General features: G+C 49.0%; 1 protein-coding gene across 3 annotated transcripts; it reads right to left on the bottom strand.

Annotated features, from left to right (window-relative positions):
* Positions 1-32,011: 32,011 nt before the first annotated feature.
* NRP2 (neuropilin 2) lies at positions 32,012-141,035 on the bottom strand. 3 transcript variants are annotated; one of them, XM_036254302.1, is made up of 17 exons: positions 140,225-141,035; positions 125,821-125,998; positions 107,601-107,782; positions 101,771-102,001; positions 100,307-100,462; positions 98,200-98,369; positions 96,022-96,177; positions 84,189-84,333; positions 81,634-81,983; positions 79,712-79,856; positions 75,352-75,468; positions 72,404-72,544; positions 61,352-61,614; positions 59,709-59,805; positions 58,526-58,546; positions 34,705-34,755; positions 32,012-32,716 (listed from the first exon to the last, which is right to left on the bottom strand). In XM_036254302.1, exons 1-17 carry the CDS (start codon positions 140,295-140,297, stop codon positions 32,412-32,414), a joined length of 2,781 nt encoding a protein of 926 aa, XP_036110195.1. In that variant the 5' UTR covers positions 140,298-141,035; the 3' UTR covers positions 32,012-32,411. The 3 variants fall into 3 exon arrangements, with proteins under 3 accessions (XP_036110195.1, XP_036110197.1, XP_036110196.1); XM_036254304.1 differs by lacking the exons at positions 32,012-32,716; positions 34,705-34,755 and adding an exon at positions 49,220-49,616; XM_036254303.1 differs by lacking the exons at positions 32,012-32,716; positions 34,705-34,755 and adding an exon at positions 49,261-49,616 and having other exon boundaries at positions 58,511-58,546.
* Between the last annotated feature and the right edge of the window lie 2,459 nt (positions 141,036-143,494).

Raw genomic sequence — 143,494 nt, 5'->3', positions numbered from 1 at the left:
CATGTCCTGTGTGTGTGCGCGTGCGCGTGTGTGTGTGTGTGTGTGTGTGTGAGAGAGAGAGAGAGAGAGAGGGAGAGAGGGGGGCGTGGCTTACATTTCCCCGAAAGTTGTGACAGTGAACAGGAGGGAGGAATGAGAGAGGCCCTGCTGGGCTCCCAGAACGTGAACAAGAAGCAACAGCGGCTCCAAGTAACAGTAACAACACTGTAAACAAGTGAATATTTACATGGCCTTTTCTATGTGTTTGGCATTAAGTGCTTTATTATAGTCACTCAAATTAGAAATGGCTCATTTCAATTTCATTTTCTTTTAATTTTTCTTAAAAACAAGTATTGAGTATTTATGAAGTGCCAGACACTCTGCAAGTGTTGGCTGATGTAAGTTTTGTTGACAGAAGTCCCGCCAAATGTCAACAGAGAGGGAATTTTGGAGACAAACTCTTAACTACACCAACCAAAATTCTGTGAAAAATACCAGCAGTAATCGTGTTTCAGGTGCTATGTAATGTCTTCTAAAGGATGTTTGCCTTGGAACCAACGACAGGAGGCAAAGTGTGTGGCTGGCTCACCTGTTATTCACTGAGGCAGAGCACACCCCAATAGCTGCTTTACTCCACACGTGTGCTGACAGTCTGCTTTGGTTCAGGTCTCTATTTAATAATCACAGTTCAGCTCGGCTGGTGTGGCTCAGTGGAATGAGCGTCGTCCCATGGACTGAGAAGTCCCCGTTTGATTCCCAGTCAGGGCAGATGCCCAGGGTTGCAGGCTCAATCCCCAGTAGGGGGCGTGCAGGAGGCCCCTGATAGATGTTTCTCACGTTGATGTTTCTAGCTCTCTCTCTCTCTCTAAAATTAATAAAAACATATAAAAAATAATAATGCAGTCTGGTCTCGGAGGAATGGAAAGGAGGAAGAATTTGTGTGTGTGTGTGTGTGTGTGTGTGTGTGTGTGTGTGTGTTGTAATGCTAAACTAAGAAACAAATCTACTTCACCTACAGGTTAGATTTAGTCAGTAACTGGCAGTTAGTATTAGTACATGAAATGTACTACTCCAGAGGAATACTGAGAAGGAAAAGAATCTGAATGCATATAAATGGAAAATATTTTCCAGACCTGGTGCTGAGTGGCAAAGAAACAAAACAAGACCTGGCCAGTTTGGCTCAGTGGCTGGAGCGTCGGCCTGCGGTACAGAGAGACCCGGGTTTGGTTCCCGCTAAGGGCACGTACCTCGGTTGCAGTTTGTCCCCGGCCCTGGTTGGTCGTGCGGGTGGCAGCCACTCGATGTGTCCCTTCACGTCGATGTTTCTCTCTCTCTCTCTTCCTCTCTCTCCCTCCCGATCTATCTGAACAAAAAATGGAAAAATGTCCTCAGGTGAGGATTAAAAAAAAAAAAAAAAAAGAAAGAAACAAAACAACAAGAACACGGAGAACTAGTGTATCCCATTGTTTTCTAGTGTCTCTCACTTTCCTTCTTCTGCTCTAGGTCATGTTCAAGACTACTCCAGGGCTCTGTTGTCTTCACTCCTGCCACTGACTTCCAAGGACGGTCCTGTTCCTGACCCCGTGCCATGTTACAGTGCTAGGAATGGCCAGCCTTTGTCCATCTGCTCAGTTATCCTCACACCACACAAAACCAGTGGTGTGGGCATGAATCCAAATACTGGAGGGGGTTTTAGGGTGGTCCAACTATGGTCAGAGTGTCAGACATTGAAAATGGTTTTAGGGTCCTGGCCGGTGTGGCTCAGTTGGTTGAGCATCATCCCATGCATCAAAAGGTAGCCAGTTCAATTCCCCATGGGGTACATGTCCAGGTTTTGGGTTTGATCCCTATCAGGGTCTGTATGGGAGGCAACTGATTGACGTTTCTCTGTCACATCGATGTTTCTCTCTCTCTCTCTCCCTCTCCCTTCCTCTCTCTCTAAAATCAATAAAAACATACTTTTAAAGGGAAATGGTTTTAGGGACAGTATTAATAGGCAGGTAAAGTGTTTGGGGTAAAAGAGCAACCTTTAGGGGGATATCAATGTTATTTCTAAATAGAAAAACAGAAGATTTTAGTAGGAAAAATAATTGTAATTGGAGACTGTTTCCAAGTCTGAAGCAAAGAATTGATTCTGACTCTAGAAATCTGGGTTAAATGCTGTTTCAGTCAAGGCCCATTTGGTTAATGTAAACCACAGTAGTTATTTCAAACAGTGGGGGTCTTAATAGAGGGACATGGATACAGGTATCGTGTCTGGGAATAACTCACCTGGGCTTAGACTCAGTTGACCCCTTGAGACAGGACACGGCTCTGCGCTGTACCGCAGCCCCTGCTTGGCCCATTGACTGAAGATAGACTGTCCAGCCCCCTGAGTGTGATCCCCATTGTAGAAGAGTTTGTAGCAAGAGAATCAGGGCATGTTTTTTGCTTTAAAGCATTTCACCTTGTCCATGTTTTATAGGCAGACCCTCATTACCTTTTGGTAACCATCCATTGATGGGCAGCTCCCTGAATTTTTAGACCGATATTTTACACTCCTTAGGAATAGGCCCAAGGCCCTCTAATTTTCTCAGGCTATGTTCCTCCCTAAGATATCTCATTCACACCATGATTCCAGTTACACGAGAACGGTTTCTGCCTCCAGCCCAGTCTTCCATCCTGAGCTCCAGACCTCACAAGTGCCTCAGAGGCAGCTCATTGAACGTGTGTGAGACTGAGCTCATGATGTCCCTACGAAATCTGATCTTCTCCCAGATTTCTACCAGGAGGGACACTACCATCTATTCAGTGGCTCAAGTTATAAAGCTGGAGATCGTCTCTGACCTTTGGTCATTTTCTCATATCCAATTCATTGCTAAGCCCTCTTGACTTCCTAAATACCTCTTGAATCTGCCTTTTTCTCTCTATCTCTACCCCTATCACTGTAGTCTAAGCTACCATCAACTCCCTCCTGAATTATTAAAATTGTCTCCTAACTGATCTGTCTGCCTCTATTTTGACTTCCCTCTAGTTCGTTTTACAATGGAGTTTAGGGTGTTCTTTTCAAAGGTATAACTCATACTAACATTTTTTTTCCTCTGGGGATGCTTTCCCTGCCCTTCACTTTACTTGTCATGGTGGCAACTTTAAACTTCTGAGTGCGATTCTTCAATTACTGTCTGCTTTTCCCTGTAGACTGTTAGCTTTGGAGGGGGTGGGGACAAAGCCTCTGTCTGTTTTTCCTTATTTTTCTTACACGCTCAGCCCTCAGAGTGATATATATCACATAGTAGGCACCCAGAAAATATTTCCCATAATTGCACAGAGATTTGCACTCAAAATTGGTGCTCAATAAATGCTACATATTTATAAATACTCGGTGTCAACTGAGTAAATTGACATTTAATTCTGAAAATGGATTGATGATCAGTTATCAACCTATCATAAAGTACAAATGGAATTCTATGAAATTCTATTTTTCATGGAATATAGAGCAATACCTGTCAGGATTTTTACCTGCAAGTGACAGAAGCTGAGTCTGGCTGACTCTGCAGAGGAGTTTGTTAAAAGGGTGTGGGGGGGTTCATGAGAACATTGAGAGGGCTGAAGAACCAGGCCAGAGGCCAAGCTTTCAGAAACATGACACAACAATGCTGTCAAACTGGTCTGATGGGGAGGCCCTGATGCCACCACCATGAACTTGACACTACAATGTGCTCTGCTGCAACTTCTGCATCAGGAGCTAGACTTGCTGCTCCCACCAGTGCATCTGATTGGCAGAGCCCAGGCCACATGTCTGCACTGCAGGTGCAAGGGAGATGTGTGAGAAGCATTTCTAAAAGATGTCAGGCAGCCACCAACATGACCAATGTCCTCTACAAATGGACAGTCATTTGTAAAGTCTTCACTTGCTCCTAGCTCATAATTGTGCATCCAGATGCTAGCGTGTACCAATAAGCATCATTATGTAGATGGATGATAAGGGCTGGATTCAGAGGACTCTAAACGCTTTTCCTACCTTCGCCGCTGATTTTGCATTTCACCATTAGATGCTTTAGTTTAACCATCTAGAAATTGATGTAATACTATCTACCAAATGCTGAGAATCAGCAGTAATAGTAATGTACTTTGAGATTCTTGGATAAAAAGCTCTGCAAAGATTTGCTGTGTCGTTACTTAAAATAGATGATTTCTAATGAAAATGCTAAGTTCAAAGGGCTTGACAGCTTCTCAGGATGCAAAATGGGCAATGCCTGGTATATTAGCTTAATAAACCGGTCCAGAAGATGTTTTCCTAACTCTCTTTCCAGCTCCTCTGTGGGCATTAGAAGGCAGAAATATGCAGGAATGATAATGGGTGTAATCAGTCACAACGTGTGAGCTTATTATATTGGCTGCTTGCACAGTTGGAGCCTTCTGAAGCTAATCACAGTCCTTTTGCAAAGTTCTTTGGGTTGAACTTTCTAATACATCCTCCTCCCAGGTAGGCTTCGAGGCAGAGAAACTCCAGATGAGGCCCCTGAGGGCACCATTTACCCACGTGTGATTCAGTGCGAGAGAATCACATTAAAAACACAAATCTCTTTTCTCTTTTTAGTCCTGGGATCTGAGATCTTTTCCAACAGGATAGTATCCGCAACAGATTTCCCCTTACAGTCTCCTTTCTTTTCTTTTCTAGTTTTAGTTTTTTAAAGCTGGGAAACCTAGCTCCTTTCTTCTCTAAGGCTGCCAGTCCGTTCTACCACTGACTTCTGCAAAGAATGGCAGCCTCAGCCTGAGCCCCTTGTTCTCCGGCAGCCCGCCCGGTGCACTGCTCTGCACCCCAGAAATGCCTTCACAAACCCTCGTTTTTAGCCTTCTTCCCTTTCCCTCCAGCCATCTGTCCACCAGTTTCCGAGATAAGGATACGATGTGTCTACATGCCTCTTCTCTTTCTGGTCTGCAGTAAGCCCTGGTCTTCTCCTTCTCCTTTTCTCTCATCAGCTGGAAGAGAAGCGTTTTGTCTGTAGTGGACCAGAGTTCTGCCGGCAAACCTAATCTCACCGCGTGGCTGCCATGAGGTGCTCTGTGTGGATGGTGGCAGGTCCTCTTTGCCTGTCAATAGAAACGGGGCAGCCAGAAGGACAGGCACATCAGGCTCCTGCTTCATGTTACACCGCTGAGCTGATCTCAGCCTGGGAATAATTCAGACAGACCCTACTAAACCAGTAGCCCGAGCTTATCTGGTGGCAAGTCATTTGGAGGGAAAAGCATCGAGAGTTCCTTTTTAGGAGCCGTCGCTGGATACAGGAGCTCAAAAAGGTGTTTTGATCAGTCAGTGACTATGACAAGAGAGGGAAAGGCACAAAAGCCTCCCAAACAGTGTACAAATTCCAGTGAGATGGCCATACACTGAGAGGATGCTGGAGGGAGATTGAGTATTTATTAAAATATCTTTCGTGGGCCAGATTTATTTTCGTCTTTCTTCATAAGATGGGGTAGTTTTGCATCAGTGCATCTGGATGAAATAGTTTGCTAAAGGTCAAATGCAATTTCCTCCAGCCAGCTTTCATTTACCTTCTAATTAATAACTAAATGTTCACACATACATTAGCCTAAGGCTCATGCATAAAGAATGGCTACCATTTATTGAACACCTATTATGTCCCAGGTGTTTTGAATACATTATCTCAAATTCTCACAAACCCAGAAGGTAGAAATGCCCCTTTAATAGAGGAGGAAAATGATGCCTAGAGAAGCTAAGTGATTTGCTGTTGGTCATGCAAATTAGTATCTGAAGCCAAATGTTCCGTGCTTTCTCATACTGTGCTGCAGGGCGCAGCTTCCTGCACGAGTCTGATGCCTTGTGCCATCTGCTGTTACTGACGGATGGGAAGATGAGAGACAGGCATGGAAGACTGGCTTTCTGAGTCGAAGATATCCCCACTGGAGGAAGTTGCGTTGCTCAAAGCTTTGTTCTCCTTGATGGTTGTCATGGTGCTGATAGTGGGAAACTGAGATGGGGAGCTTGGAGAGAGGGGACCAAAAAGCATCTGGAATGACGAGAACTTTAGAAAATGGGCCCTTTACGAAATCTTTTGCTCTGCTGAGCCATTGTGGCCTGAATGTCTCTAAGAAAGGATGTGTCTTAGTGTGTCTCGGCTCATATGACTCCTCTGGGTGAGTGGGTGCCTTATGGGTTAATGAAAAATAGACCTTCCTCTGTAGAACCCAGGTAGGAAGCCATTCTTGCTACTTTTCTATTGACCTACAGTAGGCATTTCCCAAAGGGAACTTACAAATGTTCCTGGTGTGAGGACCATACTGCTACATGGATCTCTCATATGGATAAGAGTGAGAGGAAGTGTGTGTGTGTATGGGAGGGGCCAAATGCTGTCCAGTGCAGGATCCCTTTTCATTCAATTCAGTTTTCTTCCCAGGTCCTCTCAATTGAGGGAGGGTTTGCAGTGAAATCAGAAGAACATGTTTGGAACTGGTAAGGCAGACCTGGACATGCCTTACCTGGAGAGATAGGTGAATAGGGCAAAACAGAGATTTGCAACCTAATAGTGACTTCTTAATGCAGGCACGCACTGAGAACTTAGTTTAAAGCGTATTATCAGATCATTGCTTCCAGAGACGGGCGGGGGGAATTGAAAAGTCAGTGAACTGAGTTTCGGTAGTTCTCCAACCTCCTTCCTCAGCCCTGTTTCCATGTGTCCTGGACTCAGAAACTCTACAATAAATTAGCCATACAAATACACTGCTTGATTTTGTAAAAATCATTCAAATCTCTTCATTCTCTTAATGTTTTAAATCTGAACAAACCACGTAAGCTTTGGAACACTTATGGAGTAGTTATTTGACGACATCACATTTAAATGACAAAATTGCTACCCTCTGACCTCTGGGAGTTCTCTTTCTCATTAGGCCTGTAATTTTGATAAATTTCCATTTGGTGGTGATTCCTTGCTCCAGCTGCACGAATCCAGGACATTACCTGCTACATAAATCATAAGAGCAGCTTCTTGAAAGTGAGATGTGAATTTCTCACTTCAAATTACCGAGGACCGTTACCTTTACCTTGTTAAACAGACTTCTGAGCCACAGCCTACATCCACCGAAGTAGACTCTTTGGTGATTAGGATGCAGATAAATTTTGAGAATCATTTATTTTGAGAAAAACAGGAATGAAAATCATAAAATCTAAATAGAACTCAAACTGATAAGGGTAGCTCTGGCTGGTTTGGCTCAGTGGTTAGAGATCGGCCCGTGGACCAGAGAGACCCAGGTTTAGTTCCTGCTAAGGGCATGTACCTCGGTTGCCATTTGTGCCCGATCCCAGCTGGGGTCGTGTGGGTGGCAACCACTTGATGTGTCTCTCTCACATCGATGTTTCTCTCTCTTCCTCCCTCTTTCCCTCCCGCTCTATCTGAAGATAAATGTAAAAATGTCCTTAGGTAAGGATAAAAAAAAAATGCTAAGGGCAGTATAAAAAGTGATACTTGCCCTGGCCAATTTGGCTCAGCGGTTGGAGCGTCCGCCTGCGGTCCAGAGAGACCCGGGTTCGGTTCCTGCTAAGGGCACGTGCCTCGGTTGCGGTTTGTCCCTGGCCCTGGTTGGTCGTGCGGGTAGCGGCCACTCGATGTGTCTCTTTCACATCGATGTTTCCCTCTCTCTTCCTCTCTCTCCCTCCCACTCTATCTGTACAAAAGATGGAAAAATATCGTCGGGTGAGTGATACTTAACATAGAACAACATACAAAGAACTACTGTACTGCACAAAAATCTATGTTTAGGTTAAGTTCTTTGTCCCACTAGACTTTGATAATTATCAATCATTGTTTATCTATAATTCTACTTTTCCTTTTTATCCTTTAAGCAAAGCATCTGGTTTGCAATCACTCAGCATATGAGAGCACTGCCCTGGTCTCCCCTCACAAGCTGTTGGCATCGTTCTCATTCTGCAACTTACCCTGGAAACCTGTGCTACTTTGGGTTTTTTCTTTATTGATTTGAGAGAGAGAGAGGAAGGGAGAGAGATAGAAACATCAATGAAAGAGAACATCGATTGATAAACCTCCTCATGCCCCCATCGGGGATCTGGCCCACAACCTGGGCATGTATCCTGACCTCCAGGAATCGAACTGGTAACCTCCTGGTGCATGGGTCGACGCTCAACTGCTGAGCCACAGCGGCTGGACTGTAACCTGTAGTACTTTGACTTCCTTGTATAGTCTCATCACTTGGCTTTATTTCTTTCCCAAGAAAGCCTGGCTTTATTAATCTCATAAAAGTCCCCAAACTGCCTTCTTGCTTCCTTGTGTTTCCTTACTCTGAAACAGAAAATAAAACATAATAAAATAAAATAAAAATGAGCCTGCATGGCAATTTGCACAAAATCAATTTTTTTTCCAATAAGAAAAATGTCTTCTTGACAACCAAGCCACTCCCCTCTGCAACTGCTCCTCCAGATGTGGCAGAGGAATTATTTCTGCTCAGATGGATGATTATTCTTCAACTAAATCATCAACTACGTAAACCCCAGCTGTTTTTATTTCCTTCCACACTACTTTGGGTATTGAATTTATAAAAATCAGCCAAACCTCTTTTTTCCTTTCTTAATGTTTTAAATTTGAACAAGCCAAACTAGGTTTAAAGCATTTATTGAGTAGTTATTTGAGGATATCACACAAATCCATGTAGGCATTTAAGGGCACTATATTAAGCTGATCTGCAAAATGTTCCTCTTTAACTATGTTGAAAGCATTTTGTTTTCACTTTTAAATTCCTTTTAAAAAATATGTTTTTTTAAATTGATTTTTTTAGAGAGAGAGAAAGAGAGAGAGATACAAAAACATTGATGTGAGAGAGAAACATTGATTGGCTACCTCCTGCACGCCCCCTACTGGGGATTGAGCCGGACGTGCCCTGACCGGAAATTGAACCCAGACCTCTCAGTTCATGGGATGATGCTCCATCCACTGAGCCACACTGGCTGGGCTCACTTTTGAATTCTTGATGAGGAAATTGGATATTGGTTCTGTTTTACCTTCAGTTTCTGACTACTGGGAATAGAGTTTCTAGAAATTTTCACAGTGTCAATAGAATAAAAAACACTTGAATATTTTATTGGTTGACTGTAGGGAGGGGTTAGATTGTCATAATGAGATATTACTTACTTGTATACCATGGCCATTAAGGATTATGACAGTGATCAATTGACTGATAAATCATTCATTCATTCATTATTTCTTTTCTTTTCTTTTCTTTTTTTTTTTTTTTGCTTCTCTCTGCTGTCTAGAGCAGAGGAGAAAGAGGTGATGGAGTAAACAGCACGAGCAGGTACCTAGCAGCCCGACCCATCCATTCATTATTTCAACAAACATATACCAAGGACCTGTCTTGTGCCTTGTCATGTTTTAGGTGCTGGAAAAAAAAAGATATATCTAAGCTTGGCAGTATACACGGTACAATTATATGTGCGTAGACACATGTGCTCTTACATAGATACATGTGCCCAGTGTCCTAAACAACTCAGAAGGGGAAAATTTCTCAAGGGAACATTGGGTTTTGGTTTGACCTTCCTAACATTTCTACAACCAATCTGAATTGAGTCCTGGAGTCTTCTTTTCTTTAGCTAATGAATGCCAACATCTGCCTCTGATCTCGACCTTCTGTGACTGGATTATGTTGTTCATTTTTTGTTTTTTTAAATCCTCACCCGAGGATATTTTTTTTTCCATTTATCTTCAGATAGAAGTGGGAAGGAGAAAGAGAGAGAGAGAGAGAGAGAGAGAGAGAGAGAGATTGATGTGAGAGAGACACATTGATTGGTGGCCTTCTGCACAACCCCAACCAGGGCCGGGAACCAAACTGCAACCGAGGTATGTGCCCTTGACCGGAATTGAACCTCCAACTCTTTGGTCCCTGGGCCAACGCTCTAACTGCTGAACCAAATCGACCAGGGTTGTGTTATTCATTTATTTGTACTCTTGCAAGTAATGCCTCATCACTCTTCTTAACTGCCACAGCCTCTTACATCACTTGGAGGCTTGTGGGTTAGTCCTGAGACTTGCCCCTAAGGTCTGTCAACATTTAACAAATGTTTTGAAGGAAAGAGTGCAGGGTCATACTGAATTTTACTGTTGGCCTCAAACAGGGGTGACCCTGGCATTCATCCAACTTGATGGAATAAAAGAATTCATAGCCACATCTACCTGAAAGAAAGTGGGCAGCTATTACTTCCAAGTTAGCCCTATTGTGTTCTGAACAGAAGATTCTGTTGAGTGGAACAGCTATGATGAATCATGACATTTTAGTTCGATATTATATAGATCGTTAACATTAAATTTGGGGCTTCACACTTCTGTGGTTAATGGTTAAAGAGCATGGGTTTTGGAACCAGGATGTCTTTGCTCCAGTCTGGCTTGATCCTTGACTCACAGCATAATGTTCAGTAAGTTACTGAACATTACTCCTCTTTGGACGTCAGGTTTCTTATCTCTGGAGTGAGAAAAATAGTAAAACCTGCCTTGCAGGGAATCATGGAGATGAAATGAAGAATTCCGTTAGCACACCGTAGACACCCAATACGTGCAAACTATTATTATTTGTTGTTAGGAGCATCTCATGTTCAGCTCCCATGTCTCCAGGTTGTAGTACTCCGGAGATACACGAACATATCTTCTTAGTTAAACTTGAAACTTCTTCTTATGACTAATTATACTGTTATTACAGATATGTTCACCCAACGTACACATTTAATGGGATTTGGAGTCCCTCGTTCACAGGAGTAGGGCATCTGTGAAAGTGGGCACTGGCCTGTGTGCTGGAGGCCTGGCAAAGTTCCAGCGGCTGTGGAGAACCTTCCAGAGATCGCAGCGCGAGATGACATCTTCTGTTTTATTGGGCTTCCTAGAAATCTAGGACATGTTGAGCCAGTGAGTGTAAGAAAGAGGTCAGTGGAGGCTTTAGTCATTGCAGTCAGATGCTCTGTCCTTTGAGTTTCTTCCCGTCCCCAGGACCTGCACGTGGTAACATGTAATCACTGAGAAATTGGAATGGAGCCCACGTACTGCTTAGGGTCGACATGTGGTTTTCTAGGACCCTGAGGACTTTTTCAAAATTATTTCATTTTTTTTGTCTAGGTAACTCATCCACATGGCTCAAACATTAAAACTTATAAGTAGGTGTATAGTGGAAATTTTTCTGCCCACCTCCTTCCTCCTAGCCGCCCCCCCCCAAAAAAAACAGGCAATCCTGATTATTTGTTTCTTTTTTCGGGGGGGGGTTATTTTACTTATTTTTTTATAATAATTTTTATTGTTGAATGTATTACAGATGTTCCCTTTTTTCCCCCATTGACCCTCTCCTCCCCAATCCCGCACCCCCTCCTGCCTTCCCCACACTATTGTTGGTGTCCATTGGTTATACACACATGCATAGAAGTTCTTTGGTTCATCCTGCCCTCCCTCCCTCCTTCCCTTTGAGGTTCATCAGTCTAACAACTAATTTGTACTTCTTAATTCCTTCATCTTTTTCACCCATCCCCCAGCCCCCACCCATCTGGTAAGCAACAAAAAGTTCTCTGAATCTATGAGTCTGTTTCTGTTCTGCTTGTTCATTTTGTTTGTAGATTCAATTGTGATAGATATGTATTAATTTCCATTTTATTGTTCATGTTTTTGTTTTTCTTCTCCTTCATGAAGACCCTTCAATATTTCATATAATAGTGATTTGATGGTGATGAACTCCTTTAATTTTTTCTTGTCTGGGAAACTCTTTATATGTCCATCAATTCTAAATGATAGCTTTGAAGTATAGAGTAATCTTAGTTGTAGGTGGATGCCTTTTTTTTTTTTTAATTTATTTTTGTTACAGACGTTTCTCTTTTTTTTCCCTATTGACGCCCTCCTCCCCATCCCTCCCACCTCATCCCCGGCTTTGTTGTCCGTCTCCATCAGTTATGCGTACATGCATATAAGTTCTGTGGTTTATCTCTCCCCCCAACCCCCTCTTCTGAGGGTTGTCAGTCTGTACCCTACTTCCACGTCTCTGGGTCTACCCTATTCCTCAGACTGTTATGTTCATTATATTCCACAAATAAGTGAGATTATGTGGTATTTGTCTTTCTCTGCTTGGCTTGTTTTGCTTAGGATAATACTCTCTAGGTCCCTCCATGTCGTCTCAAAGGATAAGAAATCTTTCTTTCTTACAGCTGCATAGTACTCCATTGTGTATATGTACCACCGCTTTTTTATCCATTCGTCTACTGATGGACACTTGGGCTGTTTCCAGATCTTAGCTATTGTAAATAGTGCTGCTATGAACATGGGGGTACATATATTCTTTCAGATTGGTGTTTCAGGCTTCTTAGGGTATATTCCTAAAAGTGGAATCACTGGGTCAAATGGAAGTTCAATTTTTAATTTTCTCAGGTAACACCATAGTGTTTTCCATAGTGGTTGCACCAGTCTGCATTCCCACCAGCAGTGTGCCAGAGTCCCCTTTTCTCCACACCCTCGCCAACACTTGTTGTTTGATGATTTGTTGATGACAGCCATTCTGACAGGTGTGAGGTGATACCTCATTGTTGTTTTAATTAGCATCTCTCTGATGATTAGTGATGTTGAGCATTTCTTCATATGTCTCTTGGCCATTTGTATGTCCTGTTTGGAGAGGTGTCTATTCAGCTCCTCTGCCCATTTTGTAATTGGGTTCTTTGTCTTCCTTTTGTTGAGTTGTATGAGCAGTCTATATGTTTTGGAAACTAATCCCTTATCTGATATATCATTGGCAATGATGCTCTCCCATACAGTAGGTTGCCTTTCCATCTTGATGGTTGTTTCTTTTGCTTTGCAGAAGCTTTTGAGTTTGATGTAGTCCCATGTGTTCATTTTCTCCTTTGTTTCTGTTGCCTTAGGTGATGTATCAGTGAAAATTCTGCTGCCTATGATGTCCAAAATGTTGTTGCCTACATTTTCTTCAAGGATTTTTATGGATTCACGGGTCACATTTAAGTCTTTTATCCATTTTGAGTTTATTCTTGTGTAGGGTGTAAGTTGATGGTCTAGTTTTATTTTTTTGATGTAGCTGTCCAATTTTCCCAACACCATTTATTAAAGAGGCTGTCTTTACTCCATTTTATGCTCTTGCCTCCTTTGTCAAATATTAATTGAGCATAATGTCTTAGATTCATTTCTGGGTTCTCTATTCTGTTCCACTGGTCTATATGCCTGTTCTTGTGCCAGTACCAGGCTGTTTTGATTACAGTCACTTTATGGTATAACCTGATAGTTGGTATTGTGATCCCACCTACTTTGTTTTTCTTTTTCAAGATTGCTGTGACTATTCGAGGTCTTTTTTGGTTTCATATGAACTTTTGAAGTATTTGTTCTAGTTCTGTGAAATATGTCATTGGTATTTTGATGGGGATTGCATTGAATCTATAGATTGCTTTGGGTACTATGGACATTTTAATGATGTTAATTCTTCCAAACCATGAACAAGGTATGTGCTTCCACTTTTTTATATCTTCCTCTATTTCTTTTTTCAATGTCCTGTGGTTTTCTGCAAATAGATCTTTTACTTCTTTGGTTAAGTTTATTCCTAGGTATCTTAATTTTTTGCCGCGATGGTAAATTAAATTATTTCTTTAGTTTCTCTTTCTGTGGCTTCATCATTGGTGTATAAGAAGGCTGACAATTTCTTGACATTAATTTTGTATCTTGCTACTTTGCCAAATTCATTTATTAAGTCTAGTAAATTTTTGATGGAGTCTTTAGGGCTTTCTATGTATAATATCATGTCATCTCCAAATAATGACAGTTTCACTTTCTCCTATCCATTTTGGATGCCTTCGGTTTTTTCTGCATGTTTGATTGCTGTGGCTAAGACTTCCAATACTATGTTAAATAAGAGTGGTGTACATGGGTATCCCTGTCTTGTTCCTGTTCTTAAGGGAAATGCTTTTAGTTTTTGCCCATTGAGTATGATGTTGGCTGTAGGTTTTTTATATGTGGCTTTTATTATGTTGAGACATGATTTCTCTAGTCCCACATTGCTGAGTGTTTTTGTCAGAAATGGGTGCTGGATTTTGTCGAATGCTTTTTCAGCATCTATTGATACAATCATGTGGTTTTTATTCTTCATTTTGTTTATGTGTTGTATCACATTTATTGATTTGCAAATATTGTACCAGCCTTGCATCCCTGGGATGAATCCCACTTGGTCATGGTGAATAATTTTTTTTTATGTATTGCTGGATTCGATTTGCTAGTATTTTGTTCAGGATTTTGGCGTCTATGTTCATCAGGGATATTGGCCTGTAGTTTTCTTTCTTTGTACCATAGTGTCTTTTTCTGGTTTTGGAATTAGGATTATGCTGGCCTCATAAAATGAGTTTGGATGTCTTCCTTCTTCTTGAATTTTTTGAAATAGTTTGAGGAGAATGAGTGTTATTCTTCTTTGAATGTTCGGTAAAAATCCCCCATGAAGCCACCTGGGCCTGGGCTTTTGTTTACTGGGAGAGTCTTGATTACCTCTTCAATTTCCTTAGTTGTTATTGGTCTATTCAAGTTTTCTATCTCTTCATGGTCCAGTTTGGGGAGACTATGTGTTTCTAGAAATTTGTCCATTTTGCTTAGATTGACAAATTTGTTGCCATATAATTGTTCATAGTATTTGTTAACAATCCTTTGTGTTTCTGTGGTGTCTGTTGTTACTTCTCCTCTTTCATTTCTGATTTGGTGTATTTGGGTTCCCTCTCTTTGTTTCTTGGTGAATCTAGCTAAGGGTCCATCAATCGTCTTTATCTTTTCAAAGAACCAGCTCTTTGTTTCATTGATCCTTTGAATTTTTTTTTTTTTAGTCTCTATGTCATTTATTTCTGCTCTGATCTTTACTCTTTCCTTCCTTTTACTTGCTCTGGAGTTTTATTTTTGTTTGCTTTCTAGTTCTTTAAGTTGTGAGGTTAGATAGTCTTGTTTCTTGAGGTAGGCCTGTAGTGCTATGAACTTCTTTCTCAGAACTGCTTTCACTGCATCCCATAGGTTTTGTGTTGTTGTGTGTTCATTTTCACTGGTTTCCAGAAAGTTTTTCATTTCTTCCTTGATCTCCTTGGTAACCCATTCATTGTTTAATAACATGCTATTTAGCCTCCATGTGTTCAAATGTCTTTGCATGTTCTTGCTGCAATTGATTTCTAGTTTCATGCCATTGAGATCTGAGAAGATGCTTGATATGATTTTGATCTTCTTGAACATGTAGAGACTTAGTTTGTGTCCTAACATGTGGTCTATCTTTGAGAATGTCCCATGTGCATTTGAGAAGAATGTGAATTCTGTAGTTTTGTGGTGTAATTCTCTGTAGATATCTATTAAGTCCATTTGGTCTAGTGCTTCATTTAGAGTCTCTGTTTCCTTGCTAATTTTTTGTCTAGAGGATCTATCCAGTGATGTCAGCGGGGTGTTGAAGTCCCCTGCTGTGATTGTATTGCTATCGATTTCTCCTTTGAAGTCCTCCATAAGATTTTTAATATATTTTGGTGCTCCTATATTGGGTGCATATATGTTTATTAAGGTTATATCTTCCTATTGGATAGATCCTTTCAATATTATGTAGTGGCCTTCTTTGTCTCTAGTTATGGCCTTCATTTTGAAATCTATTTGATCAGATATGAATATTACTACCCCAGCCTTTTTTTCCTTTTCGTTTGATTGGAAGATTTTTTTCCATTTCACTTTCAACCTATGTGAGTCTTTTGTTGTGAGGTGGGTCTCTTGTAAACAACATATAGATGAGTCATGCTTTCTTGTCCAATCAGCTACTCTGTGTCTTTTTATCTGAGCATTCAATCCATTTACATTTAAGGTGATTATTGATATGTACTTATTGCCATTTTTGTTTAGTGTGGTTATATTTTTCTTCCTATTTCTAGTAATTGCTTTTCATCACCTTGAATATCTCTTGCCACTTCTTTCTGGCCTGCAGTCTTTTTAACATTTCTTGCAGTGCTGGTTTGGTGCCAATGTTTTCCCTTAACCTTTTTTTTGTCTGGGAAGCTCTTTATTTGATCTTCTATTTTGAATGATAGCCTTGCTGGGTAGAGTAGTCTTGGATTCAGATCATTGTTTTTCATTAACTTTATTACTTCATGCCATTCCCTTCTGGCCTGTAGTGTTTCTGTTGAGAAGTCAGCTGAGAGCCCTAGGGGGGTTCCTTTGTAGGTAACTTGTTGCTTATCTCTTGCTGCCTTTAGGATTCTCTCTTTGTCTTTAATTTTTGGAATTTTAATTACTAATTTTCAGTTGGTTGATTTTCAATGTTTCTGTGTCTTTACTCATGGTGTTGATGTCCTTATTCATGCTGTTGAACTTCCTCAAGATCATGGCTCTGAATTCTACCTCTGATCATTTGCTTAACTGCATTTCATTTATCTCATGTTTGGTATAGATCTCTTCTTCTTTCATTTGGGATTTGTTTTTTTTGTTTCACCATTTTGGCTATCTCAGTGGGTTTTGGAGCCTGACAAATTTTCCCTGTGAGTGTTGGTGTTCTGCTGTATTTGGCTCCCTCTACTGGGTTTGGATGAGTGTGGGAGGACCCACATTAACCACCACTGTGAAGTCTTACTTTCCTGGGTAGAGTTGCAAGCCCAAGAATGGTTCAGTTATCCTCTAGATTTTTGCCTGGATGCTGTTAGTTGTGGTTTCTTGAAGAGCCTTGGGTTCTCAGTTGAATGAAAGACTCTGTCAGGTGTTCCACATAAGGGGATTTCCTGAGGGTGGGGCAGATGCTGGTTGTTAATGAGCCTCAATTTGCATTTCAATGCCCCACCTGGGTGGGGTTGAATCTTCACAGGAGGGGCCACCTTTCCCCAGAGCACTGGGAAGGAGTAAGAAGGCACTGTCCTGCGTGGCTGCAACTCAGCAAAAGCTCTGAGTGTCCCCACACAGTTCCAGTCCAGTCTGCCCTCCCTTAGGCTGGAGCCCAAGGTGAGTGGCTGTGGCTATTTTAGCACTCTGTCCTGGCTCTATGAGCTGTGTAGTGGGCTTGGGAGTTTAACCCTGAGGGCTCTGCTCATAGCTAAGACCGCTGCTGTTTGTGTGTTCCCAGCCCCCCTCTCATGCCTCCGCAATCCTACCAGGATTGATTCAGTGTCCCTGGTTATATGGTCCTTGCAAGCTGCTTTTCTGTTGCTTTTCCCCAATGATTTGTCTTCATTTTAGTTGGAATTCCAGTTTGGTCCTGGGAGATGGTCTGTGTAGCTTCCATTCACTTCATCACCAGTTTGGAATCTTCCGCCATAGGTCGTTGCTTTTCATCACCTTGAATATCTCTTGCCACTTCTTTCTGGCCTGCAAAATTTCTTTTGAGAATCAGCTGACAGTCTTATGGGAGCTCCTTTGTAGGCAATGGACAGCTTTTCTCTTGCTTCTTTTAAGGTTCTCTTTTTGTCTTTAACCTTTGGCATTTTGATGATGATGTGTCTTGGTGTGGACCTCTTTGGGTTCACCTTGTTTGGGACTCTCTGTACTTCCTGGACTTGTATGTCTGTTTCCCTCACCAAGTTAGGGAAGTTTTCTGTCATTATTGTTTCAAATAGGTTTTCAATTTCTTGCTCTCTCTCTTCTCCTTCTGGCACCCCTAAGATGTGAATGTTGGCATGCTTAAAGTTGTCCCAGAGGCTCCTTACACTATCCTCATTTTTTTTTTTTTTTCTGTTCTGATTGGGTGTTTTCTGCTTCTTTAGATTCCAAGTCAATGGTTTGCTTCTTGGCTTTACCTACTCTACTATTGATTCCCTGTAAATTTTTCTTTATTTCAGTTAGTGCATCCCTAATTTCTAACTGATCTTTTTTTATGTTGTTGATGTTCTCACTAAGTTCCTTGGAGGTCTCACTAAGTCCCTTGAATGTCTCATCAAGTTCCTGTGCACCCTTATAACCTGTGTTCTGAACTCTGCATGTGATTGATTGCTTATCTCCATTTTGTTTAATTCTTTTCCTGGAGTTTTGTTCTTTTCTTTCATTTGGGACATATTTTTTGTCTCCTCATTTTGGCTGCATCCCTGTGACTTCTATGTATTAGGTAGAGTTGCTATGTCTCCTAGGCTTCAAAGGATGGCCTATTGTTGAACCTGTCCTGTAGGATAAAGTGGCACAGCCTCCCTGATCACCCTACCTTGAGGTGCACCCCTAGTGTGGAGTGTACACCCTTCTGTTGTAATTGAGTGTTGATTGCTGTTGTCATGTCAATGGGAGGGATTTACTCAGGCTGATCATCTGCAAGGATTGGCTGTGCCCACTAACCACTGTCCTCTGACTCCCTTGGAGGATCAGCTGTGTAGGGGCCTAACACATAGAGCAAGACTTACTTCATCAGGGCTCTGGTACCCACTGAGTCTGCTCATTGAGTGTGTCATTTGCAGAGGTGGTTAAGTGGTGGTGTTGTGGTGTGAAGTTGTCCACTGGGTGTACTGACTCTGGGGCAAGGTCAGCCACTGCCTATGTTCTATCCAGGGCCACCCAGTGTAAGCTACAGAGTGATCTACAGATGACTGCTTTTGTGCTGGTCTTAGAGGTGCCCAGGAAAAGCCAAGTTGTGAGTCAAGGCTGGTTGCTTCTAGTGCCAGGCCTGGGGCCACTTGATAAGAGGTATAGTGCTCACTGAGACAAGATGCTGCTTGTTTGATAGGAAACTCTGAAGCAGGATCCAAGACAGGCCAATCCTGTGGCAAAGCCTTTGGAAACAGTTTGGGTGAATGGGAAAGTTGCTTGGGGTGGGGCCTCGGGGAATCACCAGGGCAGAGCCAACAATGTGAGCCAGGTTGTTGGAGTCCCAGATATGGAAGCATCTGCCACCCGGGGAAGAGCTCACTAAAGGAACATCAGCCTCTGCCAGCACGTCTGTCCAGCCCTTGTCCCAAGGCCAAACAGTTCAGTTCTTCCCTGTATGTCTCTGGCACCTCTCAAGCTGCCTCCCCTCCAAGCTCAGAGGGAGCAAGTCTGAGTAAGTCCATGCGCAGGCCCTTTAAGAGGAGCTGCCTGGGGTTCCAGAAGCCTCAGCCTCCCTCAGCCTCAGTTCCTGCTGGTTTTTCTAGCCAGAAGTGATGGAGACCTCTCTTCCTGCCCCTGGAACCTTGTGCTGGAGGCCTCATGTGGGACGGGGACCCCTCACTCCTCAGGGAGCACCTTCCCAGCCAAGGTGTCCCTCCTGGTTTTTATCCGCTACATGTGGGTGTGGAACCAGCCCGTCCACCTCCGCCCCTCCTACCAGTCTCAGTGTGGCTGCTTCTTTAATTCCATAGTTGTAGGACTTTTATTCAGCTCGATTTCAGGCAGTTCTGAGTGATGGTTGTGCTGTAGTTTAATTGTAATTTTGATGCGGTTGTGGGAGGAGGCGATGCCACGTTTACCTATGCCCCATCTTGACCGGAAGTCAGTAGATGCATTTTAGAGTGACACCTCCTACTTCACTCCCCCATACAGCTTCTTTGCACACCTTCCAGCTATGGAAGTGCTTGGGCTCTGGCAGAGGGCGGGCCAACTGGACTGGAACTGTGCGGAGACTCGGGAGCTTGGAAAGCTGGGAGGGCACTGGGAGTTTTGTGCTGAATCATTCCCACTCAGGACAGTAGCCATCTTACTCAAAACTGATTATTTGTTTCTTACTTATCATTTCAGGTTTGCTGCATGGCAGCAGCAGGACAGGCCTCACATGTGTGGACTGGGCGGCCACGCAGGACCCGTGTCCGGGAGGGCCATGCACTTGCTTGATGCTCTGCTGATGCTGTTGTGAAATTCTTATTTCCTTTGCCCCCCAATCAATGGTATTTTGCACTGGACCCCACAACTTACATAGCTTGTCATGCATGCTAGACGTGGTTCTTCACTTTGCTTTTTTGCTTAAATATGTGTCTTCTATATGTGTCTTCATATTATACATAAGGATCTTTCTCATTATTATTATTTTTACAGCTGCCCCATTGTTTGTCCTTGAGGATTAAAAAAACAAAACAAAAAGAACTATGTACATGGCTACTTTAGGAAACCCCTTAGGGATCCCTGTCCCAATTTTCTAGTCCTTCAAAGCTTCCAAACTTGGGAGAGAGAAAAAGAAGATTGATTGAGAGAGAAGCACCAGAAAATCTCCCTCTGGCTGAATCCCACATTCTGCCTGCCTGGTTTTCTAAGCAACTCTCGTTTCTGGACCAGCTTCCTGCCTGGCGGTGTCCCCACTCCCATGACGCTTTCCCTGCCACCCCACCCTGCTTCGCCTTCGACTCCCGGTTACTGAAATGCTTCACAAGGACTCGCCAGGCCTCCATCAGTCACACAGCAAACTACTTTTGTCTTTGCCTCGATATGGAGATAAATACTTGGGCTGGAGGTCATAGTGGCCACCAGAGACCACTTTCAAAACTCCCCTTCCATTCCTTCTGTGGTCCTACCAATCCTCATCTCTGGATAAATCTATGGTCATGGCACTGCAGTCTATGTGCCTCTGAGAAGCTAGCCTAGGCCCGCCCTCCTCCGGGATCTGCCAGTGTCCTAAAGCCCATAACTCATTCTGAAGCAGCCGATGGCTCCAACTCCATCACAGGACGCCGTCCCCGAAGCCCCTCTTGGAGTGAGACATGACCGCCCGCTCACTCCGAGCCGCCCTGCACAGGAGGAACTGCAGCTGCTCTGAGTGGCCTACCCTTCGAAAAGCACAGAGCTTCCTGTGAAGCCTACATTCCCTGGGAGCTGCTGCTGGGAGCTTGTACAGGAGCACGGGTCCTGCCTGTTACCCCTCCTCTGGCCGCAGTTGGGTCTGAGGACATGGATTGGATGGTTGGGTTAGACGTACTCTGGTGTAAACCAATGCAGCAGTGACAGCAGCCCTCCAGCGGAGCCGAGCGGTCTGGCAGCTGCAGGCACCTGGCTGCCGCGGGGTCTCGGCCCGACCAGCAACTGGGCGGTGCACCTGCTGGCGTGCATTCATGCAGTGTAGACACAGAAGTGAAGCGGGTGGGTAGGAGAAAGTCCACAGTCTTGTTGTGTTGCTGCCTCTGTCCCTTACCAGGCAGGAGAGAGCACCAACCACCCAATGGCTTACTGCTCCTTCTTTCGATCGAGCCGTGCCCTTGGCACCTGGGAGGAAGAGTAACTGGATGCTAGAAGTGCACTTTTGGAGTCCAGTTCCACTGCCAGGAAAGCCTCCAGATGCCCCGAGACTCCAACGGGAAACAAGGCTGCGATTCCAATTAAACACTGTATTGAGTAGATTGGTCTTAGCACACTCTATTTGTTTAGTTTATTTGACTCTTTGATAAGAGAAGTGCTGGGTGGCAAAAAATTAATTAAAATAAGAAAGAAAGATCTTAAGAGAGGAAAGGGAAAAAACAATGCTAAGAAGCCATAGATGGCTTCTTCCCACACCTGCCAGCAATTAATTAACCACTAATCCGTTTATTATTTCCAACATAGGAATCTGTGTCCCCTGGACAAAAAATGAAGGTTGTTATTTTTACATGTCTAATTAAAGCATGCTGAAAGACATTCTCTTAAATGGGTTTGGCCAGTGCTAATCACGTCGGCGCTGCGGCTGGGAGCTGCTGAAGGGTGGTCTGGGGGCTTTCTGGAATCGGAGAAATCTTTTGTCATCAAAAGGCTAAGCCTCTGAGGCCTATTTTTCTCACCATTCACCACAGTGGGCGAGGACAGGACCAGACTTACAACTATGATCTCTTCCATCTCCCCGCAATGGTGGGAGGGAAGAGGAGGGTTCTTACGACGGTCGTCCTGGGCTGCTGGTTGAAATACATAGAACAGCATTATTGAGACATAATTCACATACTCTACAGTGTACCACAGATTATATATATATTTCAACCTGGATCATATTCTATTTTATTTTTTAGAGAGAGAGAGAAACATTGATGTGAAAAGATACGTTGATCTGCTGCCTCCTGCACGCCCCCTACTGGAGGTGGAGTCCGCAACCCAGGCATGTGCCCTGCCTGGGAATCGAACCTGGACACCTCAGTCCATGGGACAATGCTCAGTCCACTGAGCCACACTGGCTGGGCCTGGGTTATATTTTAACCTGCTGCACTCAACTCAGGAAAGGGCTGTGCCTCCTCTGGGCCGAGGCCGGATGGATGGCCGGACTTCTTTGAGGAGTCAGTTCTGTGTCTGTCCACACAGGGCCGCAGCTACTGCCCAGTCCATCCTGGAGCTGGGGGCCCACGTGGCTGTGTCTCCCCATTTTCCTATTACCTACTCTGGAAGATTCTCCACTCTAGCAACTGAGAATCTTTACCCAAAGTGATTTACAGCTGTGCCTCAGGACGGGCCTGACACTGACTGAGTCCCTTATCTCTCTGTTGGCAGCACCCCCCCCCCCCCCCGGTGTGAATCAGTGCATCAGCTCCCCACTCCTGGGTGAGCTGGGGCTGTCAGAGACGCATTCCGACTGTCACCTTTATCTGAACCTCCACTTGCCCTTCGCCGCTTAAAAGGTTGTTTTAAAGCGTAGAGGGGAGAGGTCATGCACCATTCCCAGTCAACCTACCATGGCCGGGGGATGATTCCATGGGTCTTAGACACATTCTGGGAATATGGTTTCCAAAAGGCAGCACAGGGAACATTAACTTGCATCAGCTGCTCGACTCATGGGGTGTGACAGCCTCACCTGGCAACCTCTCCCCTCTCCAGTAAAAACCAACCTGCTGTCCTGCTGATCTCTGAGAGTTTCTAAGGCCCATGCTTTACGGCAAGTGAGGACCACACAGCAGAGATAAAGATGCCAGACGAACACAGGAATGGGGGTGGTGGAGGGGCAGCCCCTGAGGACGCCATAGGAGATAAAAACACTGGGGCTGGGAGCAAGAATGGAACATTCGTCCAAGCCCAGCTTTTGAATCGGCCCCAAATGCAGTGACATTTTCTTTTTTGGCTGCTTTGAGAAAGGAGAGGAGGAGATGTAGACTCTGACATTAAAGATAGATGGGGCTTAGACAAATTGAACAGTTTTGAAGGTTTTCCCAGTGCTGGGAAAGCTGAGGGCACGTCTCCACGGTGTGCTTCTGGGGGGTGGGGGGGAGGGGGCTCCCTCTCTCTTCCTGCAGCCCAGAGAAAGCTGCATAATGAAATGGCAGCTTTCAGCCCAGACGGCTGCAGAGAGGTTTCATGCTTAACACTGTATTGGCTTCCGATGGAGCTGGGGTTTGCTCATCCACTTTAGATTGACATTTGCAACAGGAAGTCGACAGGGTCCCTCAGTGGTGAGATGCTGGGTGCAAGGCGAGGCTGGAGGACTGAGCTTTCTAGTCTCCAGAGGAAGGCACCTGTGGAGAGCCCCCTCCAGGCAGAGCCCTCCTGTCCTGGGCCTGGCAGTGCATTTGCCTTTAAAAGCAGATTCGGCTGGCTGGCCCCTCTGCACGTGAGTGGCAGCTTGAAGGAGCAGGAATCCCATTAAGGAAGAACTATTGACCCATCTGTCTGCGTACTGTGGACTCTCTGCTAACCTTCCATTCATGGCCTGTGATTCTTTAATGTGGGAAGTGGTAATTGGAAAAGAATGAGACAATGACTTCATGGGACACTGAATAACAAGGACTTGAAAGCCATTTGATCTATATACGTCCTCCTGGCTACCACATAAGACTTTCTGTTTCATCCCCACAGAACTTGTTGGTCCAGAGCAGCTCCAAATCCAGCGTCTGCTACTCAGTCCGCAGTCTCCAGCACAGGTGCTATGTTGGCATCTCCTAGTTCTATGTCCACCTATGTCTATCTCAGGAAAGTTAGAAACCCAAGGTTAACCTGGGGACCAACAAGGATGACGGCCACACATACCTACAGGGAAACATGCACCCAGGATGGAATGAAAATGACAGAGAGCTAAAAAAGACTGCCCTGTTTAAATGTCATAAATGGGTGCCAAACTACAGGGGCTATAGCTGGTGCAGGCTGGGCAGAAAGAATTTCATGCAGCATGCAGGTCGAATCTGCTTCAGTTGGTGCTGGCTGCCACTGTGACCCTTTTTTGATTAGTATCGCTGAATTAACTTCCCCCACCTTGGGGCTTTGCTCCCACCATGCAACACAAATTGAAATACTGGGGTGGCAGGCGGTGGCAGTGGGGGCTGCATTGGGGAGGGAACCGCAGGGACCTTCCATCTTGTTAATGTAATACTTCCTTATGTGATGGGAGCTGAGAGCAGCCTGTAATGAATGTCTCCTCTGGTAATCACTCACCAGCGCGTTGTGACCCGTGTGTTTTTGCTGTGCTACTCATTCTCAGACTTTCACAATGACTTGTCAGCACCTAGTAAAAATGAGTTGGACATGACCCATCTCTTCACGTGATGCCCTCCCCAGCTGCCTTCCATCTCAGCGGAGAGAAGGAGTAGGTGGGACCACCTGGAACGGCAGCCATAGATGCTCGCTGTGGTCTGATCCCAGGCCGTCACCAGGCAGATGGGTGCAGGCGTGCCGAGTCTGTGGGCGCTCTTGTTGCACTGAGCCATATCCTTTGGTCCAAATGGTTCCAAAGTGGCCTTTGCCTTTTGCACCTGTTGTTTCTTGCTGAACAATGAGCTGTGCAGGCAATTTCTTTCATCGAGAAGACATGGGTGCAAATGGTGGTACAATTAGGCATCTGGGCACCCCATGGGTTCCTACCAACTCTGGTGTGAAGATACATTGATGGTGGGGGAAGAGGCTATCGTCTGAGTCATACGCACAAGCATCACCATCTGCAACTGTAATTCTAGCCACGTGGTCAATTGTAAGACGGGGTTTATAACCAGCTTTTACTGCATTTGTGGATCACGATGATTAAACAACAGATGGGAAACCCAACCAAGATTTCTAATCTCTACGTCTCCACTGATGGAGTGAGCGAGGGCTGAGGGAGTCACGTCGGAGCCTCTGTCTAGGGCTGAGTCTATAATTAGGGCAGCTCCCCCACCCCCCGATTTTCTTCATCTGTCTTGTACATTATTATCAACCCACAAACACTGTTTTTGGTTTTAAAAGGATGGTCCCTGAATCCTGGGAGGTTCTAGGAAGCCCATGGTGAATAGGAAGCCCCTCATTGAGGGTTGCCAGATAAAACACGGGGTAGTCAGCTAAATTTAAATTTCAGATAAACAACAAATAAACTTTAAGTTTAGGTATGTCTTAGCCCTGGCCAGTTTGGCTCAGCGGTATTACATGGGACTTTGTTTTTTTAAGGCAAGATGCTTAAAATTTTTTTTTCTATTAAAATGCTTTTTAAAATTGTAGTAAAATATGCATAACATAAAATTTACCATTTTCACCACTTTTAAGTGTACGAGTGACTGGAATTAAGTTTGTTTACAATGTTGTGCAATCATCACCATTATCAATTTCCAGAACTTCTCATCATCCCCAATTCCGTATACTTTACTTTTTTTATTCTTTATTTTTTAAAGTTTTCTTTATTGATTTTAGAGAGAGAGGAAGAGGGAGAGGGAGAGGGAGAGGGAGAGGGAGAGAAAGACATTGATGAGAGAGAATATCCATTGGCCGCCACCTGCATGCCCCCTACTGGGGATCCGGCCCACAACCTGGGCGTGTGCCCTGACCGGGAATTGAACCGGCGACCTCTCGGTGCATGGGTCAACGCTCAGCTACTGAGCCACACCAGTCAGGTCCCAATTCTGTATCCTTTAAATAATATCTCCCTATTCTTATCGCCCCCAGCCCTTGGCAACTTCTAATCTGCTTTATGTCTCTTTCAATTTGCCTATTTCAGATATGTGATAGTAGTGGAATCATATATGTGTCCTTTTGTGTTTGGCTTAGTTGACTTAGCATAATATTTTCAAAGTTCATCTCTGATGTAACATGTATCAGAGTATCATTCCTTTTTAAGGCTGAATAATATTCCATTGTATGTACATAACCACATTGTTTATCCATTTCTCTGCTGATGGACATTTGGACTGTTTCCACTTTTGGGCTAATGTGAATAATGCTGCTCTGTACGCTGATGGGCAAGTATCTGATTCCCTGCATTCAGTTATTTTAGGTATATGTACCTCGATGTGAAACTGCCGAATCCACAGTAATTCTATGTCTAGCGTTTCGAGGAAGCACCGTATGCTTTTCCACAGTGGCTGCGGGATATTTTCATTTGTTAATTCTGGCAACTCTCCAACTTCTCAACAGCATTTTGATCTGAATATATTTGACCTAATTATCGTATATCATTTATCATGAAATTATCTTTTTACACAGACACGAACAATACCCATCTCCACGCTGGAACTTGTGGGCATAATTTCTCAGTTCAGACTCCAGGCAGCTACCACATTGTCCACTACAGTGAAGCGCAGGTAGTGATCAGGAGGAACCAAAACACATGTCTTTTTGTCAGCTTGATGCCTGTCAGAAAGGTAATTTAGACAAGTCATTCATTCATTCAACAAATGTTTATTGTGCTTGCCCAGTGAGTGCCCAGTGTGATCCTCCTTACCCCAAGTTTTGCTCCAGCCCGGTTCCCTCTGCCTCCGATCTTTGCACAAGCTGCCCGTCTCCGACATGCCCTCGCCCCTGCCTGTCCCAGTCCTCTGACTCACCCTGTGATTTCAGCTACCCTTGGGCATGATGCTCAGGGGGACTTTCCCGACCCTCTCCCACACTCCCAGCTCTCTACACTTCACTTTATAGCTCCTGCCAGGATGGTTGTGGTAGATCTGTGTGCTTGTTTGACTCACCAATGTCTCTCTCTCTAGATTGTAAGCTCCCTGAAGGCAGAGACCATTTTTGTTCTGCTTATTGTCTCCTAATATCTAGCAAGACACATAGTAGACATTTATTATAAAATATGTTGATTATATGAATGAATGCATGCATAAATTCTTCCCTCAAGAGCTAGTGGGAGATAGACAAGTAAACACATCAATATCTGTGTAAATAGCTACAAGTGACGGGCTCTGGGAAAAAGAGCAATTCTGCTGAGAGAGAGCTTGGATTTGGGCCAGCTCCCCCGTAGAATCAAGCCCAAAGATGTTCTCCTGGCTTCTTTGTAGAAGGAAGACCAAGAGAACTGAGGGGCAGGAGCATCCGCAGGGCTTTATCCTCACTGGTTGATTCAGACAACCGGACAGAACTACTCTATCGGCTAGGCTGTCAGTGCTCAGGGCTCAGAATTAATTTAGGCCAAATGCCCACTTTAGAGATGGAAAAGCCAAGATGTGCATGACCTTCCCAAGGTCACAGAACTAGAGGCGGACCCAAGAACCCTGGCCTCCCAAGCTCAGGACAGCACTCTCCCACCTCCTCACATGTCCAAGTTCAAGGCAGAGGAGCATTGGTGGGTTTCAACACCCTCTAACGCTGCCTTTGAACTCCCACCAGATTTTAAAATAGTTGGCTGGGAATGACTGCTCAAGAGGCGGTGAGATGAGGGGCAGGGGAAGGAAAAAAGGGAAGAAGGAAAGCAAGTCTAGAAAGGCCTCCTGCCAAGGCTCTGGAGTCCAGCCCCGCCAGGGCGGTGTGAGGCTTGGCAGTGCAGCCGGGCAGCCCGCGGGCGGTCAGGAAGGCTGTGTGCAATTCCCAGCGGTGGCAGTCAGGGCTTCAGGATGGAGATTTATTAGCTGAGCTGTGCTCCAAGCTGCGGCAACCTGGCTCTGCTGATGATTCCAAGGCCTGGAGCGTGGGGAGCGTGATGGGGTGGGGAGGCGCTGGAGGTTGCTTGAATTGGGGTAGAGGAGGGTTCATACCTGACCACAGCTCTCTGGGTCTGCTGTTTTGGTGTGGAGTCCAGAACAGAGCACCCCAGATCCTTAGATCCCAAGTCCCTGGCTCCAGGCTTTACTTCTGTGCTGGGAAAGGCTATGCTGGGTGCCTCTGTGTGCACAACGGCCTGGCTGGCCCTTGGGTCAGGGTTTCGCACCGTGTGTGGGCCAGCTGAGCGGGATCCTCTGTGGAGAGAGCCCCGCCCCCCGACCTGCAGCCCCTGGTAGGAGGAGTGCTGAGGAAAGGCTCAGACCACTTGTGCCAAGTGGGCACTAGCCTCTGTCGGAGGGTCTCTTACAGCACTTGCACAGGGCTCCTGCGGGCACAGTTGTCCTGTGGGGTTTTCTGGCAGGGCAGAGGGGAACAGGCGTCGCTCTCTGGCTAGGCTGCAGACAGCCTAGCTCAGGGTTCCCTGGGTGTTCAGGGAGGACACAGAAGTCATGTCCCTCCTTCAGGAGCTCCTCTCGGGGTCACCGAGAACACGAGGGACTGAGGAGGACCAGCCTTGGACAGTCGGGGTCAGGTGTCCAGGCTTGGGAATGCTGAGAGGCAAGTGTGCCTCTGCCTCAGGCCTCGGGCTCCTAGGACCCTTCTCTTTTGCTGATGGGAACAGGCGTTCAGGTTACTGACGCCCGGTGGACAGAGGAAGCTCTGGAACCTGCGTAGGGAGCATTTCAGGTTGCAATCGCCCCCTCATCGCGCACCCCATCTCCCAGGGGAAATATGTTCCCCAGGAGTTTCAGCTCATTCTGGGGTGAGCGCCTGAAGCTTGTGAGAACTGGAACAGCCGTCTTCCCGTCTCTTCTTCAGGCTCTCCTGTGATTCACCGCCACCAACGCTGCGGGGGCAAAGGTGCCTCCGCGTCCAGATGGGTCCTGTTTCCCTCAAGGATGGGCCTGTTCCAACTTCGCTTCACTGCCTCCCCTGAACACCGCATAAACATTTCCAGGACACAGATAAGAAGAAAAAAAAAGATCTTATGTAAACACTAGATGGCTAGAGGCCAGGAGATATTATTAGTTTATTATGGCTTTAAAAATACCCAAACGCTCAACTAAAGGAAAGTAGAATTTGCTTTTCATTTTAGCCTGTGTTATTGTTGCTAGGGTCAGGCATACAACAGAAGCAGGCATCTCAGGAGACACATCATATTGTAAAGATCACAGCGAGGGCAGCGAGGGACGTTGCAGAAATCTGACTCCGGTGACCTTCCAGGCCAGTGAGGAGTGGGGGTGGCGGGGGGGGGGGCTCTACTTCCCATAAACTAAGGAAGGCGAGAGTGACGCAGATAGACAGCACCTCCTGCCCGGCTCCAGCCTCCTCCGCTCCCTTCCCCGATGCTTCCAGCGAACGGCTTGTGTTCCCAGGAGCACAGCAGACTTTCCCACAGGGCCTCTCGGTATGCCGTGCCTTCGATGTGGAAAGCTTTTCCCCGGCACTTTGCTTAGTTGACTCCTCATCTCTTCTGGTTTTAGCTTAAACATCTCCTGCGCAGAGCGGTCTTCCCTGATGAACCGTTCAGAGGTGTGTTCGTAGGGATCACAGTCTCGGAAATCTACCTGGTAAGTCTTTAAGTTAGAATAGCCCTCCTGCTCAGGTAGCCCATTACCCATCTCCATCATATTTTCATTTTATAAAAAGCCAGCCAGACAATCAACCTATTAATTCCACATGAAAGTGTTGAGAAACATTGTCCTAAGAGACTGACCAACCATCCTGGTTCGGCTGAGATTGAGGGGCTTTGGGGACATGAGACTTTTAGGAAAGTCTTGGGCACGCTGGGATGATTTGGTCACCCCAGGTCTCTTTGTCTCCAATAAAAAAAAAAAAATGCAACAAACTATCTCTGGTATAATGTTTATTTAAATAGTAATCTTAAAAAGGCTTTATACAAATCATATAAACACAGTTTGACATTGTTGTTTGTTTAATTTTTACATTGAAGAATCACAGTAAAAGCTCTCAAGTTCCCATGATCTGGCTCAGCCAGCAAATGGTCGAATACCTTTAACGGCACACCCTGGAACAGTTAACCTTCTGTGGGATGGTTTAACTTCTCCCCTTGTTTTCTCGCAATTCATGCTCATTCCTTAGATCCTCACCCCTGGTAACCCCTCATTCCCACCTAAGAGAGAAAGCAACCTGTGGCCCTGTTGACCGTCTAGTCCAGGAGAGCGTGGAGGTAATGTGTCATTCAGTACAAGGCAAAAAGGAGATCAATACTGTGAGTTGGGTTTCCCAAAGGGAACAACGTAAGTAGACGGATCAGCCAGCCTATCTGCAGAGGGAGGCCACGAATGCCCTGGGGTGCCCCCTGGCCGACGTACAGTCGGGCCCGCTGTCCTGTCTCACAGGAGAGCAGCCTGCAGCGTTGCTGAGGTATCTACACGCAGCTTTGGGCAGCCTGCTCTCGTTCCACGTTCAGGGCCACGTGGGCTTCACATCAGCCCGGAGGACATGGCTCCAGGAGGATGCCGGCTGAACTGTATATAACTTAGAGATGAACTGCAGGCCGGAGACAGGGCTGATCTTTGGGGAGCTGTGAAATGGCCCACGGGGCACGAGATGGCCAGACCCCCAGAGTCGGCTTTTGAACGTCTCTTCTTCTGCAGGCTACTTCTGGAAATCCCCAGGACTTGCTAGCTTCCTGAACTCTGAGCTACGCGGGCAAGTGAAGAGGAGGGGCGTCTAGTGAAAACCTCGCTCTGCTGTACGCGCAGCTCAGGGTGGGCCTAACGCGACGCCCTCGGGCTCGACAGCTTAACTTTTCACCTCTAACTACCACTGTGCCAACGAGTGCCGAGATCAGCAGTCAACTCAGGCCCTCGGTCAACGTCAAAGTCACAATAACACCACTGAGTCCCACGTGACCATTCACATACACAGTAGATACAGAGAACGCAAAGGCAGCAAAGACACACACACATGAATAAATAGCTGTCGGTATGAAGCTCCCTCTCTGCATACAAACCACAATGACATTACCATCTGAACCAGCATTTCCATAAGCTAACATTTAAAGGGAACTGCCAGTCCCATTCACCTGGGTAGGAGACAAATGAAATCGTGGGTGACCATAGCAGCAAAAATGGTCAGACAGTTTACCACTGATATGCAACAGGCTGGGCACACAGGTCGGGTTTCAAATGTAGTTCCAGTACACAGGCAGTCCTTAGGCATCACTACAACATCAGATTTGGATCTGGACACGGACAATCTTACCCTTCACAAGTTTCATTCTATTCCCGATGCCTCCCCTTCTGGAGCAGTGGAGTCATCGAGGCTACAACTACCACTCGGGCAGCAGGGCTCGGTCCATCAGTAGGATCAGCTTTGCGGGGAGGGAGCTGGGGTGGAGCGACGGGCAGGGAAGGAGGGATGCCTTAACGTGTATGAGATTCACTGATTATGACCTAGAGGGAAAATAAAATTTTCTTCGCTTTTTCAAGGCACTTAATAAAAAACATAGAAATTGGTGTGTGTGTGTGTGTGTGTGTGAGAACATCGGTCTCTCTGGGGTTCAAGCAGTGTTGTCAATGTTTTGGTTCACAGTTGCTTGCAGACTTCTGGTGAGACACCTCTCCCTCCTAGCTCTGCCTCCAAAAGGCTGAGGTGGTGGTCATCACCCCAAGGAGAAGTCAAAGCTTACTCTTGGAGGGACTACCTCACCACGATTCTCTGCAGTCTGCAGCCTTTGCCATCACATGATCAGAGGCCGGACTTCTCTCCCCTGTCCACTGTCGTCCTTTCCTCCAGTGGTCACCAGTTACACCGCACTAGCAGAGAAGACAGAGTAATAGCCTAGATTTCCCCACCACCGCTCTGAGAATAGCAAATGAGGCTGTTTCCTGGGGCTTAGAGACACATGTGCAGGTGTGTGCAGGTGTGTGTATGTGTACATGTCTCAGAAGAACAAGGAGGAGGGAAAAGAAAAAGCAGAACCACCACTGGAGGCCCCGCGAAGTAGCCTCCCGGCCATAAATTCTGGTCTGAATGGCTCCTGTTCACAAAGCACGTTAAGGCTCGTCCGCTTCTACCAGGGAGGAGCTTCCACGGATTTTGTAGTGTGAAGTTTTCTTTCTGGTTTGTTTAAATCGCATATAAGAAAGAGCTGTTCATGCTGACCCCAAAATGGCAATTTTCCCCTGGATAAAAAAAGTTAAAGGCAACAACATCCTACTTAAACGCTAGGACTGGACACGGCAGCTGGCAGGTGGCTGGCGGAGCCTGCACCACCGCGCACCCCGGGCAGGAGGCTGAGGACGGATACGCGGGACTTTTTTTTTTTTTTCCCTAAAGATGGAAAGTCTGAAAGACCCTTTGCTTTTCAAATGTCGATTAGAAAAACAAAGCGGAGAATAAGCATCACCTCTCTGCTTCTATACTGGAAAAGTCATTCTCTGCCTCTTCGAGATGCTCACAGACCAAAGAAAGAAAATAATAATAGTAATAACAAACTCACAAACGCAATAGAACCATGACCCCAAAGAGATGAGCTCTGGTCGTTGTCCCAGCAATGACCCGGCCGCCCGCACGCAGCTGCATCTCCCCTCCTCCCCCGACGTGCGTGTCTGTCCTCTCCACACCTTGGTATTCCGGATCGGTTCGATCGAGATTATGGCATTCAGTTTCCAACGGGAAAAAATGTAATCTTCACTAGCTCCTCTTGCTGGAATGAAACGTCAGGTGTGATTCGGGCGCAATCCGTCATGCCTCGGAGCAGCACTTCTGGTGGTTCATCTTGACCTTGTGCTTGAGGCCGTCGTACAGCTCGAAGTTGTAGTTCTCCAGCGTGGTGCAGCTGCGGGAGCTCAGGCCCGAGTAGGAGCAGGTGCAGTAGAGCAGGAGCCCGGCGCACGTGGCCCCCAGGAGGACGCCCAGCGAGCTCATGGCGATGATGGTGATGAGGATGGGATCCAGCGTGTAGAGCCAGCTCTTTTCTTTGTCGGCCGAAGGGGCGCTGGACCCCGAGGTCGAGGAAGAAGAATTGCTCCAGTCCACTTCGTACTCATCTATGGCATAAAGCACACGAGAGAGGGCAGGTGATGCTTCCTTCAGGGCGAAGTCACTGAGCTGCCCCAGCCCAGGGCAGTTCTTCAGGGCACACACCTTACACAGCTTGGCTCAAACGCCCAGCCCTGCCACATCCTAGCTGTGCAGCTTTAGACAGGTTGTTTCACCTCTCTGCCTCAGTTCCCTCGTCTGTAAAGTGGGGGTATTAATAAAGTCTACCTCACTGGGCTGAATTGAATGACTACGTATAAAGTGCTTGGTGTCCAGCACATAGTAAGTATAGTCTAAGTATTTGAGTCTTAATTTGACCCATGTTAAGTAAACACATATTATAACAGAACTTCCAGGGCACTCAGGCAGTGCCAGGGGGGCCCTGTGTCCGGGCACCTTCTTTCTTTGCCCCCTCACCCCTTACCTCCATCTGCTTCAGGTCAAATCCAAGGCCAGGCTGAGACTATTCTCACACGAAGTTTCTCAGTTTAGCGTTCCTGCCCATCCAAGTAGCAGATATTTTTTCGAGCCAACAGACCTCATTTGACATACATCTAACCTTACTAATGGGTTGAATTACGTCCCCTCCCCAGAAGCATTCAGCCCCAGGACCTCAGAACGTGACCTTATTTGGAGATCGGAGCTTTGCAGAGGTGATCGAGTTAAACGAGGATGGGCCCTGATTCAATGTGACTGGTGTGCTTATAAAAAGGGGAAACTTGGAGAAGTCACAGATGGCAGAACGCCATACGGATACAGAGATGGCCATCTGCAAGCCAAACAGAAAGGCTCGTAACAGACTTTTCCCTCACACCCTCAGAAGGAACCAACCCTGTTGACACCTTGATCCTGGGCTTCAGCCTCCAGAATGAGGAGTACAATTCTGTTGTTTATGCCACCCAGTTTGCGCGACTTTGTTAGGCAGCCCCAGCCAACGACTATATGTCTACAGTGTAGCCAAGGCATGAAGACATCCATGGCTCATTTTGTGGGATTTCCTAACATTCTGTGAGGAAAGCAGGGTGATATATATTGATATATATTTTCAGGTTTTCAGAAATCAGGTGACTGGGTAACTCGCGCAAGGCCCCAAGGCCAGGCCCCCGCCCCTCGTCTCTCCTCCACCGGCACGGGGCTCAGCTGCCTGGTGCCCTGCGGCCGCTCCGGAGGCCAGCTGCTCCGCTGTGCCCATAAAAGGAGCGGTCGACTGGCTTTTCCAGGGAGAGTCTGCGTTCAGTTAACAAGGTGCTGTTTGGATTAGTCACTCTGTTTCTATAACTACACTTGAAGTGTTTGATTAAGGTCGGGTTAAAAGCAGCTGCTCTATAAACTGCTCTTCTTAAATGCATCAATCTTGGTCTAAAAGCTGTGCTTTGAGGGAAACCTCAGTAATCTCTCTTGGAGTTCAGCTCCGGCACTCAGAGGAGCCCAGAGAGACCTGCGCTGCTCTGCGTCGAGGGAAGAGATTGCATCTCCGTGTTTGCTCAGTGGCCCTCAGGTCAGGACTCTTGCTTCAGCCTCTTGAAGTAGGTGTGTTTGAAGTGGGAACACAGAGCTTGGAATAAATACGAAAATACGAGATGGGCAGCGTGAGAAAGAAACATACATCTTACAGCAAGCCCCAACTTGGAGTCTCGGATAGTGTGAGAAGGGTTCCTACAAGCCAGGCCGGGAGAAGGTTCCCGTTCACGCTCATTCACTCAGGCCCTTTTCGGGAGAAAGTTAGTGGGCAGTGACTGGTGTGGAGGAGCCGGGCCTTCACTTCTGAAGGACTCACCCAGATTTGGAGCCCACCTATGGTGAAATAGCCCAAAGTAGGGGACCTGTTTCAGATTCGGCAGAGGGAACTCAATAAACTTCCTACACTCTAAATTTGACCTTGACAGAGCAATCGGTGGATTCTGGCCCTCTAATCCCCTGGGCATTATTTTTTGTTGACATCTTTATAACCACACTTGAATTTCATGATTATCTGCTAAATCATAGCAATACTCACCATCGATTTCATCTTCATAGCCTTCTCTCCCATGTATTTCTGGGATGTCCACTGTGATGAAAAAGAAAACAGACAAATCAAGTTATAACAAGTTCTATCACCATGGCTACAAGGCAGAGAGACAACCTTTTGGAGAATGACTCCCCAGAATGGTGGGCAGCTTAAGCATCCCATCTGCTTCTAGATCCCTTAATAGGCATATCACTGGAGCCTTCCCCTTCAAATGATTTGTCTTTGCTTCCAGTAACCAGAAGAATAGAAACTATAAGAAAGGTCTTCAGTGCCAAGTAAATCCTCACGTGTGTCATTATGATTGTCATTCATTACCAAGATAGGGCTGAGTTGTGTCTAAGGCAAATTCAATGACATTGTATGCCATCCTCAGTTGCCGTTACTGTGTTGTTTCTTTATAGTAAGCTGCCCCTTCTTATAAGCACGCATCTGACTGGACATGAAGTACAAGAGTCTTTGTTCTCTGCATTTCAAATAAATGTATGATAATTTAAAGAAGTCACGTTTCATCGTTACGTTTTAATGTAGACGTAGAATTGGAAAGAATGTCATAATGACTATTCTCCTTCACAAATCTGTGCTAATATGTCGCAGCTTTCCTCCCTTGCCTATTTTCCTATTGGTTTTCTTCAGTGCAGAACAGATCAAACGTGGGCATCCAATCTGACTAGCCCAGGCTTGAACAGAGGTAAGTTAATTTACTCTGAATTTTCTCCAGTTTTATCACTATCTTGTTCTCTTTTTTTATCATAATTTTTGGGGAGGGTGGGTAATACAGGTTTCTCTACTCATTATGCTGCCCTTCTTATAGAAATCAGAGCCAATACAAAGTACCTGTATAAAATGGTAAAACATTAAAAAAGAGAATCAAATACATGATGAAGAGCAGGGTCTTATCATTTCCAATCATAAGTCATTTATGCTTGTCCTAGCTGTCAGCAAAATGGCACCAAATAAATGTATGTGGCCCTTGGGGACTTTATTTGACCCGAAGTCAGGTGGACAACCTTGAAGTCAGCACTATAAATTGTTACCCCAAAATTAAGGCTTAAAACAAAACCCAAATCCCAAACAGCTAAAGCATCAAACAAAAGGAAAACAAGAACTTCAGAGCAGCCTGAACGTCTCCTTCATCGGCACATCTCAGGGAAGATCTACTTGACCATGACCCGAACTGAGGATCGGTCCAACACGGCCACGTGTAACATTCCGTCTTTTCCTGGAGGCAGCGGTTGTACTCATGATAGAAGTCTTCCTCATTCCTGGCAGTGAGCACATTCTCATCCTCTTGGTCGCTCAGAAGGGATGTACAAAACAACGTGCCAAAACCCCACTTGGAAGGATCGATGCCAGGTGGCACCGATCTTCCATAAATCCAGCCTACTCCTGGCATGTCTACAGCACAGCAACTGGCTCTCGCGGGCCATGCCAGCTCCCCACCTCGGTGTCCATCCCCCGCGCCATTCTCCAGCCCCTGCAACGCAGACCGTTTCCTTGGAAGAAAGACGGGAACCTGACTCAACCAGAGGCACGTGGTGCCTGCCACAGACATCGCATCACACCAAGCTGGTGAAAGTCAACCAGGAAATTTTTTTTAACTTTGTGAAAAAAACAAACATGGAAGAAAGCCATCACATTTCCAACAATTAATTATTTTGATGGGATGCTCATAGGTCTTAACACCTTCACGGTTCAAAGATGCAGAACACTGGATAAGACTATGAATCAGCCTAGAACAAAAACTGTGGGGCTCCTGCCAGTGAGTTTGGGGCCAAATTCTGTTCTTGCTTTTAGGTATTTGGTCTTTGCCAAGGATGTGACAAATTCTTGGAGGCCAGACTGCCATCTTGCTCTATCTCACACCCTCAGGGAAGAACTCTTAGGACACTTGATGAAAGGCTGGAAAGGGGCAGATGTGGCATGAATCTTTAAAATTAAAATAAATAAATAAAATAAAGGGTAAAGGGGTGGTAATAACTATAAGACATTTTGTCCCAGGAGATCACAGCCTCTTGACTCTGGAGGCAGAGGCCTGGATGAGATGACCTCCTAAGAATTGGTCCATTTCTAAGTAATTGGACAAAGGAAATTGGTCTATGAAATTGATTGCCTGGATGTGGCTGATATTTCTGCACCTGGAGAATCAAGGGCTACTTAAGGTGAAGAAGAACACATTAGAGGCTTGCCTTGGCTTTTGGCTGCTCCCAGCGGTGTGGGTGAGTGGGAAGGGGTTGAAAAAAGGATAAGTTAATCAACATTTTCAAACGCGCATCTGTTCACCAAGGCTTAAAGAATGGCACACTGGGGAAAACCCAAATAAAGGGAACATTTGTACAAAAGCAATTTAATTCGATAGCACTTTTCTCTACTCCCTTTGCTAATATTCTTGATATCTGTGTTTGATTAAGAGCTTTCTTTCTCAAATTCCTCTTTGCCCGTCATGGGCACCTTCCTTTTCTGTTGAGCCTGGTGGGTAAACCTCAGCCTGTCTGCTCAGGATGGTGGCAGCAAGGAGGGTGGTTCTTCCACTGGGGTCCTGTAGTTCTAGCAGGAAAAGGAAGGGTTTGGAGGAGGGGAAAGTAATGAGCTAGGAACTCAAGCCAGGACTCTGTTTTAGTGGCTGAGTGTGGTTATAAGTGTGAGGTGGATGAGGAAGAGCGGAATGGGCCACACCTTTAGGAGAACACAGATCAGGGATGGATCTATCCGCCCACATGACTTCCACTCTCAACCTTTGTGCTCACATGACCCTATTTCCTTTTGGGCCCCTGTGTGGGTGCAATCGCAAGTCAGTGTGATCGCAAAGCCTGCATTCTGACTCAGTACTGTATTAGGGCCAGAGGAGAGCACCTGCTCCCCTGGTCTGCTCTCAAGGTCTCTGGTGTGGGCAGGACACTACAATTGCCACCGCATTATCATTACCCCATTCTAACAGAAAGGAAGGTCTGCCCCGTCTTGGATCTAGTAGACTGGACACGCACCCTCCAGCTGTTTGCCTGCATCAATGGCTCACCACTTTGATGGCAACTAATGAAGACCTCTCACCAAAGTGAAGATGTAGTGATCTGAAATCTGGGGCTTCACGGTTTCCATGACAGGCATTACTCAGAGAGGGAAGGCTTATTTAAATTGTTCTTCATTAATCAACTAGCCAATCGTCACTTATTAAGAGGGTTTACTAGGGGCCCAGGGACCACATCGAGGACTTTGGGAAATGAAGATGTATGGGACCAGGTGTCTATAATCAAGGCCGTTCAGTGTGGTTGGAAGCAGAGACTCGTCCACGCCAAAGCAGCACTCAGGACAGTGGACGCTGTGGAGGGGACTCCATGTGCTGCTGGAGCCCAAGGTGGGCGTGGGCAGAGGTGAGGCCATGGCCAGGAAAGAAGCCTGGGAGGGAGGGAGAGGAAGAGAGAGAGAGAGAGAAACATCTCGACGTGAAAGGGACACATCGAGTGGCTGCCACCTGCACGACCAACCAGGGCCGGTGACAAACTGCAACTGAGGTACGTGACCTTAGCAGGAACCGAACCCGGGTCTCTCTGGACCGCAGGCTGATGCTCCAACCGCTGAGCCAAACCGGCCAGGGCTGAACTCATTTTTATTATGAGAAATTCAAAGGGATTGCCTTGCCGGCCACAGGCCTTCCGCCCTGTACTTCCCTGCCCCAGAGTCAGGTCTGTGCCCCTCTCCTGTCGCCAGCTGCTGCAGACCAGCACAAAGAGGAGACGGTCCCGAGTGACCAGAACAGAGTTTAACAGCTGGAGTAGCCAAGTGAGCAGAGTAACCTACTTACAACAACAAACAAAAACCCAACTAGACAAAATAGGGTCATTTTCATATTGACATTAAACCTCAGACTGAAAGTCCTGATTTCCGCAGGAGTCCCTTCCTGTAGCATCCTCCAGAGGTGGGCTAGGTACACAGTGATAAGTGATTCAGGGTCTCATCTATCTCCCATTATCCTGAGTTTTCAGAGCAAGAATGATTAAAGCATCCACTGGACTGTTTCAGGAACGTGCTCCCCCCCCCCCCCCGAAGAGTCATACGTTCTCTAGTGTCCTTATCAGTAGATCACAATTCTATGGCACGAACGGTGAACCTAGTCGAAGGAGATGTTTTCCCCCAAGGGGTCTGGAACGCTGCCTGGTGGCATAAGACCACACATACTGTGCAGAGGAAACACCCCAGACACTCCGCCTGCACGGGGAAATTCCCCACTGAGTGTGATTTAGGTCTCAAACAGGAATGCTTTCTCTCACAGTCCTGTCTTCCCTCTCCCCCTTCACACACACACACACACACACACACACACACACACACTCTTTATTTATCTTCTTTCTCCCTCATTTTCTTCTTTTTCCTCTTAAATTGAGATCCTTTGGGGTTAGTTTCTTTTTCTGTTACAGAGAAGCTGCGACCTCCGCTTGCAGCAGCTCCGCTGGGGTCCACTGTGAGTGTGCTGGCACTGACATTGTCCTGTGTGCCTTCTGCACCATAAAGGAGCTCCACAGGGTTGCTAGGAGAGCTGCAAGTCTGCCCCACACCACCGGCTCCTTTTAAATACGTGATTTAAGGCAGTCTGTCCCTGACACTGGTCATTTCAGGACACCGACATACCTGGTTCTCCAGAAGAGTCTCTGCCATGCCAACTCTGAGCAGTGGATTAAGAGGCTTGGTTGGAGCCGAGGCCAGGTTCGCTGCCCAGAACGTGTAGTAGGGACACCCTAAGGGCTGTCCACTCTGTGCCTGAGGGGAGCCACAGGCATCTGGAGGAGCTCTGAACCAGGAGCACCGCCTGGGAACAGACGGCCTGAGTCCTGCCACCGCTTCAGCGGTGGGAGCCTGGGCTGGTCACTGACATCTCTGTCTGCTCCTCTGCGGAGGAGCCGCTGACCTTCCCTGCTCTGGGATGCCGTCGTCTTTCTGGGCAGAAAATACGCACGCTGAGGGCCCTTCTGAAGAGGGCTGCCGGTTGAAAAAGTCAAGGCAACCTCTACAGAAAAGGCCCATGGCCACACTGCATACCGCTCACTGCCCCGTCTTCACCCCGGGTCTGTCCTCTCCTGGAAGTGGCTGCTCCCCAAAGCACTGACCTTAAGGTGTGTATGGAAAGAGAAGCCATGAGGTTCTATGTTTGCAACACTTGTTCGTTAGGCTTTAGGAACCGGTCCTGCCGACTGGCAATCCGGGAACTGATGAAGTGGGTAAATGTGCCCAAGTTTCCAGCCTCCGCCTTAACTGAGGCCGGCTGATGCGCCGTCACGGGCAGCCAGCCTTAACACCCCCAGAAAACACCAGACTGCAAGCAGCCTTTAAAGCAGGGATCAAAAAGACTCTTCCACACAGAAAATCATTGAAACCATTCATTTTCACAGGTACCAGGTGTCATCGCTTCTATATTAAAGAGGAAAAAAATTGGGGAAGGAGGGTAGAAAGAGGCAATAAATCATTGAACAAATCAACAGTGGGACCGAGAGCAAGCCACACTTTCAACACCTTGTTTTGGAACTATGATTTGTTTGGGATAAGCTGTTGGCCACTTCGAGCCCTTACTGAATTTGATTCCAAGTCCCCGAAGTCCCTGAGGCAGCTGAATCCCTGGACTGTGTGGATGGGAGTAGCCTTCAGAAAATACTCTCAACCATCCTGTTTTGATTCCAGAGGAGATACAACACTCGGACCAAAATAAATGAGAAGTAGTGAAGGCCCGGGCGATGTATCGTGGCCCTACAAAGTGTTTAATTTATTACTGGTTAAAGGCCCACCCCCTCCCCACTACACCCAGCTTCCCTAATTCAGTTTGCTTATCCCCAGTGGCTACAAGGAGCCGAAAGTTCAGATGTTAATCTAAACTTTGCCAAAGCTCCTCCGCAGAGTCAGGCTACTTGAGAGCCGTTCATCCCTTGCTGGCTTTGGCTTGAGTTTAGAAACACCACCGGATGGTCCTTCGTCATGAGTTACTATCTCCTAGGCTATGACCCAATCTATGGCAAGTCACGGAAAAGAAATCATTTTTGGAGTTTTCCAATGGTTTCACTCTGAACAGGAAAGAGGGGCTTTATTTGAGATGTTGGAAGAAACTGAACTTGAATTTAACCATTATTTTCTATTAATTTCAGTTGAATAACCAGGAGGAAACACTAAAAAATATTGACGATAGCAACTGTAACGCGAAGGCTGTGAAATGACCTGGTAATATTTTCAAGTGTGGAGGCAGCTGAGCAGACGAGGCCAGAATGGCTCCGCTGAGCCCCGACAATGGCACAGAAGCAGAAAAGCGCAGCCAGAGAAACGGTTAGTGTGAAGAGCGTCTTCCCAACTGTGCAGGCTGCAAATACCCAGCCGCGCAGATGGAGGACGACAGTCCTGGGACCTCTTCTTGACTCCAGGTCTTTGAAGAATCAGAGACATTCCCCCTCACCCTGAGTAGATACGAGAAAAAGGACGCCTTCCTAAAGACTGGCCCTCACATTCGACAGGCTCTTGAACAGACTCTTTCACGTGCATCTCACCGGGAGAGGGCGCTGGTTGTACTTAGAAGCCGAGCAGCTCTTCTGAGCACAGGAGTGAAAGACATTCACCAGGTGAATTCACAGTCACAAGGTGATCCCCCCGAAGCTTGTTGTTGGCCAATGTAATTACGTACATTTATAAAATTACAACATAAGAGCATAATTCCTCTGGCTTTAGGTTTGGTCTCCTCTTAGAATGCAACTAGTTGGAGGCACTAGCCAAGTAAGCCTTTGTGTGAAGGAGTCTGAGCCATGTTTCTCTGGGAGAAGCTGTGGTGGCGGGAAGGCAGAGAAAGCATGAGGGGGTCAGAGAGGAACAGGGGACACCAACAGAGAAGAAGGCGCAGGCTGAAGATGAACACCTGGCACGAAGGCACCTGGGACAGGTCCTCCTGGGGAACGCGGAGGGAACGCAGGCCCTGTCGGGGGCCGTGGAGCAGATGGGCCATCACGGCGTGGGCCCAGGGCTTCTCATGGACGCACTGACTGAGCCCGCACTCTTGCTCTACATTCGGCGGAGGCCCTCCCGGGTCTCCACTGATGCTCCCACATCACCCCCCATCTAGGTCCTAATGACTGTCTTCCTACCTCAGGACCAGCTGTGGAAACTGCCCTAGAGAAGCAATGGGTTCGCCAACACGGGCCCTGAGGCCCTTGTGCCCCCTTCCCAGCTCCTTGGTGGCAGTAGGGAATCACAGAGGGACAAAACGGTTCTTTAACTGACTGTACTAAAATAAAGTCTCCAACCAGCAGGCTGGCTGAGAACAGGACTCCGGTCAAAGCCACCTCTGGCTCAAAGCATTCTCTGTACTCCCGTCATTAAGGGAGCTGGCTGCTCTCTAACGAGGTACAGAGAACTCTAGTCCAGGCATCCTGTTAATGAGTCCTGCTGCCTAAGAAAAATTGCTGCGGTCGAAGGCCAAGACGTGGCATCCTGTCATCCCAGCTCTGGATCAGAGCCTTCGCTTTGGGCTATGTTGGTTAATGATACTAAAAGAGTTCAATTCTGTACAATTATACACAGAAGGCAAAACAAGGCTTGGGTGTGTGTGCTGACATGTCTGTAGCTTACCCACACCTCGAGCCCATGCTGCCTTTTTTCCTGAGCCATCCAGAGTTATCTACCGAAGCCCCAAGAGTCAGCAGTCCCGGATGTTTGGCAGGTCATAGAAAACCCACAGGGCCCATATATGGCCATAGAAACTATCCATTATGCTCCGAGTCAACGTCGCATTTTCATAACCCATTGTCTTAGCGCACAGTAGACACAGGGTAGTGCTCTTGGAAAAAATGATGTTTCGAACTAACCGATCCCTTGTTTTCTTTTCCATTTGCCACTCCTTACGGAGCCGCTGGGGCTAGCAGCTCTGCCTGCACATAAACACCTCCTACTACAAAAGCCTTGTTGCCTGGTGCCTTTCTCGGGGTCACGTTGGACCGGAACCTTCTCAGAAGGAAGCTGGACACTGCCTTTCAGCCCCAGGATCGGAGCATCTCAGCTGGCATATGGACCTACTTGTGGCCGCTGGAACTAGTCTGCAGCACAGTGCTGTGCACTGACCTTAAAGGATGGTTTTACATGAATTTTTTAGTAGAAAACATAAATAAATAACAGCGAGGCACAGCACAGTCATTCTTTGAGGAAACCAAGTGAAACTCATTAATCATGGAGAACAGGGCTCTCTGCCTGCTGAACCCAGGGATAGAATTAACTCCTGGACCACAGCTGCCCCTCACAGCCAGGCCCACATTCTCCACATACTAGAGGTTTTTTAAAAAAGTCCCTGGGATTAATATTCTCTTCGACTAAAACGGCCCAAAGTCTTCTCTTGCAAACACCCTGCTTAGAGAAATGGAGACAGTCACAGAGATTATGTGGCTTGTGCAAATGTGACCGGGGACGTCCTCTAGCATGTCCACGACGTCCTTGTCTTCTCAAATGGGGCCAGGTTCATTGGAAAGGAAAACCCCAGCCATCTGAAGCATGTATTGACATGAAAACAGGCCCACCATCTGACCCAGACATCCCATCACAGAAAAAAACGCGCACAAAGAAGGGGCTTCAAGGGTGTTCATGGCAATATTGTTTATAATAGAAAAAAGAAGAAGAAAACTAGACACACCCTGAATGCTCCCAGTAGGAAAGCACTTCATAAACCACAGTACTTCACACGATATGGAATGCTGTACAACAGCTAAAGGGTGGGGTAAATCTGTCCGTCTGTACTGACGTATCCTTGAGCCTTTGTCAAATAAAAGGAAGCATGTCGTCCAACAACAAGAGCAAACGCTATGATACCATTTGCACAGAACCAAACCAAACCACAGAACTTGGACATGAACACAGATGTCTTGTAAAGGTACAAAATAAAGCCTGGAGATACCTCCAACCATCTCTCGTTCCTGCCTCCGGGGAGGAGAGTGGGGGAGTTAACAATAAGATGGACTTGTGCTTTTTTTATATTATTTGTATTTTTTGACGATGCAGTTGTGTATAACTCATAAAAAAAGAAACCAGCCTGTTACTAGCCTAAAATATCCCCCAACCACCTCCTTTGTGGTCAATAACCATTCTGGTCAAAAGCTGCCAAGAAAAGGTGTTTCCCACTCAGCACCCAGGCCGGCCACGAGCAAGTCTGATGCTGACTCCGCAAATGGCCTTTCCTATTCCGTGGTCCAAAGCCCATGGGACTTTAGTTTTTTTGAACTCTTGAATGTCAGTGACCAAAAAGCCCAAGCATAATTACCCAGAAGGGAGGAGAATGATTCTGGGTGTCCTGCCTACGCACTGGGACTGGGCAAGAGTAGTTTCTGCTGTTTTGTCCGAAGTACCTCGATTCTCCACTGAGCCATCATGCTAAGGGGTTACGCGCTTTGGTGGTCCTCCAAACCTCGTGTCCCTTCAGTGCTGAGTGTTGGGGCCAAACAGAACTCCACACGGTTAGCACCAATGTGCTCTGGCCGAGGCCTGTGGCTGCTGCCTGCTGAGGGTGCAGGTTTCTGATGACATCTCACCTCCAGACACACCCGGTGCGCCTGCTCTATGCCAGGCTTCATTCATTCCTACACTCTGCCTCGCCTTTACTGTCTTCCCCACGGCGACGCTTCTCCCCGCCGGGCGAGGGGCCTCCGCTGGAGTCCGTTCCCCTCTGCTCTCGGTTTCCCTGGCTGGATTGGTTTTGTGTTTTCCGTGGGCCGTCACTGAAGCGGATGAGGCAGGCCGCAGCTGTGACAACCCCAGCGCTGTGCCGCACGGACAGATCTGCAGATGGGCTCAGGGGAGTTGTGCACAACGCAGACACATCATCCACGAGTACAGAAAGGGCACGATGTCTGTGCAAAACGACTGCAGAGTCAGCGAGGAGGCGCGGGGCCCACAGTCAGGGCTGCGGCAGAGGGGCTGGGCTGCGCTGCCCGGGCTAGGAGGGCAAAGTCCTGCCTCGACAGCAAGGACACACATTTAACCCATCATCCAGGGCCAGGTGGGAGCCCAAACAGACCGCACGGGGCCCTGGCATCTGGTATTTATGATCCATGGAACACAATTTCTGTAACATTTCTGCTTGAGCTCAGTCTGAGATACCACAGTGATAACAGTGTCTGAGGCTGGAGTCCTAAGGGTCTCTGCCCTCTGGGGGCAGAGAACGTGCCTCCAGAATAAGCCTGGGGACGAGACCGCAGTGAGGAACAAGGCGGCTCCAGGAACAGCAACACTAACGGTATAAACGATGGCCGCTTTCATTTGACCTGGCACGTCTGGTCCCGGGCCAGCTCAGGAAGAGTTGACTGAGCCTGTGTCTTTGCCTGAGAGAAACACCTTTGAGATGCTTTCGTTTTGTCCCTCACTAATGGGAACAAACGGCTCTAAGGAAAGTCAAATGTTGTTTAGACAAAATGGTTACTGTGCTCATTGTGAGGGGGACACACGAGGCTCATGGTGGACATTCTACCCCACTCCCCTGCGCAGGACAGACAGCGAGAACTGTGCTGAGCCATCTGCACGGACAGAGCTTCCTATGAGATCTGAAACCAGAAGCCTGTTTCCTTCTAGCACCACTGGGGGAGGAGGGGGGTACGGCTGTAAAAGCACTTTTTCCTGGAGCTAGGTTTAGAGAGAGAATAAGAATGACTCGGTGGAACTGGGTCTCTGGGTCTCTGGAACGCTCCATGAACAGGGGGCGGTGAAGCCTCTTCTTGACCACGTTCTAGAAACATTGAACAGCTGGGAGGTTGCAGTTCCTAGATGTGTTTTCCCCTACTCCCCCTATGATAGAAATATTTATATCACTAATCACTAACAGCCCAAAGAGGAGAACCAAAGAAAAATACCTGTCAACAAGACCTGGCTTTTTGCGTATGTTTCCCCAAGTCCACCCCCCCCCCCAAAGCTTTCATGGAATGTTCCTTTCATAAGCTGTTCCGCCCGGAGGGGCCAGGCCCACATAACCAGATCATTCTCTCCATTACTTGCTCCAGAATGAAGTCTGGAATATCTCTGAGCCTCGAACATGCTACAAGTTCCCGGCTTGTCTGCGAAAGTGTTCACAGATTGGGGATCCACGTGCCTTTGGAAGTAATAGCTAGGAAGGCGAGGGCCAAGGCGTTGCCTCCTCTTCTCCAAAGGAAGTTATCTGTCTCCGTAGAGCCGAGTACAGGATTCGGCTTCACCGGTCCCATTCCCCTTGGGGACCCTTGAAAGCGGAGTCCGGTCTCCAGGGGTTTGCCATCAAGAGAAATTTTGTGGAAATCTCACTGAACAATTTAGCACTTAGCAACTTTTGCAAAATCCCACACCAATCATAAAAGTTGGCTCAGCTGCACAAATTGGATAAAACTCCTAACAAGCAGTAATAAAAATAAAAGAAAGACAAGCTGGCACTCAGCCTCAAGGAGAAACCCACCTACCTCCCACAGAAACGCCCTGCAGCCCAGAAGACAATCTGTAAGCTTTGAAAACACCAATTTGTTCAAAGCCTACATTTCAACTTTGTTCTCACGGGCAAAGGGAGGGAGAAAAAAACCCAGATGTTTGTATAAAAAAATATTATCATTTTATTACATTCCGCACAATACATTTTCAAATAATTTCCAATGTCCACAAGTTATTTTGACACACAGGCAACTGAGCAATGCAAGAGTTGTCACAGTTATAGGAAGAGGGGATAAGAATAGGAAGTTAAAATGTTTACGTTTTCTTGCTGTTGTTTTTCTTTGGTAATTTTCGATTATTTAGGTGTTTGCTTGCCTGCTAGTTTCATTTTCAAGACAGGGTCTTTTTAAAGATGGGGTATCAACCTCAGAAATATTATTGAATTTCCTATCCTATTCTGGCTTTAATCCAAAAAATGTGGGGTAAGGGAAAAGACAATTTTACTTTATTTTAAGCATCCTGTTTTGTTAATGGCAATGATATGATCTTTTCTTTCCTGGGTCTGTTGATATGAAACCTCTACTAAGGCAAAAACTGTAGCAGCCCGAGCTAGACCTTCAATTCATTCATTCATTCATTCATTCATTTATATTTTATTAGTTGCTATGATCTCTTTATCTTCTGAGAAGCAACTCTAAACACATGCAGACATGCAGTCACCTGTCCAGTCTATTTTTCTTAGAAGAGGGTGACCCTTCCCTCCCTCTATGAAATACGGAATTCTGCTTTTTAAAGCTGCAAGGCATGATTTTATAGAAGAGCTGCCCTTTTAACATAGTACCAGGATAATACTATGAATGTTGCGGGGGCCAAGAAAGAGAAGAGAGAGGAGAAGAGAGAAGGGGGATGGGATGACATCCCTAGCTGAAGTGCATCATGGGATTCACAAAGATTGGAGCAGCCTCACATTCTCAACTATGGCATGTACATAAAGATGATGCCACACGGGGCATCAGATAAAGATACAGCAAATTCACAAAGTTGTTGTCATCTTCTTTTAAAGAAGGGAAATCCTCAGGGGTATACGGTAACTCAGATAGTTGCTACACTGGCTGGATTTTCCAGGTGTCATTTCCTGACACCATGCCTCCATGGGGTGCCTACAGGGGTGCTAATCATTTCAAGGGAATACCTGTCCCCAAATGCACAACTGGATGTGGACACCTGAGATAAAAGCCCTTAGTGACTGGCATGGAAGTCATCACATGGTATCCTGCCCCTCCTCCCTCTCCCCACTTCTCTCTCCAACCTTCAGCTGGGCTAGGATTCTTCTTGAAATCTCAAGGTGGCTCACACTCTAGCCTTTAATCTTTTCTTTTCTTGGCAGGGCTGCTGTGGTTGAGACAGTCGCTCTTTGAAATAGAATAAGAGTGGGAGAGCACCGTTCTTTCAGGAGAATGAAACAAACCAGATGCAGAAGGAGTGTGTGCTGGAGGGACCGGTGTGGAGGTTCTGAAAGAATGCTGGACGTCTCTCTCTCCCAAGCAGCCAAAAATAAAAATAAAAAAATCAATCATTAGTATTTTTTTTTCTCAGAAGGTACCTGGCAACCACCTTTGGAGAAGGTAAGAAATAAACACCCCCGAGGCGGAGCCCCAGTACACTGAGAATCTCGTTAAAATACTCATTTTCTATCAATGAAATTGACTTCATTATTGAATCTATCCTTTGTACAATATCATTAGGCCATTTATCTCCAACATCCCTTTCCCCGTGTTGCTTAGAGAGGACAATGGGCGGCAACGGGTTTATCTTCATTATCCCTTCTCCTGGCCAAGCAGCATCTGGGAAGGCCAGGTCAGCCTATGAGGGGTACTTGCCGATGCTACAGATGCTTTAAGGGGTAGCACATTGGTACATTTAAAAAACGATTATTCTTTATTCTCTCTTAATATTCAAATAAGTCATGTGGTCAGCCTTACATTTTCGTGGCTATAGGTTCAGGCACACAGTAACACCATGAAAGGAAAGCAAATGACTCCTTCCCCACCATGTTTTACAAACGCTATTACAATGACCAACATAATACCAAGGAATACGGTTCGTGACCGTCTTACTCAGCTCCCTTTAAAGTTGGGCACAATGATTTCCCTCGGGTGAGGAGACTTAAAAGACCATTTCAGTCCCTCCTTCTCCTCCCTTCTCTCCCCCATCTCCTCCTGCTCTCCACTTAAACAAGCTACTGCGTCACCTACATCATTCCCAGTTCCGTCATTCTCTATGACTTACTCCAAGATCGGACTTCACTGATACAAGCGAAACATTCATTATGAGCTTCTCTTTTATAAGGCAACATGAGACATCTGCTTCAGGGCTGGAAATAGAGATGGTTCCACTCGCACCCAATGGCTGTCATCGCGTCACTTCAAAGACGCCGGGAGACACGACAGGGGTCACGTCTCAGTGCGTGGGGGAACCTTCCTCCTGGGTCAGGTAGATGGGGACTGGGATAGGGACGGGAGGGGCCACACTTCAGTCCATGTGGCCTCTAGTTTTTTAGGTACCTGGAGATGACAATGGCAGCCAACAGAAAGCCAGCCAGAGAGCTGGGTAAGGCAACAAAAAGTTTCAATCTCTTCTCCAAGTAAACAAAACTAGTACAGAATATTATTTTCTTGTAAAATGTACCCCCGGAGAAGTAACACAAGAGTTAAAGGGGGGGCCCTCTCTGAACACACCCACACACTCCCCCCGACAATGAAACAGTCTCACACCCACACACACACAGAGCTCCTCACACACACAAAATGTATACTATGTACAAACATAGATCCAGGGTCCCCTCCAGTCTCCTGGCAGGCTGCCCCCGAGAGGGGTGTGCATAAGGCATGGGAACCAGTCTCTGGAAGAAAACCAGCTGAGCCTTGAGCTGTGAAGTGCTTAGGGTGTGTATCTCTTCTCATTTTCCAAGATGCAACAGGGGTTGGTTGGTTGGTTTGGTGGTTCGGGATCAACAAAAGGGAAAAAAAAATAACTCAAGAAAAATGGTCAGGATGGGTGAGAGTGCACAGGGGTTTGGGGAGAGAGAGAGAGAGAGAGAGAGAGAGAGAGAGAGAGAGAGAGAGAAGTCTGAGAGTTCACACAGAGATTAGGCGAGGAGAAAAAAGTGCAAAATCGAGGCAACGTGTTTGCAGTCTTTCTTGTTTGTTTTGGGTGCTGTCCTTGCTTCGGCCCTCAGCAGTGCGAGCTGCGGTCTTGCTCTAGCTTAATGGTTAGTGTAGGCTCCACCGCCAGAGGGGCCCCGTTGGTGTAGTGGGAGGTTTTGTAGGTGATGGAGTGATCGGTCTTCTTGGCCGCATAGCGGAACCGGTGGTAGTGGAGCACCAGGGCCAGCGCGACGGAGACCAGCACCAGCACAGCGCCCCCGGCGGCCATTACGTAATACCAGTAGGCTGGGATGGGCTGCACGGGCACCGTGTCCACTGTGGGCTCGGTCCCTGGTAGGAGGGTGCCCCCTGGTGGAGAGACACAGAAGAGTGTTGCTAGGCTGAGAGCATGCAGACTAATCAAAAAATTAATTAAAATTAAAAAAAAAAGGAAACACACACATGCTTTGGAGAGGACAGGGAAGGGGGCAAGGGAATAGGCTGGCACTGAGTGTTTAGTTCGTGGCAAGCACTTCTATTCACAACCTTCGAGGTAGGTACTATCAGACCCATTTTACAGATGAGGAAATAGAGGCTCAGAGAGGTTAAACCCACAGTGGTTATGTAGCAAGTAATATGAGATTCAACCAAGATCTATATTATCAGAAAGCTCTTTTCTTCTTTATGTCACACCACAATTACCTATAATACATAGAAGTGGTAACACATACACACACACACACACACACACACACGTAAATGATGTTGAAATGACTACTGGGGTTCCATAAAGCTAATTCCCCGAATGGGTGCAAATACTGTATTTGGTCTGGCTGGCCAGCATTTCAAAACAGTGTATTAATTAGGCTGGCTAGACTTGAAGGTAAATTCCACTTTGGATTGCCAAGGCTTCCATGCCCATTGACATCAGCCTGGTCTTGTCTAAACAGGTCAATTACCACTGTCAAGCAATGACTAACGATTCATTTTTTAAAACGGTGTAGAGGACATTAGAATCTGACTGGAAGGATGTTGCAACACAAATGTGGGCACAAAATGACAGTGGGTGTGTGAGAGCGAGAGTGAGGGAGAGCAAAGGGAGGGAGGTCATTCTTAATTATGGAAAAGACAGAGGAGGGAAGAGAAGCTAGCAGAGGATTTAGAAGGCAACCACATTTGCTGGCCAGCCTCTGGTTGCCATGGAGACGATGTAGTAGATTTAAGCCCAGGGTAACTCTGGGGAAAGACTGGCTGGAGTCCCACTTGATGCAAAACAGTACTACAACTTGATTCTCCCAAAGATTTACATCAGATGAGAACCTGGCCCAGAATGGGAGTAGGAGCTTTTGAGCTTGCCAAAACCAGACATGATCTTTACTTCTGAAAAATGATGTGTGCTTAACCTATGAAAATGCCTCCCTAGCTGCTTACATCAAGTGCCGGTGGCCAGAAGGGCGCATCTCTATCCAGGGGCTGCCCAGTGGGGGCCATGGCCATGCTGCTGCCTTCCCCATACATCGTTGGTCCTACTCTGTGGGTGCATGTCTGCTCAAGATGCAGACAGAGCTTATTTATATTTTCAGGCCTCCTCTGTGAGACCTGGGCTCCTCAAGCAGAAGAACTTGCTCTCGTCTTGGTTTCTATCCCCAGGTCTGCACAGAGAAGGCATTTAATGAACGTTTGTGATTAAAAGACTGAACCGAGGCAACAACTTCTACTTCTGAATTGGTGCTCACCCACTCCTGCAGCCGACACCAGAACTCCTCTCTGATTGGGGTTCACAGATGCCTCTTCAGAAGCGGCAGAAAAATGAAAGCAATTTTCTTGGAAAATCTTTTAGAGCCCACCCACCTTCCCAGATCTTAACCATTGCTCCCTCTAGTCTTAGGGATCCTTTCTGCTAAGGTGCAGGGCTCGTTGATGCCTCTCGGGACACCAGAAGTGCCACAGTATTGGAGGAGCTTAGACAAGGATGTGCCACACAGCATATGCACTGGCAGCCCCATCCACAGCCCCTGGGGTGGGAAGGATCCCACAAACTCGGGCTCCCCTCCATGCCCCTGCCTACATCGTCATCTTCATCACCACCTACTCTGTTTTTCTCGATTCTCAAGCCATTTCTACCTTTCATTACCGTAGCTGAGAAAGTGCTCCCCCACTTCGACCACGTTAAAAATTATGCATGGAAACAGAAAAGGAAAGCAAGATGCTGAAAAGGGCTCCTTCAAATGGGCAGCTTTCAAGTCACAGCGAACTGGTGTCGACTCATTATTCAGGTCACCACGAGTTTCTGCTGCCTGGCAACCAGCCTGCTGCTGGATTTTCATGTGGGCTCAGAAGAATGCACGAGAAACAACAAAGTGTGCGGGGACGGCCCTAAGTTGCTCAGTGCCAAGTCCCGTCCCCAAAGGGCGTCCTTGGGTTTGCTGCTGACTTCGATTTCGCTGCACAGTCAGGCCGTCCTCTAATGAGGCTGCAGCTGGCCCGTGAGAGGAGAGGAAGGCGCTAAATCCACAGGGATTAACTCCCCATCTGAAGCACCTGCCCAGACCACAAAGGCAGGAGTGCAAAATTTTGTCAAGCGGAAAATGGTCACAACTGCCCATGTTTTCTCCTTCACCACCTAGTCTCAGTTCAAAGGTTTGCTTTCCTTCAGCCAAAATGCTGGATTTCAACATTAACTACACCACCCAGGGCTCAGCGGGCTGGGGCTAAGGAAGGATATGGCCTTCACGCTACTCCTAAAATGTTTCTTATGATAGAGAAAAAGTTGGGGCACAGTGGGGAGGATCTAGGGACCCACGGAAAGAAGGTAGAATTACAATATGTAAATTACCTGGTCGGAATCAGAGATGGACTCCTGGCCTCAGAGTTCTGCTCTGCTTTGGAAGACAAACTCCACTTTGGGTATAAGACCCTCTTTCTCTTTGCGAGCAATATTCCCCTCCCCTGAGATTATCAATACGTAGAAAATTTTGGTGACCAAGGCCATTTGGGGGTCATTAGACTGGCTCCTTAAACATTTTCCCTAAACATTGGTTTGGAGAAATGAGGAAACATAAGACGTGAGTTTGTGCTTTTAATGATCAGAGAGTTAGAGAAGAGAGGATACCTCATAACCCTACCCTCATCTCCCACAGGCAATTTTTGGGTGACCTGCAGTTGGGGGCCAGAGGTTTTCAGAACGTTCTCCAACTAAAGAGACTCAACTCCCATGGGGAGGCGATCGCTGATATGGAATCCGGCTCTGTGGCAGCTCCAAGGGCTCTAGGCTGATGAGGCTGTGGTCTGCCAGAAAAGGAAGGTTAAATAAATAACCGGATAAATAAGGGTTAAATTCCTTTCTAAAGCGCCGTCCCAGACGGCAGCAGCAATCCAACAAATATCAGATGGACGGATAGATGAGTGGATGGATGGAGGAAGGTACTCTGGACCAGAATTCAGATTCTCTGGACAATGTTAGTGACCCGCTGGCACTTAACAGTTATTCTTAGAAAGTGCTAGAGATTCTGCGAGCCCATACTGTGCCTCTATGTGAAAATGTAAAACGGGTGCCCCCTTGGGGCAGATCCCACCTGTGCCAGGTGCCTAGGTTGGTGAGTGGCTGTATTTTTGCCCCATTTGCACCCTCAGCTATATGGGGTGGCTGGGCAGCTGCTTTACAATCAGGGAGCCCAGGTTTGGTCCCCAACATGGGAGGACAGGTGAGACTCAGCCCTGCCTAGGGCTGGCCAGGTGCTGACCTGAAGGAATGTTCCCTTTGACTGCTCCAACCTCGACCGCTGACTCACACAACCTTCTTCCCCCCCCCCCCCAATTGGAAAATCAATTCCTGAAGTATTTTTATTAATTTCCACCCCCCAATGCTCCACAGAGTTTTCTCCTTGTGTGAGATAACGAGAAACACATTTAAAGAGTCAGTAACAGCAGTGCATTTGCAAGGCTAAACAGGCCTTCCTCTGCAAGGTCCGAGCCCTCTGGAGGGGGGCAGCGTGAACGCACAAAATTTTAATTCCGAGAAACAATACATTTGAAGAAGCCACGCACGGGAGGGAAATCAGGAGAAAGATTACATCGAGGGCCGTGTCCCTTCCATCCCTGCGTGCAGATAGGGCCTAGACTGGCGTGTAACTGGGGATGCGGTCGGCACAGCAGCACGCTGAGCGGGCACCTCCTGCGTGGTGGGCACTGGGCACTGGGCTTCACGGGAATTGTCCTGTTCACTCCTGACTCTCGGACGGGACACTTGAGAACTTGAGGGGTAAGTGATTTTGTTCCTGGAAGCCCACATAGTAGCCGTCTGGCCTTTCACAGGAAAAGTGTGCAGAGCCCTGTTCTTGACAAGGAAGGGGTCTCTCTCGGAGCCTGTCTGTGGCCTCCCAGGCGGGCCAGGTGCTCACGGGGTCACTGGAAAGACACAGCACCAGTGACAGCACCAGTGACAGCGGAGTTCATGTCCGCCGGACCCGGAGGCGCCGTCCAACTTCCCGCCAGTCACATCTTCGAAGACTGGTGAGACCTCTCTCCGAACGGAAAAAGTAACAGTAACAAGGCTCAGTGCGAGGAAGAACTGCCTCAGGCCTGGCCTGTCTGTGGAGTCCCTGCTGTATAGGTGGAAAATAAAGTGTTGGTGAAGAGGCATTTCAGATAAAAGGCTTATTTAATCTGGGAGATTAAACAAGCCAAAAAAAAAAAAAAAAGGTTGGCTCCTCTAGAAGAGTTTACAGAAGATAGTAGAAGAATGTGGTCTGTTTGGAAACAGAATGTGAAAGTATGAAACATCCCTGAGAAACGACGTTCGATTTGCCTTACAAGCCGTGCGTGGACGGTCAGCGGTAGTTTGCTCCGAGTTAGCAGACCCCGTGCTCATTCCATCTAACTAAATGCTTCTGCTGCTTTTTGTGTGTGTGTGTTTTGTTTTTTTTTAACTTACATAGAACATGGACTTATGTAAAAAGAACCTTCTATGTTGATGTCCTAATTTTGCTAAAAGACCCCAAATCCAGGGGATTTCATGCTCAATGGGTGAATGTAGACCCAAAAACCCCTATATAATTTGTATAAAGATGTAAGGTGCTAAAACTATTTTTCTGTTTCCTCCCCTCTGAATTGTGCCCTACAGTTGTTTGAATAAAAGTTTAATGAACTGCATCGGAAAATAAACACGATGCCTCTGAGTTCAGATCTGTGGTGGGTTGGCTGGAGGTTGGGACCCTTCTTATCTCTTTGGGGGCACTTCTGTGACTGTCTTTAAACGAAGGCTTGTCCTTTCTGTTCTTGGAGAGAGGAACAGTCCGCGAAAGACATGTGGTCCTCCCCTTAGAGCGACCGAGGCGGCGGGCCTGGGTGAATGGTAAGCCTGCTGGGCGGGGGTGTGCCAGCCTGCCAGGCGACAGGCGACAGGCGACAGGCGAGGTACCTGTGCGCAGACCACAAAGAACGCCTCGGTGTCCCCTAGGCAAGCAGCGCAGCCAAGCAGTTACCCGTTTCCACACACCTGATCTCCAGGCTTCCTTGCTCAGCAACACTTAGGCTTCATCTGGCAGCTGGAGCTGGGGGGGGGGGGGGCAGGGCAGCCGCGAGGGGGCCACAGCACAGCTGCCTGCCCAGACCTGGCAGGGTTTGGGGCGCTCCCCTGCCTTTCATCACAGGACCGCGCACACACCGCTCAGCCCTCACTGTCTCAGGAGGGATTCTAGCAGAGAGCGCTTGGGGGAAGAGGAGCCAGAGAGAGGGAACCTGAGCAACCCCAGGTCCTGTTCCCTGGGATGGGGCCATGCCACCGGTGGGCAAAGCCTCTGGGAGGAAGCCAGCAGGGAACAAGGGTGGGATGGGAAGGAAGAGATGGGCCAGTTGGCACCGAGTAAGCCAGAACTTAAAACCTGACGCAGAGTCAACCCCCTGCCAGCTGTCACGACCCCAAAATGTCTCTCCCCTGGCTGCTTCTCTCCATGCCCACGAGCAAAGCCTTTGATGTTCGCCTTCTCCTGATGTTACCCGGATGAAAACAGTGGAGGTCTGCAGAAAGTGACACCTGAGAGATGGGCCCTTGACCCTCAGACCTGGTCTGAGACAGAAACCCCCCATTCACGGTCATTAACAGGAGACATGGGTGTTCCATCAGGGGAAGACAGTTCTCCACTCCAACCACCACTTGCACAAGTGCACCTGGCCTGCGCTTCCCATGGGTCTCAACTGGGTAGGGTAGGACCAGTCTCTCTGCTCCTGCTTTGTTCAGAGCCCACAGCCTCGAACATGAACAAGCACTGCCTCCCCCGTGAGCTGCTAAATATAACCACCTGGTCAACCACCACAGAACTCCGATTATGGGCTTTATATATTTTTACTGGCTTCTTTATTATTCTTTTTTCTTTTATGGAAAAAAGAAAGTATTGGTTAAGAGGAAACAATCCATCACCTTAATTATACCACTTTTCGGTTTTTTCTTCTTTACACGGTTTTTCATTTGTTAAAGCTCAAATTCTAGAAAAAGATACATGACGGTACTATGTGTATAGCCAGGGCTTAAAAAAAAAGAGAAGAGAAAATGCACACCCAGCTACATTGTTTAAAACGTGACTCATAATAATAAGAAGAGTCTTTTTAAAAAGTCACATGATAACTCAGCTTATTCACTCTCTCTTCTCCTTGTCCTTTTCTGCATGGTTCTCTTTCTCTCCACGCTTGTCTCTCTTTATTACTGACTCACACCCTGCTACACAATCATAGTGTACACACTAAGCGGAAAACACAAGGTGATTTGAATAAAAAGAACCTGTTTCATGGCAAGAAACGAGGAAGAGGCGGAAAATGGAAGAGACTTTAAAATACAACAGGTAAGAATATCTAATAAGCCCAGGTCCAGAGGCCACTTCTATTGCATTTGCTTCGAGATTCACCGAGCACGCACTGGGTCTCTCCTAAAGAATGAGAACGCTGCTGTCTCATGATTAAAACATGCTGACAATGTAAACGCCTGTTGTCGGGAGTGTTGTACTACCCGCCTTCCGCACCCTGCCTGCCCAAACCGATGCCTTCCTGAGAGAGGGCTGGTTAATCCGCGGTGCCCCCACCCCCGCCAAGGGGGTCTGCCTCCGCCCGCGGGTGAGGAGTGGTGTGCGGGTCTCCAGGTCAGACAGGGCAGACGGTCCTCTTTCCTCTCCAAAGGGACAGCTTTGCTTGAATCAAAACAGAGCTGTATACTGAGGTCCAATGGCCTCAGCCCAAAAAGAAGACTCTGGCCTTGGAGTCATCTGCTACCGATTCGGAGCTCCACGTCAAACTGTCAATGTGACTGAAACGGTCCAATCTCAATTCCGGTCCTGTCTTGACTCTGTGTTCCCAGGCCAAGTCTCTGCTCCCCAAGACTTGGATTCCTCCTTCCAAAGATACTCTGTCTCCCATGACCGCAGCTGTGGGCCGGTCCATGGCACCTGTACTCTGCCTCTGCCCAACCCCTAAAGCGCCTGTCGGGAGCGGGAAATTCTTACCTTCAAGTCACTAAGACCTGTGTTTATTTTGGCTAAATGAGCTCTGGGGCTCTGGTGATATTTTATTTATATATTTTTTACAAGGGAGCATGACTGGACTGTGAAGCTCCACGGTAAACACAGCCTCGAGGAGAGCACACGTGCCCGGTTTGGGTATTTTCTCCCGGAAGCCAAGCGCTCAGCCACCGCCCTGTCCGTCACGGGCCCAGGCGCGCAGAGCGTCTGCGGCAGGGGCTGCAGGTCTTGCACCAGCCCTCCTGGGGGCTCTGAGTCTCAACAACCACTAAGAGCCCAAAGGAACGACAGAAGCAGGATCCGCTTCTCCAACATCAACATTACCTTGGGTCCTGAAGGTTAGAACTTGAATTCAATGTAATCCAAGTCGTTCGGGTATGACCTCCACTTTCCCTCCCATACTCAGATTCCCATTCACATACACCTCACAGCCAGAAGGCACCGACACGGGCACAGGGATACTCCTAACACTTCAAAGTGTGCAGCGGGGACTGGGGACGGGCTCAGGGGGGCCATGGAGTGAGAAAGAAAGAAGAGATCGTCTGTGTGGGTCTGTCATCGTCTGTTCTGCAGCCCTCTTCCCCATCTACTGTCTTAAGGCTGTGGGCGATGAGTGGCAAATTAGGCGGGATGATTTCGAGTCAGAGCGCGCGTCTAGGTGACAAACCAGGAATTCATCTCTTTCTAGCCAGGAGCTGGACAGATTAATGAGAGTGAAGATAATGAGTCTAGACTTCAGATATAAAACTGACTTCCTTTATCTCTGAAAGGCTGTCACCCACGGGGTTAAGGCCAGCCAGTACAAACAGGGCCCAGCAGCCCTTGCGACTGTTTGCATAACGTAGGTTATAAAACCCCGTCCTTAGGTGAGGGTGAGAGTCTCTGGGTGTGCTTTCACGCCAGGCCAGCTGAGGGGAAGCTTGTCGAGTGGCTCCTAAACCCTGAGTATTGGGATCTGGGTGGAAACCAGCAGCATCAACAGACTGGGTTGCAGAGAGGGCAAAGGGGAACCCACTGCATGACAGAAGCACAGGCACGACCATTCCCCCAGCTCCGAGCCCCTTTCCCCTCCCGGGGTGAGGCAAGCATCCAAACTTCTCTCTCCGATCTGTTCTTCATTTATTTTATTAGGGAGAAAATGTCCTTTCTACTTTTCAGTCCTCTACTTAGAGCACTCTAATTGCAGTCATCAAATGTGCCTTCTCATTCCCTTTCTTAGACACCAGCCCTACATTCTGCAATGTCTCCTTTAGGATTATCACTCTTTGTGTCTTTCCCTAACTTTCTTCCCGCACAACACTGCCTGCCACTGTGTCTCACTGAAGGTTAATTGAGACGCTGCCGTGGTACCCTGGAATTGGGACTGGAAAGAAACCATCTTCAGGCTAAAATAAATCATTGCCACCTCATTTCACTTTTAATTCACTACTGAGTTTTTTGTTGTTGTTCAGTCTCCCCACAGCTTCTTCTTTTCAGCCTCATTGCTCCCCGTCGGACAATGCAAGGCTGAAAGGTTTATCTGTAACCTATTTGTCTCTATTATAGGTTTCTAAACTTTAATTAAACAAGAGACAGTGAGCATCTCAATCCCTCTCTCCCTGCTTCTACAGGTGTTGTTGGTGCCATCTAGTGGCGGGAAGGTGTGGCGTCTATTTTCTCTCCTGAGACTTACATTTGGAAGTTTATTCCCTCCATCAAATTCACATCAAATGAGGGGAAGGAAAAGGCATGCAAAAAAAAAAGTGTTGTGTTTTTTACCTTGAAAATTCTCACCTGCAAAAGCTGAGATGGGTTCTGGAAAAAAAACAAAAACAGAAAACATTCTGAGTTAGATAAGGAGAAGAAAGAATCAGGCGAACACAGGACAAGAAGATGACTCCCACTGTTTTTTTCATAGTACCCCTCGGAAAGTGTCCTCCACATGCTCTAGATGGTGCCTAACACACCACCATCGTGGGGGCCGCGTGGGTGGGGAGAGATTCTCTAAGTTGCTTTGGAACAAAAAGTCCTTTATAGAGTAATGGGTCCCAGAAGCACTGTAATCAGTCACTTACCACTGATTACTTTCTCAGAGTCTGGATTACTTTTTGATGCCCAGGGCTTGAGCACTGCCTGAAGGGAGGGGCGGTCCCAGGTGCTCTGACCTCATCAGGTCCACACACTCGGGACCCATGTGCCAAGAAAAGCACTGGGTGACTTATTACAGTCCCTCTGCCGTCCAAGAGCAGGTTCCCGTCCTTCTCGGGACTCCCTCGTGCTTTTAGGAATGTCGACATCTCTGATGGAAGATGACCAGGGTGCCCTTGGGGTGAGCTGGGTAAAATGTGTGTGTCTGAGGTGGGCTGGCTGCTCTGTACTTCTGTCCAAGGGGACAGTTATGGTGTCCTTCCTATACTGGTCACCTGGTGTGGCATGTTTAATCTTACAATAATTCTGGGATCTTGGGCTTCAAAACAAAACCTAAAATGTTACTTCACATGCCACGGTTTGCCCTGCAATTCATTCATGCAAAAGAACTACATGGGTAATTATGCTATCACTCTGATATAACATATGCACTATTTTCGTTCACCAGTAAAGGCTTCCATTAAATCCATCAAACCTTTCCAGCATGTAATTTTGACTGGCAGTTGTTCTCGTCCTCTAGCATTTTCTTTGCTAAAAGCTGAAGTCTGATGATGGGGTCTTGGCACCCTGAATCTCCATATACTTAGTGCATGTCTATTTCTGAATGGGAGCGGGGCTATAAGACTTCCTCTCCTCTGACACCCCTGCCATCCTGCGTGCAGTCTAAGACGCAGCTACACTCACACCTCACCTCCTGCACAGACTGTCGCTGCCTTACCCACTGGGTAACAGCTGTGTCTGGAAGTGCTGTGCTGCCTTCTCTCATATATCCCAGCCCTTGGTGTCTTATTTGGAAGAGCCCCAAAGAGACAGATAGATATTCACGTACCCATACAGTTCTCCAGCGGGACATCAGTGCTTATCCGAATGTCATCAATGGAAATTTCTCCTGAATGGCCTTTTCCTATAACTCCCTCAAACACAATCTAGGAGCCAGAAGAACAAGAGCCATGGTTAACTGAGCTTCCTGGTCCAAACAGTGCAAGGATTCCTAATTTTCTGTTAACTGCAGCTTATAGTGTGTGAGTGTGTGTGTGTGTGTGTGTGCGCGCGCGCGTGCACTACTGCTCCTGGTACACATCTGTTGACCACATGGCCAAGGTGCTTGAAATCTTATTTTAAAGAGTTGGTTCAAATCAAATGCGTATTTGAAGGGATTAAAATATATATTACAAGGTGATGGATGCTGCGGTCTAGTAACTCAAATGAATTGATTAAAAGGAACACATTTCAGAGTGTGCTTAAAGAAGGGTTAAAATTTCCTTAGCATTTTTGAGGTTCTTTTCTCATAAATCTTTGAAATGCCCAATCAGGTATTTGGAAACCCAGGAGACATGAGCAGGTGGGGGTGAGGTGAGAAATAGAGTATACAGGGTTGGATTGCCTCAGGGGTAACATTGTCTTATGGCTCCATTATTACAACTAAGAGGGAAATTATTTGTTCCTTCACCACTCGTTTACTGAGCATCTACTATGTGCCAGGTACAAGGACAGTTACAAAATCTAATAGACAAGACCCTTTGAGAATCTCACCATCTAATGGGTGAGACAAAAATGCAAACATATTTACAATGCACCGCATTAAGGTTTCTAAGTGGGAATGCAGGTCAGGGTGGGGAGAAACTCAGGACACCATACAACCTCAAGAGGGACGGCAGACTGCACACAGAAGCCCCTCTGCTCCCTGGTCTTCAACCACTCCTCAGTCTCGCCTTCCCCAGGTTCTCTCCGCAAACTAGCACATGTCCTCTGGCAAGCTAAGCGAGCAGTTGGCTGCCTCACCAGCCATCTGTTGCTGCTTCTCGTCTGGGGAGGAGCAGGTTAATGCTTTGGCTGGTTCTTAGTCACCTCTTCCACAGTATGTCTACTCTACCCAAGTTTCAGCCACAGCTGCACATACCCATCTGTACCTCAGTCTCCTGCTCTGTGGGGCAGACATAAGACAACTCAGTTCCTAGAGAGGTAGAGAGCTACCAGGAAAGAAAGCACTCATTTGGGGACAAGTCTCTCTGGTCTGCTGGCCACTCAGCACAGACAGCAACCTGTGTTCGCACTCAGGCTGGGACAGGTCTGGGAGGTTGTTCCCCTCACCCCGCTGGAGTCTGAGCGGCTCCACAGGCTCTATCCTGTGTGTGCAGGGTTTGTTTGTATTTATTTCCCAGGCTTCTGTGTCCCTTTGTCAGCCTACCAAGATAGCAATCTAAAATAAAATGGAGAGAAGAAACATTTGCTGGAGAAGATTTCAGCAATATAAAAGGCAATAGGAGGAACAAAGAACCAAGTCTGGGTGTAGAGATAGGCACATTCTGAATAACAAATAAGAGTGTCATTTAGTTGCCATGACAACGTGAGAAACACAATGAAAACAGCGGTGCTTAACCACGTTCCCTAATGATGAATGGGCACAGACAGCCCTTTGAAATATTGAAATACAGATCACAAGGACTCGCGAGGATCTCCGCACTGTCCCACCTGATACTCCATGTCGTAGCTGGGCAAGATGATCCGCCCGTGCTTCCACTCGCTGCCCTGGTCCTCGCGGATGACCCAAAGGAGCTTGCTCTCCTGGCTGGCTTCGCGCACCACCTGCAGCGCCACCCCGCGGCCGCCCGTGGCTTGGTACTGGAACTCCATGCACACCGGGCTTCGCGGCAGGTGCACGGGCGGGCTGATGAGCCGCGCGTACTGGCCCTCTCTTCGGCTGTCACTCTGCAGCCGCAAGAAATTCCTGTCATCTGGGGGAAACAAACCAAACAGAGGTTTCTGGTAAATGCCTGGGAAACACACCAGTGTGCAGCTGTTGCCGCTCCAGGGAAAAGCTGGGGCCAGAATTTGGGTGTCTTGTTTTTCCACGTCTTTGTTGTCCAGTGCACCCCTTTCCAAACACTGTGTCCCCTTGAAGCCCTTTGAGCCTTCCTATCAAGTCGGCCCCTCCTGTCTATTCCTTGGCATCACTTTCTTTGAGCCTCTTTTCCATATGGCTACGGCGCCTGGTGCGGCTGGCCGTATGTCTTGGCTGGTTGTGTCTGTCCTGGTCTTCTCTCCCTGGATCCTAACAGGCCAGAACCGCAGCTTATTCCTATTGGCGTACCCAAGAGGCCAACATAGTCTAACGACCTGAATTATGGGGGGTGGGGTGGGGTGGCTGCTAGACTAGAGGATGATTCTGGCCAGGTGGTTCATGCTTCAAGCCTTTGTCATCTTGGCTGGGCACTGTCCAAATGGAAGACATTTAAAACCTTCTGTCTCCACCAGCGTTACTAGATGGTACCAGGGCGACGATAAATCAGCAGCCTCGTGTCAGCTTCGAGAGAACAGGGGATGATGGCTGCGCAGGATGATTCACAGCTCCACTCTCTTCCCTGCCCAGCCGGGGAGGCCTGAACTTGGCCTTTCTCAGACAGCCAGGCAAACACAGCTCCAGTGAGAACAGGCGCTGTCATCATCACTAACGAAGGCTATGTGTTTAGTGGAGGATATACACATGTTGGAAAATTAAGGTTTCAGCCATTCAGATGTTCAGAGAATGGGCCTTTTAGCCGATTTCAAACATATCAGACCCTGTGAAAGACCGAGTGCCTCTTCCAGTTTGCAGACCTCAGGCCTTGCAGACACGGGTATGGGGACCTGCACCCGCAAATCCAACTCGTACGGGGGTGTTCTGGCCACTTGTGCAGAGAACAAGGCGGCATCTGAGGAGAAAACCTCACTGCCTCCTAGTTGGCCCTGGAGCCTCGTAGGCTGAACACTTCTGCGGGACGGCAGGGACGCTTGCTCCGCACACCCAGCATATCGGACACCGCAGGGTCGTGCTAATCGAGGCGTGTGCACAGAGCTTTCTTATTCAGCAGCGTCTGTGAGCACCTCGGGCTTGTCAGGGAGGCCAGGCAAGGACTTCAGAGCTCTGGTTTGCTGTTGCTACTCCCGCTGACACATCTTTTTAGCAAGAGCAGAGCCTGCGACGTCCTCCCTCAGTGGCCCAGAAACAGCTCCTGCCTCCTTTGCTGCCAGCCACCTCTCTTCTCTTCCCTAAGCCCCTTCTGGTTAGAGTCTCTGGGATTATTGCTCTAGAAGCGACCTGCCCTGAAGTCAAACTATGCACCTAAACGATGCGTAGTTGGGATTTCAGTTCGTGTTTTCTTAACCATTCAAAGCCTCGTCTGTCTAATCCCCCCAACATAAGACCTCTCCAAAGCCAAAGTCAGCACAGATAACCAGGCAGCTGCCGACAGCTGAGAGTTTCGATGATGGTGATCTGCCGAGGAGACACGGGCGCCACAACCAGACACTCAGCGCGCTTCTAAACCTATGTTTCACCTATCAGATCTCATCACTACTGCTATTAATGATAATAATTATGTCCTATTTGCATAATGCTTCACAGGTTATAAAGCATGTTTGTATACATTATTTCATTTAATCCTTGCTGTATGCTTGTAAGCTCGGTTTTATTAATCTTACTTTGCACAGGATGAAAAAAACTGAGGCTCAGGAAGGTTCAAGTGACTTGTCCAAGGTCGAGAGGCTAGTAAGTGGTAGAGCTGGACTAGACATTTGATGTGCCCACCTTCAGACAGTACGCTCTTCACTTCAGCTGTGCCCCTGGTACGTGCCCCAAGTCCGGGCAATCGGTCACACTCGATCCGAGGCCAGCGGCTTCCCCACTGGGCCCTGCTCCCCTCTCCTTCTCTTACCTGGACTTCCTCCCTCCCTGGCCAGTCCACCTGTCCCACGTCTTTTGCTCGTTTTTCTCCTAACCCTTCTGGCACATTTCAACATTAATACCTCCCTTCTCTCAAGAACTCGAGCATTTACTGACTGTACCACTGATTTTACCTCGTGTTTAAAAAGACTGGAGGCCATTTTTCCATGCATTTCAGCAGATAAACACCCACTGCCTTATACTAAAATTTAACTGTTCTATGCATGTCTTCCTTATCACCCCACTTAGATAAAAAGGTTCTGGTATCACACACATAAGGCTTAATATGGCTTCTTCTCATGGCCTCTGAATAGTGACCTTTATACTCAAAAAAATTTTGTCCCCATGAATGACTGAATGACAAGCACATGGGTAAAGAATGATGTGAGGTTATATACTGGATGTAAGACTGGAGGGAGCATCGGCTAGCCTCTGCTAATCCCTCAGACTCACGAAATCTCTTCCCAGTTCCCTCCAACCGTCCTGAGCCAATAGCCCTTTTCAAAGGTGAGGTGAACTAATAATAGCAGGGTGACCTGTGGACGCACCCATCCACTGAGCCACCTGTGAGCACCCCCCGCCCCAGTGCTCCCACACTCCAGTCATTTCCAAGCCCTGACTGTCTCCACCTCAGATATAAAGGCAACCAGGTTTCAGAGATGTATTATTCAGCCTTCTTTCTTTACAGTTTCACAAATAAGCCCCCCTTGCTGCCTGAAAATTGCCTGGCAGAAACACTGTCACTTGTGTGAATTTACATTAAGCGGCAGGGGAATCGGGGCATAATGGTTGGAATTTAGGAAGAAAGCGTGCGTGCAGGTGTGAAGAGCGGGGCTGGCTGCAGGTGAACCGGGTCTGTCCTACTCCCCCTGTCGCCAAACCTTCGGCACGAGGCCACAGGTTCCACAGACTGCTTCTCTCGGACCCCCTCCCTCGCCCTCTCTCACAATAAGATGATAATCACTATGCATGACTTCAAGGGCCACTGGAAGACCAGGAAGTTAATGCTGGTGGCGTGCTAAGCACGAGCAGCTGAGGGATCATAATTCAGTGCTGACATCTGAGCTAATCCACTAGTTTGCAGAATCTCAAGACAAGCAGGCCTCTGAATTTCACTTAAATCATTTGTGCCCCACTTGTCTGTTAAGTGCTATGAGCTTGAGGGAAGAAAGATGATATGTAAATTTAAGGAATTAGCAGTAGACATCAGAGGGACGCTGAGCTGCAAAATGTCCCTGCCTGTCACTGAGAGAGACCTGATTAGAACCAGGACATCACGAAGGAATGGCTGAGACCAGGAAAACCCCAGGGAGGGGCAGAGGAACAGCAGGGGGAAGGGAACTGGTGTTAACTGAGCACCTACTGTGTGCCAAGTCTTACACTGGAGTCTTTGTCTGCCTATCTTATGTAATCTTCCCTGTGAAATAAGTATCATTTTCTCCATTTTTATGAAAAAAAAAAGAAAGAAAGTGAGGTTCAGAGAACTGAAGTGATGTGTCTGCCGCCCTAGCGACAGGGAGGTGGAAGTAGGGTATGAGCCCTGATTGGACTTAGTTGAGCCACCCCAGCCTGGCCTCTCACCTGCGCTGGAATCCTAGCCTCATCCTCACCAATCTGAGAAAGCCTCCGTCTTCCCATCTGTAAAATGGGTAGAACGACAGCACTATTGCACAGGGTTGTGAGGAGGAGGAAATGGAACGAGCCATGCACAATACTTTGCGCAGTAACAGGGACACGGTAAGAGGTCGAGAAAAGCTATGGTCTTTATTACTACAACTACGGCCATACACACTGCCTCCTTGCTTGCCTTTTGCTCTTGTTTGTTTTAGAAAGGAAAAGGGGGAAAAGCACTGAAAACTTGGGAAGACCAATCCAAGACTCAAAGGGAAGTATGGTTTGGCCTGAGGACAGTAAAGATGTTTTCAGGAATAAGATGGTTCCCAGATCCATCATCCTAATCCCAGGACCAGGCAGCCCTCAGTGGTGCATGGTGCACTATCACCACATGTCTGTGCGTGAATCTGTGCTAGAAGAAAGAATACATGGTCCCGGAACGAGAGTGGGACCCAGGGATGGGCTAGAGCAGGCCAGCCCTGCTGCCCAGAGGACCGGAGCCGAAACACCCAGAACAGCTGTCCCCTCCTTGTTGTCAATTTCCCAATTGGCCACGTGGGGACATGTGCCCTGGGTCACGCCCTGTCAGGAACTTCCTAAATTCAGTTTTAAGTTTTCCTGCTGTCATTGAGACCCATGTCCTCCTTCTACCCCTGATGGGGCACGGCCAATCTCTGTCCTCTGACTTGGAAACATTGTCACTCGTGAAGAACTGAGACCCTTGGTCTTCACTTCCTCAGGAAACACAACCTTGCTCCTTTAAATGTCCACTTTCCAGGCCTTTCGTCAGCGGTGGGCCTCCACCAACCCTTCTCCAAGCTAAATGCCAGGGCACCTATTTACGTGCTGTCATGAGGCACGGGCACAAGCGAGGTCTGCGTCTCTGGAGCACCCCGGTTTACGGCCTTACTGCCAAACCCAGAGGCGTTTCTAAGCACAACGGGCTGGCGATCACTTGACAGAGCGGAGGGTCGGTGGAGCATGGGTGGGCTACTCTAATGATTGACTTGACTTTAAGAAAGAGTCCTTTGAGCCCTGGCTGGTTTGGCTCAGCGGTTAGAGCGTCGGCCTGCGGTCCGGAGAGACCCGGGTTCGGTTCCCGCTAAGGGCATGTACCTCGGTTGCAGTTTGTCCCTGGCCCTGGTTGGTCGTGCGGGTGGCAGCCACTCGATGTGTCCCTTTCACATCGATGTTTCTCTCTCTCTCTCTCCCTCCTGCTCTATCTGAACAAAGAATGAAAAAGTGTCCTCGGGTGAGGATAAAAAAAAAAGTCCTTTGAATGGACAGGAGGTTGCCTGAACAAGACAGTCGACTAGCTATGAACCAGCCCTGCTTGCTGGAGGCGGTCTTCGTATTCTTGTACCTGAGGGCAGTGGACAGCTTCCAACACAAAGACAATGGGAAGGAAGTATGTCATTGTTGAAAGAGAATGAAGAAATAATGTCCCAGAGATACAATCCCTCTCCTCCCAGACCTGGCATGCTTGGGAGGCACTTTGCGAGGGTCCCTGACTCAAAATATCCGTTGTTGCCCACGATACAGGGAAACCAATCCCATGGGAATGAACAACAGGAGTTCAAAAGGGCAGGAGGAAGTGCAGAGGACAGGGTCGTGCAGGCGTTTTAACCTGCTGCCATCTCCCAACAGGGTCTGCTGGTATGTCACCTGGCGATTTACGGCCACATCTGGCTTCAGCTGCATAAGTGCATTTTGAACACGTGACAGTGTCTAGACCAACAGCCATGGAACCACCGTGTCCCCGCCTTACCAAACCCTGACATAAACACCAGTCTGATCCTCCTGGCTATCACAAAGCCAAACACACCATCTGTCCAGTGCGTGTGTCTCCTGGCTCGCATCTTGCCTCCTCCTAGAGCAACTATCTGAAGGGACTTTCAGTGAGACAGGAGATGGAGTTTTGTGTGAGTCATACTTAAAACATGAGTCAGCCCTCAGCAGGCCTCCCAAGGTCAGTCTGTCGTGCTAAGGTCCTCAAATGAATAACCAGTGAAAGGAAACACTGACTTTGGATGAACTCAGCAGGACGTTCTCAAGATTTACAGCTGACCATTCTGTGGCCAATTGGAGGTTCCAGGCCTGCTGTCTGCAGGAGTCTACCTGAGGCTTGGTTTTCGCATGTCAGCTTTCATGAAGGTTTTGCAATGGAGGCGGTCTTGTTATCATTCTGCCCCTTTATTATCAGTCCACGCACTGCTGGGGAACACAAGCAATCATGACTTTCAAAAAAAAAAAAAAGGAATAATTGCTTCTCTTCCCTACTGCTGTCTTTTCTACAAAGTCAGAGAAGTGTTTCTACTTTCCTTAATGAAGGACCTCTGTACTTTGTTTTTCCAGTCTTTAATTATCTATCATGATCTAAGTCTGAGAAGTTCCTTTCTCAGTACCTGCAGTGGCTGCGGAGCCCCAGCCAAGCCACAGAAACCTCCCTTCCAAGGCAGTTCAAGCCAATGCCAACAGGTGTCTGCTGCCATTGATCTTATCTATGGAGAAGGTCTTCTGAGTGCAGAGAGTTGCTTTTTAATTCACAGAGTCATCAGCAGCTTTCTGACAAAAATCAAGCCCGTCACAAGCAAGTTCACTTACCAGTTATTTCCTTTGATTTCTCTGCAACTGTCTACCCACCACTCTGACCCACTCTTAATCCTCTCGTGTGTGTGCGCCACAGGTTTGGTCCTCCATCGTGATGGAGCTATGCAACGGCCCAACCTGCATCCGTGCTTACCATGTACATTTGGTGCGATAGCCACCATCTGTAAAATTCAAATACTGCAGAACACTGTATTCTTTTTTTTTCTTTTTAATCCTCACCTGATGACATTTTTCCATTGCTTTTTAGATAGACTGGAAGGGAGGGAGGGTGGAAGAGAGAAAGAGAGAGAGAAACATCGATGTGAGAGAGACACATCCACTGGTTGCCTCTTGCACGATCCCGATCAGGGCCAGGGATCAAACCTGCAACTGAAGTACATGCCCTTGACCAGGAATCAAATCCACTGAGCCAAACCGGCCAGGGCAAACTCCCACTTGAGATTGTTTTTGAAACCAGAGTAAAGGTTCTGTTCCCTCAATCCAATAAACATATGAACACAAGGTTCTGCCCTTTCATAATGGCACACTATTCCAAGTAGGCTTTGCCTGTCTTTGTATCACTCCCATGATTTGAACTTACTGAACTGAGGTCATACTGTGATCACCCTTCATGAGGTCAACAAAGGTACCCGAGAGCACACATTTAGGGAGACCACACCGCCTGAGGATTCTGAAGCCGACCTGGCAAAGTACCTGTATCTCTAGCCTTCTTGTCTCATTCCTGACAACGACGACAACAAAAATGATTGTGATTACTATTACTGGTATTACTTAGTGTTTACTAGGATGCTTTTTTGATGGAAAGAAATAGTTCCTATCCAATGCTATGCTACTTGCTTACTTTACTATGGTTGTACACTGAGGTAAAAATAAAACAGTGACCAAAATACCAGCACGGGGCCCTCCCATCAAGGGCTGGTACAGAGGGCACCTCCCCCTGATCACTTGCTTCTCGCTTTACACCAAACCAAGGGCAGCCGTGAGGGTCCCAGAGGCCGCTCCCACGGTGCTGGAGCCGTGCCCCCCGAGAACGGGACAGTGAGCATGTCCCGTACCCGCACTGTCCCACACAGCAAAGCGGCGAGCTCCTGAAACGTGGCTGATGTGAGGAAGGACCCAAACATGAGCTGTAGGTCATTTCAATTAATTAAAATTAAAATAGCCACGTAGCTAGCGGCTGCCCGCATTGACAAGAGGGCACTTCAAGGACGGTCTGCCTTGCTCTTTGAAGACCTCACCTGATCTCCCCCCCACTCCCGCCAGCCACAGGGAAGGCAGAGAGAAGGTGGGCCGGGCTCTTCCGCAACCACCAGGGGTCACTGGATTGGGAACAGGCTCCCCAGGGGCGGGTGTGGACACACTCCAGGCTTCTGAGCACAAGCAAAGAGCTAAAAAAAGACATTCTGAGAGGCTTGAAAGACTATCTTGAAAAACAAAAACAGTGGAATGAAACCAGTGGGTGTCTTGTAAGCCTTGAGCAACCACGACCACTAGCCAAAGGAACAGAACTAATTGCTTACTTAAAAGGCAAGGGGAGGGGGGGAAAAAAAAAAACAAGAAAAAAAAACAAAACATGAGAAAAGAACTAAATCAGAAAATATCTGAGGAATGTAAGTCGTTTCCACAGACACTTTTAACCAAATGGCCTGTCTATGCTATTTCAACATGACTCTTTCCTTCTCTCTCCCTGCTTGGTGGAGACGCTGCCTTCTTAAATGGAATTACTTTTGTTTACGGATCTAATAAAGGGGTGGAACACACAGCACACTTCTCTGGAGGAGTAGGGTGGGCTCCTCTCGGATACGGTGCCGTGCGGGTGACACAGGCCTTTGGGGTTTGACTGGGCCGGGCTGGCCCCTCTGATCCCATTAGCATCTGCCCGGCCCCTAACCAAGCACAGCTGCTTCCTTTCTCCCAGCGGCTCCCCTCAGGGCCCCGTTTTTTTGAAGAAGAAAGGACCACCCTGAACAGAAGGGCTTTCTCTCCTCTCCTCCTTAAAGCCTCGTATCCAGCTTTGTAAGGACAAGGAGCATGGGAAACACAGCAAATCATTTTGTGAATCATCAGAGGGTAGAAGGAAGGGCCCTGAAGACAATGTTATGGTTTTGTTTTCTGGAGGCAAGTTACAGGTGCCACGTTTCCAGACTTCAGGGATTCCTCTGGAGGGGGAATAATTATTTTCTTTCTCAGTATCTTAGGGGAACAACCATTAGATCTAGTATTCCTGACGGCTCTAATAGCCTTCCGTCCCCAGCCAGCCAGCCAGCGGCTGGAATTCTGCCTGCTTAGCGAGCGTGCTCTGAGGAGTCCTACCAACCGCAGGCTGCAGTGAATCACGCGCATGAGGACAGGGGCTGGACTTCCCCCCCAGGTGCCAGGGTCAGCAGCGGGGCACTCAGGTGAGGCCGGGGCGGACGAGGGAGGCACAGGGAACACGCAGAGGAGCAGAGGCCAAGGCGAGGGTCAAATGGAGAGAAGCTTAAGCTCCTCCAGGAGTGTCACTTGCTAATTGGTGGCCCTGTAGCCTGGACTGGGCTGGTCTGTCAGACATTCTTAGAGAAAATCTGCTCAGAAGAGTGCAAGGGAAGAGGCTGGATTATTAGAAAGAACCTGGAGATGCGCCTGAATAAGAGCCAGTCAAGGTCGCCATGCTGTGTCCCGTGCATCCTTCTTCAAGCTGCCTCTGCCAAGCTTCCCTCTTCTGGGCACACCCGTGAGTCTGAGCCACAAGCACACTCAAGCACAAATCTACAGACACACGCACACAAGCACATGCATATTCAGAAATACGTCCACATCCACACATAAAAACACATAGCATAGGCCCATACACACACACAAAAACCCCAAACACCTTGAGAAAGAAACACATACCTACACATGTAACCCACAAATACACACATGTAAACACTGTGCATACACACAGACACATACCCTACAAATCTTTCAGATAAAACGTGAGGGTTGGGAGAACAATTAATTGGGCCAAGTCTCAAAGGAGAGGAAATCCATGAAAAATCCAGGCTGGGTTATAAAAATAAGTATTTTTTTCCCAACGTGCAGGAGGTTCATTATATTAATTAAACATCATTGTGGTGAACGAGAGAAGGGAGGGTGATTAAGGCCGGGACGGGGTAAGTGCTCTCCTGTTGCCCGAGGCTGCGGTGATCTTCAGATATTAATCTCTCCAAGCACTTGAATGCTGAAGAGATAAACACTTGAAATATGAAAATGTTTTTCTCTAGAGCAGACACTGTGACCCTCTGGGAAAGCAAGTGCAGGCTGTGCGGAGAGGCTGGTGGCCGGGACGCTCCCAGCTTCTGCCCCACTGCACCCCCTGGGGCCAGGGGCAAGGCCGGTTCTCGGGGTGAGGGGCAGCCGAGAAGCTCTGGGGAACAGTGCAGAAGGGGTGGGCCCTTTCCCCTTTTAGTCTCTAGCGAGGCAACATTTAATCTGCTGATTTCTAGCACTAACTCCTTTCCTCTCGAATGCCCACGGGGACCCTAAGGTCCAGGCCAGGGGTGTCGGAAAACTGAAAGTTAACGCTTGGTGTGCTGGAGCCGATATTTGTGAGAGCCCATTGTTCAATTATCTGGAATTTTGCCAGCCAGTTGTTAAATGCAAGCACTATTAAAAATTAAATTATACAAAGTTACAATTAAATAAATTATATTACAGACTAAAGGCAATAAATTCTCAAAAGTCAACACTTCCTAATTATTTTAATAGAGTTTACTGGTACCTATGCTCGAAGTTGTTTGTGTGTGCTGCATCTGTCTGATGGGAAACACCTGAACAGGACTGTGAGCTGCACTCCACCTCCAGGGACAGCTGGTAGGCTGCCTTCGACCACAGCAGGAGGGTGGACATCACTGAAAGGGGTGAACATTACAAAGCAGGGTACTTGAACCCTTGTACTTGAACCCTCGAAGAGCTGGCTGTTAAACATTTACCAGAACATCACTGGACCAGCATGCGGGGCAGTGAAGACAGTAGATGACTTGCTTCTACCTACTTAGAAGGGCCAAGGGCAACCCCTCTCTGTCGCGGTGCTGGAGAGGTTTCTGAACTCTCACTTTGAGAGGACAGGTGCCAGGCAGCTCTGCTAGACACCCTTGGTTGTGGCAGATTTCCGGCCCCCGACTTGGTCTGCTACAGAAGCAATGATGTCCTACGAGAAGGTAAGTCAGACTGGAGGCCCGTGGTGTCCTAATGGGTCATTTGGGGCACAACAACCAGTTTGAAGTTGACAAGAGGCTCTGTGATGCTGGCAGTGAGCACTGGCTGGGGAACAAGGGGACATTGACTCATTCCATCTCCTAGGACCTCCCAATTACTCTTTCTTTCTTCTCCTTCTTTTATCTTGGCCTCTCTCCCTCCCTCCCCACTTCCAGGCTGTCCTGTAATCACAGGAGAGGGCAGGAACCACCAAGCCGCTGTTCTGTGGGGTGACGTGGTGAGCAAAGACTCCGGTGGTTTGTGGGCAAAGAGCAGAGGATTGCTCTGTGGTGGGAAGCGATGTCGGAGTCTGAGCGGAAAAACGTGGCGAAGGCTAGTTAACATGAACTCTTTCGTCTCTTAATTCGCAGCTGGCTTACCTGGAAACGTCCGGTCATTGGGGCTGGTGCTGCTGGTCCAGGTGCTTCTGAGCCACTTGGCATGGTCATACATCCAACCACAGGGCTCCTCGGGGAAATCAAAGTTGCAGTTGAATCCTGAAGGGAGCTGCAAATCTTTATCTAAAAGGGGGGGAAATAACCCAAAGGAAGGCAAATAAAATGGATTCAGAGAACAGCCACAGTGGTGCTATTTAAATGTCTGGCAAGGCCTGAGTGTAGTGCAGAGAAAAAAGTGGCTCCCTTTTGCTTGTTCATTTAACTCATCTTGGCGATCATCGGCTTTCAGGTCAGCCTTTGGTCTCATCCTTCCCAGGCGTGAAAGCCAAGCCTGCCAGTGGTTCCCATAGTAAACAATTATAAATGAGGCCACCAAATGGCTTCAGGCTCTAATCAGCCCCTTCTGTCCACCTCGGAGAGCAGACAAATGTGCAAATCGCTGCTCCCTAAAAGCAGAGAAGAATGTGTCCCCAGTGCCTCAGTGCAAGGCTGGCTCCTGCCAACCTGGCTCTCAGAAGTGATGGAGCAACCCATTAGCATCCAGAGAGGCCGGACCGCCTGGGAGGTGCGGGCCTCGGAGGAGAAAGTGGCCTCGGAAACAAGGAAGGCTTGTCTGCTGCCCTTCACCTCCTTGCGGTAGGTCTCTTATTCAAGAAGACCAGGCCACTGCAACATCCCCAGGGGAGGCACTGCCAGATGACATGTGAGGGCAAAGTGAGGGACCAGCCCAGCCGCACCAGCCGGCCTCCCAGCCAGCGCTGACCAGGGGGAAAAGTACTGCCACATGGCGCTGAGGACCCGAAGGCCCGGATCTGAGGTCAGCAGAGTGCATTCTCATGGAAATCTAAGCAGTGACCACCCAGCGGCTTGTCGGGGGTTCACCTGCCTAAGCTGGGAGACGGAGGTTCCACTCAGCTCTGAAAATCCAGTATGAGCTGGTGCCAAATGTGTGATTAAGTGGGGTGGGGGTGGGGAAGACAGGAAATGGAACCTAAATCCGGACGCTGGCCAGCAGGGGCTGCGGAGACAGCGGGAAAGGGTTGGCCAACGCTGGCCGCGGAGAGGAAGCGGGGTCTTTGCCTTCTCACTTCCCTTCTCAGGGTTCCCAGGGAGGAGTTTCCGCGGGGAAGGCCCCGAATGTGGGTTAGGAAGTCTAAAGTGAACAACAGACCGCTAGAAACAAGTTGCGCACCCCGTGGAGGTGAGGAGGGCTCACCTCTGCGGGACGGGCACGCTGACCTCGGAGGCAGAGTGCCACGGAGCCTGTGTCTGCCTCTCCTTCCCAAGAGGGGCTATTCAGTGTTTGCCCAGCGCTGGCCAAAGGCAACTTGACTCGAGAAGAAACACATGGAACTTATTACAGAAGCATCAACCTGTGGCTTGGAAAAGTCAGCTCTGAGCCCTCACCATCCCGTTCTCCCGACAATTTCTGAATTTCTATTTTTCCGTTCAAAAATATGGAGTAATTCAATATACCGTAATTCCTCTCTAATGTTTACATGCATACTGTATTGCAGGGACCAAATTCCACAAAGAGATCGTTTGCAAAAAAAGCGAAGGGAGGAACCACCAAAGAAACCTCAAAGGAAACAAACCACTACAAACGGGAAAATTACATTAAACTTCTGAACGTTTGCAGCAGAACCCTTAAATTTTCCTTTGGGCTGCCATTTGGATAGAAGCCCCGCCTCCCGCCCTCCACCAAGCCAACTCTGCTAATCCGAGACCATACATTGACTCCCTATGCGTTCCACTTTGGCCCTCAAACTATCTTAAACATGCCTTGGAAGATTCTCCAAGTTTCTTTCTCCTCTTCATAAAACAAAAACAAGTTCATTAAAATGTCAGAATTCTGTATTCAACTAACCCTGACCAACAGTGTCCCTCCTCCCACACAGTACACAAAAGCACATTCCTAAAAGCATATGCATTAAATTATCATTTTTCAGTTGCAACACTTCAGCATTTCTTTTTGGCCTCCCTCCCGTCTCCCAGCCGTTTCTGGGTCGGCCACCGCATGGGCGCATCCCGCCGAGCGTCCAGACTCCGCCACCTACCTCCGGAGTCGGCGCTGCCTCTGACTCCATCACTTCCCAGGCCTCTTCACCACTCCCTCATTTTGCTGAATGAACGTTTAATAATGGCCAGTAATTTGCTGTACATCGAGGCCGTCAAGCATTCAATTCTAGCCCAATATGCCACGTGTTCCAAAATTTGTGGTTTGCTCGTTATGTCCTTATCCCCGGGACCTTAGTGGTATGATTTAAAATGTGACACACTTTTGGGCTCTGCCAATTGTCTTTATGGAACGTGGGTATGTTTGGGAGACGGAAGGAGAGCAGAACAGGTTTCCCTCGTGATGGGGGGGCCCTGCGCCCTGAAGGCCGCGGAGGTGCCGTTTCACGTGTCCGCCTTTGTCCTGACCCGCACTCGCCTCTGGAGTCCTAACCGCTGCACGTGCTCAGTCAGTGGTGGGGAAAGACACAGGGGAACACAGTTACAGAGCGGCTCACAGCTGAGTTAACCCGACTATTGCGCTCCATGAGCCATGTCACGTTGGCTTTTCCCGACTGCACTGCATCGTGAAGACATGGGTAGCAGGAGCAAGGATCACAGCGGTGGATTCCAAAGATGCAAAGGGAGGGCTAGAGAAGAGGACTGCTCGGAGGAAGAGTCCTCTCTCAATGGACCCTGATCTCAGTGATGACCAGTGGGTTTGTGCCCACAGGGCTGAACAGGTTGTTTCAATAACGAACGCTTCTAGATTGGTTGTAAATAGACACTGCCCCAAGCCCCTGAGTGCTCGTGCCTCCCTGACCTCTGACCCAGGGGACCCCCAGGTCCCTGCCCCAGGCACAGGGTAGCCTCCACCCCACTGGCCAGCACCTGTGTCACCCTGGGTGAGACACAACTTTGCTCCCGATCCTCACCATCTTCAAAGCTGCAGTTCTCTCCGCACTCTGTGGGCTCCTCGTCGATGGGATATGGGGTGGTGGTCTCTTCGCTCCTTGCAGTGGGTCCCAGTGTCTCTACAGTGGGCTTCGCGTCTGCGTCAAGGCAAAGGAAGGGACGTGAATGCTGCATGCAGCGGCCTGCATGGAAATGCAGCAGGGGGAGGGTGCCCCAAACCAGGTTCCTCCCTGACTGGGGGCTACGAAGATGGACAACTCCCCCACCCCCACCCCAGGTCACCTCTGTGTGCTATCAATGACAGGAGCATCGTCCCAGCTGAATGGAAATGGACCCATGCTGCACAAACAGCCGGAAACAGGCCAGATACAACCGGTGCTCTATGGCACAAAGGCCATGGAGATGCCCGTCAAAAACACAGGAGGCACGATCACCAAAGCCACAAGCAAAGCCAGACGCTTGGAAGGTATGACCCCAGACACTGTTTCTTCATGTTTGCACAAAAGTGAATAGAAAGGACTATGGATTCAAAGGGATTCAGACTCCGGTGCAAATAATTTGGGGCTGGGCCTTCAGGTAAAGGTGTGGCAGATTCAAATGCTTCCTAAACGCACACAGCTTCTGTGAGGGACGGTGGATGACAGGGGGTCGGGGAGAGTAAAGTGTGGGACAGAAGGTGGGAGGGGATCTTGCTTGCCTGATTGACAGGGGGCCACCAGGACTGGCTCCAGCAGCCTGAAGCCCCAAGGGGTGGGGGGTGGGAAGGTGGTCAAGTGTGGCCAGATCTTGCGCACACACAAAAAAATGTCCCCCCCACATGAATCCAAAAGTCCCCATGGAAAACCTCCAGACTTATCAATGTTGGCAACTGATTCAAAATATTATAAGTAGAATGCAATCAAACCAGGCCGGCCAAACCTGGTTCTGACCTAGGTGATTCATCCATCCGTCCATTCACGCGTTTCTTTGCTTGGGCCAGTCATTCATTCAGCAACCATGATGAAATGAATGAAACGGTGAGTCAGGCCCTTGGTGGGGCGAAAAGGAGCTCTGGTAACTGGTGCTCAGGGCCATGCGCCACGGGGTGGGGTCTGCGTCCCAGAGCTGCTCCCCAAGAGCCTCCCCACAGCAGCCTGGGCGTCGTTCCTCCCATTTCTGTGTGTGTTCCCTGGCACTACTGTGTGTGCTTAGGCATCTCGTCAGGCCCCCTTCAGGATACCATTTAATAAAGCCAGGAGCTGAAGGAACTTGCTAAATATGCTGAATAGCTTCTTCACGGTCGACTTCCCATCTTTCTGCCATTAAATACTACGCACACAACCGCTCAGCCCTCCCTGAGCCATGGCTGCCTCTTGCTCACGGTAAACAGCAAATAACCTCGAAGCGTCCTAATTTGTAAGTTCAAATCTGTCACTGTGTCACCGAATTTCAAACTCAATCGTAAAGCAAACTCTGGGCAGCAAGGCAAGAAGTAATCATTTGAAACGCAAACCAACTAACAGGTGAAGCAACCCTGTCAAATTATTTAGCTGCTGCAACGCGGACCAGCCCATTATTTCTCCTGGGATCCTTCCGGGGTAGGAATGAAGAAGTGACTCAAGGATGAGTCGCTGAAACGGACAGACACGTGAAGAGCAAGAAAGTCCCACGCCCGAGGAGAGCCGTTTCTGGAAACGTTAGGTAGCAGATTGGGTAAGCTGGGTGGTGGCGATGATGTTAAACCCAGGGGCACTGGGACTGACAAGGCCACGAGGGGGCAGGGCATGTGACTGACAGTCAGGAAACAGCAGCCGGCCCCTGTGTCCACTGTGTTTGTACTGGGCACCCCGAGGTAACTGCCCGTTAAACTGCAATTGAAACCAGATGTCCGAGACTTCAAAGGGAGGGAGGCTGGGCAGAGGGTAACAAGCCTCAACTTGGATCTTCTGTGGAATGGTCAGGCAGGACTTTGAAATGAGAAACCTGTTGCTGACCATCACAGGGTAATTTGGGCCAGGTTGGGGTGGGGGCAATCCGTGGAAAAGGCCATCTGCACTGTCCGGCCGGTCACAGGGCAGGGCAGGCTGGGAGAGGCAGGGCGCAGAGGGGCCGCGCCGAGGGACGGCGAGGAAGCCCCGGCCAGCCGGGCCACCTCGGTAAGTCACTTCCTCTCTCGGGGACTCAGTTTCTGTGTCTGTGAAAGAGGCGCTGGCTTAGATTTGTGATTTTTTTCGAACTGTATGTCACACTCATTAGTAGGTTGCGGAATCAATTTAATGGGTCATGACCAGCGTTTTAAAAATAGCAACTATAAGGTTTCAAAGTGCGCGCACGTGGTGGAGATGAGCACTGCGTGGGGGACCTGTCCCCTCGTGTTTGCTTATCCCAGCAGGTTTACCGGGCGCCAGGCAGCAGTCTGAGCATCGCTTCCCATCAATTCAAAGAATCCCCATAACAACTCTAGGGGTGTAGCTATGCCATCGTCACCCCCATTTCTCGGCTAAGATAACAGAGATGTGGCGAGGCTAAGACACGTGTCTGAGGCTGTGCCGCCAGTGACCGGCCAAGGCAGGGCTCGTACACGGCAACCTGTGGCCAGAGTCCAGGCACTTTGTGACGCACACACGTGTGCTTCTGTGTGTGCACGTGCCCGCACGTGTGCTTGTCAGTCAAGTGGGTCATGTTATACATTTATTTTAAATTTACTTGAAAGCCACTGGCCTAGAAGCTCCCGGGTCCCCTGAATCTCTACACTGAATTCCGAGGAGGCCGTAAATGCCATCAGCCTGTGTCACTGTAGGAGGGACAGTTCTCCGCACCTCAAGCGGACAGGTGAGGCACCTTCAGCAGGCGGCCTGGAAAGGTGGCCTTAGTCCTGCCCAGTGGGAGTCAAGGGTCTCCCCACTAAACGTGCTCACTGGGGCGAGGCTAACTTGGGCACGGCCCTGCGCGCCTTGATGGGCCTCCTCGCGCCATGGAAGCCAGCCCAGGGTGCCAGAGAGCCACCTTAACCCTTCTCGCTGCCCTGCGGGGAGCTGGGGACAGGTACAGCGCAGCCAGGAAAACGGAGCTGCCTGGGCCCGGTGGAGAGGGGCAGGAAGGCCCGCCGCCCGCCCTCTGGCAGGGGCTCGAGGGCTCCTGGCTGCCCGGACTCCGTTGCAGGGAGCGGGCGAGCTCCGGGGGACAGCGCCAGCTCCGCGCAGGGAGGAGGGCAGGCGCCCAGAAGAAAGGTGGGGCCTGACGCAGAGCAGGGCGCTTCCAGCAAAGGGTGGGCATGCTCAGGAGGATCAGAGGCGCTCCTTGGACCGGGCGCCTGGCGGGGCAGAAAGGAGCAATCTCCTGCCACACACTGGGAAGCAGTCCCCAGCGGTAGGGTCCCTCCCGAGCAAATGAATGCCTTTTACAGATGTGGCTGCGAAATGAAAACGGAGTCTCTGAGCCACATCTGGAGGCCAGATTCAGACCTAAACCGATTACTTTATTATCATGAGGGTTTTTTTCCTTCCCTAAATCAACAGCCACAGCTCCCTGGCCTGAACAGTCAGGATCTAATTGAATTTGGGTGGGTGGTGTGTGGTTATGATTTTTGTTTGTTTGTTTTTACATTTGTGCATTACAAAAAATGTTTATTACTGTTGTTTTTTTTTTTGTTACAGTTACCCTCCTCCCTGCTCCACCCCCCCACCTTCACCCCACTGCAGTCTGTGTCCATTGGTTATGCATATATGCATATCAGTTCTTTGGTTTATCACTCTGCCCCCCTTCCCTCTGAGGTCTGTCAGTCTGTTCCCTACTTCCATGCCTCTGGATCTATTTTGTTCATCAGCAACATCACTAATCATCAGAGAGATGCAAATTAAAATGACTGTGAGGTATCACCTCACACCTGTCAGAATGGTTGCCATCAACAACAAATCAAACAACAAGTGCTGGCGAGGGTGTGGAGAAAAGGGGACTCTAGTACACTGCTGGTGGGAATGCAGACTGGTGCAGCCACTATGGAAAACAATATGGTGCTACCTCAAAAAATTAAAAATAGAACTGCCATTTGACCCAGTGATCCCACTTCTAGGAATATATTCTAAGAAGCCTGAAACACCCATCAGAAAGAATATATGCACCCCTATGTTCATAGCAGCACTATGGTTTGTTTTTGAGAGACTCGAGCTGGAGAGCTGAAACAATCCTTTAAAAAAGCACCTCCCCTGAGAACTTGTCCTAAGACCAGAGGCTGCAGTGCCCGTGGTCTGAGGCAGGGGAACATGGTAGGGCCTAGGGTGGACAGGGGCTGTAGGGTTTTAAGCTGATAGGGCTTCACCTGGAGATGAGTGTCCCCTCTCTGACCCCATCCACGTCATGGTCTGACCTCCACCCAGGGCACCCTGAGAAGCAGGGCCTTACCTGTCCAGTCACAGCCAAGTACCTCCAGCCGCATCCCAATTCCTGCTGGCGACCACCTCTCGGGGTACACTCGCACGTACTGCGCAGGGACAGGGTCGAACCTTCGGATGTCAGGGGTGTCGTAGTGCATATTCCCTTCAAACAGCTGTAGGGACCAGAGGCTGCTCAGCCCTTCTTATGAAGGACCCCTCCCTCCACAAACCCCTTCTGCCCCCTTGCCCTTCCCACCCTCCACATCCAACAGAAAGCAGCGTCACAGCTGATTCATGGTTGCGGGACACCCCAATCTCTGGGAGCTCATCTCAGACCAAGGTTTGCATTCATTTGGAAGGTGGTTAGCAGCCCAGAACTTGTTAAATAGGGAGCAGGTCTCTGGCGACTGCCCGGTGCTGTGTTATATCCTGGGGCTGGTACTAAGTGCTCAGAAAGGAATTAGGCTCCAGATGAGTCTCACGTGGACTTCCTCAGACAGCAGAGAAGGGAGGTTAGGCTGCCGGCTAGTTCTGGAGTTCTCGGTTTACTAGAAGAAGTTCTAACCTAGTTCTTTTTCTAATGCTTCAAAGTCTACATTTAGACAGTCCCCGTTGACTGATAGGTCCACGTTCACTGACAGGCTGAAGGGAAAGGGACCATCCTCTTCTCTAGGGTGACAACAACGCCTTCTGGTCGCACATCAATAGACTGTGTTCCCCAAACCTTTGCTTAGTGGAGGCAATTCTGCCCGAAGAAAACTCGCCTGGAGCCCCACTACGTACAATTGATGACAGTGGGGTTGCCCTGGCTGAAGCTGGGTGGGGGACCCACCCCAAAGCACACCTGGGAGCTGCTGATGTGAGGACAGCCAGGGGCTGTGGCTGGTTAGCCTCAGGAATGTGCCAGGACCACCTCTCTCTGCAAAATGCCCTGGGTCCACCGTTCCAAAAGGGGGTGCTGTCACGGGGAGGGCGGGCTCTGACCCTGGCTCAGATCATCTCCTTTCCCAGGCCCCCACAAGGAGGCGAAGAAGAGCCAGAGTCAGCTCTCCCTGGGGAGGCCTCTGGTCCAACTCCTGCTCCAACCACTGAAGGTTCCGGTTACCAAGCCCGGAGCCTTTCCAGCGTCAGGAATTGCAAGCTGGGAGTTTACATCAGCATCGCAAAACCTCCAACCCAACCCTTGCCTCTGCACTGAGAATGAAAACATTTGGTTAGTAAAGGGGCTCAGCAGAGACATGTGATACCCCTTTCCTGACTAGGGGCCCTCCTCTTTGAGGAAAAGGAGGGGTAACTTACAGAGGAGGAGGGGAAAGCCTGGCTCACCCAGAAACTGACCTGGAGGAGAGATGGCCCCGTGGAAGGCTGACCCTCCCTCCTCTGAGCTCCGAGGGCAGGAGGGGTGTGTACACCGGACTCCACGTCTTGCCCCTCCCCAGCCTCCGTGTGCGAGGCGGGAAAGATCTAAGAGTCAAGACCAGGAAACTACAAAGGACGGCAGCAACACTCAGAAAAACACAGTTGTTTTTGGAAGTAAATCCCTCATTTCTCTAGTTTAGCCTCCAAAAACCACATCTCCGTTGGATGTCTGGCCAATTCGAAGGAAACTGTATCTGAGCTAGTACAAAGGGCATCGGACTTCACAGGAAGGATTTGGGCTTCGCAGTCAGGCTACGGGTTTGAACCATGGACCTACCACAGGCACAGGGCGTGCCCCTGGGCATCAGGCCTCAGTTGGCCATCTCGAAAATGGGAGTGACAAAAGGTCTACCTTCTAAAAATACTGAATGTTGTAAGGATTAAAATAAGGCATTTAGCACAGTGCCTGCCACAAAGTAATCTCTTAATTAATATGTATTATATTGGATTATAGGGGTTTGATGATGTCTGTCTAGATGGGAAACCAGCACCCTCGACTTAAGGTGACAGAGTCCTCCGGGAATGGCCTACCTTCGGCTGCTGGGTCCTGGGGTCCTGGATGTATTCCCAGTCCTTGCCACTCAGGCTGTACGCGATTTTGAGCTTGCGCACAAATGCCCTGGCTTCCACCGCAGTGATGCTGTCTCCTCCTCGGGCCCCCTGGACGATGACGCCTTTCACGGTCTTGGGTACTCCCAGGTCCACCTGGAGCCACTCCTCACCCGGCTGGGCCTGGGGGATCCGGGGGAACCAGCCCGAGCGGCTGCTGACCAGGCGAGCGGCACTGGGGCTCCAGAGGTACTCACGGGTGGAGGAGGCGGAGATCTGCGCGTCGGTGATGAGGCCCGAGAGCATGCCCAGCATGTTGGAGCAGGGGGCGTCTGTGGACGGGGAGGACAGCGGAGGTTAGGGCTGCCACCATACTGACGGGTGGAGTCACGTTGTGGTTGAGAGCGAGATTGGGAGCCAGGCTGCCTGGGTTCGTTTTGCTCTGCCACTTACTAGCTGTATGATCTTGGACAAGTGATTGAATTGCTCTGTGCCTCAGTTTCCCCAGGTCTAAAGGAGGACTAGGAGTAGGACTTACCTGTGGGGGGTTCTTGCGAGGATTCCGTTAGCTGCTATATAAAAGTGCACAGCCCAGTGCCTGACATGCCTGAGCACCTGACACTGTTATCCGAGGACTCAGCCTTGTTGGTGACACCAGTGCCCGCGACCCTTCTGGGGCGGGAGCTCAGCTGAGCACTGTCTCCTGGGTGACTGCTTTTCCAGCTGCATGGACGCTTCCTGGGGTCAGATCTCTCCTGCCCTTCCCATGTGCTGCCCCTGCTGCCCGAATGCTCTTCCCCCTGTGGCCACCAGACTGGCCTCTACTCATCCCCCAAGCTTAGGTGTCACACCCTCAGAAAGACTGTCCCCAAACTTTCAATCAACAGTCACCGAGGTCCCTTCAGTCACTCTTGCTCGGAGCACCCTGCTCTCTTTCTCCAGACACACCTTCGTTTACAATGACCCAGTCCTTGTCTTTGCTAATCATCTGCCCTGCCCACTAGCCAGAGAGTTCCATGCTGTCAGACACCCCATCTGCTTTGCTCCCTTCTCTGGCCCCAGCTCCCAGCGTGGGGCCTGGCACACAGCAGGCCTTCAGTAACTATTTTCGGAGCAAATGAGTAAGTGGAGCAGGCAGGGTCTACCCTACCATCACTGCGCATTAGATACTTGTAAACGGAATCACAGATCCTGCAGGTGATCCCAATTCTTCAAATCCACTGGTGTCTCTTTTCAGTTTCCCAGTAAACGAGTTTTAACTGAGTCCTTGCTGGTTAGCCTGTGCTGACCTGGAATGGCAATGGGAAAGGGACAGAAAACAGCCCCCTAAGTGGGGTTAGGATGAACCACTCCCATAAGGTAGAAGCCGAGTCTTTGCGCAAAGGTGACAAGAGCAGAGACTTTGTACTGAGAAAATGTGGGTTCAGTTCCTGGCTCTGCCGCCTCCTCGTTGGGTGACTTTGGGCAAGCTGTTTATCCTCGGTGAGTCTTGGCTTTCTGCCCCCCTCACCTCACAGGGTTGTTAGAGACAGTAGATAAGATGGCGTGCAATGAAGGCATGTGACGAATGTAGAGACCCTGTAAATGCGAGGTATTTTAATGAGAAGCCTAAAACAGGGTCTCACCACGGAATACTCCCCCTCAGAGCTGGAGTGACTAGGGGGCAGGATGGGCTGCTTGGACACTGAAGACCCCTCCAAGCCAAGGAAACAACTTTCTTGCTCTGGGTTTAGTCTACAAGATGAAGGGTTCAGAGTGTTCATGAAAGGCTGGGGCTGGTCCAACCTGCACGGCAGTGCACCAGCCTCGGCTGCTGTCCCAGCCCCACCTCGGCCCCTTCCCACCTGTTCTCCACATTGCACCCCTGGGGTCTCAGCTCAAATTCCATGCCCACCCCCTAGTCTTGCCCCTGTGCCATTGAGCAAGCTGTGACCACTCCCTGGTGGACTGTCCCTCCAGTCTTTACCAGGTAAGGGCTGTGTGCCCTCTGCCCTGAGCTCAGTCACCACCTCCTCAAGGATGTCCTCCTCCTCCCTGACCTCCAAGACTGGGAGTCCCCTACAATGGCTTTGATCTTGGTCCCCAGCTGAGGTAGCAGAAAGTGCTATCTGAGAGCCAGGCTCTGAAATCAAACTGCCTAGTTTCAAACCCTGGTTCTACCACTTAGTGGTGGGCAGACCCAAGTCTCCAAGTCTTGGTTTCCTCATTTGTAAAATGGAGAGAATAATAACACCTACCTCGTAGTGTCTTTAGTAAGATTATTAACGATAACACCTAAATGCTTAAAATGGAACCTGTGCGTAAGCATTCAATAAATGTTATCTAGTAGAAACAGTAGATGTGTAATAAACATATACTGAATGAATGAACAGATGAATGAATGAATGATGAATGAATGAAGGAATTCTGCTAAGAGTTGAGTCCCTGAGCCAATCCTTCGGAAAGGTCACCTGGTGTAACCATGCTGTTCGCAGGGGTCTGAAGGAGCAGAGCCCAGGACGCGGTCAGCTCCCAACCTCACCGGAGTCCCACCTCACCTGTGACCCGGCAGCCGAACAGCTCCAGCCGCAGGGCAATGCCCGAGTGCCAGGTCTGAGGGCGGAGCCTGATGAACCTCGTCAGCAGGGGCGCGTGCAGCTTGTTCAACACCACCTCCGTCGCGTCGCTGTTGGCCTGGAACACCTGCACGGGAGACCGAAGCCACGTCGATGAAACCCCCACTTGCAGTGTGGCCACGGCGCAGCCTTTGAAGGGGGTGGGAAAGTTCTGTTGAATTTTATTTCCCTCAAGCTTAAAAATAATCAGTGGGTTTGTTGTTTGGGGCTTTTTTAGAAGCACCATGAAAAAAAAATTTAATTTCTCAGAGCTCTGACTTGAAAACAATAAGTGGTCTTCACAAAAACTTTTGGAGGCAAAGAAAATTTTGCCCCTGGGCTGAGAGCAAGCAGAGGAAGGCGCCTTGAAAAGAAAAACACTTCAGAAGCGGAGAGAGGGGGATAAAGTAGACTATCCTTTAAAAACAGAGCAGATGTCATCTTTAGGGCTAGCGAACCTCACTCACCAGCTTGACCTTGACTCTCCCCTTCCTCATGTTGCAGGCATACAGTAATATCTGCAGGGTATTTAATAATTATAAAATGCTTCACACTTGTTTTGTTAGTTAGGTAGAGGCCTCCTTGCTCCATGATCGGGTGGGGGGGGGCACCGTCTACCCCTAGTGCCCCTGTGTCAATCAACATGTTCTTGGTTCTCTCTGGTCTTTGTTGTAGGGTCAGGGTTGCAGACGGTCCCCTTGGAGTCCTGCTCTGGCTTCCTCTCCCTGCAGTCCCCGCCCTATAATGAAATCCATCCCTGTCCCCATCTGACCAATGCATCTCTTATGGGAGGAAAGGCTTTCGGAACAGCTTCTAATCCAACATGGTGGGAGCAAGTCCTAGCTTACCAGATGGCCCGAATCAATAACTGCCATATGGACCTTATGCTTTAATTTGTGTGTGCTCTCCATAAAAAAATGTAGCTGGAGCAAGTATGAAAGTTACTCTTCGTTTCCTGGATGAGGGTGAAGGGAAAGACCAACTAACCAACCATCACTTTTAAACTGTGGCTGTCACACTATAGCAACCACGTGACTGTAAATCTACTCATACCCAACTCTGCAACAGCGTGGGCGGGGGTAGGTGCTTCAGCTCACGGTGCCTGGAATGTGCCAGGTGTTTGGCCACTGACAGGGCTGGGAAACAGGTGGATCTGAATATGAATACCTTCGAGCCAGACACTATAAAGGCAATGATGTCCACAACAACCTGGAGGTTAAGGATTACTGTTCCCACATTGTTGATGAGGAAAGTGAGGCTCAGGGGTGTCTGTCTGGGTCCAAAGCCCTCACCGTGTTTAGGCTGTGGTTTCCTAGGTGGACTCTCATCTCTTTGAACACATCTGAGTGTTTATGCTGGTGGCTGGGAGTCATGGAGCCGGAAGGTCTCCAAGCATGGACTGGACAGAGGCAGAGCTGCTGTTCCTGGTGTTTGTGGTCCCAACTTCGAATGCTCTGGGAAACAGCACAGGCAGCATGGAAGCCGGGAGCCCATGGACAATGTGGTCCTTGCTTTCCCAGGTGTGACAGGGAGCTCTGCCATTTGGCAACCTCGAACCCACCATAATCCCAGCTTCCTAAGGTCCAAAGGTAGAGTCATTAAATACACAGCCCATCACTGATGGTGAGGATGAAGGGTTAAGAGACATCACACCTTTTGTAACCAAATGAGAAGTGGCTTGCTAACGACACACAGAGGAAAGGAGAGGAAGAAATAGGTTTGCATCAGCCCATCATAATCTGTTTGCACTTCCCATTCTGCGTGCTAAGCCCACCAAATCCTGGTCCTGAGGCGGCCGGTTTCCCCCTCGGCCGCCTTGCTGACCGCAGGGAGCATAAGGCAGGACTGCTTGACCGCTCGTCTGCCCAGGTTCAACCCGGCTGCTGTATGCATAGTGACTGGGAAGAGACAAAGTAGGGAAGAAGGGCCAAGGAAGCACATGGAAGGAGGGGAGAACCGGGCTGCCGGAGGGGACCTGGGAGACGGGCTCTCAGTCTCAGAGGACGGCTGGGAGGAGGGAACAGGGCCAGGGAAGCCCACTCCCTGGCTTCCTGGGTGCTCACGGAGTACTCCATCGTCTGAGGAAAGGCACAGAAGACCTGGACCCATCCAGGGAAGATTAATCAGTTCTCCCAGAAGCCAGCAGGCGGCAGAGGCTGTTTTTTGTGTTGTTTCGGCAAGAAGCAAGTGCAGCATTTGGCTTATTTTGGCGGGTGCTGTGAGCAGGGGGCCACCACTGGCCAGCTCGTTGAGGACGATGACAGTGACTGTGTGTGGCCTCCACTGGGAGATGCTACGGAGGTGGAGGGGAGGAAGCCTGACTGGCCGTGTGAGCGCCTAATGGGAATGTTGAGTGGATTCGAACTTGAACACAGCTGCAATCCACACACACACCCCATGCTGGTCCGCTTAGAAACGCAGCACATCGTATGTGTCTTTAATGTCCAGTTTTACCTTATCTGACCCCTTCATTTCTCAGTCTTGGCAGATAATACCAAGGGACCTTTCTTTCTACCTCAGCAGGGAAAGGACTATGTCTCTGGACTGCTTTTGGGAGGCTGGCGTGGACAGGAGTGTGGCTGCATGTAAGTACAGGTGCGTGTGTACATATCCAGAGACAGGGCTGGTTTTCCCATGGATGCGCGTGGTCACAGGCTTCGAAGGAGCACCCCCGGTCTCTGCCTCCAGTGGCACTGGTCAGAAGGGAGGCACACACACGGGTTACGTGCCCTAGGCCATCAACCTGGCTGCTCAAACCCAGCTTCACTCTGCCCTCCCCTTCTGCTCCACTTCTCCCAGCCTGTAACCCAGTGAGGCTCCTGCAGCGTGGCCTCAAGTGACCATTCGCGGTTCCGAGCCCGGGCCCTTCCCGGCTTCCTGTTTGCTCATACCTGCCCTCTGCAGTTTGGACCCTTTGCTGAAGGAACACCATCTTATTTTATTAAACTGTTTACACACCTTTCACCCTGAGTGCGGCACAGTGAGGGAAAAAACAACAATCCAAACACCACCGAGCTAGGAACCAGGGGACAGACTCTACTGCTGATTCGCTCAAAAGTTTGGGCCCCAAGTGCCTCCTCTATTACATGAGGGGCCTGTATGAGTGGATTTGTTAGGTCCTTTCTGGCTCCCAGATTCTAAGGCTTTCTTCACAAGAGTTTTCGATCTAGCGTCGCCCTGGGAGTGTCTACTTTGTAACGGCATCTTAGTTACCCTCCATCCCTTATGGCCACAGTGCTTTTGTGGCCAGCGCTGTGGATTCGTGTACACTTAAAGTGAGTGCCCCACTTAGAGGGAGAGTACACGTTGTCGATGCTTGGTTCAATAACAGTTCAAATTATTAAGAACAAAGAGTAATAAATAACAACACTTTGGTCCTCCCATATTGTCTTTTTCCCAAAGATTATCAAAGTGCAATTTATGAAAATCCATTTTTAATGAAATACTAAGCACTTTCTATTTCTCCTGACCCAATGGATACGCAAGGTCTCTCTTTTTCTTCTTGTACTTCCCTATTTATAGCTAGCAAATGCTATCATATATTATACATCTCCGGGACTTTCTCAGTGCTTCGTGGTTTCAGAATCACCCTTCATCTGTTTTCTGATCAAATTCTCTGGGATAGATTCTTGGCTTCCAGTCTAGACGCTGCAAAGTAAGGGGTTGTGTGCGTGGAAACGGTGCCAGGAAATTGGTTTTATTTCCTATTCCCTGCCGACTCACTGAATCACTATAGGTAAATCAATAAATCTTAGATACCTTGGTTTCTCCTTCAGGAAAACAGAGTCGATAACAGGCTTGTAGATAGATACTATAAAGTCTGCCAGCCCTCCCTGCTGGCTCCAATGCCCGTACAACACCCGGGACAGATGTCAGAGTGGAAGCGACGTCACAAGTAACAAATGGGTCTTTGTTGCATCGGGAGAGTTACAGTCCTGAAAGCCACCGGCTCCCAAGTCGAACCTCGAGGCCAAACATTTTCAAGCCATAACCTCGCAGTGAGATGTCCATAAAGCGGAGGAAACGCGATGGCCCATCAGCGTGAGGCTCCCCCAGACAGGCACGGATCAAATGTGACGATCGGATGAGAACATCTGCTTTCAAAGCTGGATGTCACAGATGGTATACGTTTTTGTCAATTTTGAAAGAAAAATGCTAATATGGTTGCCTTACCACCCAAAGGAAAACCAGAAGTATATTCAAGGTGACGGCAGCTTTCTTAAGAGGTGGAAATAGGAAAAACAAAAATCTATATATTCTATAGATATAAAAGCTACATCGAACATAAAGATTTCTTCAAATGTATCCCTGTAAACCAAGTTCGAAAAGCAATTCAGGGCACAAAGTGGTTTGGATCATCCATTTGGTGCTTCACTGAATTCTGAACATAATCCAACACTTTCCAATTGATTCTTGAGACCTTTGGTGTATTTTCTGTGGGACAGAATCTGAAACCAGCGGCACCTCGTGGGTTTTCTGATTTGCACCTCTGGGGGAGGGGGGCACCTGCCAATTAGATTGGCTGCTAGCCAACATCCCGGTGTTATTATTATCTATACTGTGCCCCACTCCTGCAAAACCAGAACAAGAAAACCAACACGGTTTGACCGTGCCTGTGAGCCAGGCACGGGCTGTGATACCGGTGAAATAAAGGAAATTATCTGCATGGAAATACCTAGCCCGAAAGCATCACTGCGCAGTGACTTCGGCTCCACTGAGAACAGTGAGCATTTCAGCGGCCTACCCGAGGCCTCTGGGCAGGGGCACTTTCTGCCAGGCCTCAGTCCCTTTCTTATATGCCATTAGTGCCATCGATACCCAGCTGCCCAGGACAGTGGAGACGCTGCACGTCCACCAAAGCCTCTGAGCAAAGCAGGCTCACGGTGCCACCGGCGGTTCAACTCCCCCGGGAGCAGGCCTTGCTGGAAGGTGCAGACTGGCTACGGGCTCTGCCTCCCATTTAAGCAGGGCGTCGGCATCCAGTCTGCACACGCCTGTCTCCTCGTTACCTATGGTGGGACCTACAGTTTATTTCCACTTGGCTGTAAATATCTGAACGCAGCCAGCTCGAGGGACTGCAAAGAAAGCAGGGAATCGTTCAAAGCCGGCACAGTGCTGGGGCGCTGAGGTAGACAGTGTGCAGAGATGTTCTTCCACGTCCGCCCTTAAAAAAAACTTCCCTCCACTAATAAATGTTTCACTACACCCAGAGTCCTCCTTTTCACTTTGCTTGGCGCACACGCCGCAGCAGGAGAGGACAAAGCGGGCGGAGGAGAGAGGAGGCAGGAACGAAGGGCAGAAACTGGGGAAACCAGGAGCAGCACCTCTAAAAATCCATCTCAGAACCAGTTGCATCCTCACTGCAGAACCCAAGGTCTTCACTCCCCACCCCCTGCTCCTGCAAGTTCTCTAAAACCAGCCATCAGCTCTACACGTGAAAACAAATTGTTGATCAATGTATGCCGTCCTGTTTAATTACTTTGTTGCACCAAACAGGGAAGGGGTGGTGTGCGTATGTGGGGGCAGGCTGCTGTACTTGAGGAAAATGATGTGAAGATAATGGACATTTGCCCCCGTTTCGTAAATCATGGTCCTGACATTTCTCTCTTAAAACCCCTCCTTAAAGACTATAAAAAAAATTTTAAGCTGCTTTCCTTCTACTGAATGTGGGAACTTAGCCAGACACGGAGTCAGAAGGGATGTGAATGAAGGTAAGGATGGGGGGAGGGCAAAGGAAGTTCTCTAACCACCAAATGCTCATTTATGGCCATGATGCCCTCCTGTCTCCTCCTCCTTTACTTGAGGGCTGTTTTTGTCATCAAGCAGTTTTGCTGATGTGAAGGAGGAGACAGAGAAGCAGGAGCGTGTCACGGGGTGCAGGGCGGGGGATGGCCGTGGGTTTCTTTCTGGGGTGGGGGTGGGGGATGTGTGCATCCCCATCTGTGTGTGCCTGGTGGGGCCGTTAGATTTACTGCGGGATTATGTTACCCCCACGGAGACGCTGAGCCCTGGAACACAGCCTACTAACAGGATTAGGGTTTCAGGATTCGAGACAGGAGAGCATCAGGAGGAGAAGAGGGCCGCCCAGGGACTGGGCTGCAGGAGATGGGGTGGGGGAGTGCAGCATCGGGGCAGTGAAGGGCTGCAGGGACCGGCCAGCATCCTCCTGTAAAGGTGGAGGGAGAAACAGACGTTCTAACAGGGTGGGAAGGGCCCTCCACGTTGAAAACCCCCTAGAACAGACATGGCCACACTTTTTACTTGCAGGTGTGTGGAAGAGAGAGCAAAGGGTCCAGGGAGTGAGGCTCCTGAGCCCGTCCGCTGCCTAGGTTCCTCTTCCGGGGGAATCTCGGCAAATGGGAGGAGACCGGTGGGAGCCAAGAACCTGGCTATCTCCCAGAGAAGGCGGCTCCCGTGCTCATCCAGAGACTCGGGTTAGGGAAGAGCATGTTTTCCCAGCCCAAGCGGAAGCATGGCACCCTCCACATCCTTGCCTGTTGGCTCTGTCCCGCGGGCCCCGCACAGCAGTGGCCTGGGAGGCATGGGGAATTTCGCATCAAGGCCAAAAGCGCCAGGGAGGCTGGGCTCAGCTCCTGGAGACAATTCAGCACCCACGGGAGTTGGGTGAAGCCAGCCATGGGAGCCTGATAGAGAAAAGGTTCCAAGCTTATGTATAATGAAATTTTCCCTGGAGCTTCCTAAGTGGAGAGGCTAAAGGTCTGAGCTCATCCCATTGCAAATGGATAAGGGACAAACTTAATTACCTAGGGCCCTGGATTCTTCTCGATTAAAACCAAGGGGGGCAGACACACTGGGGGACTTGAATTTGGAAAGGGCATCAGCCCTCTTCTGAACACGCAAAACCCTGGTGAGATGATACAATCGTACCCATGACTTCTGAAGGCTGACGCCCATTACTAGCCGACGGTGTGAGTCATTGTCCTAATCTTATATACAATAAACACAATTACAACAATAAGAAGGATAAAGGGAAGCCAGTCATCCACCAGGAGGCTTAAAAAAAAAAGTATTTTTTGAAAACTCAAAGTTATTAATTGGAGGACTTGACGGCACTCCTAAGAAAAGAATGAGGCTAGGCGGGGTCATGTTTATCTCGGGAAGTTCAAGTGCAGGCCCATCAGATGCAGGGAGAGGTCTGGATGACTTATCAGGTCCCTTCCAGGCCTCTGATTTTAAAAGAGGCAGATAAATGTCCCATGGGGCCTTGTTACTTTTAAAATTGATAACTTGTTTCTCTCAAGAAGAGCTTTGTGGGTCTAATACATTAATTATATGGGCAGAGCGCCTTCCATCCACAGATCCCAAGGTGCTTTGCCAGCAGCCACTGCAGCACCGCTCAGTGTGGGCAGACAGAAACACTGAGGCACAGAGCAGTCGAGAGAAATGTCCAAGGTCACACAGCGAGCCATCCAAAAATAGATGCCACGTGGTCTGAACGGTGAGCCAACTGATTTGGGGGGTTTGGCTGTCCAACACCACCCTCTCTCTCTTTCTCAGTCTCGGATCGTTTCGCAGACGTTTTAAAATTCTCGACGGCTTTCAAAATGATTTAGTTTAATTTAGAAAATAAATATAGATGGAGGATTTTTGAAGTGGGGTGTTTGTTTGTTTTCCAGGGATGTGGCCAAATCAAACGCAAAGCAACTTCTTTCAACTCTACATCCTCAGGATTCTAGGACGGAGCCCAGACTCGGAAATGCGGAGCCGGGCCCCCTAAGTCACGCTGCCCAGGCAGGACTGCCTTCGGACCTCCCCGGCACAGAAGCTCTCCGGGAGAACGCACACCAGTCGACCTCTAGACCGAACACCCAGACAGCCAATTTCCCTCTGGATGCAAGACGATAAGCAAGGTGCGGAGCAGACTGTTGAGAACACCTGCCTAGAAATCAAAGCCTGGTGACCAGGTGCCTTCTGCAAGAATCCCACGGTTCCCCATGTCCCTGGGGCAAGTGACATGTCTCTGAACTTCAGTTCCACAGTCTGAAACCTTGTTACATTCGGAAGGGAGCGAGTCAGAGCCTGGGGGTTCTCTGAGCCCCTGGGGGGGTCATCATTACGGCATTTCTGCCACTCATTATGAGGTGATTCTAAAACTCTTGGGCCCAAAGCTTTCCCCATCCGAGTTCTCTCCTTCCCATCCTCAACGTGGTCATCAGGATATATGTAGCACCCCCTGGGTGTTCTCTTTTAGCTAAAATGTTTTCTTAATCCATCAGAATAGCTCCGCAGCACTGTGACTAAGAGACAGGTAACCAGAGCTGTGTCAACAAGGGAGATGCCCACATTTACCAAGGAAGGGAGGACTGAAGACAAGGGCTTTTGCTTAGACACATAAGGGCAATGGCCTCTGTCCCATCCTGACACCAGTCTTGGCCTCATTCGTTCCAATGGACTCACAGAACCAGCCTCTCAGAGGTGAGTGGGAACTTGGCCAAGGGCCCCTGCCTTCCAGCATACCCTCTGTCTACACCCCTCTCCCTGGGTTTATGTGTACATAATTGTGTCTGTAATTATAGACACATCCACGAACCTTCCACTATTGGATTTACAACACTCTGTCATTGTTTGGGGTGTTATTAATACAGCCGGGGAAACCAAAAGCAGTCTTTTTCTGCTTGTGGTTTCTAAGGGAAACTATGTGGAGCAATTTGTGTAGTCTAAGGGCACTCATGGGCTGGCTATGGGCTGCATCGGAGGGTGAGCTCTCTGCCCTGTGGTTATGCTATAAGTAAGCATAAGGAGGACCCGCCCTACAGGAAAATCATAGGCTCCATGTCGGTGGCATGTGGGACTGGGTAAGGCTGTGGGAAGGTGCTGTGCGTATGGCCTGCATAACTGTGCCACGTTTGCCAGGAGGTTGTCTGCAAGACCACGGCAACAGTGCAATGCCTTCTTCCCAGGCAGCCTCACCACTACCTGCTGGATGGAAGGGGATGAAGAAGAGGCTGCCCCCAGGCTGGGGAAGGCTGGAAAGAGTCCCTGAGTTTCCCTTGCTTCCTTCCCCGGTAGGCCCTGTCCTCGCCTGAGCCCAGCCAGGGTCCACATTATAAATAATGTTTTGCAAGGAAATAGCATGACCATTCCCCATCACCCTGAGCACTCATTAATCTTGTTTTTCTCCAATTTCCCCAATTCCCTGGTCTTTGGTATACTGCACAGTGTTGGCAGTGACCAGCGGATAAAATCAAGTTCCCACATTTCTGCCCCAAACATCACCGTCCGCTCTTCATACCCTGAAGAGCGAGCCCTCCCCCTGTACACGGAGCAGGGCCGGCTGCTGCCTCGGCTCGGCTGCGCTTTGCTCACAGGCCCTGCTATCTGAATTCTGCTTTCAAGCCCACTACTTAGCACCAGTTAGCTTGGCACGGCGCCCACCATCCAGCGGCTACAAAGAAAGGCTCAGCGGTAGCGCCGGCATAGACAGAGCCTCTCCCTCCACTGCCCCCAAGTCCCCTCCTCACCCCACCTCCCCTTCATGGCATCAAATCAAACTGCAGCAGACTTGACAAATCTATTTGGCACGGTTCACTCAGCTGTTTCAACCCGACAGGCCGGAGAGCCACGCGGAGGCTCATGAGCGTATGGAATCTGCGCATTAAACACAGACGTCCTGGAGGTAGAGCCGCTAATGAAGGAGCAGCGCTCACCCGGAGATCACTCTTGGAGGGGACCAAGCTCGCTCCACCACCCAGCATGGGGCGAGGCAGTGTGGGGGAGGGGGCAATGCCCAGTTGGCAGGCTTTGCATTCTCCTACTTCCTTGTAGGTACCCAGAGGATGAATTTCTAATGGAGAGAGACAGGGCTACTCCTCAGTGTCAGCCCCTTACTGTGGGCAGGACTGATTCACTAAATAACCAGACAACAACGATAAAACTAAAACAAAATCACCTCTTGGCTACTGGGGGGGGATTTAGGCAAGGTAGGCAAGGGGGAGAAGGGAAGCAGGGGGGAGACAGAGAGAGAGAGAGAGAGAGAGAGAGAGAGAGAGAGAATGATGTATCCAACATGAAAAAGTTGAGAAGAATGATTCTAAAGGAGCCCAGAAAGCAAAATTCAATTCTCAGGAATATCTTCCCTGCAGAACGAATACCAAGGATAAAGCCAGGGAGGACAGAGTTCTATCAAAATGTGCAGTGCTAAGGTATTTCCAAAAGCAGATTTCCTACAAATGGTGTTTTAAATAGCATCCGGGTCCATCTGCGTGCTTTTAAAATCAGCTTATGCTACAGTATCCCCCTGGCCAGCGCTGCTTAGTCATTGAGCCTGGACCGCGAGGCTGTCAGGTGAACCTCCTCCTCCCCCAGGACCCACACCTACCCAGCTGCTGCCCTCACCTACCTGGCTAAGCTTCTGGGTCCCACCAGTTTCTTAGTAAAGAGGGTGGGTCGAGAAAGAAGGCATGAAAACGGGGGGTGGGATCAAGACTCAGTCCACAGTGCTCCCAGCCCCGAGTGCCGACCCTGCTTTGCCATTTTCAAGTGATATTTGACAGCTCTTTCAGAAACTAACAAGGTCAGGGAGAAACTGGACCTGGCCCCACACGTCAGGGCGAAGAAGTCTTTCTTTATGTGTGAAATGGGGAATTCCTGTGAGTGTGTTGATGCCGAGTAATATCTAGAAGCCACGCTTTTCCGATGAGTAGTGCCATGTTACTATGGCAATTTTAATGTAAAAAAATCCACTCCTCGAAAAACGCACGTTTTCTGAATGAAACATGCCACCAAGGTTACAGCTCGGGCCTGTCTGGGCCCAAGGCTGCCAGCTGCGCCGATGGGAGGCTTGGGTCAGTGACGAGCTGAGGAGATTGGAAAGGACCTTTGGCTTCTCTAGGTCTGGCCACATGCGTCTCGTTTGGATCATTCACAACCCTACAGAGCAGGGGCCTGGCGGAGGCTCCGCACTAAAGGGGAGACACCCTTCCCCTCTGTTCCCAGTTCTCTTCAGAGAAGGATGAGCCCTCTCCTTCCAGACCTGAGAGCCAGCCAGCGATGACCAGAGTTCTCCCCCTGCCAGGTGGGACCACTGACCGTTTCCAATAAGCCCCCACCCCACTAGCCCACAGTCCCACCGCCAGCACCAGCTGCAGGCCTGTTTGCGCCCGAATGCCATGTGTCTTAAGAAATCTGAGTGCCTGACGTTCGCCCATTCGTACAACAAAAGCCCCGCATCACCCACCCGGACACACCTCTGGGAGCTACAGACACCGAGGGCACCAGCCGAGAGCGCTCAGGGCCTCGCTGCCAAGCACGACGGCCCGTTCAGATGCCACCCCGACCAACTGAAGTTCTTGTTATTTATTGTCCCTTTTCTTCTTTGGGGCATTGTGATTCCCTCTCAGGATCTGTGCCCTTTTGATGCCAGACCTCAGTAACTCCTCGACTGCCGTCGCGTGTGGTTTTGTGATTGTTCGCCCAGCATGTGCCAGGGACTCAGGCTGTAAATGCTCAATGAGTCCTGTGTGGGGAGGCTCGGAAGGGGAACACATTTTCCCCTTCATTTGCAGTCAGAGAGCACTCTGCAAGCTCCCTCTCTGCTCTGCAAGGCGCGACAGCAGCCGGGCTGTCGGAGAAACGGGATTTTCCAATCGCTTTAGCATAAGGAAGAGTATTTTCTGGGCCAGCGTCTCCCATGCCTCCATCAATTATTTGAGCCTTGCTGAACGGGGCGTCCTTCCCCATGTGGCGCTGACCTGAAGCTCCTCTCGTCCCACCCTGCTGCCCTCCGCTTGCCTCTGAGGTGGGGGAAGGGGTTTACCTTGTGGTTTTTGCCATGCCTGTACACCATCCAGTCTTCACCATTAGTGCTGACTTCCAGCTTGTAGGACTTGACATAATAGCCATTCTGCGTTTCCCTGGAAATCGCTCCCTGTGTTGCAATGGCCGTGAGCATGGTTAGAAAGCGTAGGTCCACCTGAGGAAGACAGGTGGAGAAGTAAGGGGCTGTGACTCCCGACCCAGGCAGCACTTTGCTTGTTCTTCAAAGGACACAATCATAATACTTAGCACACAACCTATGTCTGCGATTCACTCAGATGTATGGGTGATTAAGGACTAATTTGCAATTCTACTGGACAATTAAACTCAACTTATTTGACACTAAACTGGACACCTTGAGATTGTAATGACTATTTTTCTTTTTATTTTCCTTTTTGCAGATCTGAATGGAGAGTATTAAGTTTATCTTAAAGGAATCATTGAGCACCTAGAAGTATGACCCCCTTTATACCAAACAGCAGCCTGCCTTGGATAGTGAAAGCCGATTCTGTTTTAAAGGAACAATGGCAATATCCAATCCACTCTACTCCACTCCAGTTCAATTCAATCCAATTCACTTATTGATGCCCTAGTTGCAAAAGTCTCAGCTCAGGTCCATCTCCCCTCCCCTCAGTCCCTCACTCCATTGTGTATTTAGTGGCTCAGGTCAGTAAGGGGTCAAAGGGCATGCAGAGTCTGCCCAAGCAATTAGGCTTATGCACTAAGTCCTGACCTTTTGCTGGATGAGGAGGATGGCCAACACGTTGAGGCACCTCCCCTCCCACAACACCAAACCCATTTGTAAATTGCTGATGTCATTTCTTTGCCGGCCACAGTGTTTCTTAATGATAACCTCTGTGTGATTAAAATTTAGCCAGCACTCGCCTGGCTGGTGTGGCTCAGTGGACTGAGTGCCATGCCATGCACTGAAAGGTTCTGGTTTGATTCCTGGTCAGGGCACATGCCCAGGTTGCAGACTTGATCCCCAGTAGGGGGTGTGCAGGAGGCAGATGATAGATGTTTCTTTCTCACATCTATGTTTCTATCTCTCCCCCTTCCTCTCTCTCTCTAAAAAAAAAATCAATAAAAACGTATTTTAAAAAAATGTAGCCAGCACACACTGGTAAAATTCGATTCAGCAGCATTTATTGGCTAGTTAATATGTTCAAAAGAAGTGCCCAGTGCTGTGCAGATAAACAGGTGGATGCAGTAATAGAAAGTATGTGATTGAAGACCAACACTAAAGGTATAATCAATGAGATGCCCACTATAAGGGAGAACTTCTGGAAGCTTTGTAGGATGAGGAGGATTTTTGAAGAGGTGGAGGAGAGACAGTGACAAATGGCCTTAGGGTTGTGCAGTGAGAACCCCCCTGAAAGTTTCCATGTGGTATTTCTCCCCTTCCCACTGTGTGCTCTGCAATGTCCTTCTTGGAGCCGAGGTCACCGTGTCGCATCAGAGCTAAGACAGGTTGTCAGTGAGTCACAAGGCTGTCTTCTGTGTGTCATAAGTCACAGCTCTTGCATGGACCGAGCAGCTTGCTCTTCCCTGGGGAGGAGAATTGGCCCAGTCTGTCATGCAAGGGAGGGTTACTCAACATGACTGCAAGTCTTATTCAGAAGGAAAGCGAACAATAGTCTGCAGAGTGCTGCAGAGCATCTGGGCGACTAGAGTTTCACTCCGGTAGTGACATTTCCCAGTGTGTTCTTCTGATAGCTATGTGCAAAACCTGCCTGGCAGGGCTCCCTACAAACAGCAAAGATCATGAGAAGCTGCCATGCTTAGCTAGCAACTCAACAAGCCTGCTCTTAGGAAGACACCTGCCACCCCCTACCCATCAAATTTCTGATGCTTCCCTATGCCAAGAATGAGGATGATCTGGAACTGTTCATAGACTGTTCCTTGGATGTCTTAGTGACAGGGTAGATAGCATCTTAGACGAACAACTTCTCCCAGGCCTGGGAATCTTCACAAGAGCAGGGGCAGTGTCATCATTTTATGCCAGCACTCAGCACAGTGCCTGTGGGCACATGCATCTGTTTGGGTAGATGAATAAATGGTGTTCTCAAGTATGCTGTGTCATTTTCTTAGTGTCCAATGTCCACTCTAGCCGAGGAGCCACCCCCTCGCCCACCAATCCACACACACCCTGCATACCCTCTGATATAGGAGTAAGTACCTGGAGATACTCCTTGTTGGAATCCAAGTTGGGTGTCCAGCCATTGTCATCACCATGGAGCCGGCTCTGCTGAGGTCTCCACCTCCCATCAGAGTAGGTAGATGAGGCACTGATCTGTTCATTAGCAATCCTGCCAGACTCCATTCCCAGAGGGACATTGCACTGAAAGTCTGGGGACGAAGATGGTCAAGTGCACAGTTAGGTATCTCAACCTCGTACCGTGAGACTCTCCGAACACTCCTTCCTTCTAGGGGCACGTCCTTGCAGGCACTGCCTCATCCTAAAGACCTACTATACACTCACATTTGAAAAGCAACTACACCAAGTCATAGAGCTTGACAACCCTCTGGGTCTCAGAGAAACAAAACTGGACCTAAAAGAAATCAGGCTGTGGATAAATAAGAATCATCTTACAAATTAAAAATAGTCTCAAGCACTAGAACTGTCAGTGCTGCGGGCTCCGGATGCTCACAGACACCAGATGCACTGGTATTGAAATACAAGTACATGTGTGATAGACTGCGGCAATCCGGGTGGGCCGATCCATTGTGGGAAGGCTGCTTTATTGATAAACACCCAGAAGGCACTTTTTGCTTCTTTCTTTCTTTTACTCCAGTGTCTCATGAGCTCTAGCGCAGAAGACAGGCATTACAAAGGGATAAATACCTGTCTTTGGAGACCTCTCTTTAAGCATATGCATGTCACTCTGCATTCCCCTGAACCACCTGTCTGGGCAAATGGACCCAGAAGCCCCTTACTCTGACCCTGTGTCATCAATGTAATTGCTGTCGTTCCCATGGACACTGTGAACACTGGTCAATATCCGTGTGTGCATGTGTCTGGTAAGGACCAGCAATCTCTTCAGGTATCAAACATTATTCTTTTTTTTTTTTTATCCTCACCTGAGGACATTTTTCTATTTTTTTGTTCAGGTAGAGTGGGAGGGAGAGAGAGGAACAGAGAGAGAGAGAAACATCGATATGAAAGGAACACATCGAGTGGCTGCCACCCACACGACCGACCAGGGCCGGGGACAAACTGCAACCGAGGTACGCGCCCTTAGCGGGAACCAAACCTGGGTCTCTCCGGACCGCAGGCTGACGCTCTAACCGCTGAGCCAAACCGGCCAGGGCTCAAACATTATTCTTTAGCTTTGAGACTGTCCTGGCCATTTGCAGAATTTAGTGCATCTTGCAATATTATTTTCTTGTCACTCAACACTCATGAGCCCTTTGAAGAAAAAAAACAAAAACCCAGAATAAAGCCCATCAACTTTCCAGCAGGCCAGGCTGCCATATCTAGAGGCAAGCAGGTGGCTGTCTACAACCGTGGCAGAATTTCCCAGCTCTAATCATCCTTCAAGTGCTCCTTTGGTCCTTAAAGTCATCCTTTGTGTTCCCAAGTGGACATGGAAGCAGGCCTGAAACCCATGTCCAAGAGGAGCCCATCTGAACAGGGAGCTGAGGGTGAGACGCATGGCCTAGACGACCAGGTCCATGCAACTGGGGTCAGAGCTACACTCTCATTGCTTTGCACAGAGCCTGGCACACAGCAGAAGCTCAGACGCCGCGTTTGTTGAAAGTGTGAAGTGAAAATCCAACTAGTAAACAAGTCTAATGAGGGAAACTCAACGCAGGGCCAGGGAGGCTTAATGTCAAAATAGAGAGAGAGACATTTAAAATTTTTGGTTTTTGACAATGATCACCGAGGCCTGGAGAAGGAGAAAAAGGGCCCCAGACTAAAAAAATGTTAACACGGTGGTGGTGGCGGGGGGAGATGACACTTCATATAGATATCCTAACTAACCTCCCTTTTATTCATAGATGAGAAACTGAGACTTGAGATGGTCCTGTAACCTTCCCTGGGAATAACTAATTCTTGGTACTCATACTCCCCCCACCCTTTATAGAAATGAGCACCCAGACCGACATTTGTTCTATTTCCATTAATCTTTGCCTAACAAGAGGACACAGCTCCCATTCTCTGCACTCAGATGCCACTGCAGATTCTGTGGGATTCCCACGAGGCTCCTTATTTTGAAGAGGGCAGCACACCCTCCCTCCCCTGATGACAGGGCAGGACAGAGGTTCCCAACCAGCCGACTCACTCTCTAGCGGCTCTTGGTGGACCAGGTAGTAACGTGCAGAGAAGCCATCCTTGGCCACGGCCATGTCTGTATGAAAGGTCAGAGAGAGGATCCCCGTCGACGAGCGCAGCTCAGAGGGTGTTTTGGTGCCACAGTACTTGCCAATCAGGGGACCAACTGGATAGGCAGAACAGAGAGAGTCCACAGATATGAAAATGTCAAACTCCACTTTCAATACATTCTCCTTTCCCACAAGTGCGTCATTCGAAGGAGCATCAGTTTGTATGCCTCGGCATAAAAGAACCACCAAAGATACATTTTGAGAATAATGTCTAGTGTTTTTCCTGCACACGAAGGAGTATTTTCACTGCCCTGGTCACGTTCCGTCCTCACAACGCTGGGAGATGGGCTGGGAAGGTGGCACCGTGATGCCCGCTCTCCGGAAGAACAGACTGAGGTTCAGAGAGGTCACATGACTTTTCCTTGTTCAGACAGCAAAGAAATAACAGAGCGAGGATTCAAACCAAGTTTTATTACTTAATCTTATATGTTTCTCAGGAAATGAAACTGTTAGCCGTCAAGTCTCTGTTACAAGGCAAAATACTTAGAATGGCTACCAAAGCAAAAGGCTGTTTTTTTCGCCGATACTGACTACACCCAAGACTTATGCTGGTCTCCTCCTAAGAAGTACAGGTTTCTGGTTCCTCTTGACCTTGGATGATGTACCTTTTGGACATCCATGACTACATTAATAATAATGAAGTTATAGTAATAGTAATGACGATGACAGCAGCTTATTGATATAGATATGACAGGTTAGCAACTTGCCCAAGGTTGCAGAAGAGGTTATAAACAGAGCCAGGACTCAAACCTCATCACTCATCAATCCAGCTCTGGAGTCCCATCAGGGCATAGAGGGTGGCCACTGAGTCATTTTCTATGGAAATCCTGACAAGTTGGAGCAGAAAAGAACATGACCTTTAGTTCTTCTCATCCTCACCCTAGTATCTATTCAGTCTCCTCCTAGCCTTCTCCAGACCAGTATCTCCAAGTAAGGAAACTGTCCTGCAATTTCTCTGAAATCACCCTTGGTGAAGGGTAAGAAAAGAAAGTCACCATGGGTCATATACAAACCCTATGGAGTGTTGAAGTCTTGGTTCTCTTTTTTTGTTTCATTTTTTTTATCCTCACCCGAGGACATTTTTCCATACTTTGTTCAGATAGAGTGGGAGGGGGAGAGAGAGAGAGAAACATCGACGTGAAAGGGACACATTGAGTGGCTGCCACGTGCACAACCCAACCTGGGCCGGGGACAAACTGCAACCGAGGTATATGCCCTTAGCGGGAACCGAACCTGGGACTCTCTGGACCGCAGGCCGACACTCTACCCAAACCAGCCAGGGCTCTTTTTTTTGTTGTTTCTAAAGCAATTAACAGGCACAGGAGACGCTACTGCAAAGTGCCTGTCACAGCGACACCACTCACCGTGCGGAATGCCATCCCAGATGTCCAGCCAATCGTATTTGCAGTCTCCCTCTCCCACCTGCAAGGGGTCGTGCTCCAGGTCAAAGGTCAGAAATTGCAGGATGATCTCCATCTTGGGTTTGGCCAGGATGGTAAAAGTGCAGTCCAAGTTGTGCGGGTACTTCTCAGGGAACCCGGGGGATTCGATGGTCCCGTTGGGGCTTGTGAAATTTTTTGAACAATCTTCAGAGCCTGTATGTAAAAGAGAACCCACAGCATTAAGAAAGTAGAAGATGTCTTTCTCAGCTGCCTCTGTTTCATGGGCTATTTAAATGTTTGGGCCCAAATCCCCTACTCATGTGGTTTTTGTTTCCACTGGAGTGGCCCTTGATGCAACATATTCTTCACATACATGCTTCAAGCCCTTAAGCCAGACCCTCTTTAAGAGAGAAATTAAGGAGGCAAGATGGCTCGCTCTTACATGTAAGAGTAAGAATAGCAATTGGGGAATTGGTGTGTGTGTGTGTGTGTGTGTGTGAGAGAGAGAGAGAGAGAGAGAGAGAGAGAGAGACAGAGAGAGATTCTCTTGAAAAGAGGAACAGAGTCTTCTTTCTCAATTACTCAGCTGCTTGCTCCAGAAATGTAAGTTATTTCAATCCTTAAGGAAGGCTTGCTGATTGCCAGCACGGCAAACAATGTTACCCCTTATTTATTGCTGACCTCAACACAGCCCCTATTGTACCAGAGCCAACTAAGTGCCCCCTTCTCCCTCCAAGATCCAAGGTGCCTCAGGGGAGGGGCAAAGGGGAGCTCGGGTCTCATTCATGTCATGACTATATTAAAACGAGCTGCTCTGTAGTGGCCAGACAATTAACAATGGACGTTTGTAGCCGGTGGATCCCAGCGGGGCGTTGGGGATGTTAAAGGCCGCTCCAGCAGCAAGTTTGGAAAAATGCGGCAGTGTACTGACATTTGGGAGGCTTCTGGTTCCTTCTGGTGGGGATGGCCTCGCTTCTCCCCTAAGCGCGTGTGCCTGCGTCGCTGGACGTTCGGGGGCGTCCTATTAAATGCGGCGCACGTTCGCGTCCTGGCGCAGACTGGAGGGCAGCGGGCGCTGGGACAGGACTCCAGGCACCGCATCTCCGAATGCCTCTAGGGGGAGTCCCACTAAAAGAGCCCGCGTGTACGCGGGGGACCCAGCCATTTGCCAGGAGAGGCCCAGGGACTGTCCCGGACACTGCAGCCCAGGCCAGGGGCCCGTGAGAAGCCCGGAGCGCAGTGATACAAGTTAATGCCGAGCATGTACTGCCGGACAATTAGAATTGATTTCACGATGTTCTGATTTTAAAATTAAAAAAGGTAGCAGGATTTGTGAGAAGGATAAATAGGCACTTTAAGCATGAAGAAAAAACACACAAAAATACTCAATAAACCAGGTGTTTACTGGCAGGAAGTGTCCTCTGGGGATCCCACTGAAATGCAGCTATGTGATGTCAATACGCTGATCTTAGCCCGAAGCGATGTCTTTACCCGAGTCCCCTGCAGAGGTCCCTCCGTGAGTCTGTTTATTGCCGATGGCTTTCTGGAAAGCGGCAAATGTCTGGCTTGGAAAGGGGTGTCATGCAAATGAGCGGGGGAGGGAGGGTTGCAACTTTCTTTAGCATCAGGCAGGAAAGTCCAGTCTCCCGACTACCCAGCACCCTGCTTTGGCAAGGTGGGGACCCGGACACCTGGGGCAGAGCTCACTTTTCAGGAATTGTGGGAAGCTCTCTGTGTGCCACATCTCAGCAGCCCTGCGTTCCATCATTCAGGGGCAGGGCATCCCAGTAGGCAGCCAGGGCCAGAGCGATGAGCTGGATGGCCTCCCCCAGTTTGTTAACCACAGAGTCCCCGGCTCTGTTTACCATCCAGCCCTCAGCTCAACTCCTGGGGGCCTCCTCAAAGCCAGGGATGAGTCACTCTGGCAAAGCCCAGCCAGCTGGCAGGTCTTGAGGGGCCAAAAGGAACTTTGAAAAGGTTAGCGTTTACGACTGCCCTGAAGCCTTCTTCACAGGACGGACCACTTAGCCAGAGGAAATTAACTCTATTCACAACTTGCTTCTAGAGCTAGGAAAGGCATCCTGACATTCCCTCCCGGAGTTGGCTCCATTGTCTTTCCGTTCTGAGGCTGGGGGAATCCCTACCCCCCTGGGAGTGGGGAATTTATGGTGGAATCTTTCTTTGGTCCCTCATCCATGGGGGACTGGGCTTCCACAAAGGACACCTACTAAGCCTAAGAGTCCTGGAGAATGTGAACATCTAAAGTACTCAGTTTCCAGAGTCTCAGGCAAAAGAAGAAGAAGAAGAAGAAGAAGAAGAAGAAGAAGAAGAAGAAGAAAAGGCAAAGTGTGTATCTCTCTCTGACATATGGCTTACACAAGTGTATCCCCTGGCTTATTTGGAACGAGGTAGACAAACAGGTTTATCCTTTTTATGCAGAAACATCAAACTTGTCCATTATAATCGTGACTTGGTCCGTAATCACACCACCTTGTTATTTAAACTGTGATCAAAGTGTCAGAAAGCAAGCAGCTGAATATCAAACGTGGAAAGAGATCTCAGAAAAGGATGACCATGCTTGAGACAAAAGTTGAGTCCTGCAGATATCTACCTAATCCAAGATCCTTTTCTGTAATGTGTTACAAGGTTAAAGGTTAAAAAAAAAGCCCAGTCAACAAATACTCAAGTTCACTCAGTGCTGAGACTGTCCATGGAACCTGGAGTAATTGGGCTGTAGTGAATGATTTCATACCAAAGGACTCTGGTATAAAAAATGCTCACTGTTTTCCCACTGTAAATTTTATAGTAACCCTGCAAGCAGAAGAAGGATCTGTATGCATAAAGCTATGTAAGACATGGTAGATTTATCTGAAGCTGAGCTTGGCCTGACCACAGAAGGTGAATAGTTCTTTAATTCAGGGAGTGGGGGGAGGGGGCACTCCAGCTTTTCTCTGTCTGTGGATGACCCCAGAGATTTCAGTTCCCAATATGCCACCGAGCACCAGGAAAGAAAACTTGATCTTGAACTTTGGTCCAAGGAACATCAGAAAACAGATCAAAAAACCCACATTTTCCAGTGATTCCGTCTCCAATGCTGTATTTTAAGTTATTTTGAAATTCCTTTCTCTGCTCTGCTCATGATTTGGTGACTTGAGAGCCTTTAAGTTTACAAGTTGTTTGGTTTACCCTTTTATATGTGGATAGTCTGGTAATACATAGACTCTTATAAACCACTCCATTCAGGGCAGACATGAACCTCCCACTCCAGCCACATGGCCTGTCTATACCCAAGCTGTGGGTGTATTTAATTTTGCAGCAGTCTGGCCAAGGCAATGTGCTGTCGAAGGCTTCCAGAGCCCCCTGTATGGCTATTTGCGTATCTGTGTTTACAGTTCCCCCTTCTTTCTCTATGAATCTGACCCGCAAACAGAGCTGTGTTTGTTTGGATTTCTTTAGAATGTTCATGCATTTCTTTCAGGTCTCCCAGATGATGTAAATGGTGTATTTTCTCTCAAGACTCCAACAGTGGGTGCAGGGCACTACACCTGGAAGAATGTTGACTTGTGCACCCCCACACGTGTATGTTTTATACAGAGTTGACTTTCACGCTGAGCGTTCTCTTTGGAATGGCATGATGGCAGGTTACAGTGGCCCTGAGAAAACCACTGGGCTCTCACACCTTTTTCTTATGTTCCCCAGAAGGACAGCTGTTATTGGTGGGGATACCTCCCACTGCAGCCACCTCCTTCCCCCGGGTAGAGACAATGCCAGTCCTTAAAGTGGGCCGCCCCATTTTCCACGCCCAAGCCACCACTCTTGGCTGTACTGTTGTTTCTAGAAAGTACACAGACTCGCTGCCTCATTCGAAATCCCACTTCAGCTTGTCCTCAAAACAGCAAAGCTGAGTTATAATACTCTTTTGTGTGTTTCATCTTTTAATATCATCCCCTCAAATCTGCATGATGGATAGAGTTAAATTTTACCATTTCTGTGGCTTTCTGGAGAATGTGGCAGCAATGCTGTGAAACACTAAGTCAGGAGGCATGAACCAGAGGTGAGCTCGAATGGCCCAGCTCCTCTTGTTCTGACTTCCCGTGGCCAGCTCCCTGGAAGACCTTGCAGTCAGCACAGTGGGGCTGAGTGACAGCTTTGGCCCTGGGGACCTTGCTATCTACTGGACTGTCCAGATTCTGCGCTTGCCAAGCCAAGGGGTGGAGCCCTCATTTTCATAACTATAGCATGTCAGTCACACCTTAGTGTTCACTCATCCTACCTCAAATAGTTTTTCTTTCAATTTACATATCTATTTACATATACCCATCCAACAACATCTGCTATAGGCTGAGGGTTTACACCTCTGTCTCCCTCAAGAGAACAGGGCAACACGCTCTTATTCCTTCGTCTCTCCTCTCTCCCCACTGTCCCAGCAGAAAATGGGACAATGAGCATTTCATCAGTGACCTGAGGCTTGCACAGGACTCAGAGGGCTGTGGATCAAGCTATTTGGGAGCCTCCTGTGCCACTGGACACAGACCGTCAGTCCCTGTGACCTCATGGGGTCAGGAACATGATGACCTACAGCAGAGGGACCTTCCTGGGACTTGTGCCCTGGGAGAGTCCGGGCTTCCACTCTGGCCTGACACAGTTCCCTCGGCCCCACCCCTTCATTGGACTCTACGTTCTTGTTCTCAGGCAGACAAATCCAACAAATATTTAGACAGAGTGGATATAAAAAGTGCTTTCAGCAGCTACCACTTCCTTTCAAGAACTGTTTAGTGAAAAAGAAAATATATATGAATAGCTCCCCTCACACTGAACTCAACAGGCGCCGGGTTTGGGCCTCTGGATGACAAGGCCTCCCTTTACCCAGGCTCCATCCACAAGCTGCAAAATTCAGGCCGAGAGCGGACATGCTCAGCAGATGGGGCGGGACCTCTTAGGGGCAGAGTGGGGAGGGAGAGGGCAGAATCGGAGGACGCACTTCAGCCAGGTGACGCACTCACGTGGGCAGGGAGGCGGCCCAGCGTCTGGGGAATGAGAGCCACTCCACCCAGCTCGGAGCTGGGAGGTAAGCCTGGCCCACATTCTCAGGGCCTCAAGTGATCTAAGGGGGACCGAAGGGAAAGCAAGCAGGCACCTAACCTGTAACGTTCCCTGCCTCTTTTACTCCTGTTTCTATTCATTGCTTTTCAGGGGGTCAGCTTCACTGGCATTTAGGAAGTGGGGGTTCAGTGAGTAGAAGTGGTAACATGGATCAGCAGGGGGAAATTCTAGGAGCCACCTCTGAATTTAAAAGCTACTGCATGACCCCACTGGGAGGGGGCAGGTCACAGTAAGATTTTTAGAGACTCTAAACAATCAAAAGACTATGTCCTCCTGCCCCATGTAATTCCAGATAAAGGCAACATGAGACCATGAAGCAATTAGGAGGAAGTTCAACGGAGTTTTGCTTTTTCCCATGCAGAGTATTGTGATTTTTAAAAACACAGAAATCAGATTCTTTCCAACAGTGGTTTTCTATTGAAAGGGTGCCCCCACTCCTTCGGTGCCACCAACAGCTGGTCGGCCCGACGGGCAGCACCCATCACTAACCCTGCAGCTCGCCCTCTCCAGCGGGATGGCAGCTTTAACTGGTGCCTCCTCGTGGGCTGTCTCCAGGTTCACCTTGACCCTCTCTCCCCACCATCACCTTGTCAAGGAGACATAACTGTTACGCAGTCCCGTACACCGCGCCCCGCGGCCGGGCAGACGGCGGTGTCGCGTCCTCTCCCAGATGCCCAGCTCCTGGCTTCCCACCCATGCCCACACTGACCTGTCTTGAAGATCTCGTAGCGCAGGGAGAAGCCTGCGCCCTGCCGGGCGTAGTCAGAGGTGAACTTGATGTAGAGCACGGACCCCGAGGAGATGATGGTGGGTGGGGCGATGTTCCCACAGTGCTTCCCCAGGAGGTCTGCGGACTCACTGTCCCCATCCCGGATCTCAATGAAGTCGTACCTACGTGAGGATGGCACGGAGGGGCACAGATAAGGAAAGGTCACTTCCAGGAGGTGAAAAGGACTCCTTGTCTCACCCCAGCTCATGCGCTCTCCATTCATTTCTAGACACTTAGGTGCCTCAGATAGCTGAACCAAGGTCCCTTATGTTGGCTTGTAGACGGTCAAACACAGATACAGGAAGTTGCATTGCTTTATTAAAGCCAGAGAGAATGAGCACCTCAGCAGATGGCTAGATTTTAAGGCCTTATCTCTGGTCCACATAAGAGCAATAACATCATTCTATTGAATATCTCAAAAAAAAAAAAAAAAAAAAAAACGTTTTTTTTTTTTCTTCCTTCCGTGGAACCATTTTTATTTCCATTATGATCTCTCTGCTTCTTGGTTGTTTCTTCTTAGCTCTGTATCACTGCAAGTTGCTTAAGCCTTTTGAGCATCCATTTCTTCATCTGGAAGATGAGGCTAAAAACATCCATTTCAGCCCTGGCCAGTTTGGCTCAGTGGTTAGAGCGTCGGCCCGCGGACCAATGATGTGGCTGGTCCCCAGCCCTGGTCCGAGTCATGCGGAAGGCAACCAGTCGATGTGTCCTTCTCACATCGATGTTTCTCTCTCTGTCCCTCCCACTATATCTGTAGATAAATAGAAAAAAAAATATCCTTGGGTAAGGATTTAAAAAATCCACTTCAGAGGGTTGGGATAGAGATGGAATGAAAAACACACAAAACAAACATAGGTGAGGTGCTAGGCACCAAGCCAGGCACCCTGGGGATGTTTCAGAGATACTTTTATTTTCCTGCTCCCTCCCCCAGGGTTCAGCTTTTTCCTGGGTCATCCCCTCTTATCTTCTCTTTAATTATTCATGACAAAGACTCCCCAAACATGGGCCACGTTCTCCCCAGAGGTCTCTGCGAAGTTCATATCAGCAAAGTCCTAGTCCACAACGCATTTAAAAAAGGAATCAGCATCATATTAAATAAGGCAATAAAAACCTTTCTCCCAGGGGGTGACCGTCCCAGGACCAGCCTCTCTGAGCAGGAACTCCCAGCCTCAGCAAGAGGCCGAGCAGGCTGAGTGGGCCGCCCGCCCTACCTGGCCCAGGCCTGACATTTCAAAGGGATCTAACTGGCCCCGGGCAGGGGCAGGGAGAGACCCCTCCGAGACATTCTGGGCTAGGCTCCAGGGACGGCGCACAAATAGCCGTGGTACCTTACAGATGCACACTTCCAGCCTTGCTGTGTGCTCTGGCATCTTCACTGTGCCCTGTTTGGGCCCCTTCTCTGGAGCGCCCACTGCTGAGGCGCGAAATTCCCGTACTAGCTCCCTTTCAATTGCTGGTCACTGCGCCACTGTCTGCTGAAAACCAGCCAGCTCCCTCTCCACCCCACTTTATTTATTTTGCATCAACCTGTTAAAACAACAAGGAATAAACCACATCCTTTCAGTGAAAAAGAGGGTCTGGAAGGGCTGCTGTCCCTGGGATGTGCCTGCCACATGCACAGGGCCTGTGGGAGGTGACTGCCTGTGGGAGGGGCTTGTTTGAGCCGGAGGGGCCGGCGGCCTCACTCCAGCCCCTGGGAGCCGTATTTCAGACTGCTCGACTACTTCCACATCAGTGGGCTGCGAAGGAAGTAAGGTGTGGATCAGGACTGGTTCATTCTCTGATCCCGGGGAGCTGGGATCCTACAGTGAAGAAGCACAGAAGCTGGTCAGAGTCTGGGGAAGGCGATGGCAGGGTTTCTGCCCGGAGCCCTGGAGAGATGGCCAGAGACAGAGAAAGGCAGTGGGGGGTGGAGGATTCCCTGTGGGTCTGTGAGTTCAGAGTGGGAGACGGCACTGACTTTGAAAACATGCTTCTTCCTTTCTGAAACAAAAATGAAAGGACACTTAGTTGGTCCTGAAAGGAAATTCCCTAAGTCTTCTGGAAAATCCCTCCTTACTATTTCCACACTGAGTTCTGCTGGTGAGTCACCCCCAGCTGAGTGGCGGCGGATTTCCCCCCAGCACGCACCGCGGTGGGGAAGCCACATGGATTCCCTAAGCAGACACCCCGGCTCACCTGGAGCAGCAAGTGCACGGCCCCATGCAAAGGAGCCCTCCCCGCACCCCAGAGGTGACATCACTGGGTTTGGATCCCAGCTCAGCCTTATTAACTGGGTGTCCTCCGGCACCTTTCTCCTCAGGGGGTTGTGAGATCTACATGACCAACATGACCTATATAGAGTGTCCGTGCACGGCCCGGCAGTTAGTGGGAGCCCAGTGAATGTTAACTGTGACCTGCGGGCCCCACACCCATCTCCGAGGTGCAGACGCTGAGCCTGGAGCAGAGGCAACGCTCCCTTAGAGACCGTGAGTGAGGAGAGGTGGACGCAGGACTGCACATCTGTCAGACACTTTGGGGGCATCTCGGCAATGGTGCGAGGAAAGTTAGCATGCACATACCCCTTACACGAGTTCTCCCAGTGCTCGGGATGTCTCCCGAGAACAGACTCAGACAACTCTGCAAAGATATATATACACATATTTGCACATGGACGCACAAGAAGAATCACATAAAAAGTGAAAAGATGCTTTGCGTATAAACAGCATCATGTCAGAAAGCCCAACGATAGAGGACAGGTGAATCCATTTTGGTATTTGGATAAAACGGAATGAATGCTCTGCTGCTACAGTAAATAGTGCTGTAGGTCTATCTTCTTTGTTTTTATGGAAAAAAATGTTCATGATATATTGAGTTGAAAAAAGTAGATACTTTTAAAAGTATATTTTAAAACATATGTGTGTGTGTGTGTGTGTGTGTACACATTTCCTTGCATACACATATAGAAAAAAGTCTGAAAGAGTATGTACTAAAATATTAACAGTGGGGAGATATGTGAGTGGTGGGGTAACTGGTAAATTTTAGTTTCTCCTTTATTCTCTTCTACTATCTGAATTTTCTACAATAAGCCTACATTTTTCTAATAAGCTACAAATATATAAAACTGCTTCTATTAAGAGTTTTTCCTTCAAAGTAGAAGAGCTGGGAAAAATAACCCAGCTTTCATAATATAGCAGATGAAAAGATAAACATCACCACCACCACCATCATCTCCAGACTCGCAGAGAGGAGTAAGACAGCCTGTAGGGCACCCACAGTAGAGTCAGGTACATGCTCTACACTCAATAAACACTTTCAAATATTTGTATAAAGACCACCAGACAGCTCCAGTGTCTGTGGTGCCAATTTCTCTAAGAAGGACAAAGAGAGGCCCTGCCATCCCACCAGCTCCTTCACCAGTGAGTGTGTGGGAGGGTGGGCTGTCTGGCTGCCTGCTCACTATGGAGCAATTTAGGGGATCAACAGAATCAGCAATGAAACAGGGCTGCCCATCAAATGCCACAGCCACAGGCTGGCCCCAACTTCCTCAATGGATATAGGGCCCCAAACCCTGTGCGATGCCGGCAGCTACAGATACACCCTTGCACACCCACATACACACAGGGTGAAGACACGCACTTTCGAAAGAAGCTTTCACGTGGATCAACCGCATCACACATTTGCTCTCTGAGCTTGATATTTAAAGGACCCTTCTGGTGAATCCCTTTGTGAAGCAAATCATCAGCCCTTACTTGAACTTCTTAGAAAAGCTGGTTTTTCCTATCAGGTTGCTTTAGGGGAAAGCTACCTAGAGTTGGAATTTGGTGGTAAACTCTTCCCTCCCTCCAGTGACCAGGTTCTGCCCTGCGCACGAGCCCCCGTTAACCACCCGGACCCCGGCTGGGCTTTCTGTAGACGCGACACACTCCAAATGACATGCTGACTTCACGCAGAATGTCTCACTACCTCCTGTGTGACCGACTCATCGGGGGAAATTTATTAGGGATTTGCCACAGCTGGAGAAAATCTCAGACATGCCAGTGCGGTCAGGTTCGTTGGAGAAAGCTCTGGCTTAGGGAGTTTGCGGCCTTGGAAAAAGTACAGCTCTGCGTCCAGCATCTAAGATCCAGAGTTTGTTTGGTAAAGGAATCTGGGGTACAAACTCAGGGCTCCCCACCCTGCGCCCGACAGTTCAGTGGGCTAACCTGAAGAGCCGTGCCTCGTAGAACACCATCCTTCACTCGTTGAAGGACACAAACCAGCTAGCGGACACATGAACTATTGTGTTTGCATTTCATTATTCATAACCTTCCAGTGAAAAAATTCCTTTCAAAGCTTCAGCGCTACCTTCCAGTGCTTTGTTTATTTACTGGCTTCCCTAGGCTGAAGTAGCCCTCTCTACTCCTGCTTCTTTTTCGGTTAAAATCATTCCTCGCATGCCTTTTTCCTTCCCCTCACGGACTGCGTGCGGCATGGCGTGCGGGGCGTCTGTCTGGAGAAGCTTTCTGTGCTTGCTTTCTTGACTTCAAAGCCTTTGTCTCTCCCCAAACCCACACTGAGGCGTGGGAATCTGGACAATGGAATTAATTCTAAGAGTCCATGGGAGAGATATGGAACAGCAACAGCCTCGTCTCTTTGTCTCCTCACTGTCCACGCTTGACACTGGCCTGCAGGCCACGGAGGCCAGTGGGATCCACCACGCTGAGGCCCTTCTCGAAGGGCAGGATGACGTCGGCCCAGACCAGTCTCCCCTTATGAGGGGATTTCTACACCACAGATGAGTCCTTGGGGGCTCTGAGTAAAAATGCGGTGCCCATCTATGGGATTTTGATCTACACATCGAACACCTGTGCCCACCCAACTCCTGAAGCCACAGCCTCTGCCCACCAGGCAATGCCTTTCATGCCACTTGTAGCATAAAACGTTTACGACATCACATGTGGTTCATGACATGTTTGCTGCAGCCTCTGGGCCTTTGCACTTGCTCTCCCCTCTGCCCACGACACTGTGAGCTTTTTCTGTTGGCTGATCTCTTCTCATTCTCTAAGTGCAAATGCCAACCTCTCGGAGAAACCTGCCCTGACCACCCTATTTCAGATGCCACGCCTCCTTCTGGACCCCACCGCTCTCTTATTGCCTTTAGAGCTATTATCGGAATCTGTAAAGGTCTTGTCCATAGACGTGTCTGCCTGTGAAGAATCGTGCTGCACTGACAGTTAGCACCGGGAGGGCAAGGACCTGGCCCTTTGTGGTCGCGTTTATAGCACTAGTTCGGGGCCCTGCACACAGGCGGGCTCGCTAACCCACTGTCGTGAGAATAAGGGGGTCTTGAGGTTGGCGTTACAGGCCCAGAAGAACGAACTCTGTGATCGTCCTCTGCGAGAACTCAGCATGTCTGGTCCATTGCACACCCTCCACCTTCGCGGTCCAGCACGTTCAGAGCTACTCCGGTTGTATCTGGAAACCGAAACGTTGCCTCGTGGCTCAGAAACACGCACTATAACATTTTGAGTGGAAGAAACATCTCAAATCACGCTGACAGCATTTTCACTATTAGCGGCAAACAAATCAACTATAATTAAAATGCTGTCAAAGTGATTTGAGATTTTTCTCACACTTTCAAAGTTCCGTATTTCATGAGTAGATTATCCAGGCCAGAGAATTTATCACCTCCTGGAGTGCCTTTCTTCCAGGGAGCTCAAAGACATCTACAGACACTGTCTGATTAATCCTCACGTTAAAACCTGCAGGGAGGAGGGGAGGGAAAGCAACTGTCATGTAAACTTCCCACAGAGGAAGCTGCCAGGGACACGAGGCCGAGGCTCAGAGAGGTCCCGTGACCGGCCCAGAGTCACATGACAAGGAAAGATCAGAGGCAGGCTTTGAACCCAGGGCACACAGACCTCGCCTTGTCCCTTTGCCTCATCGTCAAATGACTATGGAGAGCGGAGGGAACGCCAGGTTGCCAAAGCACAGGCATCTTAGAAGGTACCAGGGGTAAAGAAACAGCTTGGTCTCAGTCAGAGACTTAACAGAATCTTGCTCTTTTTATTTAGCTGTTTTGTTGAAACAAAGCCCATGGAACTTGCCAAAATTAATAGACAAATCACCAATAGAAGCAGCAAGCAGACTTCAAGACTTCATGGTTTCAAGACTCACCCAGTAGAAATCTAATGTGTAAGTGATCAGATGGGATAACATACTAATCTTTGTAAGTGAAGTATTTTTATATGCACATATACACCCATATGTGAACATATGGCCCATAGAGTGAGAAAATTGTATCCTGCGTACTTATTTATAAGCTCTAAGGTATGATCTAGAGCGCATATTCTGAAGCTAGGGTCCACAGATGAATTTCAGTAGGTTGGGAACCCCTATAATCAAATGCAGAGATTGTGTGTGTTCGTGTATATGCACATTTTCATAGAAAGGGGGTCTGTGACCCAAAAAGTCTTTAATTACTATTACACAGAAACACATCTGCGTGTAAGGATGTGTGGGCTCTAGGAAGTACAGTGCCTGGGCGCTGTGAACGGACCCCTCTAGCTTCTGGCTCTCACTAGTGACATGACTGCAAGCAACACATTTCTCTTCCGGGACTCTGTTTCTTCATCTGTAAAGTGGAAATAATAGTCCCACCTCAGCTGGTGGAAGGATTGCAAAGATAGAACATACAAGCCCAGCACAAGACTGGATGCCTTAGAGCGTGCCTCGGAGACACGGGCTATTTTTAGTGCCTGTGCTCTAGAAAGCAGGACGGTAGACTCGTGGGGAGAGCAGGGTTGCATACCCACGGTGCTCTGGACACCAAACAAGTCGTGACGAAAAATCATTACGTTAGGGAGTCCCAGTGCCCCACGACTCGGGTGCTAGGGAGGGTGGTCTCTAAACACCCTCCTCCTGTGCAAACCCAACAGCAGTGCTTCAGTCACTTGGGTTTTTGAGATTTCGTTTCAGTCTGGTGTTGCCGAGCCCAGGCTCTGGAAGCAGCCCGCCAGGCCGGGTCCTGAACTGCCCGCAGTTCGGTGAGTTCCTGCTCATACACGGCTCAGTACAGTGCCTGGCACACCGTAGGTACTCAATAAGTAGATGCCGGTCGTTGTTGCTCCTGCAGCTGTCACTATTATTAGTCATCTAACATCGTCATCCCTTGTTCGCTAACTCCAAGGACTCAAACGGCACCAAGACGCTACATTTGTCTGTGTATTTGCGCTGCTGCCAGTTGTTTTGTTATTAGTGGCCATTTGCAGTCCCATTTTCTTCCTTCGTTTCTCCCACCACAACTCTCTGATATTTTGAGCTGCTTCACAATCCCCTCACAGCCGGGCTCCCCGGGGTCCCCACGGCTCCCGAGAATGGAGGAAACCTGACCACCCCGCAAAGGAAGTATGCAAAGAGAATAACCCAAAACAAATTAAAGGAATTATTCCAAAAAACCTTGAAGGCAAGAATATGGAAACTGCAAATAACATCTATTTATAATTGCTGCTTGTTTTTCCGCAGAAGCCCTGGGATCATGGAGAGGGCCCGGCGATCTCATTGTTCCTGGCGGAGCAGGCTGCCAAGTACACCTCGACGTGAGGAAGGAGGCCGCTCCAGACAGAGTGTCTGATAAGTGTCACTGCAGATGAACTCGGAGAATTAAGGGCACACAACAAAGCCTCCACCAGCTCCCCCCGACCCTCCGGCCGAACACCGCTTCCCCCGCGCGCATTCCTGAGGCCCCGTGGCCCAGACCGCTCTGCTGCTGGACCGAGCACTCGGGAGCCAGCACACGGGCCCTGTCTGCTTACACAAGAAATGATTTCTAGGTAACCGGTGCCAGCGGAAGGTTAAGGTTTTCAGGTAGGCTGTTTCCAGGGTGACTGCTGGGTCTTTCTTTTCTGCCTGCTCTACACGTCTAGAAAGCCCTCACCCTCTGCAGTTAGCGTGCCCACCCCCTGGCTAGTATTTTGAAATGAGAGCAGAGGTAAATAGGTCAGAACAGCCCACAATTTATGTCCATTCATCAGCAAGCGGGTGCTTGGACTAACAGGTGAACCCCAGCAGGGCCAGAGACTCCCTGCGTTGTCCCAGCTGGCCGGGGTCAACCGAGCTCCACGGCCTCAGTTTGCCTCGCCTCATAAGTGGGAACAGGGATCACGCTCTGGGGCTCTCGGGTAGAAAGGGAGGGGCAGAAAGTGACTGGTACCCACTGGGGGAAGTCGGAACACATCACCACAGCCTGGTGTGCGGGCAGCCTCCCTCACTGGCCGGCTGAATGGCTCCCTCCACAGCAGGCGCTCACCACCCGGCTCCCAGAGGGTCCAATTGTGAGAGCAAATCAGAACCTCCCCATCTGTCTGAAAACTGGGAGCCTGCTGGGCACGAGGTGCCTGGGCACGAGGGAATCAATCATGGGAAAGTCAGTCCTTCATGGTTTTCCAGGGATTCGGGCTCCCAGTCTTTTTTCTGTCTCCCATTGCAGGTACCCAGGCTCCCTTACCAAACTTGGAAAACATGAAACCTGTCTGAAAAACGTGCCACGCAAAAATCCGAGCAGAGGAAAAGTTGGGAGCAGGTGGCAGGTGTGCCGGGCCCTGTCCTTGTGTTTCCTGCACTCGGAGCTTCAGGTTACAGAGCTCGGAGCTTCTCCCGGCTCCTGGGGCCATGTTGTCCTTACTGGGTGAAAGCACCCTGCTGTGGAAATGCGGGCCTGCGGCGTCCAGGCAGGAAGGGCTGCTGCCACGCCAGGGTGGAGATTCTGAATACGGCACTCGGCGGCCAGTCAGCTGGAACTACTTCCGCCTCTGGAGCAGCAACTTGAGAACCGATTCCTTCGGTGGCTGCGTCCGCAGGCCCCCGCGGCGGGTGGCGCAGGGCAGCCTGGCCACGCAGTGCAGGCCGAAGCCCGCGCCTCTCTGGAGGCAGATGTGCTGGCATGTTGGGTGCTCTTGGCTGGCGGCTCCCCTGGACCAGGAGGAAATAAGTCTAGAAAGGACACCCACTTCTACGAGAAAGGGAACCAAGTTGCAGGATGGGGACAGTGTGAGTCAGTGTGCTGTTGCCCTGTGCACGGATCTGCTGGCGGCCACAGGAGCATAAGGGCCCTGCCGGGCGGTAGAGACCCCAGAAGAGGAGTCAGGACCCCTAACCCTTAACCCAGCAGTCTGCCCAGAGGCTTGGCCGAAGTCCTGTTTCTGCTTGGACCTCAGCTTCCTCGCAGAAAAGACCCAAAAAATAATAATCCTTTCTTACCCTCCTACCACTCCCAAAGGGATGACACATAGACAGATCACTTTGAACTTTCAGATGAAAGGTGCTCTATAAACCTGAGGTCTCATCAACTGTAATTGTTACGGTAATTATTTTAATGATAATAATGATGATAATGGGAGAAGCAGGGTGGGGAGGGGATGGAACCTCCTGCCTCGAGACAAAGAAAACCCCTCCCATCAACCCGCATCAGGTCCCTCCACTCCCGCACGCAGCCGGCTCCTGCGAGCTGCCCATTCCAGGGCTGAAGCATTATTTACTCTTTCCTTTCCAGTGCAACGATGATTTGTTCCACCGCTTTCCCCCTGGCTCGCTCGGAGGGCCTGGCTTCGCCCTGGCGGCTCAGCCATGGACTGTTTACACGTCTCGCTCACCCTCCAACACGCCGGTTCAGCTCCACTGACACGCGAGGCAGGAGAATTCTCTGTGTGAGGAATCAATTACTTCCGCTGACACTCTATTACTGGCCCTACATCTCCGATTCCGGACGGAGAGCGGGAGGGCGGCAGGGGTTTTGAGTGGTGGGGGTGGGGGGATGACAGGGAGGAAGACAGAGACCACTGACACCTGATTGAGAGTCAGGCCTCCACCTTGTGTTTAAAGACAGAAAGAGCTCTCTCTCCTTGACTGCCCTGCCGGCATCCGGAGGTGACCACATGGCAGGAAGAGGCAAAGAAAAGGAATAAGAGAGAGGAAAGGAAAAGACTTGTCAAGAATAGCTAAGGAAATTAGAGAGGCCCCGAATACCTAAGCAGCGGAACGGCCGATGACCCGCTCCAGGTCCATGGCCACAGGTGTGCAGAGGTAGCTCTGGGTGGCGGGCTTCCGATCCCAGTCCTACTGTTACTATCTGTGTGATCTCTCAGGGCCTCAGTAGCCCCATCTGTTAAATGGGAATAACAGTAGTACCAGACCCATAGGTTGTTATTGAAATAAAACATGGAAAGTTCTTGGTGTAGTAGCATCTGACGCCTGTAGAGAGTGCAGGACATGCTTGCTGTGATTGTCTAAGTGGCAGTCCCTCCACGTCACCTACGAACAGACAGTTGAGGCGGCGCAGAAGACACATACAGACTGACAGACTGCCAAGATGCTTGGCTACAAAGCTAGGGGGAAAAGGCAGAGAAAAAATCATGTGGATTTTCCTTTATCATGCTTTGCTGCCCTCCCAAACCTCAGCCCAACTAACATTGTTTTTCTTTCTTGTTCCTTCTTCCTTTCAAATTTTATTTTGACCCAGCTAACATTTTTCAGGGATTTTTCTCCTTCTACTCTGCAATCAACCGAGATGAGTTGTGAGGCACAAAGTCTCCCAGTGAAGGTCGATCATGGAAGCTCTTTTCTAGGAGAAAAGACAATGACAAGGGCAGCTGATATATTTTTTCCCGAGATGATTTATCCAGGCAGAAGCAGAAGAATGGAATTAAATTATATGTTGAGTTTCTCTTAATACAAAGATTTCAAGCCCCCCTGCCGTTAAGAAGAACAAAACAAAAGAGAATATATATATTTATTTTTTTTCCCCTGTAGGTAGGACTCATGACTACAGGAAAACACACAAATCCCTTTTTTAGAAAAATCTGATTTCTTTACTTGGTCTGTTTCCTTTTCCTTTCTATCCCGTCCACACCCAGAGCTCCCACTGAATGTCTGCACACTCACCCAGCGTAATTAGATGGGAGAATTACACAGAGTTACATGGGGTAAGATGCAGGCCTCTGGGACCTCTGGGTTCAGAGAAGGTGCCCAGGCTGAGAGGCAGAACAAATGGGACTGCGTATTAGAAAGTCTCAAGTGATTTTTCTCAATCAGAAGATCAAGTGCATTGTTAGGAAGGACATCCACGGTGCAGCTTGCATTTGTGGAGTTGCTATTGCAACATCGCCTGTTTAAAAACAAACTGCCAAAAATAATGGTTGTCCCAACTGCGCTTAACCTTCGTAGGAGGAGAGGAACAATCTGTGGTGTTTTTCTCACTTCTTCAAGCGAGCGAAGTTGCTGGGTGGAGTCCTTGGTCAAGGTTGGGGTCAGCTGCCAGCTGAGCTTGAGTCAGCAGGCTGTTCCCATTTATTGCACCACATACCTGGAGGGGGATCTGTTTCTGTTATTAGCAGGGTTGTTGCAATACAGAAAAGTATTGCTGCTCATTGCTTCCTTGGGGGAATTGGAATATTTCTGTGGTTGGGCAGGCAGTAAATCTAGAATGATGTCATGAGTAATCGCCTAAGGGTCTCTCCTGAGTCAAGACACCCTCTTGACCCACAGAGAACTCTCACTTCACTCTGATTCCTAGAGACTCAGGTGGATACCGGCTGAAGCCACACCTGCAGCTGGACCACGTGGCCTCCTGCCATCTGTGCCTAATCCAAAGTGTTACCTGGACTTTCCCAGGCTATCTCCCTTTCAGGCATTAAACTGGGTTCCTGGGCGTTGTGTATGAGACCCAGAGAGCCTGGCCAAGGAGGGTGGGGGCAACAGAGAATTCCCATAATCCCAGTCTTTCCTGCTTCCTGACCACAGCCTGTCTCTGTGATGGTGGAAGTTGCCTGGCCAGGAAATAAAATTAAATAGCAATGCTCAGGCACCTCTTTATCAAGAAGAGGGTTTGTATCAGCAAGTCACATGGATGGCCCTTCAATTACTGTGGTTCCCGAAGTCGTTAAATTCTCTCCCCTCTTACCTTTGACATGCTATTCTCTGCCTGGACCATCGGCCAGCCACACTCCCCTTTTGCCTGGCCAACTACTTCAGGATAAGTTCAGCCCTAACGAGGCTGGGTCTCAGTGCTGGAGGCTCACACAGCATGTCCACATCAAGTCCCCAGTCAGAATGCGTGGTTTAGTGGGGGCACCAGAGCAAGAGCACCGCTTGCAAAGTAGGGTTTTCTGGCTTTAGAACCATCCTCTGTCACCGGGTCAATTGCTTAACTTCTTTGAGCCCAAGCATCTCCACCTACACAATGGCGAGAGTAACAGTGACTTCCCAGGTTTTTGTGGCAAGAGCCAGATGAGACATTGTACACAGAGCACTTACGGGATGCTCCGCAGACAGCAGCTTTATCCCAGTTCCCATATGTTTTTACTTGTTTCCTCCTCCCAAACTCTAAGTTCCAGGAAGGCAAAGAGTACAACGTGGTTATCGCTGCGTTCCCAATGCTATTATGGTTGGCATATAGCAGGCTCTTAACAGCTATGTTTGGATGAATGAATGAACAGTCTATTGACATTCTGTGGGTGAAGGACCAAGTCACAACAAGTTTAGACATGCCCACAGCCTGGTCTGATCCTCTGCACTCACTAGGTCCCATCACAACATGGGCAAACACAGAAGACAGCTCTGTCGGCCTTCCGATGCAGGCTCATGTAGAATATCACTGACACAACCACCTGCGTGCACCTGCTTAGCACGCTGGACTCATGCCCTAGGGCTATAGACATGAAATATACGGCCCATGCCCTTAGAGAATTTACATGCTCAGAACACAAGGTGACCACACATGAACTAAAGGCAAGCAAGCAGATCAAGGTGAGACGCAGTGGTCTGAGGTCAGAGCCGGGGGCCTATAAGAGAGATCTGGAGGAGCTGAGGGCACCGTGGGAAGAAGAGGGGAGCGTGCAGCTGGACACTGTTGAGGGGAGGGTGAGGAGGGTCTGAGCACTGAGCACTCACAGGGTCTCATGCAGGCCTAAGGTTGTATTTGGTTGTTTGACTGAAATTGAGGGTGTTTACTGAGCACAGGAAATCAATGGTGGGGAGGGGCCAGATTATTGAGGTCTGGTCTGCTTCCTCTGTTTACTGTAGTCAGTTTATCAACTGCTACCTTTGGAAGATATCACCCCCTACTTTGGGAGAAACAGACACATCTTCTCGGATTTGGAGGGCTCTTCTGTCCATAAATAAACGCAGGATCACCTTGTTTATCCAGGACACTGAGCTAGAGGCCAGATACCCCAAACCTCAAATGTCCAGAACATGGGGGTGGGGGTGAGGGACGGTTCCCGAAGAAGAGATCAGGAGCAGCTCAGCGAATGCTGAGGACTCCTCGCACAGTGCTCTCAGCCTGTGTTCCCTCCTCACTGTGCTGTGCGCTTGGCCGGCTGCTGCAGAGCAGACTCGCACTGGTTAGGGACAAGCGCAGACCTCAGGACCAAACTTCCCAATGGACCAGCGATGTTCAACCCTGTTCACCTCGCAGCACATATCAACAAATCAGAATTCTGTGGCACCCCCCCCCAAAAGAGTATTTTTTGCCAATCTGACAAAAAAAAGGTATACTTTTGATTCATTCGCACCAAGGGCTGTTGTTCTGTTGGCTATTGTCATTTTTTAATTTGACAGCCTAAGGGCAAAGAGGTCAGTGCCCGACTAAATTATCAGGTGTTGCATGTTTTAAAAGTTCTTACGACACACCGCTTGGAAGTCGTGGCAATAAACAGCAAGACCTCCTGAAGCCAAGTCCGTACCCATTATAAAAGAGTAAAAACAGGTCAGAAGAAGGCTCCAGGAGGCAGGCTGCTCATGACAGGAAATGACAGCAAGAGTATTTATAGAAAAGTCCCAAACTTTCCCATGACCAAACGTAAAGATGCTAACGCAGCTGCGAATTTATTGTGCATCGACGTTACCAAGTGGCTATTATCCTCATCACCACTTTGCGGATGTGGAAACTGAGGGCTGGAAAGTTTAAAAGGTCAACAAACACTCAACTTGAAATCTACCTGACCCAAATACGATGTTACCTAGCCAGCTTGTCACAAAAAGTGAAGTTTAGAATTAGACGCCCGAATCATTCCAAAAAAAGAAGTTGACTCTCCTGAATTTTGGTTTTGTTTCAGAAGGCAGGTTTCAGGACCCCTTTATCAGATAACTTCCCCAGAAGGAACTTGAAGGGGTACGTGTAGAACCTGGGAAGTTCATGTAGGTGGCGTGCTCTCCTGTGGTGTCCCATGGTAGGCCAGATACTGTGTGCCGAACACACGTGTAAAGTTGTCAGTGTAGACTTCTGCACGGGTTTTTGGCTTAAGAAACGTTCTTTCACGTCTTCTTAGTGGTTTCTGTACTTTGTAAAACACCTTTCAACATACCCATCTGGAAATGACCACTTCTTAAAAGGCCCCAGGCTCTCGATTTGGGTTGTACTGGGTGGAGCCCCTGGGATGGGCTGGGATACCATCCACGCCCGAGTGAGGAGGACTCATGAATATGCTGTGTAAAACACGCAAGTGGGTGTTTTTCAAAATGCATATATTTTAGATTTCAGGAATGGAAAAATACTCCATTTTGTGTGCATGTGTTTCTAAAGCCCGTTCGTTCAGCCTGTTGGCTGATGACTCAAGGAAAAGGCAGCGAGCAGTAACCTCTTCTCACCACAAGGAGCGGCGTCTCTGTTTGCAGATGGAGTCCTGCCCTTTGGTTCCTAGGCCACAACAACCTGGCAGGGCCACAAGGGCCTCTGTTTTCTGCCCACAGCCAGTGACTAGGCCTCAGAGCAGCCTGCGGGTGCTGGGGTTTGGATTCCTAAATCCAAACTGACCGGGGGACTGGCCAGGGGCACTGACTCAGAGACGCTGAGGCTTGTGAGTGAGGGTTTCCAAGCAGACAGAACAAAATTTACAAGCCATAGGGGCAAAGGTCTCTGGCTGGGGTTTATTCAGTAATGGCCTAGACCAGTGATTTTTAACCAGTGTGCTGCAAGAATTTTATTTTTAATCAATCTTGGAGAGAGGAAGGGAGGGGAGTAGAGAGACAGAGAGAGAGAGACAGAGAGAAACATTGATAGGTTGTCTCCTGCATGCACTCTGACCAGGGCTCGAACCTGAAACCTGGGTGTGTGCCCTGACCAGGTATGTGACCATCACCTTACTGGTGTATAGAATGATGCTCCAACCAACTTAGCCACACTGGCCAGGGCTATTAGCTGCAAATATTTTCAAAATATGCAATACCTGACTGTTTAGTTAGGGTCACTGACCTCTTTTCCCTTAGATTGTCAAAAAAAAAGACAACAACCAACACACTAGCCGTCTGGTATGAATGAATCAAAATTATACCTTTTTTTTTTTTGTCAGCTTGGCAAAACACACATTGTTTTGGTGTGCCGCAGAACTTTAGCAATTAGTTCCTGTGTGCCATGAGACACGAAGGTTGGAAGTCGCTGGCCCAGACCTTCGGTTGTTGGTTTCAGGGCAGCGAGGGCCAGTGGCCCCGGCCAGGGCAGCCTCTCCTCTAGGGCCCCTTCAGGGCCCCGGGCATCTCTGCAGTTGGCCCTGCACAGGGGAAGAAGAGGCGGAACCACAAGGGGCCGGCTGATTTCTGACTCTCCGACTCTTTCCCTTTTTGCAGGGGTGTTCCTGCTGTGCTCTCTCATCAGAAGGGCAGTTGGGACAGTTTTCTCTTGGTAAGCGTCCACCCGATGGGCCTTGGGAGCCAAACCCACGCCAAACACGCACCCGAAATGAAAGGGGAGAGGAGGCTAATTTCCTTTGTAGTAAGTGCTTTCCAAACCCAGGAGCTCCCTTGGAACAGAAATGAGAGGGACAGAGAGGAGGAACAGGACAGAACTTCCAGGACTTCAATTAGATTAATTGTTCCTTTCACCAGAAAGTGAAACAAGGCAGTGGGGGAGAAGCCTATTTATTCTGAATGCAAATGACCAGGGAAGAATGTTAAAAATACCTTGCAGAGTGAGAGGTTGAGAGAGCCGGATGTGTCTTTCTAAATGCAAAAATTAATCAGGATGAGAGAGAAATGGAGAGTGGAGGGGCAATGGGGGAGGGAGAGAGAATGAAGGACGATGTTAAGTGGCAGAGGCCTGACCCCAACAGACCCTTCCTGACAATTTGGCACCGGGGAGAGAGACCCCAGAAAGATTTCTTTTCTGACCTTCCTGACCTTTCTGGTTCAAGCCAGAAGCATAGAATGGAGGATTTCGAAGAAAAACAGGAAGCTACTTAGAGAAGATGATAAGCCAGAAGATAACCTGTCACCGGCCAGAAACTGCTCTGTCCCTCCTCTGCAGGAGGCTTCAGCAGTCCTGAGTCCTCCCCGCCCTGGAGCAGGTCCTGGAGGAAAGGGGACCCGCAGGCTGAGACGGGGCAGGGCATGTTTTCCTGGCCTTGCGCACTTCCAAACATGTTTCGAGCCATGCTCACCAGCTCCTGCGTCTTTCCTTCCCAAGCCAGGACTTCTCCCGCTGCCACTATGAATATACATAAGATGACCTCTCAGCACTTTCCCGGGGAGATGTGCTGGCATAAGCATAACGGAATTTGGCCCTCAGTCGAGAGAGGTGCTTAGTCAAATTTCTCTGAGCTCAGACCCAAGCGCTCTGTGCATTACGCTGCAGTCTGTGCCAACCTTCTGCAGCCCAGCCAGAGGCACCAGGAGCAAAAACACCTTATAAAGAAGCTCTTCTAACAGAAATTCGTGGTAAAGTTCACTGGCACAGAACGGGCAGCCTTGAGAGTCTGTGCAAATGTATCCAAGGGTGTGTATTAAACTTAGACAAAGAGGAACTGATGAGTTGCCCTGTGTCCTTCAGTGAGTCAAGAGATGATCTGCGATGAGAAACTGTCGTATGACTCTTGGTCACAAGAGGCATCCGTCCAGGAAACCCTTGGGTTTTCAACAAAGACTACCTCTTGTTAGGAGAAGACCATTATCCAGGGGAAAAGTAGTCCTCCGAGGATCACAATGACATGGACTCGTGGCTTCACAGTCCAGCACTGGTTAGAGGGTCCTGTCCCCTCTGCGAGGAAGTGCTAGCTGCACCCAGGCCTGCATCCTGTACCTCCCACCAGTGGGCCCCTTTAGTAAATGTTCAGTACTTGCAATGCTTGGTCACAAGAAAGGCTCAGACTATTTATCAACCATAAGAGGGCACTGGACACCCACCAGAGCAGTGGCACGTTGTCGGGGCCCATCCAGAGCAGGACATGACCTCTGCACATCCTTCGCTGCACAGAAAACTTTCGCTTTTGTTTCGATGAGAAAACGCTGTGAGATGGAGCCCACTAGATGGTACAGAGCACATTCACATTCCTGACGTGACAACGCTGCCTGCTCCCTCACCCTAACTTATAGGGCCCTCGTGGAAACATGGCATTTCTGAAGCACTCACAGATGTCTACATGTCCACGTGCTGTCTCCTAAGCCACACAGCTCTGCGGTGACGGAAGTGATATTGCGAGACCATCTGAGTCACCTCGGGTGACTGACTTCAGTCCTCTGGGCTCTGGTTTCTCTCACTAGCAAAATGGAGATTGTAAGGACCCCGATTCCCAAGGCCATTGTGAGAATGGAATGGGTTGATATTTACAAAGCAATTAGAAGAGTGTTTGTTAGATAACTCCAGCTTTGAGACTCTAACCTGTGGGGCACAGATACCAGGAATCAATGCAAACCTTAGATCTACCAGTGGGGAACCTGATTTTTAACTCCAAGGAAACCAGCTGCCACTTCGTAGATAACAGCCAACCCTGCATGGCTGGGTGCAGGGGAAGTCTTCCCTTGGGGATTGGGCTACTATTTTATAAAGGAAGCCGGTGGGGTTCTTACAGTGGAAATGGGGAGATGTCTAAGTGGGGAGGCAAATCCCAAAGTCAAGGACTGGCTTTTTGTAGTCTATACCCTGCCCCACCTCCACAGGGGATTCACCCCCAAGGGGATTCTCCTCGCTTCCAACTTTTGAAGACAGGATGCTACTCTTTACACAAGTCACTCAAGAAGGCTCTTTCCTCCACACTATGGGACCAACAAGGCCTGAATTTCCCCCTGAAAGAGAATGCCACCCAGGTTTCCCTCCAGGCCCAGACCCACGGGTTAGCAGGCCCCACCGGCGGGGGTGCGGCCACCAGGGGGCGCAGTGCTCAGAACCGGGCGGGAGGGAGGGTCTCAAGGATGCGCAGGGGCAGGGGGTGCTTACTTGCAGTCATGCTTCTCGATTTCAAAGTGGGGGTTGAAGTTGAGCACAATCTTCTGGTTGGGTTCCGGCGCGTAAACAATCCACTCGCAGTTCTGGTGGGACGGGTAGTCCTGGGGGTAACCTGGAGAGGTGATGTAGCCAGCATCTTTGGAATTCAAACGCCCGCCACAGGGTGGGTCTGAAAGAGAAAGCAAACAACCCAAGAACTTTAAATACGTTCCAGCCTTTCCCCCCCTCTCCCTGTTTCTCTCCTCTACCAGGGGCTGGTTGAAACTGTTTTACGGGCCTTTTATGGCAGCCCAGGAAACTAACCTACTTACTCATTCAGTGGAAGATTATTTCAGCTCATTTTCCCCTACTCACATGACTGCACACACGCGCGCGCACACATGCTCCCCAAATGAAAATAGTCCAGAAAATGGGCATAAATGTTCCCAATCATATGCTCTGGGATTAAAAAAACAGCAACATAAAAGCTGCAAAGTGAACCTGCCTCCCTGCCTTTTCCTGTCTGTCTTGCACTCGCTCAAACCCATCTCTATCTGTCCCTCATAAATCCTCCTGCTCCTGGTGTCGCCCAGCCCAGCCGGAGTGGACTGAGCGGTTTGTGGTGCCGGCCCACAGGCCAGCCTAGTCACAATGCCATGTGATGCGGAGGGAGAGTTTTCAGCTTTGGGCCAGAATAGGCCCTGGAGGGTGATTTCAGCCTTTTTTTTTTTTTTAAAGAAAGAAAAAGCAAAGCTCCCAAACACTTAATTCCACATACACCACAAATTTGATTTATTATTTCATCATACACCGAGTGGAAAATCTGCATAGGAGAATCCACAGACTCTGACCTCAGTCTCGACAAAGAGTGCTTTGTGCCCAGTGGACGGCTGTGTGTGTCCCGTCTTTCTGCCACTGTCCCTCCTGCCTGGTCACCACCACCAGAGTGTGCTGCTGCTTTGTCCAGTGCTAACCAGCCCTTGGAAAGGCGCTGGCTGAGCACCCCCCCCCCCCTTCCCTACAGGGCCTGGCTGGAGGTAAACAGCTTCACGTGTGCCAGCAGGAAAGGGGGTGATCTTCAAAGGCCAAAAAGGTGGCGATGACATTTGAAGAATCTCATATATGTGAGAGTGAAGTTCTTCAATCCCCAGGAGGGGTTCCTGGGAAATGGGGGGTTTGCTTAATACCACAGTAGAAAAGAGGACAAGAAGACACAAGAGACCTGGAAATATCCAGAGACCTTCCTGTGCCTCTCCCAGCATCAATCACGATTTAATATCGCCATCTGCGTGGAGCAGCATGGGCCTGTGAATTATGTATTAGGGCTCAGCAGCCACCCTCCAGGACGGGGCTTTCTCCTGTGCTCACTCTTTGAGGGAAAGGGTCATGCATTTTTTAACTCTACAGGTGCACTTTACTATTCCCTGTGCCTGTTGGCATTACTGTCTTCCAGAGCTCTGCTTTCGATTACCAGGCTGTCGGGCTTTAATGCATAAAATGCATAAAAGATGGGCACACTGCACAGTGGTGGTTGGGACACACAAATGCACACAAGTAGCCTTTCAGGCATCGTGCCTTCAAGAGCTCAAACTGTGCCCTGTTGAACAGCCCAGAATCGAATGGATTCAGGTCCCATTTCCTACTGGGTAGAAAACAAAAGCAGGCCATTTCCTTTGGCTAGCAGAGACCACATCGTCCTCTCACCAATGACTCTGCACCCTCCCCAGGCCAGGAGGACAATGGGCCCAGCCCTCCTGGCCAGACGAAGATGAGGCCAGCGGTGCGGCCCGGTGCCACCGATTCCTCGGCAACCGGTCCCGAAGGCTTTCCAGGTGCCCGCGCCACTCGGCCAAGCCAGCTGCCCAGCATCTTTTAGCAAGTCAGATCGTGGCCCTCTGGCCCAGGCTCCTGCGTGTGAAACAGGACCAAGAGTGGCCCTCTGAGAAGGTGGGGGTGTGGGACTTAGATCACCAGCTGTCTTACCAAGCTAGGAGGAGAGGAAAGTTTCTCCCGAACTTTTCTGGAGAAAGAACATCGCCCCGTGGGTCCCCCACCACGCCAGGTTTAAGCTGTCAGTAATCAGAGCAGACACACATCAGCAGCAGGAAGGACAGGAAACTTCCTCACAGGGAAGTTTCATTTCTGATCTACACCAGGAGTCATCACTTCCCCATTGCAGAAAACATTTGAAGTACGTAGATCTATGCCCCACAGCTGACTGCCTGCCTGTTCTGGTAAAAACTTACTGCACTCAGAGGGAAAGGAGTAACCCATTTATTTTTTTCTCTCCTATGTTTATCTGAAGAAAATCAAGGCATTCATTAAAATATTTGAGAACTCATTAAAACATCTGCTTTGCTTGTGTGCAGTTAGCCTTTCAATATCCAAACATTTACAAAATCACATTCTTGTTCGGATGGCACTCACACTCAGAAACACACAGAGATACCACACACACATCAGGTACACACACGTATGAGCAATTAACACTTCAGTCCTGTACACACTTTCACGCCCTCTCATAAGACATCAGGCATCATTTGCACAGACATAGCTCCATCAAGATAAATACTAGAATTTCCATCTTGTTTCTTGGAGAAAAGATTATTGAAATATATCAGTAAAAATTATAAACTAACTCCTCCTATGCCTCCTCTTGATAATTGATCTTCACTTCCAGGATTGGGGAGCCTCCATTTCTAAAATACGAACACACCCCCAAGAGGAACGTCCTGGGCTTTCTTCTGCAGAGCTAGAACAACCATCCTTTCAGAGGCCTTCACTGCGTTCCACGTGGAACAGCATAAGCGCTCTCTCCAGGAGTCCAGCCGAAAGAAAGGTGAACTCAAGGGCAAACACCCGGAGGCTGATATGCATATACAGAAGGGAAGTTGACCCTGCTGAAGGTTGAGCTACTGAGTTTGATGAGTTGACAAGGGACTTCTTTCTCTCAAGAGTTTGTAAATACTTGCACCTGGGGAAAATTCATTTCCCAAGAGGGGCAGGCAAACTCAGGCCTGGACTGTTCAGAGAAGTTTTCTCCCGCAAATGAGATGGGCCAGGTCTGGACAGAGCAAGACCTCAGAGACCCAAGAGTGAGAGGATTAAAGTGATACCTCTACACATCTACAGTAGGGTGGTTACAGAGGGGAAGGGAGCGGGGGGAGGATGAAGAAGGTAAAAGGGCTCAAATACGTGGTGACAGAGGAGTCTAGACTGTGGGTGGTGAGCACACAATGCAATATACAAATGCTGTATTACAAAATTGTACACCTGAAACTTACATAATGTTATTAACCATCGTTACCCCCAACATACTTCATTTTAAAAAGCTATTTGAAATAAAGGGAAGACTATGTTCTAAAGTCACAAAGGTCTGATCACGGCCCCCACCCCCCCGCAATAATGACTACTTAGGGTTTTTATTTGCTATATAAAATGTCAGATTATTTCTGACATCCCCTTCCCTCCCGCCGTTGCCCTTGCTTTGCCGGTGGCCTGAGCGCCATCTGATGCTGCCTTGTGACCAGGCCCGGAATCAGGTGAGGAAAGTTTGTACCCACCCACTTACAATTCTCAGGTACTCGGCCAGCTTCAGAAGAAACTCACCCTCTTACAGGACCCAATTTCAGACAACTCACTGGTTCCTAGTAATATTTTATTTTTAGAAAGTATGAAGGAGTAAAAGATCTTTTAAAAAATCTGGTCTGCCTTCTAAGGGGACTCAACTGGAGTTGTTTTAAAAGATCACTGCAGGGCCTGAAGTTGACGATAATAGTCGTTCAACACTGAAGCCTGACTAGAGTGAGGACTTTTAAATGATCAGAATCACAAACCGGAGGCACCCGGATTGCTGGGCAGTCCCACCACCAAAGGACAACCCGACCACTTGGTTTCGCTGAACTGAAGGGAAAAGCCCTTGGCAAACCCTGGGGACTTGAGGACTGGCTGGCCGGGAGACTGGAGAGTCGGGTGTGGCTGAAGGTGGGTCTGGGTACTGGGACCAGGCTCCTGGGAAGGAGAAGGGGGACTGATATTCGCAAGAAGAGAGATGCAGCACCTGGGTTCTTACCTCAGGGACATGCCTGGGTCTCAGCTTCTTGGACTGTAATGCAGTGAGTGGGCTGAATTAGTGTGTCGTTTCCAAAATTCCTTTTAGAAGTGTTTTTCTCCTCCCTTCCACTGCCTCACCCCCAAAACTCTACCCTGAACCCCGACATCGGAGCAGCTGGAAGTGGAGCTCTTCTTAGGTGAGGGCACGCAGGTGGCCGGGGTGGGTGAGGTGTCCAGACCTGACGTCCCTCCCATCGCCTCTGAGGGGCCTCTCGTGAGAACATCGGCGCCTCCGGAATAGGGTGTGAAACCCACTGACCCAGATCTTGGTTCCCTTGTTACTTCAAGTTGCGAAGGAAAAGGGAAAGATGTTAGAATACATCTATTTCTTACACACACCTGAGGGGCGCTTGGAGAAAAGTAGTTGGTTACATTTCTTTTCTTTTTTTTTTTTTTATCCTTACCCAAAGATATTTTTCTATTTATCATTAGATAGAGTGGGAGGGAGGGAGAAAGCGAGAGACAGAGAGAAACATCGATGTGATAGAGCCACATCGACCGGTTGCCTCCCACACGACCCTACCAGGGCCGGGGACCAACCACAACCAAAGTTTGTGTCCTTGACCAGAATCGAACCTGAGACTCATTAGAGTGTCAGCCTGCCGACCGACCCAACTGCTGAGCCAAACAGCCAGGGCGCATTTCTGTTAAAATAATGTCTTTTATTTATTTTATAATGTATCCCTTACCCAGAGCAGAATCCCACCCTGCTCCTATTCCCACAGCACTGTTTCATCCAGTATTAGCAGCAGGCAAGGCGGCTCTTCTGCTGCGGAAGAGAAGGTGGCCCCTGGCCACTTAGCCAGTGAGAAGTCTTGTATCTGAGAATGGTCTTACCACTAGCAAGCTGTGTGACCTTGGGTAAGTTACTAAACAACTCTGAGCCCTTGTTTTCTCGTCTATAAATTGAGGAGAGTGAGTCTAAAGGTCAGTTCCAGTTCAAAGTTCAAAGCCTGTACAATAAGGAGGGAAAAGATCCTGTAACCCATAGATGAACCAAAAATTAAAGGTTCTCTACCTTCCTAGACAACCAGATTATTTATTCAAGGTGCTACTCCTGTTTCATCTGCTTTAGGTAAGCCTAAAACCAAACCCCGGGATTCTTCAGATGAACATGTCTGTCTTGCATTATGGAGAGTTCAAATGTCTCTTTTAATCACATTAGCTCTACTGATGTGAGTTTCTTTTCTTTACTGAGTCTGTGGCTGCATATTTATAAATATTATGGATACACAGTTCTGTGTGTGAGCCTGTCAACAACAGTGATGCATAAAAAGAAAGACCAAAAGAGTTTCTTAAAATCCCTCGCCCCCATCATCAAAGTCCTCTGCTCAGGGTTTTAACCAAATTTTGCTCACTCACCCTGGATAAGCTGATTTTTAACAGTTTTTTCTGTGGGCTAAGGCTGGATTGTGTTCTATTCAAAGCGACTTCAGCCTGTCACAAGACAGTCTCATAAAATCTGTATCTTGGCTTAAACTGGGAAGAAATGAGCCAATCCATCAGCCCAGGAATGCGACTGTTTGACCACTTCCTAAGGCAACTGGGAAGGGTTGCAATCTATTCAATTTATGGGGCCAGGCGGCAGTGAATGATGCACTCCTGAAGGCACAGCAAATGGAAATCCCTGTGAACTTTTGCAGTGATAAAGTTCAAAATCTGAATAAAAGAATCTCTAGGAGGACGGGAAGGAGGGGTTTGAGAGGGGAGAGGGAGCCGCACACGAGAGTGGAAGGAGGAGAGGGAACAGGGCAAATCCTCTCTACTAGAACACCTCCAGCGATTCCCCACGGAGAGAACTGGAAGTTGGGCTTTGGACAGTCTCTTCCCCTCAATCTGGATTCTAAAAATGAACCATTGTTTAATCATTAAAATGTAAGTTTGATGTGATTACCTCCCTGACCTCGAATCATGCCACCTGTGGTAACCTTGTTACTTGTCATCTTATATCATAAACAAATGCAATTCCAATAGGGCAGCCAATATAATATCATTAGTTTATATTTATGTCCACTCTTTTCCAGCCTTCATTGCAAATGTAATTTTGATGCCATTGATGAGAGATCTGGGATTACAATTCCTGACCATTTCAGCAGACATTTGGGGGAGGAAATAGAAGAATAATTTTGAGGTCTCTCCAAAAACCAAAAGAGGGGGAAAAAAAGGTAATATAATATTTTTTTTCATTTATTTTGATTAACTGAAGGCTTATGTTGAAACATCAATGGCTCCCCATTGGTTAGAAATGAAATCTAAACCCCTTGGCCTAGCAATTTGGGCCTTGCCTTTAGCCCAAGCTACTATTTCCAACCTTATTTGCAGTTATTTCCCTTTACACATTCTCACCTGCAGCTTCTGAGTGTTCCCTAAACATACCTGGTGTCCAGTTCGGCCCCCACCGTCCCCTTCCCCTGGTATGGCTTTCCCAGCTCCAAATCCCTTCTATTCTCTCAGTCCAGGCTCAGCTGCAACCCTGCCTGAGCTCCCGCACCTACCTCAGACGTGGGAGGCTGAAGCTCTCTAGTGTCTTCCACAGCAGCAATTTTCAACCTTTCTCATTGCATGGGACACATAAACTAATTATTAAAATCCCGTGGCACACCAAAAATAAATTCTTTGGTGATCTGATAAAAAATAGGTATAATTATGATTCACACACACTGGACAGCTATTGTTGTGTTGGCTGTTGTCATTTTTTTATTTGACAATCTAAGAGAAAAGAGGTCAGTGCCCCTGACTAAACAGTCAGGTATTGCATGTTTTAAAATTCTTGTGGCACAGAGGTTGAAAATGACTGCTCTGAGGTGTGTGAGAGCCCGGGACAGCCTTATCCATGTTGCTGGACCACCTCAGCTTGAGGGTATGGCTCCCTTATGATCCATCCTTGCTGAACTTCATAGGATCAACCCCAGACCCTTTCCCAAGAGTCAGTCTCAATGAGATTTGAATACATTACTAATTGCCTATACTAACACCAAAGGTATCAACAGGTAACACCAATTCTAAGAAAGCCTTATCACAAATTGTTCTGCTTCTCTAGCTGTAACTCTTCCTTCCCAGCCCACACCTGTTATTAAAAGGAAGTTTGTTTTTGTTTTTTAGTGGTGAACTGTGTGTTTAAATAATTTGGGGAAATAACACCACCTAGTCATAAGTCAAGGTAGAGTTAGTGTGAACTATGTCTCCAAAGATGCCCAAACCTCAGAAAATGAGGAAGTTCAAATGACACTTACATTTTAACTCTAATAATGGTAAAAGTAATTTATCGCAGGGTTTTCTTGCCCCCTCACCCCAGCCCCCCAAAGGCAAGTTCTAGACACTCGCAGCAGCACCAGGAAGATGCAAACTATTACTTCATCACTAAACTTGTGCTGGAAATGGATTGTCTCCTGCTTGGTTTCAGTTCCTTTCTCTCTACCCATGCCCCTTTCCTTGGCCCCCAAAATGCCTTTTGGGCACATCTGTTTTATTTTCTCCCTCTATCCAAACAATTATTATTACCACTCAGTCCAGTAATTTGCAATTCCCTTTATCTTTTCCACGGAAAGACTGGCCAGATCACTGGTTATCGCGGGATCTCTGGGGCAGCCGGCAGGGTCGCCCTGGCCGCGCATTAGGCGGCTGGCAGCCCCATCCAACGCACGCTGCTGGGAGAGCCTTCCTTTTGTTAGCTCCAGGCCCCTCCCTTTTTTCCTGGATTAGATCATGACTCTTTTATGAAGACCCAGAGGGAAATGGGATTATTAAGAGTCTTGCTGGGTAAAAGCTATTTTGTCTTTATGATGACTTTTTTGAGTTCAGCTGCTGAGGGGCCTTAATGCCAGAGTAGAAGTTATTACACATTTGGGGTGGGGGGGGGCACCTTCATCGCTGGGATCCCTGCTGAGCACACTTTCCCGATGAAGGCTAGAAGAGAAGGAAAAAAGGAGAGAGATTTTTAAACAGTAAAGGCCAGTATTGAAAGTGAAAGAATAAGAAGAGAAAAAACAATGCAAAGAGAAGTATATCTAAGATGAGAACCCAGCAGAGAACATCTGTCTCTAAAGGGCAGAGTGCTGAGACATCATTTGATGCTTATAAAATACAGGGAAAGGTTCAGTGGAATAAGAGCTGCTAAGGAATAATTATTTACTTATTAAAAAAAAAACTCATAAAATAATATAAACCTACCACAATGGTTATAGTGTGCTTTCTGCGATCTAGTTAACCCCACCAGCTGTTTTAAAGCTGAAATGACTTCAGAGGCAGGCTATATTATTACCAAGCACAGCTTATCGACCAGGAAACCGAGGCACAGGGAGCTGAAGTATTCTGGATCCCAGAGCCAGCAAGTGGCTGGGCTGGGTGTTAAACCTGGGCAGTCTGGCTCCACTGCTTCAGAAGTTGGAAAGTCCAATGAAGGTCTCCCCCAAACTTCTATGTGACACACTCATTTAGTGGCATTTAGCGAAAGACAAATGTTTTGCCTGTTTGAAACTCCTTTTTCTCTTCCTGTGCCAGTAATCTGTCTGTGTGGACAATGGGAGATGTGTTCAAGGCTGGGGTGTGAGAGGGCTGGAAGCACTTAACACCTTCTCCACTCCCTGCTCCCCCGGCACCCTGCTCCTTGTCCTTCTGGCCCTCCTTCCTGTGTACTGGAAACCAGCCTTTGTGTTTGGGGGAGTGGGGTACATAGGATGTTCAGGCCTGAAACTGTGTCACAACATTGGAGGGTTTTTTTGGTTGTTGTTGGCAACTCCCCCTTTCCCCCTTTCTTCTCAACCCTACTCCTCATCTACACTAAATACCACGTTGTTATTGTTCTACTGGACAGGAGCAGCATTTTCAGAAATGGGGGATTTATTTTTATAGCACAGCTGGTCTGCCAAAGGTCACATAATTTGGCAACGTTCCCAGTGGTTAAAAATTAATTTCTCCTTATTAATACAACCAAGGTCCCATAGGATCAGAGCTCAGCCTTATCTAAACTTGACAGCTTCCTAAACCTTTAGAAGATGCTTTCTCCTGGAGGGCCAGCCACACTGCAAGGCCACAGAGTCCAGGAATCCAACACCACTGAATCCTGAATCCTGCTAGGTAAGGAAACCATTTAGCCCCTCGGCCATTTCTCATCAAGGCAGATAAAGCTTTGAAAAATGCTGTAGGCTCTCCAGGACAAACTGCCACCGTTCGTTACCAGGAAGGAACAGTACAAAGACTAACTTTTGGGGATCAAACACATGTCTGCCACTCAAGGAGGGTGCCTCAAAGATTGTCCAGTGGCAAATGATGGTCAGATGATGTAATACATCAAATGTGTTAATGACATTACAGACTACTTCCCAGACGTCCCTTTTCAAGTCCTTTCTTGTCAGTGTAAGAAATCAAGATGGTATCATGCTTCTGCTCCATCCTTTTAAAAAGGGAAATCACATCTCTCTTTCTTAAAGTCTTTCCAAACTGGACTTCCGTGGACTATATTCTGAAAACCAATGAACCTACCTCTGAATTCTGTTAACTCAGAATTGTCCCACACTTGGGTGACCCAAAGTCAGCTCATTCTCTTGGTTGCTTTAATGAGCAACTGAGTGAAAACACCAGGCAGGTTACTCAGAATCAGAATCATCTAGTTTATGGCGCCTCTCCCCATTGGCCTCACCCCCCCACCCCCACTGTTAATTTGCATTCCTGCCTCTCCATTCAATGTATATGAACTGGCATTTGGGCTCCTAGCTTCTTCTATACCATGAAGATAGAAACTGGCCTTTCATTGCCCCAGTGTGGACTTTACGTTCAATAGCAGGGGTTGAAAGCCATGTGATAGACAGCAGGAGTACTGTCTGCATAGCCTGGGGTTCCAGTCACTGCAGCCTTCCAACCTTTCCTTTTGCCAGGTGGGTGCTCTGTGGCTTACTCTGAGGGCTCCACAGAACGACAAAAGGGCAAGCCTGCGGTGCTGCCGGCCATCACAGCTCCACCAGGCACAGCTTGGACAAGAAGAGGCTTGCCCGGAGGCCCTCACCTGGAGCGCTCCTCTTCCCACTGATTTGCACTGTGTGCTCCTTTGGCAACAGGCAACAGTTTCACTACCTCCAGCGGCAGTTGTATGGGGTAAAGTTTACTGGGCACCCGTGGAATGCGGGCATGAGACCAGTCCCCGGAGCCTAGAACAGGCTGTCTGTGTAGAACCCAGAAGTTTATTAGTTTTGTTGAAAATTATTATGCCTGCTCATGATTATCCCGCATTTGGGGGGCGACAGGCTAAAAAAGAAACCTTCTTCAAACCCTTATCTGGCACCTAGACCGACATTGCTTCTCTTTCGGGGTTTGTTTGAACCCAGACCTGTCTCCCACGGCCAATTTACACCTCTTATCTGATCATTTCAGACGGAAGGCTGAATTGACCGCGTCTGCCCCTGTCCATGGCAGTGGTGTGAAAACCCAGGCACTGATCAAAGCTCTCTAGGCGGAGGCGGGGCGTGTGGGGTAGATTATAGGGTGCAGATTCTTTTGGCCCCAAGCGGTGTGGACACTGGGGCTGGGAGTTGCCACCTACTGAAGAAACCCATTGTCAGGGCCTGAATAATTTCCTGAGCGTTAAGTAGTCCCCCGCGGACCACGATTAACTCTAGCAAAGGGGAGTTTCGTGGCCAGGCGCTGACAGGGAATGGCTAGCGCCAGGGGGCTCTCCTCTCTGTCTGAAACCGAAAGGAAGGAAGGGAGGTGGAGGGAGGGAGGGAGGCAAGCAGTGAGCACACGCCAACAAACCAGAGCGTGCATTCCCTCCCCTTCCAGACAAATTCAACCGGAGCCTCAGAAGCGGCCACACAGATGAGCCCGATTCCAAAGCTTGGCCTGGAAAGCCGATTCCCACCCCTACGTCCCCTTGATTCCCAGCGGCCGCCTGGTTCTTTCCTCCACCATCCCTCGCCAGCCCTAGGGCGTTAGCTTGCTGCCCCCAACCCCCACCCCTTCCCAGCAGCTCGGCGCCCCGAACCTGGTGGGAAAAACTGGTGCAGCCAGCCCCAGGCAAAGGGGCGAAGGGTGGGGGCAGCCATTTAATCACAGCTCTCCTCGCCTCCATTAACTTGTGTTGATATTAAAAATAAATCAATCAGTGAAAATGAAGCATTGGCCGTGAATATTTCTTTTTTCTCACGTGGAAAAGCAAAGCGAGGCGGTGGGGGAAGGGAGGCTCTCGGCGACGGCCGAGGTTTCTTCCAAGCAGGGAACTGCACCCACGACTTAACTTTCTGGACGTGGGCAGCATCGAGGAAAAGCCCCAAGCTTCTCCCTGGCGCTGTCCTTAGAGGGAGGAGGGGACAGGGCTGGAGGAGTTGGAGTGGGCCAACTTTGCCAAGCTTGAGCCTCGGTTTTGCTTTCACTGGGAATATTTTTGCCTAATAGAATGTTTATGGATCACTCAGCTCTGTTTCTGCTGCGTAGTAGCCCAAGCAAATCGATGCGTCGTTAGAGACGGCGCTGGGGGTTGGGGTGGGTTGGGGTGGGCTGGGGGCCACCAGGTCCCCGCCACGTGGATGCCCGCGCCGCGTGCTCTTCACCTGTTTCGGCGCACCGGCGAGCGCTCGCGCGCAGCGATACTAGAGGTAGTGCAACTGCGCGCGTTCCGCGGCTCCAGCTGATTCTTTCCGCCTCTCTCCGCCCTCGGCTCGGAAATCCAACCCAGCTCCCAGCCACCCAGCTCCCAGCCACCCAGCTCGGTCAGCGCTCAGATCCCCCCGCCACGCCGGCCGGCCTCAGTTCTTCAAAGCTGGCTCTCCAGGGATGGGGGGTGAGGGCTGGGAATGGGGGTGATGCAGCACAGAGTGGAACGCCGGAGACGTAGGGGGCCCTCCCGGCAGGGCCCACCGAGCGGCCCCGAGTCTCTGAGCCCGCGCAGAAGGGAGGCAGAAAGGCGACGGTGCTGCGATCTGGCCAAGCAAGCGGCGTGACCAGGAGTAGGGTATCCTGGAGCGCGCCGCCCGCCAGTCCCAGAGGCCGCATGCGGAGGGGTTGTTTGCTCAATCGCTCTCCCGTTTTCACCTTCCGCCCTCCTTTTCCCCTGGTTCCTCGGAATGGGTTCCCGCCGCCAAGGCCGCTGCCGCCGCCGGCTGGGCCCGGCCCCCTCCTGGCCGGCGCGCACAGGGTGAGTCAGAGGTCTAGCTGGGCCTCGCCCTTTGCCACCCGCCGCCAGCTGCACGGGTGCCAGTGGGCTGCTCTGACGGAAAGCCCGTGCAGCCCGAGGCTTGCGATCGCCTTTTCTGGGGGCTGGAGAATATCTGTCCCTGGGCGGGTCCCAGCTCCGCGTCCCTATAAGAGGGTGACCTGTCCCTGGCTCCGCGCCTCTGTGCTTTTCTAGAAGTGACGCAGCGTGGCCGGGGGCTGGGGGGAGGGGGTTTCCGCAGAGAGTGCGAGAGGCAGGTGGCGGAGCGGGAGTGGGTCCCATCCGGTGTCGCATACACACGTACACACTCCACACCGCGCTCAGGGACAGATGTGCGAACATCTGGGGTAGATGGCCTCTGAGTCTTCACGACCTCTCCCGCTCTGCACACAACATACAGAATCTAAAGTTGTGTGTGTGCGTTTGCCAGTGATGTGTGTGTGTGTGTGTGTGTGTGTATGTGTGTGCGTGCGCGCGCGCGCGTGCGTGTGCCGGTGTGTGCGCCAGTGTCCGCGCACTGGCGCACCGGGGCCTACCAGAGACCGTGCCTGAATACATAATATACCGTAGGCATCCTCACCGCGTGCTCGAGTGCGTGCACACACACACACACACACACACAGCGAATCACACAACCATACATAATTTATGCAGCCTTCAGGTCTGTGGGAGGTAATTTCATTTCACATCAAACTGGGAACTTGGAATTAAGGCAAGAGGGAATGGGGAGGCACAGGAAATCTCCCCAAGTGGGACCTGCACCCGTCTCTTTGATAGGATTTGCAGCTGCCCTGAAGACCAGTTACGGCAGAGAAGGCGCAGCAAACGTGGATTTGGACAGCAAAGGCAATCCTGAATCTTCTACCCTCTCAAATAAACATCGGAGCTTAAAGTGGGGTGTCTGTGTTAGGAGGTGAGAATCAGCACGAGGCACAAACTTCCCTTTTAGTCAGAGCAGGCTCCCACTGGACCCACTAGCCAGTTGTTTTGGGGGGAGGTGCCCAAGAAGCTGTAAGGGGTTAGCCCTACACTGCAGCTGTAGCCTTGGAAATGCCGCTGGGTAAAAGCACTTCAGGAAGGTTTTTTTTTTCCTTTCTCTTTCCCCTCCTTTCTCCATAGATGGTTTCCTCATTCTCAATCACCTGTAGCAGCTTCCAAGAGTTTTGCCAGATTCCAAATAGTGTTCTCAGAGGGGCGAGAGTCTCACTCAGGAAAGTGGTGTGGGAAAGGAAGAACAAGCCTCACCATATTCCCTGAAACCAAAGATCCATGTTCCAGACAGTGTACCCCTTTCCAGCCCTTGCCCAGCCTCCACACACAAATACTGGCCCCAGACATTCAGGGCCTTGGGTGCTTATCTCTGCATTCAGTCCACACACCCTTTTTGGCAGTGGTTGAGAACAAATTCCACTCAAAAGTTTCTAACCACTTCACAAGAGAGACCTTGGAGGGCCACACAGTTTGTTTTATCTAATAATGATTTTTAAAAGAACATGATTTACTTTCCCAGAAAACAAGTGGATGCAGGAAAGAGAGAAGAGTCCATTAACCGCCTTGGTTGCCAGCAGCACCCAGCCCCAAGCTCCTAGCTCAGCTGAAAGCCAACTTGCTCCATCAGCCTGAGCCCTGTGATTTTGAGGCGTATCCGCACATTCTGCAAAGAATCTACAGCACTGGAAAACCAAAACTAGACTCTTGCCTTTCCCAAGCCCTTCGGTTAACATTGCTCAATGTAGCTAAGTGGAGGGAATGCAAATGATTTATATTTCGCTGGCTAGGTTGAAGAAACTCAAGGGAGATGTGCTCTGCTTCAAGAAAGGGAAAAAAATTCCCAAAAACTGTAATGCAAAAAGGCTTTGTAGTATTTTTAAACCTTTGATTCAGTCCATATGTGACATCTGAACACCGCCAAATTCTGTCTGTTTCAACACACACACACACACACACACACACACGCACACACTCCTAGCAGGAGAATAAAGTTGGGTTTTAGCAGAGGTGGTTGTGTAAGGTAGGGAGGGCCGGCTGGTATCTCTCTTTAAATTATTTAGTATTGAGGAAGCTTCCTTCTATGCCATTCCTTGTGGCCCCTCTGCATTAGCAGTTACTTTTAAAGGGAAAGTATGTTGAAATGAATAGAAAAAACTTTCAGGGGCTTACCTGGTTGTCCTCTCACTTCACGTCCTGAAAAGTAGAGAGCTAAGAAAACCCAGGTGAGAGGAAACATATCCATTTTGGAGAAAGAGGCTCTCTCTAGAGCTGGATTTGTAGGTTTCTTGTATAATTGTAAGTCTGTGTTTTTCTCGCTTTTATGATCTTCCTTACGGTGTCTTCTGCAGAGGTTTCTAATGGTCAGTGTTTCCCTTCTGGGTCCTGGCGGCGTCTTCACCTTTATTCTTGCTGGATCCCCACCTCACCAGGAGGAGGGTCGCTCCTGAAATCAGCAAAGAAGGAGCAAGCCCGGGAAGAGGGGACGGTTTTCCTCTCTTAAAAACAAAACGGATCTATGTCCTCTCCAGTTCCTCAAAGTATCATTTCCTTTATCCTACAACATCACGAATATCTCCCGAAAGCCAAGCATAAAAAAAATTATAATAAAAATAAAAGCCAAGACTTGCCTTGGGCATCACACGGCCCCAGGCAGTTGTGTGATCTCAGAAGCGTAAACTGACACACAGCCCCGGCACCCAGGACCCACGCGAGGGCGGAGGCACCCACCGCCGGACGGCCCGAGTGGGAGGCGGCCGCCCGGCTCTAGCCCTCGCCGGGATCCCCTAGCGGGATCCTCCCCCAACGACTACACTCGCTTGGCCAGCCTCACGAAGGGTGTCTGAGGAAGGAAGCTGCCGGTGCTGGTGCCGGTGCTGGTGCTGCTGGCGGTGCGGCGGAGGCGGCTGGGATCGCCTGGGAGTGAGCGAGCCCCTCTCCGAGTTCGCTCGCGCCCGCCTTCACCTCCACCTCGCCTAGCGCCTCGCCGAGTGTCTGCGCGTCTGAGGATGTGCTGGGGGCGGGCTGCGGGCTGCTGCCTCACTCGCGTTCTCTGCTTCCCCTCCGGCTCCCCCCTGCCTTTTCAGGCCGAGCAGCATGTGGATGTCAGAGCCGCGGCAGAGCTATCCGATTACGCGCCGGCTCAGGGCCCGCCCCTTCTGTGTTCCTGATTAAAGAGGCAGCCGCGGAAACGCGCGGCGCAGAGACGAGCGCCGCGGCACCCAGCTCGGGCGGGGCGGCGGCGGCTTCCCCCCGGGCCGCGGCCGGATCAAAGTTAAGGCAGCTCCCACCCCGTCGCCCTTCTCCCACCCGGCACCTCCCGCCCTCCCCGGGCTCTTCAGCTCCTGGCTGCGCCGAGCCGCCCGTGCGTAAAGCCCCGAAGGAGCGCCTGGGCACCTCCAGGGCGCGCTGCCCTTGGCGGTGTCAACCCCGCCCGAGGGAGACTCCGCGGGAAACGGAGGAAATTCTTGTTCCCCCAATTCCCCGACTCCGATGCCACACACGTAGGACCCAACACAATGCCACGCGCAATGGCGTTACGAGAGGAGTTGGGTGGCGCACAGTGTTTGGAGTAGGCAGCGAGGCGGCAGCTCAGCCATGCGTTAGAACAGGCAGCAGTGCGTAGCGGCGACACACACGCACAGCCCCGGCTGAATAAATTCCCGAACACCCAGCGTTTACTACTTAGATCCTTTGTTGTGTCCCAAACACACTCCTCTCCTTTCGGGATGATGATTTACTTCTCCCTAAGCCCCTAGCTTGCAACTACCAGAAGAGGAAAGACTTAAAAGAATTTGCTCAGGTAATTGAACTGAACTCCCCCAACCCTCCAAAACGTACAGGTATATAAAGGCTTCTCCGAAATCCTGCTGTATCTACTCATACACACACACACACCCGTCCCCGGAAATGTGGCCACAATGTGGGGTGAAAAAAACAGCATTATGCCAACTATCTTGAAATGGAGGCGTGAAAACTGTTCAGACGGAGCTGCAAGCTAACAGTTGGGGAAACACTTGTATCTTTGTTTCTGAGGACGGCTTTGTGGATTCTAAATTGTCTTGTTTCACTAGGCACCTATTACTACATTATCATAAAGACTCTTAACAGGAACAGTCTAAATAACACCTTGCATATACTTTTTCTGCCACTCTGCAGATTAAGAAAAATAAAGTTCTGGTGACAAGAAACACACACATCTGACTGTCTCATTTATTTCTTTGCTTGTACTTGTGGATTCTTCTGGGTGGTTTTCCTCCTTATCTGGACTTGCCATTAGCTTTGTTTATCACTTTTAGTGTTTGAAAAATCTGTAACTCCCACTTAACTGTTATTTACACTGAGATAACCAAAACAAAATTGAATCAGAAGTGATTTGCAAATAGTGAAGCCAAGCTGTGGAGGGGTTTTATAGTGCCAGGTAAACCCACAGGCTTCATATCACACTGTGAATCTTAGATGCTTGGTTTGAAAAGGCATTTAACAGAGGCCCGCCTGGTGATTTCTTGCAGCAAGCATATCCCCAGGCTGGCTCAAGACTACCTTTCATTCCTTTTTCTTTCTGTCTTCCTTCTCTTCCTCCTTCCTTCCTTGGCTTGAAAGCACATCCACAATATTAAAAACTCCAGATTACCCCCCCACCCCCATTTAAATGTCAATTATAAAGAAAGACTGTCACTCCCCAATATTTAATGGAGCAAAGAGGCAGTCTGGATTTTGAACTGTAAGCAGAGATCCCAGCTTCTATTATGGCCAAGATGCTAACGTAAGGACAAATAACACTGTCTACAGTGACAGTGCCTAAATGAAGGGGATCATTTGGCATCAACTCCCCTCACCACTTACCAGGCTTTACCGGACCATTCTAGCAAGTGCCCAACGGGAAGAATCCTGTTTCTGAGAACATTACAGCCAGAGTTTAGGTGAAGGGCACAGGGAAGAGGACAGAGACAGAGACAATAGCAACAAAAACCCAAACTGAAGCCCACTGGGAAACCATAAGGATGACAACTCTGGACTCCTGGTCTTGGGGTCTCAGGGTTCAGGGTCTGTCTCCTCATCAGAGTCCTTGGTCTGGTAGAGAGAAATGTGTTTCAGTGTTCTGTTCCTGCACCCGATTGCCAGCTTTACAGATTTTAATTTTCAGAGGTGTCCTAAAGGGGGAGCTAATTTACTTCCTGGGAGTCCTCAGATGGACTGCTGCAAGACTTCTTCTGAGTCCACTTGAGAAAAGGCCTGATTTTCTGCAGTAGGGTAGAGGTCTGGTGAGTTTGGTTCAGAGCCCTCAGGACTCCATTTTTTAATCCTCTAGGGGGCAGCACTCAATAAATAATGGTAATAACTACCTGTGGTAGCACTTCTGGTGGTGCTTTTACTTCTATGAGCTCCAAGCCCTATATCGGATTTGGGGAGACTCAGACTTAGACTAGTTCTCCTCTAGCC

This window comes from Molossus molossus, unplaced genomic scaffold (genome assembly GCF_014108415.1).
Source record: "Molossus molossus isolate mMolMol1 unplaced genomic scaffold, mMolMol1.p scaffold_m16_p_11, whole genome shotgun sequence".
NCBI classification, from domain to species: domain Eukaryota; kingdom Metazoa; phylum Chordata; class Mammalia; order Chiroptera; family Molossidae; genus Molossus; species Molossus molossus.
The sequence above is the reverse complement of the archived record's forward strand: the minus strand, read 5'-3'. Positions and strand labels throughout refer to the sequence as shown.

Excerpts from the sequence above, each read along its gene's own strand:
- NRP2 (XM_036254302.1), bottom strand. The coding sequence starts at position 140,297 with ATGGATATGTTTCCTCTCACCTGGGTTTTCTTAGCTCTCTACTTTTCA. Across the intron at positions 100,463-101,770 it reads CTGGGATGGCATTCCGCACG|TTGGTCCCCTGATTGGCAAG; the intron begins GTGAGTGGTGTC and ends CTGCCTATCCAG. Across the intron at positions 96,178-98,199 it reads CCAACAAGGAGTATCTCCAG|GTGGACCTACGCTTTCTAAC; the intron begins GTACTTACTCCT and ends TGTCTTCCTCAG.